We start from the raw sequence: 127,320 nt of genomic DNA on the forward strand, positions 1-127,320 counted from the left end.
GATTCAACTTCTTTTGGTCACATAAAAGTGAAAAGGCACAAGTATTAATTAAAAGTATTAATATAATATATATTTTTTTATTTAGTACATGGGAATACAAACTTTTTCACACCTAAGAAGAAAGAGCACAGTCAGGAATTAAAGTGTGACTCAGGCAGGTTGGGAAACACTAAAATCTGTTGTAGGGTCTCATCAATATGGTACATTTAATCAACAGAAGTTGACTCAAAAAGCTTTAAAGACAAGCACATTTACATTTCAGGTCTCTAAAAAACTGCTTTCTTATGTTAACTCATTGTTGTGGAAAGTAAGTAAATCATGACAAGTTGCCCCCCCTCCACCAAATACGCTGTAAGTATCAGTATCAGTATTGGAATCAGCAATACCGGTCAGGTACTTACGTGGTATTGGATTGATACCTTAATTTGTACTATCATTTAGCACTAACTGCGACCAGAACTTACGGACATCATTCTGTCCTACTTTAACCCCTGAGTATAATGATATAAATCATACAAAACAGTATACATAAATTATATATTATATGTTTTTTGCCTCTTTCTTCTGTTATTTCAATAAGCAATAAGCCCGATCTTATTGGAAACTCCAAAAGATGCATTATTCTTCCCTCCATTTAAGCTCAAATCAGTTGGAAGGCACTCAGTGTTGGGGGGGAGAAACTTAGTAACAAGCCTGTTCTGAAAATCTAATGAACAGCACAGACAATTGTGTTAAAATGTAGGGAGTAAAAAGCTGTTAGAAAGATGAATACTAAAGTAAAGAGTAAAGTACAGATATCTAAATTCTACAGAAGTGCAGTAACAATGTTTTTTAGTACTATACTTTTATTTCACATGGTTTTAAAGATTCACCTTGATCCTTAAAAACTAAATGGACCACTGTCTCCTCAATAGTATTCATGCAGTTTTTTCAGTTATTACAGTTATTTTGGGTGTAATGAAGCTATGAATAATGCAAACAAATTTGATCAAAAACTGAACATTTTCAAATATAAATCTATTAATATGGTTTATTGTCTCTTGTAAAACAGAGAGTCCATACGCATGCCTCAAGTGTAAGGACATCGAATGGTCTGAAGAGGGAAGTACATCATGTAATCTGCGGGCTGTAGAGTACATATCAGCCACAGATATTGTGGCTATGCTGGTCTTCGCAGCGGCCTGTGCATTTGTGTGCATGACGTTAGCCATGTCTGTTCTCTTTTCAGTCAACTACAACACACCTGTTGTCAGATCTGCTGGTGGACCAATGTGCTTCTTAATTTTAGGCTGTCTAAGTCTGAGTAATCTTAGTGTATTCTTTCATTTTGGTAAGCCGACAGTCCCTCTTTGTACTTTGAGATACTTACCATTTCTCTTATTCTACACTATTTGTCTAGCATGTTTTGTTGTGCGCTCTTTTCAGATTGTTTGCATTTTTAAAATAGCAGCCAAGATCCCAAAGCTCCACAGTTGGTGGGTAAAATATAACGGACAGTGGCTGGTCATTGTTGTTGCATTTGTCATTCAAGCAATCTTCCTCGTTGTTGGCTATTCTTGTAAACCTCCAAGCCCCTATAATGAAACATCCTGGTACCCTGACAAAATCATACTCAGCTGTGACATCAGTCTACAAGCATCTACAGCTTCTGTGATTTTACTGTCATCAATATGCACTCTTTGCTTTATTTTCTCATACATGGGCAAAAACCTTCCTAAAAACTACAATGAGGCCAAAGCAATAACCTTCTGTCTCCTCCTGTTGATCCTCACTTGGATCATCTTCGCCACAGAGTGCATGCTTTACCGTGGGAAGTACATACAGCTTCTTAGTGCCCTGGCTGTACTTTCCAGCCTGTACTCTTTTCTGTTTTGGTATTTCCTCCCAAAATGTTACATCATTCTTTTTCAATCCCACAAAAACACACAGCAGTACTTCCAAGGTCTCATTCAAAATTATACCAAAACAATTAGCCAGTAACTCACTTCAGGAAATGTATCAATCACTTCAGATAGAGAAGTCATAGATGGATCTTTTTTTAGTTCAATGCTCTAATGTCAAATCCTCTTTGAAATATACGTAGATCATGCTTGAGTTACTTAAAGCAAACAATTTTATTTTTAGAAATGTGCTTTATATTCTAAAGAGCTTTTACATAACTCATATCTGTAGTCAGCTATGTAGGATTCTGGCACAAGATTAAATTAACTATTTGGGGGTTATGGTTTCTGTTTATGTATATCATGTTAAAGAATGGATGTATAGTTTTCAAAATCTTAAAAAAGTTATATGCATTTCCATCACTTTGAAGCATGAAGTAAATATACACATGAATGAATTCTGTACTAATTGTGATATTTTCATGAACAGCTGTGTAAAAATCAGTGATTAAAAAAACATGAAATAAGATGTTTTCCTATTTTCTTTTTTGGTTGCTGTAACACAAATGTGACCACTTGGTGGCATCACTTCACAGTGTGTCTACAGGCAGGCCATTGGTTCAATCATACTGTACTTCAACGTTGCCAGTGCAAAGCCAAACTCTGGTGAAAAATATGCAGTTTTGTATTGCACTATGAAAAGAATTGTTCATGTTACAGTGAAGAACTGTCAAAAATTGGATAGAGAATCCAGGCTTCTGGGCAAATTGAGCTTGTGAATTTATACACTTACCACCGCTTTACATCGACTATGAATAACTTCCAGTCTGTGACTGACCGTCATTTTGTGAACATACAATTTAATTTTAAAAATAGGCCCAATGCATTCAAAAACCTATCAGACATCTCTGAGACGGGCTGTCCAGGTGTGAATTTAACTCTGCAATAGTCCGTTCAATTATTCAGCAGCATGGTTCAGATGGGTGGTAAGTTAAAAGTAAAAGCTAAATGAATACCAGCAGCTTGATTTTTCCATAGGTGTTCGGGTAGGGGAGACCGGGGATAGTTGTAACGTGGGTCAGTTGTAACACTTCCAATTTCTCCAATCAGGGCTAAGTTTCAAATGATGTGACTCATTCTGTGCATGCCCAACTCAGTTCTGCTATCACATGTGAAAAATCAGCACATTTTGTCAAACACAGACAATTTAACACGAAAAAAAGTAATTTGTATGCCAAAAAGTAAGTTTTTCTACTTTATTTCAATTTCTAATAGCATTATCTGCTTTGCAGTTAAACTCATCAAACTTAAATTATGTTATTTGTATGTCTATGGGGATATATTCTGTGTAGGTCTTTAGTGCTAATGTTTTAGCCGTTGGCTGTAATGTTAGCTAGTTCATGGCTATAGGTGTCTGGGTCAGTTGTAACAGCAACAGTCTGGGTTAGTTGTAACAATAATGCAGATGTTACAACCTACCACACTATTACTTTAACTTATATTAAACAAGTTGGGGCAAAGACATCAGCAGAGAGAGGTTCACTGGTCGCTTTTGTATATGTGGTTAATGCCATTGGCAACACAATTCCTCCACTGTTTGTGTTCCCACACATACATTATGCAGACCACTGGATCAGTAGGAAGTAGTGGAAATAAATCAGGATGGGTGCAAGAAACAGATTTCCTCATCTTTCTGAAGCACTTTGCAAACCACACCAAGGAAAGCCATGATAAAAAAGTAATGGAATTGCGATGCTGGTGAACAACTACATTTTTTCAGCTTCATTGTTATGTTCAAGATTGGTGCAAGAGTTGTAGGTTATAATGCCCACTGAGCCAATGAAGCCAAACTCAAGGAAGACCAACCAAAATTAATGAAATATTCAGTTTCAGAAAATTCCATAATTTGTCTTTTTTGGGGGGTTGGAATATGTTCAAAAGCTAGATTTCTGCATTCTGTCAAACACACACACACACACACACACACACACACACACACATAGCTACATAAATGGCTCTAAGTGCATTCATGTGTTGAATAAACAAAGATTACATGTTAATGTTTTGTTAGTACCCTTATTTCACTGTTACATTTCACCCCAGGATATGTTACAACTAACCCAGACTATGGGGTTAATTGTAACATTTCACTCTTTGTGTTTGAGGCCATACCATGCAATGGGTAATTGTGCTGCAGAGAAAATAGCTGCACTATTTAATAGCCGAGACATGTAAATACTTTGCATTACATTTTGAATCCACTACCTTAAAAGAGCTCCAATTTACAGACAGAAATGTCAAAAATGTTACAACTATCCCCGGTCTCCCCTATTCAGTAAACGTGAGTAAAACTGATAGCTGGCAGGCATAGCCTTCATAGTGAAGTTATATTGACAAGCTAAATTAAAGAAATACAAACCTTACTGTCTTCGCTTAACCTTACTGACATCGATGAACATGGTTCATTTTTAGGGGAGGTATTTCATTTGGATGCATTTTATGCCTACAGAACATAAAAAATGGCGAGTGTGTGCGTTTATTGGTGATCTTAAAGATGATCACATGCAGGGATCTTCACTCGTTTTTCTTTGTAGGCTATTATTGGATCAGAGATCAAACGTTTCCCTTCATATTCCTTAATTTTGTTACGTGTACTTTTGCTGTTTGGCCTCTTTACCAACCTCGTTTTGTTACTCTCTTCTTTGATGTCCCGTCAAACTTATAGCCAGACACAAACTATTGAGACAGCGCTGACAGCACTGATGGGCAAACACTTCTCTCTCCATTTGAAAGTCAAAGTTTCACGTCGTGACGCTTAGTAGGATTGGGATGCCCCGCGAAGTGAAACGGAAAGAGCCTTCCCGCAGGGGGTATGCAGCAATTCGAGAGGGTAAATTGCCATTTTGTTGTGGCCATTCAGCTTCCTGGCAGGGAAAAGGGGAGGATGGACCGTGAAAGTAGGAACGAATTGGTGAAAGGTGCCACTTAGCATGGCATATGGCGCGTTTGGAGGGCTATACGCTGACACCAGCAAATTGACAATTTCATACTGATTTCAGAGTTACATTCGCCACACACGATGTTATGCAGAACTTCAGTGTGCTTACCAACTTCAACACTTTAACTGGGGTGAAATGAGCCTATGCTTCCAATGTGATATGACTATCTGCAACTTACAACAGACTCCAACAGCTTTTTTCTATTTAACAATTTAAACTTGGATTAGCCTCGTATTAAATGAATTTCTTTCCTTTAAAAAAAGTTGGTTCAGCTAAGGGGGCACACATTTCTGTCTGACAAAATATAGAGCGAGGAAAATCAGGGTAACGCCCCACGCCTTTTCACTTGTACCTTTCAATTTTCCACTTTGCCCAGATAAAGGGAAAACCATGGGAAAAAGTTGGTCAGCAACTGGTCCCCCCCAAACGCGAAAAACAAAACACATTTTTAATGGAGGCAATTTGCATTTGGTGTCCATATGGGATTTTCCTTGAACGTTATATACCTTTTTTTAATGGAAAGACACAGATCACTCGAAGGCCAGAGTCCATACCACGAGTTTAGATTAACATATAGCTTCCATTAGTTCAGTGTTAAGGGTTTATAAATCCTTATTGTGTTTAGGAACAGTTAAACTGGAATATTATTGAAATGTTTAAATCTAAGTTTAAAAGTGCTAACGGCTAATTAAATGACTGCACTTGACCAATTTTTCAGTCTGCACATCCTTAACACAAAGCCTTTAACTGTCTCATCTTTTGTTTGTTTGTTTTTTGTTTGTGTTTCGTTTCGTTTTTTGTTCTGGTCTTTTGTTAAATATTAACACGTAATTTAGTGTATCCAACCAAAGTAAGAGTCTTTAATAAGCCTTTAAATATCCCGAGGAAATCTGTGTCTTCTGTTATTTGACCAGAGCCAACAACTTTCATAATAGCTCGTGGCTTTTCAGAAAGTCCCTTAAGCATCTGAAATACTTTTGCACCTGTCCGTGCAGCTCTATTCACAGTGGTCTTTCTACTCACAATAAGCAGTCACACCAGCAAGCCTCTATCATCATAGGGACCTGTCAACATTAAAGTAAGACACTGTGAGTTGAACTTAGACTAGATTAAACGTCTGCAAAGAAAAAAAAAGTATTGCACTATTACAGTTAAAGAGGGCGTCATGTGTTGATCCATCTGGCCACACTGACAAAGGAAGGTTTGATGTTTTTAAAACCTGAAAAACAAAAAGGGGGGTTTTCCAAGTTGCTCATATGACTGTTGTTTTACGCACGGCTAAAGACACCGCGCTAAAGGCTGCTTGGTTATTTTCATTTAAATTTCGCTCTAGTCGTTCAGAGTAAATGGCAGATGTTTTGCAATTCAAGGCACATCAATACCCATGCGCTTTAGTGTTTAACAAAGGCGCCCTCCTTTTGTCAAGCTCTTGTGTCTTTCACAACAGAGCCCAACAAAGGTTTCATCCTCCAGCGAGTTATAAAGTTACTTTCCAGTCAGTTCATTTCGGCCCTTGAGAAAACCTTAAGCGATGTTAATGTGCACCTCTGTCCTTTTCATGCGGTAACCCCGGCACACACAGGCAAACACAGGCCATTATGTTGCCAAACCAAAGTAAGAAGTCTTTAAATAACCCGAGGAGCAGTCTATAGAAATTCATGATGCCGTTTTCATTTGATGTGTGATCAGAGCTTTGCCAACAGGTCCGTCGCGTGGCTTTTCAGAAGATCCTGTCAATATTTCCAATATTACTTTTGCAGTGCACCTGTTCGTGTACCTGCTCTCTTTACTGTGGCCTTGCTGCTCAACAATTAGCCTTTTGGGCGCACCAGTGCTGCCTCGGGTCCATCTGAATGGGAGGCGGTACATCGATTTGCTCCGCTCACGGTGAGCCAACTTTTGGGCCCAAGTTTGCATATTTTAACAGGTCTGCGAGGCCATGAGAAGTGGCTATAACCTGCAATGTATTTCCATAACACGAGCTAAAGTGGATATAATTATAATACTAAAGATTTAATTTCTGCTGTTTTTACTTTTTTCCTGGCCTGTTATATATATATCTAAATACACTTCACTTGCATCACGTAAATAAGCATTGCTTTATAGCTTATATATAACATAAATGTTGCTCTAAAACTATAGTTTTTAATTACTTTTTAAAATAAACTATTTTACTCTGACGTTTCCTAACATGAAGGTGACCTCTATATTTCTACCCATGTAGCCTACTGTTAGGCACAAGCCTATTGGCTTGCAAATGCATCACTTTCCCTTTAGGAAGAAACAGTTATTGCAGTAATTATATAATTACCTCACTAATTGTTGTTAACAAGTTCCCCAATAGTCCAATTATTACCGCATCTTTGTCAGGTCCCCTCCGGCAGGAATCCATGACAAAGGTCCAATCGCGTTAATGAATGACCTGAGGCTGAAAAGTAAAAGTGGAGCGAAGGACCTGTCCTTTTTAAAAACATACACTTAACTTGTCATTTAATGGCACTTGTATTATGATGCCCGTTGAGGACACAAGTTTCTCGCTGCGCTATTCTCATGGGTAGATGATGCCGTAAGAACTTATGACAGAGGTGAGGCGGTTTTGGAGGAAAACAGTTTCAAAGCCCGATTGCATTCCGCCACTTCAGAAACAAGACCACCGACCCCCCTGTTTTCATTTTGGAAATCTAGTTTTGTTTCTTTTTTTTTATTCCTTTGTCCTAACGAAAAATCCAACACTAATTGAAATTACACCGAGTAATCAGCGGAGAAATCGCTCCTCTGTGACACAGAATAACAAGACAGGCGAGTGTTTTGATGCCATGACTCCACGCTGAAATCAGCCCTCCACGGTCCTGTGTAAAAACCAAGCGTGAAAAAGCAGATAATGTGACGGATATCGGACAAAAGGCATCAGAAGGCCCACTTACACCCAGAGCATTTCGGCCAAGTTTCATACCGATTAAACGCTGAAGCATAACACCAGAACTGTGTCCCGAAATTTTTCGGTTTTTACTCAATTAGTTACTCCTGACACAACTCTGCCAATTCAATTCATTCGACTGAGGGACTTCACGGCTGTGGTTTAGTTCTGCGAAGGCAATAAATTTAACATCAGCCTTGGATTTCAGAAGCCCGTAAAATTAAATTAAATGTCCGGTTGATAAAAGGGTTGCAGCAGGGACATTGTAGAAGTTGACTGATTACCATTTCATAGCAGGATGAAGAGGAAACTAGTGTTGGTTCAGTTTAAAACTGAAAGGAGTCTTTTGATGCACACTGTAGTTACAAATCAGAGCAAAAGAAAAGATCAGTGGAACACCGCTAAAATTTGGCCTCTTTTCATTCTCGGCCTCTTTAGACTGAATACAAATATGCCCCTCCTTTAGCAGGGCCTCACTCATTTCAACACAGGCATTGTACACAGGATAAAGCAGGAGAACATGGGCAGTGTGAGACAGGTTTTCTCTACTGTGTCGCGTGTCTCTCAAATAAACTTTACTGAAGTGCGCAACCAGCTCTATACATCTACTGAATGAACTGCATACACTGAGCCCGTTTACCTTAAAACTACAGCGATAAAATCCAGTGCGCCATAAGCTCTTGTTTACTTAGTCCCACTTCGATCCCACAACCCTTTAACTTTCATATCTCATTCGTGTTTTATAATATCAGTTAAAAATGAACACCGTTTTGTTAATCAGTTTTTACTGAGTTTGCATCGCTGCATTTTTTGTTTTGCTTTGTTTGTTTGTTTTCAATGGGTGCTTCAAAAGAATTCCTACGGGGTGCAGAGTTCCTGTGGGCCACGCCACGTGCCCTCGTTTAAAGTATCACCCACTGTCAGGGAATGAGTCAACTAGCAGTTTTTGTATTTTGTCGTGCTGTCACAACAACAACATGTGGCATGTTGTGTTTATAGTTTTATATAAAAGAAATAACACAAAATATTATTTTAAATGACTGAAAGCAAAATTATCACAGTGTGGACTATACTACTACTACTACTACTACTACTACTACTACTACTAATAATAATAATAATAATAATAATAATAATAATAATAATAATAAATATGAGAATTTTGCTTGTGAATAAAACTTTTTTTGTTAATTAAAGACTATAAAAAGTGTCTCGGCCTTATTAAAGACAACATTTATTCTTTTTTTTTACACAACATGCCAATTACATATGCAAAAACTAAGGAATAAAGGAAGGAATTTATGATGTTTTCATACTAAAAAAGCTTAGTGAACATTTTGCTGATATTATTTTATTATTGGGTTATTCTGAGATCCCGGCCGATAGTTCTGTTACACATCTTGGTAAGATGATTCATCCCTATTTTCCTATTTTCAGATGGTCTGAGTTTGAGCACAAAATGCCCAGTGGACTGCGGTGATCCTATGGTCAATACATTGTTTCAGCTGCTATGACTTTCCCAAGGCTCAGTTCCTTTCAGCGGGAAGTGTGGAAAATCGGGAAGCGAGGGAGCAAGGACAAGGGGCGGCCCGCGATTCTCCTCGGTGCCTCACTGAGGCTGGTATGAAGACAAAAAGTGCTGATGCACAATAGCGAAAGAATGCTAAAAGTGTAAAAGTGTCCTCAAGGCACTTGGAACCTCGTCTGCTTTTTTTGTTCCAGCATCTAGGGCGTTTATCGTGTATAGTCTATATAAATATATATTAAAATACCTGCACTGTTTGCCTTTAAAAAGTAGTCTGGCTGATCTAATAAGATGTTGCAGGTGCAGAGGTTTTACTATCAGCGGTCACCGGAAAATCGGAGTGTTGTGGAGACACGACGTGAATTTCCACGGTGCTGCCTTCAACCTGGTGGCGTGAAACTCACGCACAAAGACTGAATACAGGAGTCAATAATGTCCATGCTGCACACCAAGCAAAACCATTATCATTATGTTTACTATTTTTACGCTACTTTGCCACACAAGTTGATTATTAGACACCGGGTAGACACTGCACAACATATGAAGCAGTAGATTGCATAGACTCTATAACTAGATCTAGAGCTATAAGTCTGTTTTCCCGTTAAACTCCAGTCTGGTTATTCCTCTGTGCCCTGCACGAACCTGAGGACCTGAAGGAATAAAAATATGAACCAGATAATTTAAAAAATACTTCCAGGCTGTGTGAGTTTGGATCAAGGCGAGATACATTTATACTCAGTTATTAACCATGGAGCAGCATAAGAAATAGATTTTCAAATAATTAGAGTCTGATTCTATAGTTAGTGTGGGCTGCCAAGCCAACTATGGCTGCCAATGTTGCCCATTTGAGCGCGAGAGACAGAGGCGGGCCTGTTTGCATTGACATGTTAAGTGGGTGTCTCTATATAAATCCACTCAGGATAAACCCCCTCGTCCGTGGGCCAGAGACAGAAAGAGGTTAACTTCAAGGAACTCAAAACGGACTAAGAGAATGGTGGCGACGACAGACTGCATCGAGAAAGTCAAACCCAATGCTGGAAACAAGGTGTGTAAAAGAACTTGTTAAAGGGAACTTAATAAACGGCAAATTCCTCACAATTACTACGAATTATCGAAGCATGGGTTGTTGACTTTACGCGTGCTTTACAGGTGTCCAAACCACTCATGGAAAAAAAGCGAAGAGCGCGCATAAACCAGTGTCTGGACCAGTTAAAATGTCTCCTGGAGAGCTACTACAGCAGCAGTGTAAGTATGAGAACCACAACTTTAGAGCTGGAACAGTTTGGGTTGCTACTTTTGATGAGCTAGCATTTCTTTTACGAAAAAAGTTTAAGTAATGTGTAATCTCTTTTCTCAGATTCGAAAGCGCAAACTGGAAAAGGCTGACATCTTGGAGCTCACCGTGAAACATCTCAAGAACCTCCAAAAAATTCAAATTTGTGAGTTATGACTTCATTATTGAATACATATTCATGTATTTTTGACAGCACAACTTTATGCAGAATTTGAATGTCTCTGACCTTGAGATGCCTTTTTCATGATTTAAGGCGCAGCGTCTGCTTTCGACGTTTCCGACTACCAAAGTGGCTTCCGCAGATGTCTAACGAATGTCAACCAGTACTTGCTGATGGCAGATAATCTAAACGCGAGCGACCGCTGGATGTTATCGCAGCTTTCCAATAAACTCTCTCGCTCTCGGAGAAGAGCGGAAATCTTCAGCACCATGGACAGCGGTCTGAAGCAAACTGACACTGAGAGCGGGGCGCAGAAACTTTCTCCATCCGCATCCGGAACCGAGGAGAGAAAAACGACCAGAACGAAAACTTTGAAAGTCCATGATGCAAGCACGTCTTCTTTTCCACCAGCAGAAGAAGCATTCCGCTCCACTGAAGCCAAACATGCTGTTCTTTTTGCGGCTCCTACACAAAATAGTACTAAAAAAGGCTCCAGCGACATAAATGAAGGCGCGAACGTTCAGCAAAGCCTGTGGCGACCTTGGTAGCTGAAAATCTGTAAATATCCTGTAAATAAAGCTTGATTTAACTGTTTATGTTTATGATTGCACTATAGTTTCCATCGACATGTTGTTACCTATTTTTAATACAGTATTATTTCCATAATAAACGTGGCAAAGGAAACGTCCCTCTGTGTTGTTTAGTAACATGACATTAACCTTTCAGTCTGAATGTCAAATACAACATGTTGTGTTCAAAGTGGCACATATATTGCTGTAAGCACGGATTAGTGTAAAAAAAAAAAAAGAGAGATCCAAAACGACACAGATTATTGTAAAAAATGTAAACCTCAAAACGTTTAATGTGATTGTGGGAAGCCCAAGAACCTATGTGTGCTTAAAACTTTAAAAATGAAGCACTTCATAATTTCTATTTCTTTGTGGCATTTCTCTAAACTTAATTTGACTTGTGTCATGGGAAATTTTGAAGTCATTTTGTGGAGTTTAGAGGAAAACGGACACGGTGGGGTTTGACTGTCATTTCTTCCATTCTTCTCTGGTTTCACGCGTAAGTACCGAAACAGTAGCGGGCAAATCAGATACGTGTTGGACAGCAAAGCAATTTTCTGCTATATGCAACTAATTACATGCTCAGTGGTGTCCTCTAGATTTGGATACGCTTATTTGATTCTGATCTGAGCTTTATCATGTTATATTTCAATCTGAATTTATCCAATTATCTTTTTTCACCTTTTGGATTTTCTATTATTTCTTTTTTTGAGGTCCTTCTTTACTGGGATTTCCCACTTTTAGGTTAAAGTCTCTCCTTTTATTTGAAAATAATAATAATAATACCATTATTATAGATTCATATAACTCCTCCCTGGGCTTTACATAGTGAAGTTCCAGACCATATTTCTAAAATTTACTGTAATCCTCATTAATCTGTCGTCTTTTTTATTCTACATGCGCGTAATCCACAGTAGAATGGGAAGTAGCAACTTTTTTGGAAAAATGCATCTGAGATTTTTCATTTTGTTAATCAGTGGTGAAAAAAGTGTTTGTAGACTAGGTCACGTAGTTTTGAGGATAACTGCATAACCACATCAACTTGTTGCACTATAGGCTGTGCTGGCTTTGGCTGTAGACCTCTTTTTAAGTGCACTTTTCTTCCGCTGCTTCAGCGGAGGTGCCATAAAGTGTCTCCCCTTTCTTTTCTAGCAGCGCTGGAGAGAATAGCACCTTAAAGCGAGTAGAATTGCTGCAACGCCCACAGCTATTTCAGACGACCCATGCTGAAAACACTGCTGTCTCACAGAAGAAGTTTCCATGTGATAAGGGCAGCCTGTTTTTGTTTTGTTTTTTTGTTTGTTTTGTTTTTGGTCAGAGAAACCTCAGTTATTATCCTGTCTCTGTCCAAACTGTTTGTTATTCCATCTTTTTTTGTTTTTGTTTGTTTGTTTTGTTTTGACTGGTCTGCTAATAAAACCCTGTGCGAAAATCTCTCCCCGCAAAGTCAAAGCTGGGCTTTCCATGAGACCCGTACAAGGGTCTCAGACCACGGCACAAGAAAAGTTTGTTTAATACAATAAAGAAAATGCCACGTGACCTTCACACTGAATGACTTTAAACTATTTCTAAGAATTTCTATGAACTCTTCTTGCACTGGCCTAGTTTGGTCCACTATAATAGCTAACTATATTAGAGCCGAAAACCTAAGGGAAAGAGAGAATACTTTATTAGCATTAAACTGCGCCCAGTGAAGCGCACTTAAGAGAGCAGACGTGGATGAAGTGCGCTTCAGACGTCTCTGTTCCTTGCCAATAAAAGCAGACCTGGCTCGCCCGGGTTAAGCACAGCCATGCAGTGCTTTAATTTATTTTGATGATCAGCGCAAATAAAACTGTAGTCTACAGATTGCCGCCACAGTCAGATGCACACACACACTAGAGATTGTCATTGGTTTCAAGCCGTTTCTAAACCACGTGAATTACCTTTTGGCACGTAGAAGGTGACGTGAACATCATTGTTGTTAAAAAAAAAAACAACAAAAAAAACTCTGGCTACAGACAACGCCAACTTCTCCACAAATTTTCCCTTACTTTAGAATAATGCTCACTGTCGATCAACAGCTGAAAGAGAACAACGTAACCAAACACTGATCATAAAATTAAACTTGATCATCACATTAACAGTCAATTAAACCTCAGGGATATTTCCGATGAAAATCAAAGTGACAACAGGTGTACTTCAGTGGCAACAAGATAACCCACAAAGAGGGAATGGTTTTGCAGGTATTGGCGAAAAATCATCTCTTTATTCCTCTGAACTAAGCTCAGTTATTATTCCTGTATACCCAAAAGTGATCATCTGTCAAAAAGTCAGTGCTTTGTTTGTGTAGGTTATATAAAATCAAGAATAATCTGTTTTGCAAATATCCCTAAGAGCGTGCTTTATTACACCAGCTCTGTGTTCTACATCATAACCAATCCAGTGCTTTTTGCTTTGCCAAAATAGTTTTATTTATTGTAATTTCTACTGCCCCCTTGGTTAGGCTGCTTGAAAAAGACAGATTGCAGCTTTTACCGTTTGACAGAAATTTTCTTCCTCATTCAGAATGACTTTATTTTTCATTAGATATATTTTTGACTAATTATAGGTCAATTAGTCATTTGCAACAAATACAGACAAACATTTTTTATCAAACGCCACCAGTCACTTTTTGGCACAGCGGGCATGGCATTGAATTCCTTTATTAAAACATATGAGAAGCCAAATCATTAAAACAATAGTAAATGAGTAAAGTAACAAGAGATTTTATGAAAAAGTTGTTCCAAATTTAATTAATCTGCGCTCCATAACTAATGAGGGCATTCTAAGGCAAATGACCAAATCTATATCCTGCTAGAATCCCAAATGCTTTGCAAATTAATATACTAAAGGTGAGCTCAGAAAATGTGTGGCTGTACTAAACTAAGTAGAACTTGTTAGTCAAACCTTAGTCTTTAACCGAGGACTTAATGAGGTTCACTTTCATCTGGCCTTGGTGACACATAAAATGATGTCATCTCTTTGCCTGTCAGGGAAATTCTGCTCTGTTCCATGAAAAGCACATATTGTACAAGCAACAAATAAAGTGAACCTGAAACATCATCTTGTGAATTTAATCAGTCATATGTTTTTAACAAAGTCGTCATCTGAACAAGAAAATCATAACATAACATACATAACATCATTCATATTTGAGTCATAGATCTTTGAATATGTTACAAAATTAGATTATGATATAATAAACACAACAAAAAAAAGTCTATGACACAGCAAAGTTTGACAGGGGAACATGGTGATATGCTTCCAAAGACAGACACATTTCAGCTAACTTCTCCTTCTCCATTTTAATACCTGCAAGTAAAGGCAGGTGCACCAATATATGAAAATTAGAAAGTTTACACGACTGCAGATGACTGATAACTTTATCACTTGAATAGTATGGGGGAAAAAAATCACAACTAATAAGGCTTCAAGGGGGATATGTTGTTTTCACTTCGTCCTCATGCTGTAATATCTTTGAAAACTTGCACCTAACTTGTGCAAATCAGCTACATTCACATTAGAAGTTATTGTTAACTGAATTTGGTTCCGCTATTATTATTTTGTTATTTTAAGTCAAAGAATTTTCAGTCATTTTTTAAACAAATTATCACTGTGGTATAAATTAGTTGTGACTCTTTAATTTAACATCACCTAGACCAGTCAGTTCACTTTACTGTCTATTCTGAGTGAGGGTGCTATGTGACAATGCCTCAGAAAAACTGGTTAAGTGTCATTGAACTTTTGCACCTTACAGTGTTAGATAATCACAGTCTCTACCCAAATATAGAAATACATTTAAGCTTTAATCCTTCAACAGCATTACTCACCGATACTTTGGCTATGTTTATATTTAATTTGCTTTATCTCTGATTTTGGTTTGACTTTGATTAATCTGGTGGGGGTTTTTTTTAAAAAAAAAAGTAACATCACACTAAAAAATGCTCACAAAACAGTTCAGATCCATTACTTATCTTTTGTGTGTTATGAGTTGACAAGTGAAATATAAGGTTGGGTTTTTGCTGTGTGTGGAAAATTACTAGAAGTATTGTTCAATCAAAAGCTTTTTTTATTTAAAACGTTCCTCATTTGTGCTAACATTTTTGAAGGTTTAAGATGTGACAACTCCATTTAAATTACGCTACATCTCAATCACATCCTGAAGGCTGTGATTTTTGAACCTTTGGACTAGTTAGCAACTTTTAAGGGTTCTGTCTTAGCTGGCTACTTAAAAATCCTTTCTGATATTTCTAAGAGGTTGACATACTGCGCTGTCATGAAGATGAAGTACCATTTGCATATTAGTCTGATGATCTGATTTAAAAACAAAACAAAACCCAAAACATTGGGATATTAAGACTTGAGGGGAAATGTTCTAACCATAGGTCTAATTAAACAGAAAACACTAAAACCATTAATCAAGATATCCTCTATATATACACGACATGTCAATCTTCTTTAAAAAAAAATGAGTTCACATTTTCATTAAGGATTTAGGGGTGTTCAGGCTATATCTCAATATCTCACAGAGTAACTGTAAAAGTATAGGCATTTCAGAAACTGGAGTTACCCTGGCAGTTTACTTCAACATAGGGTGCTTGAAAAATAGTTTTTTTATTGTGTTGTGAATGATGATAAAATAAAAAAAAAAAAAAAAAAAATGGTGGACATTATTATAAAAAACACACATATTTAAAATGTCAAACTCAAGGTACAGTGGCAGTACTCAGGGAATTCTGTATCCATCCACCAAAACACACACAGTCATTACAGGGCAAATTGAAAAAAAAAACTGTACGTTTTTGAGTGACAAAAATAAAGAAACACCACCATGAAAAAAAACCAACCTCTTCCAATTCTTTGAAGATCAAAAAACACCAAAATCTGAGTTAGAGGATGTTCACATGGTTTAAAAACTATTTCGCTGCATCAGTGATGGGAAAAAAATGTCCTCAGTGGATACTCTGTGATGTAAAAGTTGAAAACTTTTTTACTAGCCTACATAATAAATCAACAGGCCCATTCAAACATTATGTCCAAAGCTCCTAAGGCCATTTAGCATAACAGATATTTATTGGTGATATAGTTAAACAGAAGTGTGGCATGAGTAAAAAGGCCGGAATACTCCAGTATGTCACTTTTCCGTTACCACCAATATTCCAGTGGTTTTCGTTATGATTCAGTAATGATGTTGATATAAATGAGGAAAAACTTGTCTTTTACATGGTAGAACCTACAGAATCAGACCGAAAGGTGATATATCCCGAGGATGATGCCGAGGGTGTGCTTGCAAAACTGTTTGTGCTTCCTTTACTCTCAGCCTTGCTCAGATGCTTCTGTTGTACCCATTCAGCTCCAGCACCAGTCCCAGCACCACCTCCTGTCCTGGGCCTAAAGCCAGAGTGCCCTGGAGACTGTCGGCTGCACCCAGACGAGCCCATTTCCCCTTGCTGTTTCCCATCTCGCTGGCGCTCTCGACAGCCTTTCCCAGAACCACAAGCCCCAGGACTCTTCTTTCCCGCAGGTCTGTCTGGTTTGGGTGAACCCTCGGGTGAGTGGACCCTACTACTGCTTCTTTTGTGTTCTGACAACCGCCTGAGCACTTGAGGCTCGCGCTCAAAGTCTGTGAGTGGAAAGTGGGGAAGGACTATGTGCTGTTCATACACATTAGGGATAAGTGAGATGGTGGACGCACGTCTCGGGCTCTTTCTGGGGCTCGGCAGCGGCGTCTCGTCTATAAAGTTTATCACTTCGTCGCGGCTGAAACACCGCAGTTCATCCTCGTAATGCTCCCCGCCACAAACCACACGGGGCAGATGCCTGAGAGAGTGCATGCTATCCTCAGAGCGTCGCCGCTTGCGGTGAGGGTGATGGTGTCGGTGGTTCTCCTCGTGGTAGGAGACCAGGCTGCTCCTGCGCCTCTCGCGGCGCGGCAAGGTGGAGCTGTAATGGGCACTCACTATCATGTCCTCGGTGGAGCCCCATCTGTGCAGGTATGAGGGGATCCGCTCGCTGGTCCACATGTCGGTTTCGTCGTGGGAGTATCTTCTTGTAGGGGGCACCTGGATGCAAAACACAGATCAAATCTTTTAGCCATTTCAAAACGTTTACATGAATTTAAATTTTTAATAAATGCTGCACATTATATGAGATACATGTTGAGCACTAGTATAGCTCGACTACATTATCAAAGACCCAGAATAGTACATGTAGGATTATTCGACATCATCTGGTGGTTAATGTCATTGTAATAGTTCAGTGCAGTTTTAGAAGCGCTGATTTGCACTGAAGGCATTTAGCTCCCAGAAAACAAAAGCCAACATTTGTTTGTTTTTCTAGATCTGATTCTGTTGTTTTGCTTGTGTAAAATCCTACATGTAGCATATATCAGTTGTTTATTGAAGACCCTACGCATAAAAATTTAACCTTAATTTTAATCAGTCCCATAAGCCATGCATGACACACATCAACAAGATTATAACTCTTATAACTTATAGCTCTCATCTCCATTATTTGGAGAAGAAAACTGAAAACGCTGACAGTTTCCTACATGTTATACTCACATTCCATTCAGTTCTGACAACTATGCAAGAGAGAGAGGGTTCGTCAAGGTGACGTCAAGAGCCTCAAGACTGAAATCAGCCTGCCCCCCTGCGGTGGCTTTTAGTAAATGCAGAGAAATTTAAAACAGCAGACGATACAGTAGCATTCAGGCAGAAGTGCTGTACAGCAGAGGGCAGCATAGGCATTAGAATGACTTAAGATGCGGGACAAAAAGAGACAGAGAGAGAGACAGAGGGAGAAAGTGAAAGAGAGACGAGCCAATAAAGCTGGAGGAGCTTTATTTTGCAATCAAACTGCTTGAGAGGCATCACAGCAACTCTCAGATGGGGGTGCTATTTGATAATGACTTGAAGAGGTTGGTGGATTCATGACTTATTTAGGCCTTAAGCCTTTCAGGGCAAACGGCAAAAAATGTGACGGAATCACACTTCAGCCAGTCGTCCTATAATTGAAATGTAGTTCTTACAGTCACAGAGATACAGCAAGGAATAAAACAGCTATAAAGTGCTTTGCTAATCTTAATCTATTATCAGGTGAAAACAAACATATGACACAAAAACTATGGATGGAGTAATGTTTGGTTTAATGATGTGATGGCTACTGTATACATCTCTGTTTCAAGCTTTTTTTGTAAAGTCAAATAGAATAGACACTGAACTCCACATGAGTGTTGGTCTTTGAAGGGTCCATTATAGTGCTGGACAGCTGTCCAGTTGTTGTACCAACTTCAATGATTGTTTTCAGTGCATGTAAATGTAGCAGTTTGGGCTACAGGCTGTGGAGCCACCATCAAAGTAATACAAAGATGACACAGTGTTTTGAATCTTAGAAAAGTTTAATAAAGTGTAGGTTGCACCGGCTGATTTTAAAGTTAGGTTTTCTAACCACAGTCTTCCAGGCCAAGTCTAGCGAGTCACAATCTTTTCTATTTTAATTAATAATTTTAAATATTATTGATTTAATATCTCAAATTGACCCAGACTTTTTGGTGTTGTTGATTTGCCCTAGAAGGCTGCATGTTAGATCAAGCTTTGTTAATGTAGCTGAAAATGATCATTTCATTGTTCTGCGTCTGACTGGGATGGATGCTGGATCCAATGGTGACCATGCATTTGGGCAGAACATGAGATAATGCTTATTGTGTCTTTCTGAAGCCTTGAAGGATTCCTGAAATGTAGAAGGTAAGTCCGTTACTAATCACTTACCCTCTTACAAAGTAAAAATGTAGTTACCTGCTTGCAGGACACATTGCTTGTTTTTAAAAAAAAAAAGCGCATATAATGAACTGATGGGACTTCTGATGGTCATATTTACCAAACAATAGTCAGCCCGAGTTTGTTTTTGATTTCATGTGAGAAAAGGACAAAAATCTGGGAGATATAGCGTCACAAAATCTAATAATTTCAGAAAATTCAGTCAAGATGATGTACAGGCCCACAAGGCCATTTCACCATGCACATTAACAATAAAAGGATTTCAACTGATCAAGTAAAAGAAATGAAGAAAATCAATAAAAAATATACCTGCAAATACTGCATTTTATCTTCCTGTTGTTCCCTCAATGGATACCCTTGCAGAACCCCCCTTTCTAAGGTTGAGAACTCATACTTGGCATTACGGTCTATCGTCACGATTTCAGGCGCCGAGCTATAGTCATATGGTCTGTCATATATTAAGTCGGCATGAATTCCTCCGTCTTGGCTGTTTTCTGCAAAGTGCAGAAAAGTACGAGCGTCAGCATTAGAGAGCAACGGACTCAATACACAAGACAGACAGACAGACAGACGAATAGATAAGAGAGACAAGTTCAACTGTTCTCCGATTTGTCGACTTTCCTACGTGTCTGCTCTGAAATATGAGCTTCAGATTCAAGAGAAAAGGCTTTCATTTCAGTGTTTGGTTCAAATTTTTTGAAGTAATGCCAAACAGTTGAACAGGACAATGTCACGTGTTCTTAGTGTAGAAATACCCATCTCCCAAGAATATTTTCCCAATTTCTACATTTGTGTTCATTAGATATATCAATTGGGGATGGGTGTAAAATGCTTGAGGAAAATGCTTGCCAAAAGGATGAAAGATGAAAGTAGCTATGTGCACAAGCAGCTTAGCATGCATGTCAGTAGCTTCGGAATAACAGGAAACAATCCTTATACATACAACTGTGACGAGTTATACATGGCAAGCCCTCTGGAAAAAAAGCACAGAACTGGTAGTGTTAATTATCAAACAGAATAAGGAACTATCTAATGTTGTTTTATGGCTCCTGCTGGACAATGAGAAGTTCTGAGGGAGGGTGTCATAAGAGAGGATCAAAAGGTTTGGAGGGTTAAAAACAGGAGAGAAGGGATTCAGGTTGGGTTGAGTTTAAACAGTGCCAATAGTCCAAAAAAAAAAAAAAAAAAAAAAGACAGGTGGTTCAGTTTGCAATAGCTGTAAATATCATGGACCTAGTTCATGAGCGCATGATTATCATGTGACCTAATTTTGGGACCAGATTTTGCAGATAGTGTCTGTGATTTCTTGGTGAACAGGTTAGCTTTCACCCCCCTTTGAAAATCTCCCTATAAAATGTCTAGTAAGTGATGTTTAATAAATATTTCTGCCTTTAAATCGCTACAATCTGACTCAAAGTGAAAATCAAAATAAAAAAATTAAAATAAAAAATAAAACTAAATAAAAAAGAAAGAAAAAACAAAATAAATACAGTAAACAGATTTTTTTTTTCTTTCAATTTTTATGTATTTTTGAGTTGTACTGGAAAAATCTTGGCTGTATCCTTTTGTGACTTGAGGAAAATATGACCATCATAATGACATGAAAGTGGTTTTCAGCTTTACGGCAATTGCTCCAGTTTGACTCTGGACTCTAAGACATAAATGGGAAACCATTTATTTTAACATCCTCTCACCAGGGCATTCTGGAGGAAGACTGCCCAGTTTAAATCCAGAGCGGAAAAAAGACAAAAGTGCTGCAAGGTAAATATGTACTTTGCCCAGCCCTATTTCTTTCTTCTTTTTTTTTTTAAAGAACACAGCAAACATTTTAGAAAAGTACACAGCATGTACAAAACACAGAAGATATACTGAATATTTAGAATTAAATTACACAGACACTTGTCCCTCCAGTTTCATCTCCTGACAACAAAGGTCACTTGATAGGTCACATGATAACAACTGACCACTGATTTCAGACCTCTGACTACAATAAAAAACAAAAACTAAGAATATTCACCCCAAGCCAATTCTATTTAAATCTAAGAAACATGTACCAACAGCCCAAACCACGATGACTAATCTGCAAATTGTTTTCTAGAAGGAGATGTTAAAATTGTCCATCTAAACAGTTAAAAGCAACAATAATAGTAGCCTAAAGCTAGTAGACAGTAGACAATTTATTAAATTATTATCACAGATCTCTCCTTTTAAATGCCTTACACGTAGGCCTGATGATTTTAGGATGTAGTTACAGGTATTATCTGCATCAGTGAATAACATCATTTTATTAAAAGATTTCCTTTGGATTACAACATTTGTGAGTTGTAACTTTACAAAAGGGATGCATAGACATTAAAGTCTGTAAAAGGCAGAGATTACACCACACTGTATCTCAGGGAGAAGAAGATGACATCACTACCAAGCATTACACCATAGAGAAAATAGTTTTTGACTCTGTTCCCTTGCTGCAAAATTGCTTCTCTCTCTGTCAAGAGACAGCCCAGAAGCCAACACAAATGAACCTCTACTCTGAGAGTGATGCTTTACCTTTCACTGTCAAAGGAGATTTTGTGAACAGATCAAGTGTAGTTTAAAGTTAATATGTTTATCAATTTAAAACATCATAATCACATCCCATTTTTATCTTTAAAGCCCACCCTTTCAGTTTGGGCATGCCTTCACAGAGCATTTAAAATCTACTCTTAATGCTCAAACTAATCCACATGTATGTCCTAAGAAATACCAATCAATATTCACATCATGAGGTGAAGAGGAAGGAAAAAGGAGGCAGGAGAGGAGGGAGATGCTTAACAGTAGCTTACCCTCATCCACATCGTCGTTGGACATGATGGCGACGCATTTCTCCCACACCATGCGGATGTCGGCCCGATAGCGGTCGCATGCCCAGAGGAACATTGGCAGCAGGATGGACTGGGCAATGGAGCACCACAGCACACACAAAACCATCCAGTTATAGGAGCGGTCAAACTTCAGGCTAGCAAAGCTCACCACCTGCCCAGGGTCAATAAAAAATATATATATTTTTAAAATCTGTTATAATGAAGAGTGACGATTTGGACTTAGAAAGTTTCCCCAGTTTTGTTTAAATCCACTCAGCGATGCACAAGATATGGACTGGATGGATAAATCAGTTGACAGTAAACCAGTTAATATTCACTCAGACTGCAGCAAGGTAAACATACTGAGTTAAGCATCAAATGTTTATGGCAGCACTGCTTTCCAGGCTTAAGAGTTTACTGATAATAGATCTTATGAGCACAACAGAAAGAACATCAGGTATCTTTTACAGGATCACCACACAGTACTTCCTGGTTTAAATAAGCAAAGTGAGCGGGAACAGATACATCTCTTAGACATTTACATTGGTGGCAGTTCGTTCTTAATCTCAGCGTAAACCAGTAAATGTACCTGTTTACAGACTTTAAACAGTCACCTCAGCAGTTCAGAGACCCAACTCCAACATCTCCCCCCTTGGGAACATATACTACTGCTAGTATATTTATGGTATCAGATAATCTAAGTTAAAATAATTTGAAACAGATGCAAACAGTCCAAAAGTAAAAGGAAGAAAAAACCCTCCTGTGAGAAGCATTTCAGTCCAGATTTTCCAGTGCCAGATGAAAAAAACCTGCAGCCAAGTGCCTACTAAACATTATCTTCCAGATCCACTCCTATATTTTAGAAAATCGTATTATGTACCCTCTATCATCAGTTCTATAAGCAGCCTATGTATGGCTATCATAGTCAGTATTTACAAGGCAAATATTATGGCCTTTGTCTGTCACTACCATTACGTGATTAAAGCAATAAATAATAATAACAATAAAAACAGGTACACTTGACAATATTTCAAAGTATTTCTTTTACAGTGACAAATTTTCAAAGTGGCTAACTACAAAGGAAGCTTGAAGAAACTAGAAGAATCAACTGATTTAATGCAACACTTTTGCAGTTGCAATAGTCCAATGTATGTTTACATCATGAATAACCTCCAGCATCAACAATTATCACAGGACTCCATGAAGTCCTGGGAAAAATGAAGTACTCCCTTAATGTTTCCATAGGGATGTGCAGCCATGTGCAGCTAATAAAACCTAGTTAACTGATCAACAGCAAGTGTGACCACCCCTATAAAAGCAAAAGTTTCCAGTTTGCTGGACCGGAGCATATAGGTGTTTCTTAGCACAATGCAACAATCTTCCTAGGATTGTCTGTCCCAGCAAATGTCAGAGAATGCAATGTTCAGAAAAACTACAAGACCCAGAGCTACATCTCAGAGTCTGCAGGCTTCAGTTAGCATGTTAAATGTTAAAGTTTAAGTCATCATCTCACTCATCGGGCCACAACAGTGATTACAGTAAAGCTTCTTTCAACTGCTCCCCTTGTCATAAGGGTTGGCACAGCAGGAAGTTCCGCATGTTTGAATTGGAGTTTTATGCCAGGCGCCCTTTCTGACACAACCAGAAAGGTGATTTATATCTCCGGCTGGAACTGAACCCACGGCCTTTCACTTGTCAAGTGAATGTGAAAACCCCAGTGGTTATTGCAAACTTAAAATTATCTCAGGTTTAACCTCCTTCGATCATGCCTTGTGCTCAAATACCAACCATTTATCCCTGTTGCTAAGAGACTTGATAAAGTTGTAAAGCCTTAACCTGACTTTGCCTTTGTTTGCCTACTGAGACAATAAAACACACTGAAGTTAAACAGTTTTTTTCTCCACTTTACCACCCCATGAGTGATGCTCTAAACATTTCCCATGGTGTGACTTCTAACTGTAGTATGAATCTTTTTCAAGGGGTACTGATATAGTTTTTATGAATATTTGAGGATTTTAGATTTAAAGCTGAGAATATAGAACTTCATTGTCCTTAAGTTAAAGAATAGCTTCTTACAGTTTTTACCCAGAACATGTTACACTTTGATATAAAAAATCTTGAAAGTTATGAAGCACGTGTTTTCACATACTGTATATCTGCCCCTGGAAAATTCATGTATTTAGTCTGTTCACATAAATTAGTTTTTATATTTAACAGTAGTAATTCTATTCTGCTCTGATAATTTGTTCCTCTGTATCATTCTTTGTAAGACCATACAGTTCACAATAAATATACGTGCTCATTTGTATCTGTTAGAGGTTTCTATGCATTTAAATAGCTCATTACACCCGGCCATAAAGATGGCTAGCAGGCCTACTGTTGTTTGGTTTACTGCATCTGAAATGTGATCTTTCCTCAGCACCCCACCTTTTGTTTTGCACACATGTAAAGTAGTAACACAATATATTGCTATAAGTGTGTACAGTTGTCTTTTTTAATAATAATAATAATAATAATAATAACAACAATACTTTCTAGCTAATAAAGCAAAAGGAGTTTTATATATCCTGCAACATCTTAATTCAGAAGTGTAATATTGTGAAACCTTATGGGTAAAACCATGACATACACCAAACACTACAGAGCCATTACACAAAAATAGTGGCAAAGAAAATTTAATTACACTTCATAATTCACAAATTCATAAACAATTTCCGGGGATCTTTTTCTGAATACATAACATATTTATTAGACCCCCACCCAACCTAAGGTTTATGCCCACACACATAGGAAGCAGAATTAATTGTTTTAAACTCAAATTTAAGAGCACATTAAAAGCTAAGAGCAGCATTTAATTTGAAAATAGCAAAAATATATTGAAGAGACTTGTCACAAAATAGCCAAAAAATAAAGATTACTATTGAAAGCATCTTTTGCAATGATGATATTCTGTAATTTTTAAAGTGTTCTTTAGGCTTTATGAAAGTCTTTCAAGTGTTTTCTTCAGAAATTGGCTGCTTTTTCACTCGTTTTTTTTTTTTTTTTTTCATTCTAGTCCTTGTACCTGATCATTTTAAGAACAGTATCCTGAGTCCTTAAGTCCTTAAGAAATAAGAAAATCCAGCAGATTGACATGCATCTAACCCTTCAGCTCATCCAGCTACGGTTCACTGAAGCCTCATCAGAAACAGACTCAATCGAAAGTTCATTGTCAAGATGCCATTTTAAAAGAAGGGAAAACAAGGAGAAAAGGTGGAATCAGAGGCAATGTGCCTTACAAACTAATGATGTGTGATGATTTCAAATTTGAAAGTTTTTGGTTCAAATCATCCTCAACATGTACAGAGGAGGTCAGGAGAGAGTTACAATGCCGTCTACAGCCATCTGTAAAATGTGTAAAATGTGTGCCTTTCATCAGGAAAGGCACACATGCACACACACTGAACCAGTGGGCTCCACTATATGTATGGTTTAAAACCATTTAGAATATTTAATATCAACTTCTACTATAACCCAGGTGGCCAAACATGAACAAAAAATACTTGTTCCAAAATAAAAAACTGTCCAAGTTCATTTGCCCTTCTGAAAATGCTCTATTAAGTTGGCTTTCTTCACAGAAGACAAGCTGGTTGTTTGGCTGCATCACAAACAATAAGCCTTGAGCTTTCTGCAGGCTCTTAAGTTTATATAGAAAACCAGTGAGCTAACTTGTTAAAAAAAAAAAAATACACGAGAACCTGAGGGTGGAATTTACAAACCAAATGGTGACTTAGAGAAAAACAACTCACGCTTTTACTCCCTGATGTGAAGGCATACCACCCTTGGCAGAAGGAAGTTGCTCTGTTTTTGAAGTCTGTTTCCCCAAAAGACAACAGCATGATAATGATTTCAGTGCTTACCTGTTTTTCAGCCTTAGCTTGCCAACATGTTTTTCTTGTGACTGTTATCATCGCTTTTATTGTTAATTGTTTTGTTTATCTCTCCATTGGTGGGCTTACATTGTAGAATATGTAAAAGAGATCAAACACAAATCTGTCCAAACCTGACCTCCTTACAGCCTCCAAATGAATGGAATATTTTTATGCTTAACTTCAGATTACAGGTAACCTCTTTGTCACATGGGCCGTAACAATCTCACATAACTTTATTAATGAAATCTTCACCTTCAAGTAGAAAAGAACAGTTAAATTAAAAAAAAGTATGCCATTAGTGTGGCATCACTGTCTTAGTGTGTGTAGCTGTTTTCTTAGATGTGGTTTTCTTAGAGGCTACACCATTTCAAAAACAAGCATGGAAACCAAAGAAACGGTGCAAAAACATTAACAGGGAGAGTCAAAGGCTAGCACTTTCTTATACTTCAAAGTATCACAATTCATAATTATGACCGAAGCAGTTTAATCTTAGTATACGTGTATAAACCTGTATTCAATATGAATCAACAGTGAGTTAATGAATAGAGGTGCACTGCAAAATGTCCTCTCTAATTGGCTATAATTGTCTTTGATTGTGATTTGATTTAATTGTGATTGTACAGTGCATCAACAGAACATTATTATTATATTATCAAGTACATTTTCCTGTTACAATGCTTTTATAATCAAGCAAGAAGAAGAGTGAACTCACCAGTATGGGGAAGCCAGTCAGGAAGTCATAGATGAAGACAATACCACTGATCAGGTAGGTGATTTGCAGCGACGTCTTAAGAGGTTCTGATCCATCGATGGATGACCTGCGTTTTCCCTGAGCATCCTCCACCACTATGGTGGGAACATTAAACTTGTTCTTGTCAGCGTTGTGACCTGCCTGAATCGAGAAGGTCTGAAAGAGAGCGATGCCGATGCAGATCACACCCATGGTCACACTGCCACCGATTAGGAGCAGAAAGCAGACTCCGAAGCCCAGGCCGATCTCTGTCACAATGAACCGGCAGTCAGAGGTGTAGAAGCGGTCAATCGTGTCATGCCAACCCACTGCTGGAAGTGTGGACAGGATGAAGGAGACCATCCAGATACCCATCACTGTGTGTACTGCCTGCTTCTTTGTGTTACTTAGCCTGGAAAGAGAACAACAGATTTTTGCAGGAAATCAAGTGAAATACCCATTGGCTTTGATTTCTGTGTCGTTCATTAGAGTGTAAAACCTGTGGATCCTAACTTGTCTGATCTTTAAAATCACTATGCTCAGATCCCTAAAACCAAAAATATATACAAGTACACACTATAAAGGAGTTTCTAACAAAGACAAGTAACAAAAAATGGAATGCATTTTATCTTTTTTTAAGAAAAAGGAAATCGTCTTTAATCTCAGTCATTTGATCCTAGATTCTGAACAAAATAACCTCAATCACTCTAATGCATTTCAAAGGCAGTCTTTACCTGGATAAACATTATAGTTATCAGCATGCTATAGCCCTGCATTTGCAGTTCCAAAGAGCAAAAGCATGACACATTGATTGCTACCAAGATATTACCCATCCTGTCTTTACAAACCTGCACTGACAAAATATATCTAAATAGAAGTCTATCTTACCAATCTTTGCTGGTGTTTTGTTTAAGATAGCATACTGAACTATTTTTCTAACTTACATTATGTCTTTTCTTTACTGGAATTATAGAATAGGACACTCAATCCTTCTCACTTAAAACAAATTTTAAAATACAGTTGTGCGGATTTCTGAGTTTTATTTATTCATTCATTCATTCATTCATTCATGCATGCATGCATTTTAACTGTCTGTGTAGCTCTGTAATTATATATCTACATTACTTGGTGCAGATACCACTATGCTACTGTGTTCACCCTCTTCACATACTTCAAACTAAAGCTGAGTGTTGATTCACTGAAGAGTTGATGAAAATTGTTACTAAAATGATTGTGCAGCTATAAAAGAAGAACAACACAGCCCATTCTGCATTACACTTTGTTTCACAGAAAAATGTGTAGGCTGGTTTTAATATTGACTTGTGTCTTTGCTCGGTTTGTTAACAAGTACAGTGTGGTCTGCTCTGACTGTACTAAATTAACTTATGAAGCAATATTGCAATATTATTAGTACATGGAGGATTTCAGACTCCTTCTCATAATCATTACACATCAGAGACACACTCTATACAATATTGGCAAACAGTGCACCTACAGTAATTGCGATCTGTCCTCAACAATTCAAACAAAATGATTCAAATAGAACACTGATAACAAGGTCTGTGTTTGACTTTTTTTCATGGTGAGGAAATCTGACCAGTATTACAAGTAAAACAGACCCCAACCATGGAAAAATACTGTAAAATGGCAGATATGAAGCTGGGATACATAAGCTGATAAAAACATCAACCCACATAGGCACAGCTTAGATAAACTGGAGATGAATGTGGAAGGAAATCGATTATTTGTTGATGGTAAAAGATTGCCTTTGATATCCCTCGGTCTATTTATCATGTAGGTCCATTTCAACACAAAGAGATTTCTGTTTCCTCTCACCTCCAAGTAATTGTTACAGTCGAGCAATTTGCTGAATGTGTTTGTGACCTCTGGCGGTGTGGCACTTTTCAAGCTTTGCAGAAACAACACACATACATCTAAAAATATATCAAGCAGTGACTGGCGTTCTCATTTCCCAAACATGACGAAAGAGTACCCTAACCTGCCAAAACATTTGGCTAGATTACTGTATTCAAGTATGACTGAGTTGTTCCAGGCATAAGCAAAAATATACACACACACACACAAATATAGGTGTGTGTGTGTGTGTGTGTGTGTGTGTGTGTGTGTGTGCGCGTGTGTGTGTGTGTGTGTGTGTGTGTGTCATACAGAAAAAAAAATTCTTTCAGTTCCTAGAACATGTAAGTATAGACTATTTTATGCCTCTATTGTGTAACAAAGTACAATTAATATGGTTCTACTGGTTCATTTGTGTGGTAAAAGATGCTTTAATTCATTAAGCGTCAGCTTAGGAAGCCAAATATACCTCCCAATGAGAACCAAAATGCATATCACCAATTCCCTTCTCCATTTCCATAAAAATGCTTTGGGGGCACACTGGCTAGAATGGATGGCTTTACATAAAAAGCTTGGCAAAATAAAATGGAAAACATTTGAAAGTAGTAAAGTATAAGCCTACATGCACTGACGCAATAAGAGTACTACAATAGCCTGCAGTAGCAGTCGCAGTAGCAGTAGTACTGCAGTAGCCTCCATCTTTGCACTATGGCTTCATTCAAAGACAAGTAGGTCTTGTTGTCACAATGAGTAATAATGCTAGCCTTTCCTGATTGTGCCCGGGGTACATGGGGACAGTTACATCACCAAGCTGCATAAATCTATTACCAGACTGAGAGCATTGTGAGCGGGGAAAAAACCCTCCTAAGAGATAGTGAACGCAGGGTGATGAGCACAGCTGCCTAAGTACAAGGTTGGAATTCATAATTCAGGCCTTCAGTGTATGTTAATGTCAGAGTAAAGGCAGCCATGCTAGCTCAGCAGGGCAAATGTGGAGCGAATTAAATGAAAGATGAACAGCAATTATACGGTGCATCACCTGAGCTATCACTCCACTATACTGTTGTTAAAGGTGACTTGAACACAAGAAGACAAGCTGCTGAGTGGAAAGTGTTCCCACACAGAAGACCAGAGAGACTACAGTCAGATGAGCGAGGGAACAGACGAGGGAGATAAAAGCATCTGTGTAAAGCTTGATATCACTGTGTGGGTATCGGCCAATACTGGCAGCTGCAGAAGCAATATAGATAGCAAGATTGGGCTTAGATTTAAAAGGAAGTTTGCATATCTTATTTGAATGTCTGCTTATCTGCAAAATTGGCCAAGTTGAAAACATGTTTAGTATCTGCAGGCTTGATGCCACAGGATGTAATCGCTCGTAGATTTTCAGCAGGAGAGAAAGAGTGATAGAGCAGAAGACTGATGTTCACCACATGCACCACATTTTAGTTGGTATGTGTTCTGCAGATGCGACAGCTGATTTTATAGGTTCTCTGGCTGTTTTCCTACAGTATTTGCTCTCAAAATGCATTCGACTGCAAATGATTATGCTGCACCTGATGGGCAGAGCTTAGAGCGCTGAATGTAACAGCTAAATTGCAACAAAGCCAAGGCCTCTGAGCTGTGCTTCAAATGTTCTTAAGATGCACCAATTACAAACCTTCACATTAATCATTTAAACAGTCAATATGGTCTGCTGTGCAACTCATTATCATGATAAATTACAATCTTATCTTAGAACAAATCAAGAGGTGCTTCTTAATAATCATTAGCATGTGTCAGTTCAGAGCAGCACTGGTACATATCAGAAGAGATACAGCATCCAAATCTCATATTAAAGGAAAGGGAACCTTTCCTTAGAACATCTGATTATGTGTGAACAGCAGATTTCTTGGAAATCTTACAGGACCAAAATGGTGTTGTTAGTGTGAGGTGAACCTGATCTTTATATTCAGTGTTACTTAGTATTATCACATGTTATGAGGAGCCAAATGAAGGTGAAAGCTAGAGCTGGCAGATGCTCAGTCTAGAAGGTTTCACATGGTGTTACCCCAAATAGCTGCAACCAGCAGATGTGTTGGCAGGGGACAGTCTTTGCATGATGAAGAGCATCACACTCAAAATCAAAGGTAAATAAGGTGATGGCCACAAAAATTGAAATCTATCTATATTCTATGTGAGAAGTTGTCAAAGGAAGAGGCCCAAAAAAAACCCCCTGAAGCTTAACTGTAGAATTTTTCAAGGATTGAGTGCGAGCCTTGCAGGAGATTAACATCTAAAAATGCCTTTAAACACATTTATGTTTTCTGTGCTAAAGATCACACTGCATTTATTTATGTTATTTTGCTTTTAAAAACACACATAATACTGTATCCGCTATACTGACATTTCTGTGATTGAATATTCAAGCAAACCTAAAGATTTGGTTCCCCCTAAACTACAAAACAAAGTATTATTTCTTACTTTGGTCTATTGTTATCTGGAGATAAAACTAGACAACAGCTTATAAAGCAGCCATTTCTTCAATAGAAAGTACTTCCAGTAATTCTCCAAAAGTTGATTTTGTTCATCTGGACGTAGCGTTTTGTGGGAGAAACGTTTCGTCACTCATCCAAGTGACTTCTTCAGTCTCAGCTGACTGCAGATTTTCCCAGTCTTATAAACAGTGCATTTGCACATAATGACTGAAACCAGCCCAGTGAAGGAACAATGGGCTGGGAGGTCAGTTCCTTAATCATAATTATGCAAATTCTCATGACCATTGATCAACAACCACTGATCAAAGCCCACTGATCAATGGCCATGAGTACCATTCACAGACAGTTGGGGAATGGCTGCAATCACAGCATTGTAAGATGGCGAAAGATGTACCCTTAGGCCCCCTCCTCGATTCAGAGATGGTCTTTCCCTTTTCACATAAATGTCCTCTTTGACTCTGAGCTCAAACCAGCGGTCCTCCCTGTCCAGGATGTGTACATCCTCATCATTGAAAGATTGTCCACTGGCCTGTAGGTGTAAATAGACTGCAGAGTCCTGGCCTGACGAGGTAGCTCTTCTGTGTTGTGCCATCCGCTTCGCCAGAGGTTGTTTGGTTTCCCCGATGTATAAATCCTGGCAATCCTCCTGGCACTTAACAGCGTACACTATGTTACTCTGGTTGTATCAGGGGATCCGATCCTTGGGGTGGACCAATTTTTGGCGCAGCTTGTTTTGGGGTTTAAAAGCCACAGAGACCTGGTGTTTAGAAAAAATGCGTCTCAACTGCTCCGATACTCGGATACTTACTGGATACTTCCAGTAATGACTGTTCAGAGTGAGGAATAAAATGTACTGGGTTGAAAAAACATCAGAAGCAGATGTGTATGAACCATAGCAAATAAATATTGAAATATATAAAGTGTAATACCTTGCTTGAAACTGAAATTTGGATGAAATGGCCATTTAAAATTTAGGCAACCTGAATAAAGATTATAACTAGGTTCAGTCATAAACAACAAACAACAAAATCAGTTGTCTTACCTGTAGTTTACAGGCCAGCGAACCATCCACATGCGGTGATAGGAGAGTGAGGTGACCGAGAAGCAGGTGACCAGTGTGAGAGTATAGAAGGTAGACACAAACACTTTGCACAGACCCTCATTCCACTCGTAGTTGGAGTGCTGACGCCGCAGTGTTATGACACAGTACATGGTAATGGGGATGGCCATGTTGAGGATATGTGTGCCCGCCAAGGTGCAGATGAGAAACTCCAGCGGCTTCCACTTCTTCTGCTTGGCACTGACACTAAGGATACTCCAAGTGTTGGCAAGAATGGACACGCCCGAACAGACCAGCCAAGCCAGCGTGTTGGCGTTGATGACATCATCCTTCATGGTGGTTAAATCATCCACCATGTTGTAACGAGGCAGGGTGGAGCCTGGGGGGCCGCAAGGAACTGTTGGCAAGAGCAGGTACACACAAGGAGAAGGAGGAGGTGGTAATGGGCAGGAGGGGATGCAGGGCATCAAGCAGAGCAGGCATCCTATCTGGGTGGGTGTGTACTCTCCATGGGTCGGGCACAGTGGGGAAAGGACATGACTGTGGTGCAACGCAGTGTGATGTTAGAGGAGGAGGATGGCAGAGCTGGGCCAGTTCCCTTACAGTCCTAAAGCTGAAGAAACGGGGTGAGAAACAACAGAAGCAAAGTGGTCAAAGGGAGAAACAATTTTAAGAAATTACATTGGTCGATCTAGTTCTAAATAATCCTTGACCAGACATAATCCCTTATCAGTGAATTAATGGGGTTATTTTAATCACAACAGATTAACTCTATGTGTTAAGCCTGAAAATTTTCCATTTAATGAGGTTAAGAGAGAACAGTAATTAGTAAACAGGTCTTATTTTAAGAAGTCCAATTGACACAGATTAGCATAAAACTGCAGTCATGCAATCCACACATCTCTACTGGTGACAGTTATTCAGGGATATTATAGAAACACTTGTGACATCTGTAAAAACAAGGATCAAGTTATATAACAACAATGAGTAAATAAAGTACTAACAAAACAATCAAACATTAAAATACTGAGATAAATATCAATACCACAGAAGTGCACACTTAGGGACCCACTCATTTACTTGACTTTTTTGTATAATTAACAAAGTAGACTAATCAGTAACTTTGACAATCAGCTATTTGTTAAGTCGTTAATTAAGAAAAACAGCAGCAGCTTGCAGCTCAGTGATTGTGAAAATTTACTGTCCTTTTTTTTTTTACATTCATTTTTTTTTTCCTGAATGAGTAATTCATCCGAGGTTCTATTAAAGTTGAGATGGGAATTTAACTTTCTTTGACCAATTTACGAACGTATAATTAAGGCAACAGAGGGTTTTTTTTCCTGCGACAATTCAGACAGTAGACCACTTTCAAAAGGACAAAAAACATAATGTAATTATATGCTATTTTTTATATGCAGTTTTTGAAAGAACACGAGAAATAGTTTGCAGCAGTTTGCTCCTTTTTTACAGGTCATTTCCAGCATAATACACAGAGAGAATCATCAGCAGATGAGAGCTCTTTGTTCCCACACTCTCCAGTGAAAAATGCTTGGCACAGCTGGAGAGTGTTGTCACATCTATGCCCTGTCTTTTGGCTTGTCCAAACACTGATATGCTGTAGGCAAGACTCTCGGAGGGGACACTTGAAATGACAAGTATAGCATCATCATAACCCTGTTCTCTTTGGTGTGGCATGAAACAACGTAACCAAAAAAAAAATAGTATAACATCAACACCTAAAATACTGGACACAGTGCCTAAAACGCATTGATGCCTCGTGCATGGAAAGAAGAGAATTTCCTTGTTGATCACATCACCCCTCCTGTCCCGCTCCTCCATTGTGTGTCAACCGAAGCCCTTTTGTTAAATGTTTATACAGTGCATCTGCTGAACAGGAAATCAGATTTTATTGGTATATTCACTCATCTCTTCAAGTTCACCAGCTGCAGAGGAACAGAACAGAAAAGCACAGCCAAAATGAAGACTGAATCCAGAATCAGCATACTCACTGACATACTGGGTACCTGCTATCAACAGTGGCTCCATCCATTATTATTTTTCATTGCAGTGATGCTTTTCCTGCTTTCACAGGTAAAAACATCTCAGTGATAATGTCAGGACAAATGAGCGCAGTGTGGAGCTTCTATGGATTCTTCAGTAGTGCTAAATCTTTCACATTATGGAAACTCAGTTTCTCAGTCTGGGAAGCAGTAAGAGTATTGACTCCGCTTTTGGGGGCAATGGCCAACCAACCAATATTTGGTTGGTTTATATACAATTCAAAACTTTGTGGCCTCTTTTAATGAATGTCTGAAATGCCATACTGCATTTCAGCAAATGAAGTCCCTCTTTTTCTTCACTGCCTACCTGCATCCAAACAAATATGAGCGGTCAATAAAAGACTAGAAAATGATTACCAGGCATGCAGGTATCTCTTTATTGAGGTTGAGGTTGAGGTGACATTGTCATATTTCGTGTCAATCATAAATTCAGCCTTTAGTACTTATATTTCTATACATAATTGTGCTACACAAGAAGAAGAACTCAAGGGGACATGACAACCGATGGAGCTGCATATTTGGCAAAGATTTTTAAGCCGGACATGCTTCCTGATGCAACCCTCCACACTTTATCCACACTTGGGAGAGCTGTAAACTACCTAGGAGCACACTAACTTACAAATACCCGAGGTTGGGAATAACTAATGTGCTATACCAAATATATTTAAAAGGACATTTGTGACTGCATTAGATAATTTTGTAAATGTAAAATGTATAAGACATTTTACTGGTTGCTAACAACTAGCTAGGTAACATTAGCATGCATGGAATTTGTTAAACAAAATCACAATCTCTATCCAACCTTAACCAACGTGTTTAGTTATCTAAACTATGCACATTACAGTCTCACATTTGCATTAACTCCAAAATAGCTCAGAAATGCAATGCTTATTAAAGTGACTCAGGCAGCAAACACGCCATCTAAGTCTGTAACTGGATAAAAATGTTGCATAACATGTAATTTCTACTGTATAAGTTTGATAAATCACCACAAGCCAGTTGTGTTTTTAACGCATTCTGAAATAACTTGCATTGCATGAGTCATATTCGAGCTCTTGAAATGATCACATCATATAGATGACTCAGCTCCCCTTTTTGTGAGTCGGAAGTCAAAATGTATCCTTCAGTTTTTAATGGTTTGACTCATTACTGATAAAAAGCACAATTAACAAACTTGATTTAAAAAGTCACAGCTGATGAACAGCTGACCGTTTAACATGATGAGTTTAAAAGACTTCATTACACCCTGCTTTTATTTGTCAAATAATCAATTTATGATTATATCATCTTGTGTTTGTCATAATTTTGTACATATCGGTTTAGTAAGAGAGAGAACAATTGTACAAAGAAAAAAAAAAACAACTTCAGTCACAGTTAAAGAACTGACTTTTCTGAGTCACAGACATACAAACAACTAAAAGTGTGTTCCATAATAAAGATAACTTGTGTTTCACCTCAGGCAAAAAAAAGAATTATTTTTTTTAAACTATTTCTTTTTCTGTTTATCTAGTTGCATTTGTAATTTTCAAGTGTAAGATGAGAGCAGTGACCATGAACCTGGAGCCCTTCTGCTTGGATGACTCACAAGACTCAAGAGGAACAGCAGCTTTCCATTTAATACAAGAAATTGTGTTAAGCTCTAACATGTTTATACCAGGGTCTTTACAGCCAAGTCCAATTTTTTTTTTACCTCTGGGAGCAGCTGAAGGTCATATGGATATTATTTTAAAAAAAACGCATAGATTATATTTTTTTATGTAAACTTGAATTCCCCTTTTGTACCATGACAATGTAAAAATCCAACTTCAAAACTGTCATTCTAACTTAAGTGAGCAAATGTTTTAGAAGAAACTGAAGTATCCCAAAATATAAAATTTAATAACAGGTATTAAAGGCAGCTGAAAATGTTAAGTACAGAAAAATTCAGATAGCAGTTCTCCTATGTAGCAAGGTAAGCCCACTGCCACAGTAAGCCAACTATACAGTATGACATGACACCTCAAATTCAGAGGTTTCACTTTAACTGCTGTATTATGGAGTGTGCATCCTCAAATCTGCTAGGGTTGTTCCACATGACATAAATTTCAAATTTGTGCTAGGTGGAATTCTTTGTCATTCTTACTAAATCTCAATTAAATTTCAATTAAGCCTGCAAATCTGCTAAAGTAGCAAATAACAAGGTTCAAAAATGAGAAAAAAAAGTTCATTAAATTGCCCTTTGGCACCATGTTCATAAAATAAAAGGTAGTGTCAGTTAATTACATCTACAGGGTGGGCCATTTATATGGATACACCGTAATAAAATGGGAATGGTTGGTGATATTAAAGTCCTGTCTGTGGCACATTAGTATATGTGAGGGGGCAAACTCCTCAAGATGGGTGGTGACCATGGTGGCCATTTAGAAGTCGGCCATCTTGGATACAACTTTTGTTTTTTTCAATAGGAAGAGGGCCATGTGACATATCAAACTTATTGGTAATGTCACAAGAAAAACAATGGTGTGCTTGGTTTCAACGTAACTTTATTCTTTCATGAGTTATTTACAAGTTTCTGACCACTTATAAAATGTGTTCAATGTGCTGCCCATTGTGTTGGATTGTCAATGCAACCCTCTTCTCCCACTCTTCACACACTGTGTGTGTGAAGAGTGGGAGAAATGCCAGCGCAGGAGAAATGCCAGCGCAGGAGAAATGCCAGCACAGGCATCCAGTATCCATAGTTTCAGGTGCTGCACATCTCGTATCTTCACACCACAGACAATTGCCTTCAGATGACCCCAAAGATAAAAGTCTAAGGGGGTCAGATCAAGAGACCATGGGGGCCATTCAACTGGCCCACGACGACCAATCCATTTTCCAGGAAACTGTTCATCTAGGAATGCTCGGACCTGGCACCCATAATGTGGTGGTGCACCATCTTGCTGAAAAAACTCAGGGAACGTGCCAGCTTCAGTGCATAAAGAGGGAAACCCATCATCATGTAGCAATTTCAAATATCCAGTGGCCTTGAGGTTTCCATTGATGAAGAATGGACCCACTATCGTTGTACCCCATATACCACACCATCACTTTTGTTGTTCCAACCGTCTTGGAGGGATCCATCCAATGTGGGTTAGTGTCAGACCAATAGCGGTGGTTTTGTTTGTCAACTTCACCATTCACATAAAGGTTTGCCTCATCACTGAACAAAATCTTCTATGTGAACTGAGGGTCCTTTTCCAATTTTTGTTTTGCCCATTCTGCAAATTCTGTGCGCTGATCTGGGTCATCCTCGTTGAGATGCTGCAGTAGCTGGAGTTTGTAAGGGTGCCATTTGTGAGTAGCTAATATCCGCCAAAGGGATGTTCGACTAATGCCACTCTCCAGTGACATGCGGCGAGTGCTACGCTGTGGGCTCTTGCTGAATGAAGCTAGGACAGCCACTGATGTTTCTTCATTAGTGACAGTTTTCTTGCGTCCACATTTTGGCAAATCCAACACTGAACCAGTTTCACAAAACTTAGCAAGCAGTTTGCTAACTGTAGCATGGGAGATGGGTGGTCTCGTAGGGTGTCTTGCATTGAAATCTGCTACAATGACCCGGTTACTGTGTTCACCAGATATCAACACAATTTAGATCCGCTCCTCACGTGTTAACCTCTTCGACATGTCAATGGGTGTGAACAAAGAGAAACTTGTAAATAACTCATGAAAGAATAAAGTTACGTTGGAACCAAGCACACCATTGTTTTTCTTGTGACATTACCAATAAGTTTGATATGTCACATGGCCCTCTTCCTATTGAAAAAACAAAAGTTGTATCCAAGATGGCCGACTTCTAAATGGTCACCACCCATCTTGAGGAGTTTGCCCCCTCACATACACTGATGTGCCACAAACAGGACTTTAATATAACCAACCATTCCCATTTTATTACGGTGTTTCCATATAAATGGCCCACCCTGTACAATGTGGGTAAAATGCAGTGCAATTTAAAGTACTTTAAACAATTTCTTGACATCCTATTTAAAGGTGCTCAAAGTGCCCTACCCTGAACCTTTACTTAATACACTGATATGAAATACAAATTTAAAAAAAGAAACATATTCATTAGTAAACATAAGATGACTAAAGAAAATGCTATTAGTATTATTACTGCTGGTTCTACTGTTACCACGTACTGTAGTTTTACTGTAGTTCAATCTGCTATTTACAAAAGCTCGAAACCTTGGTCTCAGTGTTGGGCTTGTGTAGCACCATGTATAAGTTTGTGTATGCATGTTGTGGTTGTTAAAGGAGTATTAGAGGTATAGCAGGAACAGAAGTGGTAGCAGTCGTAGTATTTGTAGCACTGGTTTTATCCAAATGCTTGACTGACAAGCTTCCTAACCACAGTGAAACGATCAGCTCGATCAACCACAGTCCCTCAGGCCTCAAAGCCAAATTAGCCTCAGTGTACACAAGAGAAATGAGCACTGGAAATTACATACACATGACGCAAAGACTCTCTCTAATACCAAGATACTTAATGATGAGTTGTTAAAATGAGTGTCTAGTTCATCATAGCACTAAAACAATAAAGATCAGAAAACATAAAAATATATCCTGTATTTTAATAATTAATTTAATTATTTTACAATCTTTTTTTCCCATTATGCAATGCAAGGTTTTATAGGGTAATCATAATTACAGTATGACAGTAACTGTAAATGTGCCCTGGTCATGTTCTTTAATCCCTCTCTGCAGTGCCTTCTACACCTGTAGCCCATATTATGAATTTGTATCCAGATGAATATAAACAGCAGAGGAAAACACACGGGTGAGCTCTCAAAAAATAAATAAATAAAAAAATAACACGACCACAGGTGGTAAATATTTTCCATCTTGTTTAACTGAGTTTGAGCACCAGTGATCACTGCTGTTAACACAGGGTCTGCCTTTCTCATCCCACTGGAGTCTTGTGTTCTCTCACAGTGGAAAAATCTCTCTAGGGGTAGAAATCGCAGAGTAACCCACAATATGATATTACACTATCATGATACAATATGTTGCTCAAACCAACAACAGTTTGAGGATATCACAATTTTGGAAACAGAATACTGTATATACACGACAGAGTTCTGAAGGTGTGCCGTTCTTTATTAAATCTTGTGTCGTCTGTAATTGTAAATACTACTTGCTTATTCAACAAGGATGAAAAACAGCAAAGGGAGCCACTGGCTGTCACATCTTCATGTACAGCCAATACCCTTTAACAGTTTTCAGGCAAATGTGAAGAATCACTTCACTGTCCCACAAAGAATCACCACCTCAGTGTGTTACACTGACACCCTCAATGTGATGTTCTTACTTAATTTCCCATCAATCTGCTATTAATGGTGGCATTAAAAACAAGTTAGCTTCAATCCTCATTGATGGGTATGGTACTTTTGAGTATCTTCCAAGTGATGTTGTTTCCAATGTTGTGTTAACTGACCAACCAACCGATCCGAAATCTCACTCATTATAACCTGCATGTTTCAGCCAAGATTTTACACCAGATGTCCTACCTGACACAATCCTCCCCATTTACCCGGGCTTGGGACCATCACTTGGAGTACACTGGCTTCCCTCTTGTCTCACTCAAGCAAACTGGTGAGATAATCTTTAGTGCTACAATATATATAGGCAATAAAGTAACAAAAAACAGTTAAATATGCAAACTGCTTAAATATGTTAGTATTTAGAGTTATTAGTTAGAAGATATGACTATCTAGCTTAGAAATGTTGAGTAATACACAAGATAATTAAATCTGCATCCTTATTGAGAAAATGGAGAAATATTAGCCAGACTGAATAAATGCTAATAGTGTACACATATTATGCACTATAGTGCTTCCTACCACGATATTATGTGTATATTTGAATATATATATTACACATTTATTACCACAGTTTCTCTGTCAAAGACATTCATAGAAATACTTTGTGGTGGCCTTGTGAAACTGCTGTATGAAGAACAGTGCTTTTCTTCTGCTGGATGACTAACTTATCACTTTACACATGAGTCATATTCTGGACTACTAAAAAAAAAGGACCAAACACTTATTTATTCTTCATCTGAAACTATAATCAGCTGAGATACAGAGGAAGAGGAGACAAGGTTGCCCAGACACATTTTGGCAGACATTAAGAAAGATTTATCTGTTAAAACAAAGGCCAGAATAGATGACGGTGTGTCTAAATGAGATCAGACGAGTAATTACATCGAAAACTGTTCCAAGGAACATGATGATTTTCAAGGATGCATCTAACCATGCTCATCAGCACAATGTCAGTGTGTGTGCAGTGCAAACTGAGAGCTGCAATGCATGTGTGATGCTGACCCATATCTCTTAGCTTCACATAAACCAGGGAGTGGGCCACTTTTAAAAGCTCCCTGCTGACAGGTGTGATGCATGGGGTCCTACTGCCGGACCAGCCATTCATCCCTGGAGCTGTGAGAGAGGAAAACATTTTGCTCTGTTAGACAGTACTGCTCTACCCAGTGCACTGCCACCCTCACCATTTAATATTACATCAATGACGCTTACAGATTACAGCTCCTTTACTTTGAAATTAAAGTCAGCAGGAATGCTTTTCCTGCAGTAGGTTATGCAGCATCATACACAACAAACTGCGATGTATTGTGCATTCAGAAAACTTTCTATTAGAACCAGCATGAACGTTTTGGGGGGAAATTTGAGTTACAGTAGCTTCTCTGTTGTATTGGACCACATGGGCCAGCCTTTGCTCCCCATATGCATCAATGAGCCTTGGCCTTTCATGATCATGTCACTGGTTCACCACTGTTCCTTCCTTGGACCACTTTTGATAGATACTGACCACTGCAGACTGGAAACACCACAAATGAACAGCAGTTTTGGAGATGCTCTGTCCCAGTCAACACAATCTGACCCTTGTAAAACCCACTAAAAACTTGTCCAACACATCAACTTATAACATACTGTATCACTTGATTGTATGTTTAGGTGCCATGGTGAAGAGATAATCAGTGTTTTTCACTTTACTTGTCAGTCGTCCTAATGTTATGCTTCATAAAGACACATTAATTTCCATTGATGCATTTATACATTATAAATAATTAAACCTACCTAAATTATGGTAGATAATTATCTACACTACTCTCATATCATTCCAAAATATGATTTATTTATACTGTAGGTGTCACTATATAGTATTGAATGCATTTATTATTAAATATGTTTGCAATTCAACCTGGAGAAATATAATTTAATATTCAACAACTGATAAGACACAAGAAAACAATGCTTTTAGGCAGGTTGTCTTGGTTTATGTCAAATGCAGTCTCCACAAGGTAACAAATTGGAAACGTGACTCCAAGACCTCATAACCGAGGGAGAGGGTAAGAGTATCATTAGGCTATTAAATATAAGAAGCAACATAGCAAAATTGGGTAGCACTGGTAAAGGAAGATCCATATCCCAGTAACAGAATGTACATGGACATTCTAATCACCAAGCTGAATTCCCTATGACACATGGATAAGCTCTTCTATTTTGGCACAACTGGAAACTGATGTTTTAGAAATGGCTCACACAATGCAAAGCACACATTCATGAAGTCATGAACGGCTGTGGACCAAAAAGAAAATGACTGCTCACAAATATACATGATTAAACTTTGCCAAAAAAAAAAGAGAACATGTGAATGAGTATTCAAACCACATTTTTGGTCAAATGAAACCAAAATCAATGTGCTTATATGCAAATCAGCATGTTTGCCATGGACCTGAGCAAGACTGCCAGAATGACTGCAGGGTAACAACCATAAAACATGGAAGTGGAAATTTGCTGGACTTCATGAATACAAAAATATTTGAGGAAATAACTTTTTATATTTGTGTAGCTGAATACTAAAAAAAATGACTCCCAATCTAAGGAAGCTTGGAAAGAGAGTAATGTTGCAAAATTACCCCCATCCCCAATTACATTTTTTCCCCAAAGAGTAATTTTACCAGAAAAAACTTTGAGCTGCCCAATCATATAAATATGTACATCGGCTGTTGAGGAACCAGGACACACTGATGAGAAGTGGGCTACTGGAACAAGAAGGTATAAGTGGGGAAGAGATGAGAGCAGAGTGTTGTTGGAATGCTACTATGCAAGTAACCCCAGCGGAAGAGGTTACATGAAGAGAATGTGAAACCTCTGGAATCTTTGATACCCAGCATCCACACTCATGGTGAAAGAACTAGTAGCTCAGTGTTCCAACATTCAGAAGAACAAACTGCTATCACAACTGGAGATCGATGAGGTACAACACAAATGCTATAGCAAGGGGGGGCCAGGAAGTCAGGTCATGGTGGATCATAGCGAAGCTGGAAACCTGGAACCTCCGGAGCTGGTTACCAAAATTAAGTGAGGTACCCTCTGAAGGTCTACTAGAAGTCATCTGCTCCATGGAGAAGAAGACAAGACGCCAACATCAAGGTAGCATGGAGGGAAGTTAGCCAACCATTGGAGCTGGAGAAAGATGCAGATGCTAAGAAGTACAGCAAGGTGTCCATACCTGAGGCCTTGGAAACTTCTAAACAAAGACTCACAGCCTTGGCCAGCCACTTGAAGAGCCAGAGAGATAGAAAGCAGAATAAACTAGCTGTACTCTACTGAATCATCCAAGGTGTGCTCTTGGTAGCAGGGAAACAACATAAGAACTGTACCACCAAGGCTGTAGATGAGAAGTACTGGAAGGGAGAAGGACGCAGCCATAACGGCAAAGCTCAGTGACTAGTGGATCTACGAGCAGACCACAACAACCTCTCTGAACAGGGACCAGTAACCATCACAGTGGCAGACATCCAAGAACAGGTCTGCAGCATAAAGAATTGGACCGTACCAGGCCCTGAAGTTGACTGTACTCCATGAGCATCTGGCAGTACAAATGAACCAGCTGCTAATCAACAAGAGACACCTGGAAAGGCCAACTGAATGCCGAACAGTCTTACTCCCAAAGGATCTCCAGAACGGACTGGTCCCAACTACCAGCCAATAACCTGCCTCAGTACCACATAGAAGCCCTTGTCAGGCCTCATAGTGGCTAAGATGAACAAGCACATAGCTAAATACATGAGTGGGACACAGAAAGGAATCAACAGGAATACCAGAGGTGCAAAACATCAGCTACTGGTGGACAGAATTGTTGCTCGAGATTGCAAGACCAGCCTCACCAACCTAAGCATGACCTGGATTGATAAAAGAAAGCCCGTGACTCAATACTCCACACATGGATCATGGAATATCTAGAGCTATACAGGATTAACAGGACTCTAAAACACTTATAGGACCCTCACCATCAAGTGTGGGATTTACCAGGGAGACGCTCTGCCCCGACTGCTCTTCTGCATAGGCCTGAACCCTCTAAGTTAAATCATTGTCAAGACTGGCTATGGATACCGACTATGAAATGGAGCAACTGTCAACCATCTCCTCTCCACATGGTTGACATTGACATCTGCAGAGGGTCACATAAGTCCTAAAGAATCAGCTGGACAATAAAAACAAGATCGTGGTAATCAACACCTACGCTCTGCCGGTGGTCATGTACTCTGCTGGGATATAAGCTGGCCAAAGGAGGAGATAGAAGCCACCAAAATCAAGACAAGGAAGCTCCTGACTATGCATGAAGGGTTTTACCCCAAATCCAGCACCCTGAGACTGTCTTGAGACTGCAAGATGCTAGCAGGCAGGGCATGCATGGAATGCCAAAACCAAGTGGCTGGCATAGTATACAGGAACATCTGTGCCGAGTTTGGAATGGAAGTCCCTCGGTCAAAATGGGACACACCCCATAGGGTGGGTGAAAATGACCGAGCTAAGATCCTGAGGGACCTCCAAATACAGACAGACAAACTGATGAGGGGTAACCACGCAGACATAGTAGTGGTGATGTAGCTTTGTCTTTCTTTACATGCTGCATAGCAACTTCATTATTAATATCTAAAAATATAATTTTATTTTGAATATATATATATATATATATATATATATATATATATAAAAAAGAGATACATCATAAATTGGACTATAAATTTTTTAAAATTTCTTTTAATTGACTATACTACTTTAGATATATGGAAGTAATTAAGACTTGAGTAGGTAGATAGATAAAAAATCAGGGGGATTTTTATCATATTATTTTTTGCAAAGTATAAGAACAATATGTCAAAAGACAACTTGCAGATGTTCTCAAACCTCCTTAGAGGAAGGCACATACAGTATGATGTTTATTAAATGTGACAAAGCTGACAGGAATTTTCAATTGATGCCTAATGCCTATAAGACTGAATGGAAGTTTTATGGGGCAGCCAGAAGCTAAATTTTGAAAATCAGTGAAGGTGAGGAGAGAGTTTCTGTGTTTAGAAAGAGGCTAAAATTTATAATCTCTCTGTACCTCTTGTTTTACCTTTATAAGACAGCCTAGTCATAACTGGCTTGATCAATATGCTTTGTACTGAGTGTGGCAATGCACAATACAGACAATGGAGACAACAGAAAAATTGCTAAAAGCCATTACAGGAGTACTTACTTTAACAGTGCGTTCACATCCCAACCAAAGGAGAAAGCATAACTGACTGTTAGAAATGTTTTAAAGCAGCTTAAGAAATTGTTGATCTACTTGGATTTCCCTTCACAACCATCACCATGGTTTACAGAGTATGGTTTAAAAAAAGAGACAATATCCAGTGATTGGCAGTTCTCCAAGGGAAAATACCATGTCGATGCCAAAGGTTAAAGGACAGTGGCCAGACAGCTTTGAGCTGATTGGAAGGCAACACTAAGTCAACTATTCGTTACAAGAGAGGTATGCAGAAGACTGTCTCTGAACACACAACGCGTCAAACCTTGAAACAGCTGGGCTACAGCAACAGAACAGACAAAGTGCCACTTCTATTTGCTGACAACAGGAAACTGAGCAAGGGTTCAAAAAACTGGACAATAGAAAAACATGGAAAAATGTTGCCTGTGTCAGCACACCAGCATGATAAAAGATCACACTGGTGTGCTGTTTGATGTTCCTGAGACATTTGTGAGTACTGGTCTTAGCTGGGTGGCCAGCTTGTCACAGAGTAAGGAGCTGAATTTTCCATTACAAATACAACCCTTGAGGCTTTCTTCCTGTTTATGTTAAGCTACCTCCAGCTATGACTGGAGCAGGATCACTGGGCACCATATGGCAGCAGAACTAGTATTTTTCTTGAAAACAGGCATCTATGGCAATTTAAGCTAGTCAAGTAGTAGATTAAAGCCATGCATCACATTATCAGTTTTAAACTTGTATAAGCAAACTTAAGCATCTAAAAAATATCATAAGAGTTAAAGATTATCATCAGTATCAATAATGATGGCATCAACTACCATATAACGGAGCATGGGAAGGTGGCCAATGTGTTCCTGTAACATTTGCATGGTAGGTTCGTTGAATCAGTGATTAAGGCTGCTTGCAGTGGTGTAATGATGTGGAAGATATTTTCTTCGTAAACTTTGGGCACTGGTATCAACTAGGGGTGGGGGGAAAAAATCGATACTGTGTAGTATCGTGATATTTTGTTTGCTAATAATGTATCGATACAGGGACAGCAGAAATCGATATTTTGTTACAAAAAAGGTTTTTGTGCTCTGACTTCAGAGCATGTTGATCCTTTTTCTGAGCAAGAATCCTGACATTCCTTCACTGTCCAAATGTGTTTAACTTTTTTTTGGCAGCAATAAACATGACAGTTTACTTATTTTAATTTAAGACATGTTTTATTTTAGTTTATTTAAGTTTAAAACTTTTTCATTTAATGTAAAATTATATTTTGTTTTAATTTACTTTCAAATTCTTCAGTTGCTGAAGGGGTTGCATAGTTTTCATAAATTGCATAGTTCAGAATAGCTATAATTGTACAAGATGGTTGCATTCAGTTAAGTTGGACTAGACTGTAATACAAACCGTTCAGTTTGTCAACAATAAAACTGAAATGAGAGAAAGACTGAGTGCGAGACTTTGATATTAGATAAAATGAATATTGATAAAGTTTTCCTTTATGTACAGAATCTGAATATCGCAAAATATTTTTTAAAAATTGCAATAATATCGTATCGTGCATTAAGTATTGTGATAATATCGTATCGTGGGATGTATGGTGATTCCCACCTCTAGTATCAACTTAGTATTGTTTTAGTGTGACAACCTATCTGAGTATTGTTCCTGATCGCTTTATGATCACAGTGAACCAAACTTCTAATGACTGCATTCAACAAGACAGCATGCCATGTTACTAAGTTCAAATCAAATCAACCTGGTTTCTTGAACATGACAAGAACAACATTCACTTTACTAAAATGGCCTCCACAGTCACCAGCAGACCAGTCAAACCCAGTACTAGCAAAGTGTACCTAATAAAGTGTTTTCTGAGTGTATAGCTTTCTCACCACAAGCAAAACCCTTTGACCACAGTAACCAGCTGTTTTCATTTACATGGCACCCATTAGCTAACAACACCTGACAAGCCATTATGTCTTTATGAGATAAGCGCTATCACATTAGGCACCAGACTGAATGTCTTTCTTTACATGCTGCATAACAACTTCATTATTAATATCTATCTATCTATATATATATGAAAGACATACATCATAAATTGAAATATACATTTAAAAAATATGTTTTTAAAAGACTATACTCATTTAGATATATGGAAGTAATTAAGACTTGAGTCTCATTCTAAATATATCACATTTTTTTAAAGGCTGAAGCAGGTACATCATACAAGATTTATATTCCAAATTGATATGATGTGATGATTAAGGGTAAAAACACTGGAAAAATAAGAATTACTTAGATCAATTTCCCCAGAGCTTTGGTACTAATGTATGCCACCATTTTGCTTCAGTCTTTTGGGCTTACATGTGAATTATACCTCTACATCAGATCTACGTTGTAACTTACGCCATAACCACAACCCCATTTAAACCCTACGCCACAACCTTCTATGTAACCTTATGTGCACCTCCAAAAAAAATTGAACTATATGTCTGTTCAACGCAAACCAGAACAATTTATATGTGTAGAAGGTTGCGGTGTAGGGATAAAAAGATTTTCCGGTTGCTACATAAATTAGAACATTGATTCCATGTGGAACTCAGAATCAAGATTTACACCCATTTACACAAACACTCTCACACATATGAAAGGTGGCAACTTGGTGTTCGGAGTCTTAACTAAGGATACTACAGGTCTGTATAACTCTTGAGTCACAGCTTCCCTAGTATGTATGAAAAACAGTTTGAAGCCAAATATCTGTATAAAATCCTGTAGTCAGCAACACTCCATAGTGTCAGTCTGAAGATACTTACAGGCAAAACTACAGACAAGAAATATGCAAGTACATATACTCAAGCACTGAAACAACAATGATAACATGTTCTAAACACATACCCCTTCCACTTAATCACAGCATTTCACTAATGCACAGCAGGGTGGCAGAGCTAGTTGGCAGCCGGCTCTCTAACCAGATTCTAGCCACTGTGCCAGCCCTCTTCGCATGAAGTCTCTAAACCAAGCCAGTGAAAGGCTGCCAGCTCCAGTCAGCAGAAAATAGGAAGGCCCAGAGGTGCTTTGTGCCCTTGACCTTTGAACCTCCTGCCAAGGTAAGCTAAGATCATGTACCTATTTAAAAAAAAAATCAATAAAAGTGAACTAATCAATAGAATTAGACCACTGTGGTTTTTGGTTGCATTGTGTGTGGTGGGTATGAACAAAGAAGTCATTACTTTTATTTATATTCAGTTTTATTTATTTGGATTCAGTGAATAAAACTGATTTAAGAGGATTAAGCCAGTTGAGACCACTTTGCTTGCATTTAGAAAATGGACAAATCAAGGACAGAATAGAAGATGTGCCATTTTCTCTAGCTTATGACCATCTATTCAAGTCAAGCTTGACACTATATTCTTCAAAACGACATGCGGTCAATACAAAAAGTAAGCTTCCCAGACTGAAACAGCACGCCAGTGTAATAAAAGATTACTCCGGTGTGCTGTTTGATGTTCCTGAGACATTTGTGAGTACTGGTCTTAGCTGGGTGGCCAGCTTGTCACAGAGTAAGGAGCTGAATTTTCCATTACAAATGCAACCCTTGAGGCTTTCTTCCAGTTTATGTTAAGCTACCTCCAGCTATGACTGGAGCAGGATCACTGGGCACCATATGGTAGCAGAACTAGTGTTTTTCTTGAAAACAGGCATCTATGGCAGTTTAAGTGAATCAGGTGGTAGATTAAAGCTACGCATTACACTCGTATAAGCAAAATTAAGCAGCAAGAAAAGATCATAACTGTTACACGCTATCGTCATTGCCATTTATCACGACGTTCCATTACCATATAATGGTGTGGGGAAAGGCGGTCAACGTGTTGTGGGCGAGTAAAAAATAGAATAGTGTGAACACGGGCTAGCGCGGTCACAAAATGACAGAGCCGAACGTGTGACAAACAAAATGTCACACATGCCCTGCGAAACACTGAGATCTGTTGTGAGGTTTTGTGGTGTAGAAGTAACTGTCACATGCAGGCTACAGCAGTTTCTCTGGGCAGTAAAAGTGATCATTGGCTTGCATGGCCACTTTCTGACCTTTGACAGCATGCAATAGCTCCTCGGTTAATAATTATCTCCTTTGGATAGTGTATTAAAATAGCATTTGAAAGAATGTCATCAGATTCCTGCCAGTTCTCTCTCGATATCAGGGGCTGTAGAGCAAACCTACACTGGTAATGCTGTTGTATATTTAATATATATTGGACTGCACATGTTTAAAGTATAGGGCCACTTTTGTTCAAAGTTATGGCTCTGGTAAGAATCTTATGAAAAAGAAAAAAAATGTAGGGTTTTTTTGTCTTAAAGCTTAATTATATAAAGTGTTGAATAAATGACTTGGGAATAAAACAACGCTATAAATCAGGTTTACTGATTAATTACTTTTACTTAGTTAAGCCATTGTGTCACAACACTATGTCTCACAAACACAAAAAAGAATATATATATATATATTATTTAGGCTTATTTTTTTAGATTTGGAAACCAGTGTATATATACTGTACAGTTATATACAGCTTTTGTTTAAACAAAATGTCTGTAAAAGCACACGAAATGCATGAGATTTCACAAACTAAAACAAAGAGCAGACATGCAGAGCACAGCTTAAATTATGTTAATTTCGCACAGAACATTTTAAAAATTGCCTAAGGAGGTTTATATGCTCTCTGCAGGCGTGTGAAAACCAGTGTTCAGTATTGTTTAAGTTCAACCTTGTGCCTGCACAAGTACTGTATCTAGGTTACTGTCCCTTTTACTGATGCGTTTCTTGTCAATCAGCGCCAATGTGCACTAATTACCACACTTACATCACACAGATTTATTGTAGGCCTAAAAGCTGCTCGCTCTGTTAAGTTAGTGTGCTGTATAATAGTTGACAGTAGCCACCGTAATAATTGTCATTCCATCTTTCAATTAGGCCACTTCTCCATCCGCATTTGTCTTTCAAGCGTTTTAATACCAATAAAAATCCTCGATCTATAGGTCAGTTCTGTACTGCGGGTCCACAGGAATGTCACGTTTCGATTCATAAATCCGGAAATACACTTTTTAGTATCACCTGTTCCTGCTGCAGGACACCACCTGTTTGGATGGAGCTCTGTTGTTCTCCTTGTTTTTTGTTTTGTTTGTTTTTTTTTGTTTGTTTTTGTACACCTACGCTAATCACCGGCGAGTCTGACGTAATTATAACCAGCTGTGCGGGTCTTGGCTTACCTTTCACGAAATGTTGAGCCTCCTGACTGCTCGTTGTTTCCGGGGGATGAAGACTCTGTCGGTCATGGCTTCAGGTCCGTTGAAGTGGCTTCCAAAGCATTCCCATCCCTGAACTGAACAGCGTCGGGAGTATCAACAGCATCAGGTTAGAGGAATGACCTGCGAAATGAAGGATGAGAACCCGAAACGGCACATCACCACAGCTGCACTCCTCTTTTATCTTATTGCCCTCTTTTGTCTCGCTGACTGTGGAGGGGGGGAGATAAATTATCGAGTAGTTTGGCAAAATATGTCACTTTCTTTTCCACGAAGCGGGCGGTCGAGCGATAGCACGAGAACTAAAATAAAACGGTTTATTTTAGCTGAAAGGCAAAATTCTTCTTCTGTTTTCCAACACTGACGAGGCGAGCGACGGATGAGGCATGACTGCTGCGCGCTCCCGACAGTGTTGGCTCGTTCTCGTGCAGACGCTCCGTGGTCGTGGGAGTGAACCGCAATAAGAAATAATTCATGGAAAAATAGGTCGGTATTTTAGCAGAGCAGAGCTGCTGTTGCGTGCTGAACATTTTCTTTGATTTTTTTACAGGCCCTGCAACCTCTGAATGAACATCAAGAGCTTACTTTCATCAAAGGTCTCATTTGAATGAGTTAAAATAAAGATCTGATGCAGTGCAAACAGAAAGGGCATTGTTTTAATAGCTTACTACAGTTGAGTGTGAAAACATGCACGAAATCTAATAAATGTCGTCATTCTTAAGACTTTTCTGATGGATCTTCTGTTATTTATATCTCGCTGATGCTCCTTTTTTTCCTTCATGCCATTCATGCTCCTTTTTAAATGGGTCTTTTAATTGACATTATACGACTTGTTACGTAAGCCTCCTTCCTTGGATGATTCTGTAAGAGCGGCTTTCCTCCCGCAGGGTGAAGATTGTACCCAGTGAGAAAACTGATAGGCCCTACATGAGAGAATAGACACAGAGGTCCCTGTTTCCCTGGTTTTTGCCAATATAAAGATTATTTTTCATTTATTCGCCGGATGGTCTGAACAGCAGTGCACAGCTTCCCATTCATTAAAACAGATACACAAAACCACACCTGGGAGCTGCCCATGCAGGGCACAGCCATACTGTTCAGTGATGAAGTATGTTTTAAAAAAGCTTCTCCAGACACTGAGTCAGGATTTCTTCACAGCTAATCCAGTCACCACTTAGAGCACCTATATGTATATGGCTCACAATTTAGTCACATTTTAAACTGGTAGTTTATTGTTAAAAGGTAGTCATGTTGTATTTGAAGTATTTATTTTGGACCAGCTTTATTTTTCTTAGTCTTGCCTTTGCACACGCACATACTCCATCAAATAGTTAACAGTTCTCAGATTTATTATCCAGACTGTGTTGTTTCTGTTGCACTATGATCTGCTAAATTAAAATACAATCCTTGCAGCTGTTGTGGGGTTTTTTTTTTCACCAACTGAGAATTTCATAAAATCCCCATAAAAGAGCATAAATAAGAATATATATATATATATATATATATATATATTTATTTGGATTTGGGACAGATAAAGTATTATCTTTGCTACTATATCAATACAAGTCAATATATAAGTCCTCATGTTGTACTTCTGTTTGACAAGTATGTCTATACAAGCAAATCATAAGAGCAAGTAATCAAAAACAGTGATTTATCATGCAGAAAAAGCTTGGCCTGCCTTGCTTCCTGCGCTGCTGCATAATATAATGCTCACTGAGGCATTGGAAAATTAAAACATTTCATTTTAGAAGAGCAGTAGTTAAGCTTGCCAAAATTTTAATTTTACACAGCTTAGCTGTATAATTAGTTTTTGCTACAATTTCTTTCACTAGTTTCAGTGCTACTGTTGCAGATCATGGTTGCTGTGTAAAGCACCAGGTTTTAGGAGACTGTGATCCAGAAAATCATCACAAAATAACTCTATTTTACTGGGAAAAACTGGAGATTTCATATAAAGCCTGCCTGGCTGACTGAGCGCCCATGTTGCTCACCCTGTTGGATTTTACTAACTGTTTCTAGAGATGTGGCTGAATTCTTGACTTGAACTGGAGGTAATTTAAGCAGCCTATTCCAAGTTGATTAAAAATGACTATTCATTTTTAAATTGGAATAGGCAACAACCATTTGCTATTCCAAGCAAAGGGAATTTTACCATTTTACAGTGAACCTGTGAATATAAAAACTGCTTTGACTGCATTTCTTAACCAGGTAAAAGAAAGAAAGAAATAGCAAAAGTTACAGCTAAATCGGTTCACTTACAGCTCATAAAACATTTGCACACAGTGATAAAGAGTAAAGAACTATAACTGTGTAAACACTACATTGTGTACATGTTTTATTTTGTAAAGGTTTGGTAAGGGAATGATTCTACATTCACTGAGTCTCCTTGTCTGTGTTAGGTTTTCTCAAAACTTCAAACAGCAGTAGCAGAAGAAAAGGCACATTTGATGAAAAACACCCGGAGAAGATTTCAAACATGATAAAAGAAGAGAAGCTGATTGTGTTATGATTCATGGGAGAGAAGAGCTGAATAGATACATCACAGACAAATCTAACTACAAGTGAGCTTAATGAAAGCTGATACAAACTTCCAAGATCATTCTAATCCTTTTTGAAAAACAGAAGAAGTACAAGGAGGTCAAACAGAAGGTAAACAGATGAGCAAAGAGGCTAAACTATGTGCATAATGTTCTGACTGGACACAGGTGACATTAGCGAGAGCACGACACACAGTCACATGAAGAAAAGGAAGCAAAAACAGATAATCAGTATGTGGCTCTGGGTGGTTTTTGCCTAAAAAGACTGGGAATTCTAAAATATTATGGCTTCTACTTGGAGCGCAGGTGCTGCATCTTTAATATGAAACATTAAAGAAAAGAAAGTGGACCTCACTAATGTCTAAACTGGTTTCAATCCTGCCTAGAAACGGGGGGAAGCAAGTCTTGATAATAAGACAGGCAGTAACTGAAAGAAAAAGACAGGGAACAGAGGAAACTACAGGAAAGCACACAAGTCACTTGAAAATAACATTAGAAACAAATAAGGGATACAATAGAGACCGCGATATGTGTGCCTGTGCGTGCATATGTGCAACCTGTGTGTGTGCAAAAACACAGAGAACAAAGAAGAGGAAATGAACAAAATGAGATGGCATGTGCAAAGTAAATGGCACAATTTGATTAACAAATGTGTCCAAAGCATAATTTTAGAGAAGAATAGTGTTACATTTGAACAGTGTGGCTCTGCTGGAGCACACCCAAATCTACCTTTACTTCACAGAGTCTTTGGTATGTTCATTATTAACTTGTCAGGGTAAAATGAGTCAGGACTGATTCGGTGGGTGCATGAATTAGCAACCCATTTACAACACTACAATGGGCATCAATTAATGCTAGGCTGTTGGCTTGTGGAAAACAAGTCCAGCTTAGTTTGAATAATTTGTGATTTGATTTGTGTAACAAAATCTGGAATTTGTTATTTTGTGTTGGTCATGAAGATGCATGCAGGTGTAACCTGTTACTGATGTTGTTTTAGACTCAAGTAAACCCATTATCAGTACTGGACATGGCAAGGGAGCTTGAGTTTGTGTGATGCTAGGTGACCTGGAAGTAAAAAGTAACAGAAGGCATTCCCGCCCACTGGCTTCAGTGTCACTGGGCTGCCCCAACTACCACCATCAGCTCCAAGATATGTAGGCACAGGGACAGCATCTTTTTAATACTTAATGCTGTTTTCAATGTCCTATCAATATGCTCTCTGAATTTTTCCAGGGTGGCCACCACTCTGTGCATCAAAGTTTGTGTTCCTTACACTCAAAGTTAGCCAAATTTAGTTGCACCCCAAAAGGTCCACTGTGGCTGTAAAAACAAAAAGGGAGGTTCCAAGCCAGACAAAGCATGATCCATCACCTACTCCTCCGCGAGGAAAGCCCTGCTGGCTCCAAGCCCAGATTACACAGGATGGTTGAATGTGATGCTCATAACTCAGTTATTTGAAAATGTTCCAAGGAAGAGTTTTTTTTCAGATATTTTGCTGTTAAAGTCTTTTGTTCTTACACATCAGCAGCTTTTGCCAACAAACTTAACAGAAACGTTGTCTCGTGCAAATATTGACAGACATATTTACAAGCGTGACCATGAAGTGCAAACAGCACATTGTTCAGGTTACTGAGTTTTGTCTCACGTGTGAAATCAAGGCCCCGCTGCAAGAAAATGACTGACGAGAGATTCTTGAGCTGTGAGCACAACGAGCAGAAAATGCAAAGGCCACTCAGCAATAAAAGCCAAGAGTCTTCTGAGCACCACCTTGCTTTATCATTTATCCTTTGCTCAAAGTACTTAATGGTTCTTGTGCCGCACCAGAGGATCATTCATCTAAGTAGCCTCTGCACGGGTATACAGCGTTGAGAGCACTGCTGTGCTTTCATTTATATATGACATGCAAATAGGTTATCAGATTTTGTCTTTCATTCGAATTTTTCTGTTATTCTCAGTGAGAAAACAAGTTTGGCATATAGCCTCATTCAGTATCACTGTTTTTAACATATTAAATATATACTGTAGGTTTATGTCAGTCGGACACGGAATTTATCTTCATTAAAAGCACACTGTTGCTGTTAGCTGAAAGAGAAACATCTATTTTAGATAATGACATTGTCATGATACTGTACGTATGGCGAATGTTTTTCAATGAGTTCATATTTCTCAGAAGTCTCGTCTTACCATATGACATGCATACTGTCTCACTGTATCGTCTTCTCCCTTCCTGTGCTCGCCTCCTCTCACAAGACGCTTCTGCATAACTAGGGTTAAAAATAGATATAGCCCCCAGTGCAGCTTGGGCCTAACTTTATTTTCATGGGGGAAATGAAAAGCACACATACTCTGCTGGCTGGAGGGACAGAGGAAAAAAATAACAATAACCTTCATGATCCAATGACAAATCATTTTCTGTCCATGTCAGAAAGGCAGTATGAGGAGGAATAAAGGTCCAAAGAAAAGAAAATTTACAAATGTTCAGACTTTTGTCACTGTCTGAGCTTCCACATTGGACTTTAATAATCTTCAGTTTCACTTTGGTTTTGATCCGAAATTAGTCCCTGTCATCCAGTGCGCAGCCCTACCTACACCTCTTGATGAATCTGATTCTGGTCTAAAATGAAATAAAATGCAAAAGAAAAAAAATGAAATGTAATACCATGGTATTTATGGCTGGTTAATGATCACAGTGTTCAGTCTTGGCATGGCCATATAGCCATGGCCATGGTAATATTGATTTCTCACTGGCCCGATTTATCTTTCTGATTTTACCTTGTGCACACGCGCACTTACAAAGGACACATGGAAAGACACTAATAGAGACATTTTTTTTTATCCAGTTCACTTTGTTTATCAGACAATGATGAATCCTCAAATGACTAAGAGAACAATATGGGTACAAGAGGCAACAAGGGAGACAGACAGGTAAATAAAGAGAAACTCAGGAGCAAGAAAGCAACATTATGGGAGAATGGAACTGGATGAGAAGAGGTCGTAATGAGGAGAGGGAAAAGAGAGTGTGGTAAGGCATAGTGTGATAGACAGGCAAAGCAGGGTGAGAGCAGAAAGGAAGTGGGAGGGGGTGATGTGGGAGAGATGCAACTTGAGTCAAAACCCCCAAGCTCCCCTGATTTCTCTGTGAAAGACACAGTGCTGAAAAGATGGATAGCGTGTGCCCTCTGTGCCAAGGCATGCCCAAGACAATGACATCACCATCATCAAACTAGCAAGGACACAAGGCGAGAGCCCCAGACTAGCACTTGGATCTTTTATTCATTATTACTCACTCGCTTATTCATCAGTTTCCTTGTGCTCAGATTATCACTTTAAACTGACATGATAATTAAGTCTTCAGATCTTCCACAAACAAAATAGTACTCTTCTACACAGAGACAGGAGACAGTGATCGAAAAAATAAAAACAGTCTTCATACGTCATTAAAATTCTCTCCAAAATATATTATGTACTCTTACATACATATACAGTATATGTGGATACTTTGGTGTAGCACAGGGAAAAAAAAATCACAAGTTCAGGTTCAAGAGAAAGCAATAATCATAAAGCAGAAAATGTTTACTTTGTTTTCTTCATACTACATATTGTGTGGGGTTATTGTATTGTTGCTGCAGGTGTTAAATTCTGAGTGGCAGCGTCACTGCCCGCGCGTCTTATCTGACAGCCTTTTTTCTTTATTTTGGAGGTAACGTACTTTCCCCTCGTCAAAACGTCTCTGCTCATCCTCGCCTTCAACCTAGAGGAAAAGAAAATAGACAAAAATATTTGTTTCCAGACACATTTATCATCTACACACTGGAATGTTTCCCCTCTAATTATTATATTAACCGTGGGCATGAAGCTCTGATCTAATTGACTTGACAGTGCTGCTGAAATTGCCATTCATCTTCTAGGTGAAATATAGAACAAACGCGTCTGACTCTAGGCTTGTAAGGACCCAGCATGATATACAAAATATATGAAGAAGACTACATATAAGTGAAGTTGAGTGAAACCACATGTGACATATGCAGGACATTGCCACATATGAAATTTCTGCATTTTAAAGGTGTGTGAATGCGTTTATCGCCAGCAACACATTTTATATTAATGCAACACTAATGGCAAGACTGGAGAATGGTGATGAGTCAGCTGATCAGGTTCATGAATCCATTTTCTGGTCATAGTAACAACATCTACTCACAAGGTTAGACACAACCTGATAATTAAGTAAATAATGCAGTAGAAGTACATAAAGGGCAATTCCTGTAATTTGTGGTGAGTGTTAGCCTCTCAACTCATGTCATCATCTCATCAAACCTTCTCTTGACCAACCTTGACCGCACATTTCCATGATAGTGTGTTCTATGCACAGCGCCAGTGCAGTATTATTGATGCTGCAGACCTCTGGAAACACTCTATAGATTTACAGCTGTTATGAATCATTTTTACTGTTTAATTCTGTGCAGTTGTTTGTTTTGAAGCTAAATGTGGCTGCTGGTTTATAGGAGTAAGCACTCGATATTCTGTACAGTTTAATTTGACTGTTGGCCAACCTTATGATTTGCAACAATACCACCACCAGTGACCATGTCACACTTTCTTTGAAGGTGCTGACTGATTTCTCCTTTCCTTATCTTCAAAGCGCTGTAACAAAGCAGGGTACGTGAACATGTTTGTATTTCATATATAAAGCGTACTGTTAGAGCTAATGACATGTTCTGATGGAGGCTCTTTGCTGCGTACACACCAGGTGGTTGGCAGATTCAAGAGCACCTGCCACTCACACAAACAGGGTGCAAAACTGACAGATGGCACCTTAAATTTAAGGAGAGAGCAGGGTGGTAACAAACATGATAAAAGATAATGCCGGGGACAAGCCCAAGGGGGTCATTACTCAAATGTGACGAGAATATTAAAACAGTGGCGCTGAGCTACAAACACAACACCAGTGGGAATATCTTATCTGTAGAACAGGTTCAGGAGCATACAGCTGTAATATTGGTGTGTTTGTTGTATGGCAGTTATATAACAGTCAACATACTGCTCAGTCAGTTTTGCTTTTGCCATTCAACTGAAAGTAATGGATAATTCCAGTTCATTGAGTTTGAAAAGAGAGAGAGGGGGAAAGAACAAGTTTTTCAGAAAAATAATATAGACACATATAACATACAATATCTGGGCGTCATGTAATATAACCAAGGAACTGACAAGTCGTGACCATAAAAATGATTGCTTACGTATCTTACATATTCACATACTTAATACCTGCTGAAAACCACATACTGTGGTTCTGTACATAATGTAAAATGTAAACGTGGTTCTGTTCAGTCAGAATATCTACACAGGTAGGTGAATAGGCTGCAAAAAAAGTGAAAAAAAATTAAATACACAAATAAAATTATTTATAATTACATAAGGTATGTGTATTTATATAAGTGATTACTGGTGTATGAAGTTCTAACTGGATTGAGATGGGTTACAGACTGTGAGTTACAGAATCAGGCAAGGTGGGTCAGATCAACTCTAAACAAGCTTAGCCATTGCTTTACACCTCAAACAGCAACCAAATGTAGTGCACTGTGATCGTAATGACCTCATATATGCATGCATACACTGTTGAACAATGCTGATCCCATTTTATTAATTTGTTCCCATGTTTTACAAATTTCAAGGTCTGTATTTTACTACTAAAAATACTATTATTACTACTACTGTTACTACTGTAGTATGATTATCTTTCTATAATGCAATGACACAATTAAAAGGTTATGAAATGTTCTAGCAAAACTTCATTTATGTAATCCATTTCTTTATAGGTGAAAAAAGCCTGACTTAAGTTGCATTATTAAAAATTTAATTATTAGACATAAGTAAGCACAATTATAACAAAATTTGAGTTAAGGACCACAAATAAAATAAAATAGTTAAACGCAGTCGTCAGCAGTAAAAAATGAAAATGAAGAACTACCAGAGTAAATAAAATAATTATAAGCAGAACTTATGCACACGACGTTCTGCTCCTTTATTAAAAAAATACATTGCAAAGTTTACTATATTTAAGTGTCTGTACATTAACTAACTGTTAAATGTACAGATGCTCCAGCGGCATCTGTAGCGTCTTAACTGGTATCTCTGTGTTGGCAAAAAGTTAGCATATTATCTTTTTTTGTATTCTACAAGCTCCACGTCTATCCCAGCCACCATAGGGCGAGGCGCAGGGTAAATACCCTGGACAGGTCGTCAATGTGATGCTGGGCTTATTTCTGACGTATCTGTTAAATATCTATTAGCATACTCTTTAACCAATGAATTTCATTTCTATTCATTTAATGAAGTATTTGTAAATATGTGCCCCCATATATACAAATAATTTTTTATTTAGTGGTTATTCATTTTCTTCACATAAGACAAATATAATGACATATATTTAATTTTCAAGTCACAGTTACTCAGTTAAATGGTGTTTCCTTTCTCGCTGTTATACAGTTTATTATAAAGGTGGTTACAAATGGTTGCCTGTTGCAATGTTGGAAGGCAGACAAATACACAAACATGACCTATAATGTCATAATTCCTTTTGTCTAACTCTGTGGACAATCTATTGCCTAGCCTAACAATTCATTAAGTGCATTAATGAGACAGAGGCATCTTGCTCTATCTAGTTAACACTTTGAGCTGTGCAGGGAGCTGCATTATAGCATTACTGAAATAACCCCCAACAAGGTGATTTAGGATCCTAACACCAATTAGAGGCTTATAAATCATCCTTCTTGAACAGGCTGGAACAATCCAAAGACATTATTGTTTATTTATTTAAGTCTGAAAAACCGCAGCCATGATATCAAAGCAAAAGGAAAAATGTTTACATGGTGAGACTGTTTATGATCAGACAGAACCGTAAGGATGTCAAATTAATTAAAAAAATGAATTAATATATTTTATTTAACTTTTTTAAAGAATAAAAATTGTACTAGTAAATAGTAAAAATCACTCTTTTTAAAACCATATCGATGTACGGTTTGAGATGAGTTAACAAACAGCAAAACGAAACTGTATACCTTACTGCTGCTGATGAATCATAGCTGCCGACTGTCTGACAATGACAGCTAAAAATGATTCTGGCAGGAAAAATGTGAGCTTCGCTGTCTGGCTGAAGAAGAGATTTATGTAAGCTTTGACTATTAACATATCAAAGGTTGTTAAAATAAAATAATAATTATTATAAAACATTTTTAACGTGCAATTTTTTTTCCTGCACAGCTTGAAATTGATTTGAACTAATTACATGAATATTTTGTTATGAATAATTGATTTATATTTCCAGACACCAATTTGTACATTCAGCTTACCCATCCAGTAAAAACAAATCCCTGATCGCTGTTCAAAACTTGTTTTTTTAGCCTTATTACTTAATAGTCAATAATTACAATAATAATATTACTAATAATAATAATATGCACATATGGCCGGTGCACATCCATCTACACACAGTACCACAGGTTACGTGTGTCGTGCGTATGTTAACTATTATGTTAATTACATTTGCATAACTCAATGAGGCAATTCATTTTTTATTAAGGTCCTTGTTGTGTTCTTAAGTAATTTGTCTTCACTACAGAAATAAAGCAGAAATACCCTTGCAAAAACCAGCATGCTTGTTATATTGTATTTAAGGCAAATGCCTATACTCCAGCAGTGTCAAGTGACAATCACTACATGTATTGGCATTCGGGTAAACTGAACCATTTCATGTTTCATCAAGGTTATTTATCTTTACAATAAGAATGATAGCTGACCCAAGCTGATTCAGCGTCTATGGACTTACAAGAAGCTTGTTTTTGGTTTTTGGTAAACTAAATGCTAAAAAAAAAGGTTAACAGGGCTGTCCCTAAATTCCCATCTATTCTGTTCATAAATCAAAGTATTGAACAAACAAACAATGTGATTGTGACTGTTAAATCATCATTTTGTTCAGCATAACAGTTTGTCCTTGTGTTGGTACTCACTGAAAACTCGGAAAATTACTCATCCATTATTAGTCTTGATCATCAATGACTTAACAGGCTGGCATTGCCATTTCTTGACCCATGCTGTTTATCTGCATATATAGATATGATCAGAAGAAACATGATGAAGATGATACTAAGGTTAGGGTAAGATGGAGGCAGATGATCTGATGTTACAAGCCCAGAAGATGAAGAAGAAGAGGAAAAAGAATTACTCTCAAAATCTTCCAGCGAGATAACATCAGAGCCCAGAACTTTGGCTGATTGGGTCAAACAGCCAGGACAGATGTTTCACCTGTTGTTAATTAAATCCAGTAGGTGGACAGCTGAATGGAGCATGAAAAACCAATACGATGTAAATGTGGAACAGGGACAATACATGTAAAGGAGATTTGCTCAGACAATGCCAGCAAAATGCCAGGTGGGTTCTGTTGTGTTGGCGCGAGCTGTTATTAGAGTGGGCAAGGGGCATCAGTGGCACTGGCAAATGTCACTGTGTAAAGGTAGCACAAAGCTGTAAACAGCCAGCACAAGACAAATAATAGCCATCTGGACTAGAATGAGCCTGGATACTAACCTATATATCTGTGTGTGATAGAGGGACCGAGAGGTATACACAAAGGATGACATTTTAGACAAAGCTGAAAGGTATTTCATTTCTAGTCATAAAATGAATCCTTTTATATCAGCCAGGCTCTTCTGGATGGTGAAAGGAGCTCTTCCAGTGGATCTTTTCATTTAGTCATAAATGCTTTGAGTTTTTTCACTGCAGCTATCTGATAATACAGACATGCCACGTTCTTATGGGCTTCATCGCAGCTTTAGCAACAGCAATGAAGAGTCTGAAGTATACAGCCTCAGTTGGATCCTATTTTTCAGCAGTTTACTAATGTAAGATAGCTGACAGAAATTATACTGAACTTTCTACTGTAGTATGAAAGATTGATCAGGTAACTTTGAGGGAAAATACAACAAAAAATTAATTTTTTCATATCATTTTTTTCAAATTCACTCTGATGACAATTTTAGATCTGAAAATGATCAGTTGTTGCTTATGTAGCAGTTTAAATACTGCATTACATTTGCATACTTTGCAAAAGGGTTTGTAATTAATTAATTAATTTAAAGTAATTTGCAGTCACAAGAAAATTAGAAGTGACACTGATCTCTATCAAAGATTTTCTGAAAGGAAAATTTAAAAGCACTAAAATACTACAAGTACTGAATTTTGTTCTTTTTTAATAAGACTCATATCATAAATATGCTAAATTACTCTTTCTAAATATAACAAAATTATACTTTTTCATTATGATTTAGCATCTAATTTGGAATTTGATCTCAAATTAAGGCAACAACATGACAATACAACATCACAGACAAAACGTATCACCCTTCTAATCTTCTTTTGGGTGCTGCTGACAGACAGATGTTTATCGGAAAGTAATAAAAGTTGAATAACTTTAACAAAAAAATATCTAAATCATGTACTGTCAAAGAGAAAACTGGGTTTCACTGAACTGAAGAGAATTTAGTTCGAGCTGTGAATACACAATATTTAGTGTATGACGTAGAATGATAACCCCCTGATGTGCACATTTAGCAGTGCCTAAAAGATGCAGGCATGATCTGGGCGTTAAGTTTAACGGGTGTACCCGTTAACACGGTTCTGATTGTCTTAAATGGGAGGTATCTAAAAATAAACGAGCATCACTTCATGTGAACTACATGAGGTTGCCATGACGACCAGGCTTGTTTTCGTGTCAAGGGAGGCCAGCTGAGTCTTTGCCAGCGAGGAAGGAGGGAGATGGAATAGAAGGAAGAAGGAAAAATCAGAGGAAAGATGGAGCAAGAAGGCAAGAATAAGAGAGATATAGTGAAACAATACTTAAATCAATAAATGGAGATATGCAATAAAGAAAAACACACATACACAAAGACACAAAGCTTTTCTTTGTTCAGCAGGGATGAATGGTGGACCTATTAATACTGTATTTTTACAAACAATGCATTTTTTGTGCTTGCTGTTTTGACCAAAATCGTGGCCTAGCATGTATATACACTATATTTCAGTAATTCACTTTCAAGATTACTGTTATAGATAGGCAAGGCATTCCCCACTATCCTCTGTGCACCTGCTGTCCTCATGCCCCACTTCAGCATAACCCACAGTATGCTAACATTAGTGACAGCCCAGCTACACATACACACACTCCCACCGTCCCTACCTCCCTAGTGAGCTGAAACTGAAAAATCTAAAAATAGTGATTGCACTGAGCTCATTGGCAAGAAATCAAGGAAGGGAAAATGGGAGGGAAAGCACCTGCAGTCAAAAATAGCAGAAGTCATGTCGATAAGACTATTTATAGAGCTCAACTGGGGCAAAAGCTGCCATGAAATTATAATAAGTGATGGTTTGAGCTTTCAGGAGTGTTTTCAGTTTAAATTTCAGCAGTACTAAAAAAGGACAAAAAAAAAGAGACAATTGCATTATAAACATAAAAGAGAAGCAGGGAGAATCACCTTTTTTTTTTGGTTGTTGTTTGTTTGTTTTTTAACAAACGGAGAACAAAAAGAATCAGAGAGACAAAAGAGAGGTGAAATGCAATCTTGTAATAGACACTGCTCAGTAAGACTAGGAGAACACCAGATGGTCACAGTATAACATAAAGTCAGTTAAACAAGGGCACTAATTCATAAACCATTGTGAATCAGTTTCACCTGCTTTGGTGCAAATGACCGTGACGACAGGAGCGCTGGAGAGATAAAAACAAGGCTGCATAAGCAGTCCAGCTCATACATGTTAGCACACACACACACACACACACACACACACACACACACACACACACACACACATATATATATATATATATATATATATATATATATATATATATATATATATGCTGTCCCAAGAAGATGGAACGTCTTGGTTTGAATAGTCCGCAATTAACGTCTCATGCTACCAGTAGTGCTTTCTACATTTTATGTCCACAGAACAGAAGATTTTAAAAGACTCTAGTTGTAGTTCTTTTTTATAGCCTTTACCTACTGAAAAAGATCAACAACTTCAGCAGAGACTGAGAAAAATGACAGAGGTATAGGTTTCCATAAACATGGAAGGTCTCTATGAAAGACAAATAGATTTAGTCAAGGTATTGTTATTATTATTTCATTCGGAAAGCGCACACATGGGTGTCTTTGTCATACATTTTAAAGACTTACAGCAGCCAGTCCGTTTTATCGGAGTGCCTTAAAGTAACTCAATTTATGTAACAGTACATGCAGTCATTAGTCTTATTCTACTTGCATGCAGAAAAGTTTACTCATTTGCATCATTCCTGGCAAAATAATACACTGCCAGAATAAGTAACAGAGAAACAAGTTTGTTTGTTTTATAAGTTTTTTCAGTATTCCCTGATAGAAGGGCTATGGGGTATTGGAAGATTAAATGTATAAGAAGAAGTAAGTTTAGTATTTGGGGAAATGAAGCTTAATTAAATTTTATGCCAAGGCAAACAAGCTTTTTTTTTTTACTTCAGTGAAAAGGTTAAAAACAACAAGCATTGCACTGTTCATGGGTAACAAAATTACCCATCTCTAAAGGTCACATTAAGTTGTGGTCACGTACAGGAGTATTTTTAGCTGATACAGTGACTTTGAGGACTCTTGAAGTAGCAGTCTAAGTAACACCGAGTAATAACACAATCTGTCCCACTGTTGAGCATTGGTATATAGCTTTTGTTATGTTTAGTCAGAGCCAGGGTGGCTGCTTCAAGGTTTCCACTCTTTGTGCCAAACTAACTGCTAACTGTCAGACACGTTTTGTGTAATCACACTTTCATGCTAGCTCAGAAGAAAAGGTTTTAATTCTCTGGAGGATCTTTAACACAGAGACAGTAAATACCACGGCTTACTATTTCTGGGAAATAGCTGATGATACTATTTTGTACCATGCAAAAGTCTTGAGCCAGTCCTTGTTTCTTTATGCTTTGCTAGGTAAACCTGGCAATAGGTGCAACGATTTACTGAAACAGGCAAATGTACATGTACATAAGGCAAAAATAGAGTTTGTACGATTCTAACAGGCTTGAAAGTCATTGTTTGGTACGACACCTATATTTCTACACAGCCTGAACACAAGAGTTCTTTTAATTTTTTAAACTAGTCTACAGAAATAGTTCTCTAGTCTTCTCGAAGGACATTCTTATTTGGATGTTGTGTGTATTGTAGACACTGATTACTGTATCTCCTCCAAAGACACTGATGACGACTGGACCCAAAAATTTCAGATTTATATTTTTCACTCAATAAGAACTGTTGCCACTGATTTTCAGTTCTGTTCTTTTAATTTTGCATACAGCCTTTCTCCCTGTTTTTCTTCCTTAACAGGGGCTTCTTGACAGCCACCCTTTCACTGAGACCATTTTTGATGAGGCTTCACTGAACATTAGACAGAGGCATCTTGCTCCTCTCCTATTTCCTTTGTTTTCCACTTTTGCAGTTTCCCCAGATTTTTTAAGGACACACAGCACACTAATGCTAATAATATTTGGGGAATTAGCATGTTAGTGCCAAAATACTATTTTATCCCTCTCAAATGGTACAGGTCCCAAAGCTTTTGCAGTTCATCAACCCGACCATGTTCAAAAAGTGAACTCTTTTTTTTTTTTGCCTTTGCCATTCGAAGGTCATGACAGTGTGACCTGACAGAAAATGACAATGAATCAAGATTTTTGCACAGATTTGACCTGGCATGTGGTCCTAACCTTGATCAGCTGTAAAACAGCCTGTTTCAGTTTTCAATAAATTGCATGCTCGAAAAAATGTTTTGTCTCACTCCCATTTCTTCGTAATGCATGTTCAAGGTCTACTTGGAACCTTGTTAAGATCCAACCATGCAAAATATGATTTTTTGCCATTTTTCAAGTGGTCTTAAACTTTCGATTGGGACTGTATAATCGTTAGTATTTTATACAGATTCAACAAAAGAACTGGAAACAAATGATATGTTTTTGTGCCTAAAGATATAATTTAAAATAAAATATTTGCTATTTTGTTTGGTGTGTGCAGACAAAATGCTTTATTATGTCGATTATGACTGATTCACAGGTCAGTATTAAGTTACCAAAAAAAATAAAATTCCTCTAAAAATGGTCGGCCTACGTTTATTACTCAACACTATTTTAAAAATTACAAGTCTGGCTCTTTAGAAGCAGAATATAAAGAAATGAGGGGGGAATCAAGACTTTTGCACAAGACCTTTTATGTGGCCAAAATGTAAGGATGTGGAGGCCAAATACACACAAACATTTCGCTTCCACATCCTTCCATTTTGATTTGTTCTGCTCACAATCATCTGACTTACGATGCTTTTTTTTGCTTTTTGATCTGTTTATTGTCTTTCCAACTCCCATGGTCCCATCTCTCCTGTTAGGAAAAATTTGGGTGTTAATTGGACTGACGTGTTGAACCTTATTTCCTGCACATGACGTTTCTCGTGTACACACCAAAGACCAACAATTATGAAAAGGTTTACTGCCATCAGTAGAGTCAGAGTCAATCTCATCTCATGCTTATGCCCCCAGTAAATAGTCATAAAGCCAGAAATAGCACCGATCGAGCCTTGTCCTCCTCCTCTTGCTCATATAAATAAGCATGCACGCATTTGTGCTCAATGATCTGTTCCATGCATGTGCACATTCACAGGCAATGCTCATTCTAACACATGCAGACCTGCACACAAAGGGCTCGTGTTTGTGTACATGCACTTTCTTCATAACTCATTCACACACGCATTTCTCTTTTGCCCTGCCCTTGTTTATTTGACAAGCTACATCAGATCCCTGGCAGCCTAGGCTCCATTTAGATTTCCATTTATAGTGTTGAGGATGAATTATTAAAATCACCAGGAGATTTTTTAGCCTCTCTTTTGATAACATTGAGGTCTGAATAGAAACTACAATGAGTCTAATAACTGCTACAATTCCCTCCTATTAAAACAAAAGCAATGAGCAGCTTACGTGAGGCAGAAAACCAGGTAATGAATGCATGGAGGGAGAGGCACACAATGGGCAAACCAAATGCAGGTTTTGTGAAATGGAAATCAGGGGACTGACAGACACTTTTGAAAAGGCCAACCAAAGGCGACATGCATTTGATGAACACTTCTATCTGCAGGGGCATCATCAGAGAAGTCTTGAATAAATGTGCTGTGGTTTATAAAGGCTAACACTGCACCTTCAACTGTGACCTGATGGTCAAATGAGTCACTGCTGCACTTGTGGCATGACAACACACCTATAACAATCCTTTTTCACGCTTCACTCTCAACCACAGCAGCTTTCTTCCTGCAAATTTCTTATTACACGCTCATGGTACTTGAAACATGGAAGGACATAGTGTCATGCACTACTGTCATGCAGGCGGGAGTTAAAATGCATTTTTGTAGAATACATGTGTTATTTTCAAAAATCAAAGATTTATTATTTCTATTTGTACTTATTATCATACTATTTGTTTTCTTCTTTGTTCTTCTGTTGCTAGTATTATTGCCTTTGGTTTTTTCAGTATTCTACAAATACTTCTAGTTTAATTATAAGTTCTGGTGTAAACTCTATGAAATTTGTGCAAGTGTGCACTTGAGGGAATAATGACCTGCTGCTGGTCGGCCAAATTTGAAACTGCCCACCCATCTCATGTCATTGTTGCAAAGCTACCAAATCAAGAAAATGGAGTGCAGTACATCATTAATAACAATAACAACAACAACAACTCAAACAAAACATTAAGTAGAATTTGAATTGCTCAGTTACAAAATATGGAGTGAAATCTTAATCATGACACTTAAAAATAATGTGAACCTTAACACAAACTGCATTGCAGTGTTTAGAATACGGTTTTAAAAGCTCCTCGCTTGTGTAAAATTGCAAAAAGATAGCTTCTCATTAATATTAATGACTTAAACAGATGGCGCATGAGCTCGGTGTTTGCATAAAAACAAGGTTTGGATCGTTATGTGTTGGAGAGCCTGAACAAACAGCAGGCATCTCTCTCCTGTCTGCAGGTAAGCATGCAGTCTTTGCTTGCTGACAGTAGGTGCTGAGTCAGGCATACTCATCCCAGAGATACTCATCTCGGAGATCTTGTGGGAATAATATCATTCAGCCCTGCTCACTGCTGAAGGATAATACCCAAACACTACGAGGATTTGAATGCTTTGTAAAGAGTCTGAAATGTTGAATTCCTAAACAATGGGCAGTATCTTTGAGCTTTCCAAAAACCATGTCTGTGAAGACAGTCTTTAATATATAATCTTAAAAGTATTAGTATACTTTTTCATATTTGTGATTTTTTTCAGCTATCTGGAAAATTTTACAGTGGTTTTGGATCAAAGATCAATCTGACCCAACTCAACATTTTCTATATATGAAGGCTCCATTGATCCAGTCTTGTAATGGCCCTTTTACGTGTCACGATAAAGAAAAATTACTAATGGAAATGTTATCAGCAGTTAGAAGAGACCAAGCTAAAAATAACTAGCCTTTAAAAGATGATATGGCAGCAAAAAGGCAATAAAATCGATGCCTTGATTATTTTCCATTACAATACTGTAAAAAAACAGGCTTGACTGTCAGTGTTTGTGAATGTAATTACTCTGTACTAAGGGATATGGATATGAAATAATGTATAACATCACAAATTATGTATCAAGGTTTTAAAAGACAGGCAGACTTTAGAAGAAGATTGGACGATACCAACCTTAAGGGCAGGGACAGGCAGGGGCTTATTGTCCTTGTCCAGGGAGATGAAGGTGAAGAAAGCTGAAACAGCACGATATTTCCCCTTCTGTGCCTCCAATATTGAGGACACGTCTACCAACACCTCAATCTCCATTGATTTGTTACTGACAAATGTGAGTCGTCCCGTCACCGTCACCACACACCCTTGGGAAGAAGAGGAAAAGGATATTGAGCACTCTGATTTTCAGTGTTTTAAAGTAAAACCTAAATATGTTGCCATTTAGAGACATTTTCATTTTTTAATATTTACCATAAGATTTTCTACCATTTCTCAGACATATCAGTTATTTTAAGGCTTCACTTAGTCTTATAAAGGTGAAAAAAAGAAGTTGCACAAGGCATCAGGTTTTCACAAAAACACAGCATTCCAACCGCTACATCAAAATACTGAATAAATGTAAGTAAACTCATACTAAATAGCTTTAATTACACTGAATATGATCTATATAATAAACCAGCAGAGGAAGATTTCAGCTCTGGTCTTGCAGTCTCTATCGCATTGTTGCATCATGGCGTTTTCGAGACAGGCCGGCGACCTCTGGCTAAAAGCTCACGCTGAAGTAATATTGAAGCTGCACTTTCTCAGATATCTAATCAACCAACTGTCTTTCACTCAAATATGTGCTCTCTCCTGCTTTTGTCACTGCAGCGAGGTGGGAAAAAAAGTCATCAAATAATATTACAGAGCATTGTTGATGTATTTCATTATTCTCTTTGATGTGCCTGTACTGTAATATTACTGCAGTTGCCATAGAGACAAGGAAAGAAGGTGTTACTCCTGCAGTCAGGAACAGATCGCAAGTATATGAGTGAGATCTTATAAAATAGTCAAAGTCCTAAATAATAAATGATGCACATAAAAAAGGGGGGGAGGCTTTTATCAGTGTATGAGCTGCAAAGCACTCTGACACGATGACAACAATACAAGAATTCTACCAGAATTAGACTTGACTGTTGTTCAGTTACAGATCTCGTATTCATGCAGGATACTCTGCAAAATTCATGGGTATGAGTTTGGTTTTCTTGACAAGTAAGCCTCTGTTGTCAAAAGATATGCTTATAGAGTCAATAATTAGGCTTTTTACAGTAAACCCAGGTTTGTTACCCTAACCCATCCATCCACCCACCCTCTTATCCAATTCAGGATCACAGGGGCCTGGAGCATATTCCAGCTGTGACAGGTTGAGAGGCCATGTACACCCTAGATAGGCTGTCAGGCTATCACTTGGCTGACACCAAGAGACAGACAAGCATTCACGCTCACATTCGAACCTAGGGCCAATTTAGAATAGCTAGTTACCCTAACATGAATGTCTTTGAAGTGTGAGAGGAAGCCCAGAGCGTGTGGAAAGAAAACACACACAGGAACAACGAGACTACATTTATAAAGCAGTTTTTAAGGCTTTAACAAACAAACTTTTTGTGTTTGTTTTGATTATGGTTTTCTGTGATGCAGCCTAGAACTGAAGTACTGAGGGTAAAAAGAAAAAAAATGGAGACGGCAAAGAAATGCAAAACTGCACACAGGTTCAGCGTAGGCACACATGAGAAAATAACACAGTCAAAGTTTATGACATGCAAAAAATGTCCAAAATCTTAAATTACAAACAACAAGATTTCTAATGATATACGGAGCTTAACAAATTGATTATCACCACCAAATACAAGGTTTAAGCCACAGCTGCCTTAAATTAACAGTATTATTAATTACCAAAATTACTTTTAAGTTTCTGTAATGTTTAATCCAACAATATGCACAAGGTCTTTAATCAAGTTGAGAAAATTCAACTTTGTAGATTTTTATATATGTTAAGATGACTATTACGCTATCATTATCACACATTCAGTAACCTTGGATGCTGAGATATTTAGGAAATGGCAACAAGGTGATCATGAAAATCCATATGGGTAAAGAACTTTAAACAGATAATAACGTGCAGTAACTGCGGTGAGGTCTTTTCAGCATACCTGACAACCGAGACCACAAATTTGAAGCATTTCATTTCTCTCTTGTCGACTGACCTCTAGAGCCTTTTTTTAATGCTCCCATGTGTCAAGTCTCATTTAGATAAACTATCTCTTACTAAGATTTATTAGGCTCAGTGAAACAACCTCTGCTCAGTGACATTACACAAAAATGAGGCTTGATGATGGGTGAGTTTGAAGACCTTCAGATTAATGCAGAATGTAGCTCTTGACTTGTGCAGCATTGGAGGTCAGCCAACCAAAACAACTGGCAGAGACCCATGTCTGAAGAGCTGGTAAAGCTAATCTGCTTTGATGAAGGTACCCAGTCCACGTCCAGGCTCAGTGCTGTATGCATGTAATGTAATACCTCACAACAACAGATTTGTTATTTTAGCGGTTGAAGATGGATGGATGGATGGATGGAGTCTAGGCTTTTCTATTAGTCTTTTCACTGACTAACAAATAGCACTGAAGACAAAAACACATTTGAGTGTCTTTCCACAGGTCATTTTTTTTTCTTTAGCTAAACAGTACATGGAAATGTCAGGGTTTTAACAAATAATGCTTTCAGTGAAATGAAATGTACACTTAATAAACAAGAACAACATTGTGACCACTCACGATGACACACTGGTCCTTTTATTTTTTCTTCTGTATCACATTTTCACTCTCACCATCAGCGCTCCAGTCCCCGTCTCTGAAATGTCCTTTCATCCAACCTTTTGAAGTTTCATGCCTTTCTTCTCATTATTTGTATCTCTGGTTGTTTTGCTATAATGGATCACAGAAAAGACCCCTGCCTGAACCCTCCTATGGTACATTATTGACTAGTATATTATCACCAGTGCATCCTCATCAGTGCCTCAATATTTGAATAATTAGGTCTGCTTTTTTTTTTCTATAATTCTGGTGTTCTTTGTGTCTTCTGTGATTTTTCGAAGTTGGACCTCTGAGGCAGTTCAAATCAGTTCTTATCTATGGTGCTTACAGTGAAAAGTCCACCGTCCTCTCGGGTATCACAACTAGGTAAATTTTTGTAATGTTTCTACCGTATTACCACAATTAAAATTAAGCTATCCAGATGTCTGGCACTTAGTGACCAGGACCTTAAAATGACATTTGTTTGTTCCTTTATATATTTATGTGGCAAAGGTTGAAATGCTAGCACCAAACAGTTGGGAGCAATTCAACTGGCAAAAGAAACAGTAGCAAGATGAAAATGCATAAAAATAAAATGACAAAATAAATCCAGAGGTAGAGTCGACAAAGCTAGTGGCTGTTTTTTAGGATCCTTTTTGTTTTGATACTTATTTCCATTATTTCCCTAAACTTAACTTCTTTTTTTTTTGCCTGACCAGCTAGAGCAAAAATGAGAACTGTAGAAGTGACATAACCCCTAAGTCACTGTGGAGCCAGGGGAAATCATGTCAGCACTAACTGAACTGTGAGGACAGATGAAGGTAGCAAGTGGAGCAACTAGGGGCAGATGAAAGATGTGGTCATGGATCCCCACCACTCTGTGCTGTTCAGTTTTCTGCTCCTCACACCCCTGAAAGGAGGGTTTTAAATGTTTTAAAGGTCCCAACTCCTTCACATTCTGCCACTCTGTCTGTATCGTTCAAACTGTTGGGAAAACAGTGAACTGAGCAAATGTTGCTGCATGAAAGTTGTATTTAAAAGCACATATACTGCACAGCTGACCTTCTACACTTATGCTAAGCTGTAAAACTATTAATTACTCAATGGGTTTGCAGAGATGTAGCTGGTCTGTTGTTTTCAAATCATAACCTAACAATATGAATATTATGTTTAGTACATCAACAGATAACAGACACTAAAGATGCTCTTAGTAGCTCCCTTATTTCAGATGCATTTTTGATTTGCCACATGTTGATGCCAGATGCCCCCCCTGACACAACCCATTCACCAGCCACCACCAGCGCTAGTATTTTGGTTCCACTGGCACAAGTCTCTTTGAAAAGACGCAGTCACTTCAGAGGTGTTCAAATTCCACAAAATGACAAAATAACAAACTGTGCGAGTTGGTGGAACAGCTAACAGCACAGACAGAAGATAATGAGGCTGTAACATGCAAGATAGATCACAACCCTGAACTGAACTGAGGAGGTTGCAGTTATACTGTATTGTCAGACATGTATCATCTGTTATGTGTGCCTTTTGTGGGACACTATGTTCCTGCCTTCTTAGAATTGCTTTTATTATGACTGTCCCTGAAGGACTTTGGATAAGCTCGCTTATCCAGGAAGTCCTGGCAAAAAATTCTGCACTCCAGTGTTCAACTGGACACATTTTCCAACTGAAATATCAAAGGCTACATGGATAAAGGTATTTAGAGGCTTAGAATTTGTTCATCTGAACCTTTCAGACTGTGAGGCGCTTACAGCAAATACAGTATAAATAGACAAAGTTTGGTAATGGAAAATAGTTAGGTCATTATTAACAGTGGTGTGTGTTTCCAGATGTAGTGGCAGCTCTACAAAACACAGTTGGCCTTGGATAGCAACCGTGTGACAGCTGTTAACGTTGGCTTAGTTGATTTAAAACAGCACCGCCAGAGGCTAAATTGAAAAACGCTTTAGAGTTTCCATTTTATCATCTCTGGTCAAAAGGCGAGAAAACGTTTTGCAGCATTCCTCTTGGTAAAGCAAATGGACAAGACAAAAAAAAAAGCAATAATCATGCAGAAATATCTCCCTGCATCTCTGGATATTTGTAAGTATCAGAGATTTAAAAGTATGAGTGTATTCTCTGTGTTTTCCTCACCTTTCTTGATCTTGCGATGGAAATTGATGGCATCCACTGAGGCAGTGACAATATTGGTATTGCAGTGACGAGCTGCCACAATGCCAGCGACCTCATCCATCAGCTTCATGGTCACACCTGTGTCAAACACACACACTTTTAATTTATTGCATGCAGTCCAGCCAAAAAAGAAGCTGCGTAAATAACCCTTTTGCACCACCCTAATCGAATTTTCTTACTCCACTGTGGCTCTCTTGAACAATATGACACTAATGACGCCACCCGTCCATCAGTTCTGTAGCGATGCTACATATGAATATTAGCTAATGTGCTCCACTCTCTGCTGAAGCTACAAAATAGCTTTGTTGTTTGTGAGTAATAAAAATACATTTTCAGGGTCAAGAATGAAGCAAAACTGACCAACATGTGATTGTGAGCCTGTACAACCTGTAGCATCCAGCACTCTTTTCATCCCCAGTAAAACTTGACACTCGCTTGTCTTTAAATCGACAAAAGCTTTTAAAAGAAAATGTAGTCATCAAGCTGCAGCCAAGTTCGAGACACGGTTTCACTGAGAAGAGATTATTGGATGTGGAAGCTAATGGGATTCCTAATGCAATTAGAAAACTATCCACCTAAAGTTAAATGGCAAATAATGAACAAGTCTGCTTGCCATTTTCTCAACATTACCTTTTCTTTCAGACGCATTAGTCTAATGTGTATGAGCTGACTGTCTACCAGAAGTGTTTCCAGCCAGCTCACTGTAAGCTGAAAGATGTCATCAGGGCTCAATTAAATAAAAGCCATTATTATTTTTTACGTTTCCCCCATGTTTGGTAATTCTTCAAATTACAGCTTGTTTATCCACTGTAAACAACATATGATGAAAAGGCAAATTGAAAAAACACTTACAGACACTACACGGGTCATTTGTCTGCACCATTAAAACAGGATAAATTATATTACATTTTTATTTACATTTTAAATTAAAACAGGACAAAACCTATTTTTTATGTTAAATCTAAGTAACAATATTTTCTCAAATTAGTACATACAAATAGTTTACAGGCAGCAGTTGTGCCATTTTTCCTTCATTGCAATGTTTGACTGTATACAGTGACCACTGGTCCTGCACTGCTTTTTGTGAGGCACAGTGTGAGTCTAATAAAACGGGTATAGTAAAACTCACTATATATTCAGACAAACACCATAAACTGGCAAACTGTTTATACAGCCCTGCACATAATGAGTATCCTAAGAAGCCTGAAGAGATTGAAGAGTGTAAAATTATTATTCCTGCACAAAACGTCTGAACCGGTGTTGACCAGGCAAGAAGCACAAAGTTAGGAAAAATTGCCATCTGGCCAAGATCTAATTTCCAGTAAACGTGTCGTCGTTACTGTTACAGATCAAATAAACATTAATTAGTGAGCTACAGTCACGCTTCCGACAGAGCCAGTAAGCCCTGCGTGTTTGAAACGCATACAGAGATAAGTGTTTGTGTTTGCTGTGCGCAGTCAATGTGTTTAGCCCAATCTTGGTAAAAACAGGGTGCTTGTAAGTATCTGGAACACAACCTGCACAAAGACAAAGAGCTCTCAAAAAAATGAAAACATGTGGTCGTAACACATGTGAAGAAGACTTGGATAGATTGTTTGCCGCAGTTTGTTATTACAGTCGTTATCAATGACTGGGTACTCAGTCTCAGCCCTGCAGCTATTCCAAAGTGCAACAGTGAAGTCTGTTCTCTGTGAGAGATGAAACTACAAAAGCTCAATAGCCTCCTTTTAAAGTCAACAGGAAGGTGTGCATTTGATTAAGATGTAGACAGATTGAGTGAAAAGTATCACATTTCAAACAATTCAACAACAAAAAAGTTTACAGACCACCTTTTCACTCGCAAATAAAGCTTGGAAATAGTCTGATGTGCAAGAAAACAGTTTGAAATCAAAGTTTAGAGATTACACGAAAGCTTTGCCATTTATACAACACGCAACTTGGCAACTTGTGTCAAATGCAAAGGAAGCAGTCGTTAGTTGAGCTCTCGCAGAAAGCAAGTGTGTGGCTTAAAATGAACAGAAAAAATAAAGAGGATGGCGTCTGCTCGTCTTCTCTGTTAAAGAGTGTGTGCACTCCGTGAAAGAGTGTGTGCACTCTTTCACGTGTGGTTTTGTGAACCTACGCTCATTTGAAGACAGACGTACCCTCCGCTAGACACTCCGGTTGCCTCAGTCGTTCCCTCTGAGCTGCTTTTTGTATGGCTTGTGTTACAGCAAATCAATAAGTGTGCTTTCTGATTGCTGATTTGGCTCCCGAGGGTTCATACCATCTGCACTGTGTAGCTCTGTTTGTGACAGCCAAATGTGTGGGAGTACAAACAGAATGTACCGCTTCTCCAAAATGCAGCATTCACTGTAAAAAGTGGGCCCACTGAGTTGATTAAGAACTAAACACGCTATTACTGAGACATGCTCTTACCCCAAATCATGTTCAGAGAATAACGGTAATTTTATTTACCGTCCCAGTGTCTGCAAAGTGACACTGTCCAGCTAAGTAGAACCATTACAGACTGTACTAGTTCATGACTTTCCAACAGGACGTTTTAAAATAGAAAATGGATTAGCGCTGACTCTGATGTGTGATTATTTGGTTCAACTCAAACCCAAAACAAAAAACGGCTGATTGATTAAGTATATTTGTCAAAAGTGCTCTCTGATTGAGGCTGATGATATGACAACGTTTAAGGAAATGCTGTTGCCACACATAAATGGGACAATAGCATGTTAAGCTAAAATGTGTTTGGGCAAACAAAATTATGTCCTTAAATCTGTTGCAAAGTTGTTTTTATTGGGTTTTTTTTAAAGCAACTTTTTTTTTTTTTTTTATCTTGTTTTGTGTTTTGCTTTGTTTTTGTTTTGTTTTTTTCATTTCTGCTATGTTGTGAAAATTGATGGGATCTCACCTAAGATTGAAAATTTCCCCTGGGTACAAGGCACAGCAGGCTACTACAATTCAAAGCCTGTAGCTGTCGTGTATGAGCATGTAACACTTAATGGAGATGGATCCTGACCTGAACAAGATGATAAAATTGAAAGTAAATGCCGCATTACATCAAAGTGGTAAACTTCCCGACTTTAGTTTGTTAGGATCCCCCTCTAACTCAAAGTTCCTCTCAGCTCACTCCATTTTATCTACCAACAAATTTAATCATTACCTTATAAAAAAAAATTCAAAAAGGGAGACAATAACATTTTTTCATAGTACTGTTTGCATGCAAAATAGGTCACATAATCACCCTAACATTTATAACAACTTCTAGCTGTTGTTTTGGATTTCAGCTGCATTTATTTTTTCCATCTCACAGCTCTGATCGATGTTTTTAAACAGAGGAAGCAGCTGTTTTCAGGGAAAATCCCCCACCCAGGACTAGACTACATGCAAAGTTAGTAACCGGCTCATTAACAGAGTGAAGCATTTAGCAGCAAAAGGCCAGATATTTCCCTGTTACAGAATCTGATCTGAAATATCAGTTTCTGTAAGTAGATATTAAAGATTCTACACATAGTAAGTAAACAGCTGTCCTTCCCTTTGCTACATTATGTGTTTTATCATTTAGGATTTTAGGAAGACTTTTTTTTAAAGGTCATTTCAGTTTTTGAATGATGAGCTTCTTAGTTATAAGAATATTGATATTTGGCTTAGCAAAATCTTGCTTCCCTGACATAAACTGATAACCATCCAGGCATCGGGCTGTTTTTCAGCTGTTAATGAACTGCAACATTTTATGTAAATCTTTTCCACTAAAGTTAAGGCATTTGGTAGTGAAAAGATAATTTATTGTATTATACATCAATCATACACTCAGATTTGTTACAAGGTTATTACAATTGAAGCTGAAATCTGAGAGTAGAATTTAAGGCAGCAATCTAACTGAGCCAGATAAGCAGTAAGTAGATAGTGCAGCTCCATTTTCTACATTAATGTCTTGTTTGTCGTCATTTCAAACAACAAAGTATCCGAGTCGGAAGCAGCCGTGCGTCAACAGATAAACCCAGAGACTTCTGGCGGCTAAGAATAACTACAAGCACTTTTTCGCTAGAAGTTTAATGGCCTTGCTGAGAGGCAATTATGAAGAATCGTCAACATTATCTACATTTTTAAAATTTCGTTAAGTTTACTTTTGTTTTTTTTCCACAACATATGCTTGTCAAATTACAGGAAAATGCTTTAGCACTTCCCAGACTAGTTCATTAGCATTACTCATCAGCAGCAGTAAAGTTATAGGCTGTATTTACTTCAGAGCGCTGCTATTAAATTAAGTTGTTGTTGGGGAAAAGCAGTGCGTGCGAGTCCACAGAAGAGACAACAGTCAAAATCAGGTAACTGCTGACAACTCATTTAAGCTGCACATATTCCACATTTCTTGAACCCAAATAAATGCTTGCATATCATTTATTTCTTCAAAGATCAGCTTGGATTCCAAAACTACCAAGTGCAACAAAACCCTATGACTACAATGTTGTGCCACATCAAGTTAAAGACTGCACTGTCCTTGGGGACCAAAGATGCTTGTCTTGATTAATCACTACCATCAGAGGAACTGCTAATGCAACTCCTGCACAAATCTCTCTGTACAGTCAATGTAAAAGGTTAAAGTGAGGCTCAATGTGAGACTGCAAAAGAGGACATGCAAGGCCAAGTCAGCCCTGGGCCTGGCGTTACACATTCACAGAATGACATGGCACACTATGACTCTCCCTTTGCCGTAGGGTGGGAACACAGAAGGCGGGAGGGGGAGGGGCAGCGTGTGTGTGAAGAGGAAAGACAGCTCACTCCAATGGGGAAAAAAGGGCAATTAGCAACCAAGTCCGTAGTGCAGCCCAGTTTGCCACGGGGCAGAATACCTCAGTGATTAGATTCCTTGTGACGATTTTCCCAAATCTTCACGGACAATGCTCTCCATAGGCAACAGGCACAATGAGAACAATGAAGGAAGTCTTCCAGGCAGCTCTTGTTGCCCATCAACTCTCTGTACTAACTTCAAGCACTTTTAATTAGAACCAGTTCCGCACATTACGCAAGGCACCCATGGATGAAAGGCAGAGACGTGTGAGACCAAAGGATATCGACAGCAAAGCATGAGAGGCCTCAGCCTCTCTTACGCGTTATCTCATGGCCTCCTATACTCACCCCTTCGATAACTGCGTCTTTATTTTTTTCTGTCCTGCATTTTGTCTGTCCTCATCTATAGCTGACTATTTTGTCCACAATTCTGCCCCCACCCCCCAACACGTGCTTTAATCATGGACAGTATCAAATGGTTCAAACTGCCTCCTAATGAGCTGTTACTATAGAAACAGCTCTTGTTAACATTACTGCCATGCAGCAACCCACCCACATCTTCTTACAAAGTCCCATACGCTACATTTTTTGTATATTTTAACGTTCTGGGTGAGCTTTATTAAACAGTGTGTGGCTCCTAAAAAATGCTATATGTGCTAATTACAAGTACGGTCATAGTTACCATTTACCTGATGCCACAGAAAATGACTCATAAAATTCCTGTAATGGAAATTCTGTAAAGAAAAACCCAAAAAAACAAAACGTGTTTTTCGATAAAGGGATTCGCCACCTATGAAGGTGTGTTTCATCTTCTCCTATCAATTATTTTTCAACATGTAAACCTTGGCCTTCATTAGAGTGATTGACATGGCTGCTTTCTGTTAAAAAATACCTACTAATTAATGGTAAGTAACATACGAATAAGCAACATCCATAAAAATGGATACATGTAAGATTTATTATAATTTCACCTGGTGAGTTATAAAAAACAAAATTATATGAGAGGGAAAACTATCTATAGAGACTAAAGAGCTTTTTGAGGAGCTATAAAAAGTTCATTTCTATTCATTTGTAAATTTGGGCATTATAAAGTGGAGGTTTCTGGCCTGTCTCAAGCGGCCTTTCCATGAACTACAGTTTTTGATATTTTCATCTTTCCTTAATTCATAGTTTTCACCACTGCGCTATTTTGGGTTACCTGTATTGTTCCTTTAAGATGCCTCTCTAAATACCTTGGTTGTAACGTGGTTATCTTACTAACTGTTGCTTTTTGTATCAATTCAAAACAGTTCAGCTAGTCTTCTTTGACCTCCAGAGAGCTGCGTTCAATATTTATATTTTGTCTTTTTCGGAGCACTCTCTTCTAATCCCTAGAGATGGTTGTGTGGGAAAATCCAAGTAGATCAGCAGTTTCAGAAATAGACCAACAACTGCTGAAGTCATTTAAATCGCATTTCTTCCCTTTTCGGTTTTAACCTTATTGGTTCATCTTGATTATATGGGCATACCTGAATGCACTGAGTAGCTGCCATATTAGAGTTTTGCTTTGACAAGCAGTGGAGCAGGTGTATCTAACAAAGTGGTCGGTGAGTGTGCGTATCCATGTGAATTGGACATACAGACATCTATAAATATACAAACTGGGTCAGCAGGAGACCATACGAACTGGACAGGAAACCAACTTTAACAAGAGACAATTGGCTCAAGTCACTTTGCTATTCCAAAAAATCAAAACAAAAAAAGCAAAAAACATAACAAGATACACACATAATACACTCCGAGCTACAACAGTGCAAATATCTGCCTTAGATTGCAGAGACAAAGCGGGAGACAATCAGGACACATTTTCTCTAGATGCAGAAGGGGATCAGTGAACTCCTCACACACTAAGCACACAACATCCTCACATTTCCATTTGTTTGGCAATTTTTGAGCATGGTCATGCTTTAAAATTGACTACACAAGTTAATGAATCGCCTCTTTTTATTTTCAGAGAAAGTCTGACCTGCTTAGACCCCACAGTTAGTGCAACTTATAGTTGAGGTATATCAGCAGAATTCCGCTGAGGGGGCCGAGTGACTTTATTGGATAGGCAGAGATAAATAAACTCACATAGGATTCAACACAAGCTTGTTATACCAGTCTATCAGCTTGTGATGAGCTGACTCAATCGGCTGTAGTTAAAGTTGGTGCATTTTCTCTCTTCTATTGATTTCAAGTCATTGTTTAGCACAATTAAACCAACACTTCTCTAACACTACTCCCTGCTAATGCCTGGTTTTAACATCATGTAGCTCCTGTGCTTTCCTTCTATGAATATGACCATAAGCAGTTTGAAATCTTTTTCTTGTAATTTTTAAAAAAGTTTTTGTAATGCACATGTTTTTGAACAACCAAACAATCTTTTCTTTCATATAAACCTGCACAGTATTGGAGATCGTCTGATTGTTGAGGTTTTCTCTGAATTATTGTAGGGTCGTTGCCTTACAATATAAAGCACCTTGATATGACTGTTGTTGTGATATAAATAAAACTAATCTGAAATTGAACTTAATTATAGATCCAACTTGATTTAAAATCAGGATTAAATATTTGCTTTCTTACTGTGATGCACTGGTTTAGCTCTGCAGGAGGGGTTTTCTGAGATATCATTGATGTTTTTTGGTTTTGTTTTTTGGTTTTTTTTAGAGATTCGGAAAGCAAAAGTACCTGTGCACAGAACCACAACATGCAGATTCACACATTAATCTGTGGCATGAGAGACACTCTGTCTATTAGCAGTCCACGATTTCTTCATAACGTGGCATTTGCGTGGACAAACATTACAAAACACAGCTTACAGTGTTGTCTTTTTATTTTCTCTCGCTTTGTTTTTTTTTGTTCTAGTTGTTTTAATCGGGTCGCAGTGGTGTCCACCTGTGGCAATCAGCTGCTGTTTCCATAGAAACAGGTGGCACGCTTCCTTAGAACACAATGGGTGGAGGGAGCGGGCAGAGAGAGAAGAGAGAGAGAGAAAGGGGGCAGGATATAATAAGGAGAAGTAAGCAGATGGTAAAGAATAAGCAACAAAACAAAGAAAAGTAAAAAAAAAAGAAAAGAAAAGGAAGTCCTTTCACCATAGATTGTGAAAGCACCAGAACTGCATTTCAAAATCCACTGATGTGTTTTCTCATTTATTCCTGGCGCTATGTAGTCATGCATATAGTTTTGGATTTGTGTGACTAATTTTTGAGACATCTGTCTCTAAACCACCTGCTGGGATGAAAGGAACCAACTGTGCTTCTCAAACAGTGCTCTATATCACCACATACCTCAAAGGGACTATATTCCTCAGTAGAAATCAGTTTTAAAAATAAACTTTTGAAAAAATATTGGAAGTTTGTTGAATAATATCCAAACTACATTGCATCCGCATGCTAGAAACCAAAACAGGTCAAGAGGTAATTGATTTATTTAGGAAACCAGCGGGCTTTCCTCAGCTGTTAGACATGGCTGTTTTAGGGTCAGGATTACCAGTTGATCTGGGGGTGACATAAGTGGCTCCAGCCAATCACGTCTAACAACTCAGGAACACCCACTCCTTTTCTGTACAGACTCCTTACCCAAGTGGAGAAAAGACTGTAAGGTTTTGAGAGCGTGCACCCTGGCTCTGTGACCTCACTTGGTTATGTAAACAAATTAAGTGCAGTGAAGGCAGCAGAAGCGAACAACAGGGAACACTGCCTAACAAGCAACGGCATGTACAGAAAGAGTCGGCAGCGTGTGCATACGTGCGTTCTAAATGACCTGCATGCTTGTTCCACATTTGATTTTTAATTGGGCAGAGTTCTCAGCAAACCCTCTTAATTAAAAAGGCAACCGTGACACGTGCGAGACTTATATGTCCCACCTTGCTCCCCCACCCCCGCTGCCCCGTCCTGTCTCCTTTTCACCTCTCTCTTTCTCAGTCAACATCTCTCTTCTGCTTCTCTTCCTCCTTATATATACTGTGTCTCTCTGATGGCCTCTTTACATAGCTGACCTCAATAGAAATGTCAGCATGAGGCAAGAACATCGAAGCCCAAACAATATATCTCAACTGATAAAAGGCATCTGGTCTGCGCTGATAAAATGCTGTTTTTCTTTTTTAGAAGGGCAGCCTGAATGCCTTCTAGTAAGAGTTTGCTTATTATAAGGTTGGAACATCAGATAAGCAGATTTTTGTTGTTACAGTTGGCTTAAACATCAAATCTGACTATGCTACCCTCGTGTTTGTCTTGCCTTTAATCTTAGTTCGCTTTCTGTTTGCACAGTACTTTGTTTCTCTTTTTCTCTAAAGTACACTGAAAAAAGGTTGTTTTTAGGGGGAGTGTGGATAAAAAACAGCAGCATCCAGAAGGAAACCAAAAAAACCTAAAAAGATCTGTTCAGGGTTGTACAGACACAGATTTTCAGTTATAATACTATTAAAAAAATAGTTTCTCTACATAAAAAGGGCTGAATTTTTGAAGCAAGAAATTTGAACATGCCCCAAATCCAAGCACCTCGAGTAGCATGAAGTACAGATAACAAGCACATGTACCTCCTGTTACATAGAGCTCCGCTCGCTGTTTCAGTGGTTTATTTCCTGCTTCGTTGTTCAGCATTTTGTTTTTTCCCTCATTGCATTCCTCCTCATAACACCAGAGTGCCGTTATGCAAGTAACACAGAACGACAACCACCCAAGCAGTTACTTAAGCAATGCAACAGTGCACACATGCACATAAATGTTCTCCATTCACTTAGGACACCAAGAGCACTAAAAGCAAGCAAAATGCTTCTCAAGGACGTTTCTCCTTGGATTAAATCAGCAGTTCTTCGACTGTGCCTCTGTTATGCGGGGGGTTAAAGGTAAAGTCAGTCGTGCTAATCCAAATGCTTATTTTTACAAATTCAGCAAATAGTTTTTCATGGTCCATAAGCTGTCTGTTCTGTGTGCACACTAAAATAACAGGGATAGTTTTTGCACAAATTCCTCTACAAATGGGAGAAATAACATCTCACTCACAGACCTCATAGCTTTAGTCACAGCTTTGTGTTCCATCTAACTAATAACAGGGATCCTTCATGCTCAGAATACTTCTATCAATCCCTTTTCCACTTGTTTGACCAGTCCCTTCTTACCAGTTTTTCCTTGAAGGATTTTGTCCAAATTCTTCTTGTATTTGATCTGTGTTGCTTCTTTCTCTGTCATTATTATTTGTTCTTTCAGCCGGCCTTTGTGTCCTCTTGTATGAACAGACACTCTTAATGTAAGAACAGACTCAAATATAGCACTTTTCATGGAAAAGCTCAAGGAAGAACAATGAGCCCAACCAGAAGAAACGTTCCTTTACAACAGTGTTGATTTTGAGAATTGTTTCACGTATGCTTTTCTGTATGTTTCCAGTAACCCCCAAGCTAGGGCTAATATGAGGCTGAAAGTATAAACCTTGAGCCAGTCTCTCCACTTGGTCTGCTAACTTCAGACAGTTGTTTACTTGGCAGAGCATTGAATCTGGCAGTTACTCGTCTGATCCTGCCCACCAAGATTTCCTGGAGCCACTCTTTCATAATCCCCTGGGTTATGAAGGGGAGTAGAAGCCTCTCCTGCTTCTAAATGTGCTGGGCCAGCCAATGCTTTTCCTGTCCTTGAGTTTTTTGCCAGTCCATTTGACCCTTCTCATTTACAAATTAACTAGCAACTATTTCTGCATATGTGTCGGCTGAGGTTTTCCCTGTTCTCAATCGCAGGCCGTCAATATCTGCTGTGTCACGGTGTTTGCTTCTGAGGAAAAAGTCCCCTTGCAGTCTGCCTGTGGATCATCAGTGCAGTACCTAAATCAATCTAACAGCTAACTCTCACTAATACTTGATGCTGTGCTTGAGTTCTTTTCTGTTGTTTGTTTGACAACATTATATAAGATGTGTTTTTTGGTTCAGCAATGAGAAAGAGACATCCATTTGCCATCTAAGACTGGAACATTCCTCTTTGTTCCCCTGCACTTTGTCATGGTCCTGGGCCACGTTGGCCCAGTATTCTTGGTTTTCGTGTGTTTTGTATTTTGTTCTTTATTTATGCCATGGTTCCTAGGTTCTGTTAAGATGTTCCTTATTTGATTACCCTCTGTGTATCTGTGAGCCCTCGTTTCCCCTCCTTGTGTTTTATTCCACGTTTTCCCCAGCCCGTTATGTCTGTGCTCTCCCCGTGCTCTCTCTCCTCCTGTCTGAACCTCTGTGTACTTCCTGTTTTACTTTGACAGTCTCCCGTCAGTGTTGCGTTTACTCCTGCCCTGTCTTGTTATGGTTATCAGTGTCACCTGTGTTCCCCGTGTGCTCCCACTTCCCTCGTTAACCCTCTGTGTATTTATGTCAGCGTCTCCCTCAGTTCTGTGTCGCGTTCTCCCTCATTCATGGCTGTGTGTTTCTCCGTGCAATATGTTATAGTTTCCAGTTTAGTTTGTATGGTTTTTCTGTCCAGCAATAAAGCTGTGTTTTGAGTTCAATCCTGCCTCCGTGAGCTTGCATTTGGGTCCTCATCCTGCCTGCACACAGCCGCAACCATGACACACCTAGAGGTTAAAGTGGGACGGAACGATCCAGAAAAGCATTCCTGCGCCTTCAGTTAATGAGTAATTACATCTGATGGGCTTCGTGTCCTGCAGCTATTGCCACCGAGGCAGTTAAGTCACCCAAGGGACCTGCGTACATTTCCTGCAACATTTCAAATAGCTCAACAAATATGAGCAGTTTGGCACACAGTGTGTCTCCTAGTTAAAGGTATAGTTGTTGTATTTTCCAGGCCAAAAAAAAATGATAATGTGTGTTATTTTACTCTTCGAGAAGGGGAAAGATGTAATAATGAAAGGGCTAGACATGAAGATGAGAGACTATTGTCAGTGCACAGCAGAGCACAGCAGGCTAAACTGGGTGATTTGTAGTATTGTTTACAGTTTTCAGTGATGGACTAGATGCAGTGGTGCAGGGCAGAGTGCAGTCTCCATGGTCACCATTAGGTAAGGTCATGGGTTGCAGTAAAGACATTATAAAAGACAGAAATTACACTACATTTATATGAGAATTTTTCAACTGCACAGATGGTGGCAGATACACCTTCCAGAGGAAAACAGCTTTTAAACCCATATTTGTGAGATAAGTTGGCAAATTCTGAACAAATATTCTGCGCATGCAGTTTTTCTTTTATGTTTAATGTTAATCAAAAACTAATCTAGATAATCTTTCAAAATAAGTGTGTTTAAGTATGGCTGCAGGAATCGCTTCTAGGTGCCCTTTTGAAAGAGTCATTGATTTAAATTTAAACCAATAATGCTCTTTAGCAGCACTTGCCAAATGCTACTTTTATGCTGCCTTTATACAGGCTAGAAACTGGAAAGTAGCCCTGATGGTTGATGGTTGATTTAACATATGTATTGAAGAACTTAGCTGGCAAAATCTACAAAGAGCGTCAAGCCTGAGAAACAGACTTATTTGTTATGGAGTCATTTCCCTCCAGTGCACTGGTACACAAGTACACCTGCAAAATCCCACTTTAACCTCCAACTACACAGAACCTACACAGACATGGGTTACTCTGCCTTTACTTTAACACAAGCATTAACACCAAAAAACAAACACAGTATATATTATATTATATTTATGTCTTTCCTCTCCGCTATCTTCTTCTGTGCCTCTAAATCTGTCTCACTTTGCCCAAACCTGTTTGCCTTACTGTATGTTCTCCACTCTGAGCAGCTGTTTTATCCTCCACAACTCCCTGCAGAATTTTCATACTGTACTGAGGCAGTGAATGGGCTGACCTGTCCCTGCGTTGAATACTAAACAGCATGTCATTCGTGCTCTTTGTTTTACTTGCGTGAGAATGACAAAGACGTCTGACAGACGCAGATGACAAATGGCAGACGGCAACTTGAAAACACTGAGCTCCGAAATGGCTTGTCAGCAGCTGTTAGTGAATCAATCACACAGTGTGAATAAAACTAAAAGCACTTTTAAAATTTCACTTTCTACTGATTTGAGCAAATAGCAAGTTTTGGTTGTTTGCTTACATTATCTTTGATGTGCACTCACCAGCCTCTTTCTTAGGTACACTTGATCAACTCAATAAACGAAATATCTTATCAGCTCATCACATAGCAGCAACTCAGTGAATATAGGCATATCAATATTTGAGTATCAGAAAAGTGATTTAAGTGACTTTGAACGTGGCATAGCTGTAGGTACTAAACCACTCATCTACTGGGATTTTCCCACGCAACCATCTCTAAAGTTTAAAGAGGAGGGTCTGAAAAAGAAAAATATCAAGTGAGTGGCAGTACTCTGGAACTCTGCATTGAATTGATAGACAGGCACCAGTAACTCAAATAACAACCAAGTTATAACCAGGACATGCAGAGGAGCATCTCTGGAGACACAACACAACACAACAAGCAGTGAAGCCGTGGGCTATAGCAGCAGAAGATCATACCAGGTGCCACTCCTCTCAGCACTGAACAAGAAACTGAGGCTATAGTTTGCACAATCTCACCAAAATTGTACAACAGAAAATTGGAAACATGTTGAATTCTCATTTTCTGCTGCAGCATTCAGATGTTAGGGGCACAATTTGGTGTCAACAACATGAAACCATGGATCCATCCTGCTTGTTTTAGTGCTTCAGGTGATGGTCGTTTAATGGTGCACGAGATATTTTCTTGGCAAACTTTAGGCTCCATCATTTAAATGCCACAACCTACCTGAGTATTGCTCTTGATAGTGAGCATCCTTCTATGACCACAGTGTACCCATCTTCTGATGGCTGCTTCCAGTAGAATAACAAACCATGTCATAAAGCTCAAATCATCTCAAACTAGTTTCTTGAACATAACAGTTAGTTCCCTGTATAGAAATGTTCTCCACAGTCACCAGATCTAAATCCAGTAGAGCACCTTTGGGATGTGGTGGAACAGGATATTCACATCATGGATGAAGAGCCAATAATACTGCAGCAACTGTGTGATGCTGCCATGTAAACATGAACCAAAATCTCTGAGGAATGTTTCCAACACCTTGTTGAATCTATGCCACGAAGAATTAAGGCAGCTCTAAAGGCAAAAGGAGGTCCAGCCCAGTACTAGTGAGGTCTACCTTATAAAGTATCCAGTGAATGTGCATAGAATACAGTAGCATCAGCTAGTGTTGTGTGTAGGCTCTTCATATAAATAATTAGTAAGCAGCAGTCAACATGCAATCCATTCATTCATGCAATATAGCTTTGGATGTGAAGAAAATATATATGCTTAAGACTGGATTAAGGCTAAGAGGAAGCCTTCATTAGTTTGAACCATGTAATGCTATGTTAATTTGCCCTCTTTGATAGTTTGAAAATGTATTTCTATCTTTAACAGCTTAATAATTTATTCTATAAATGAAGTTTATGACTAATGAGTCATGTGTTTAATAACAGTGAGTTTATAGAAGACACTTCTAAAAGCCAGACTGTAGTTAACCTAAATTTTCATCAAGAATTTAGTGCGTTTTTTCATGTCCCCTCGTGCTGCAGTATAAAAAAAATGCTAAATGCTCAGCTATCAGATACATATTAGTGGGAGACTCTGAAATTACCTGTACAACATTTCATCAGTGAATGTATCTAGAAAAAGAAATAGACTAACCTCCATGAACATAGTCATGTAGTGTACAGTCTGAAGGGCCCACCAGATGAATCAGAGTTGACTGGCTAAAGCCAACAGTGTGCTTTTCTGCAAGGCAAACAGACAAACACACATTCAACAGAAAAATTAAAAAATAATAAACAATTTAAGGTAGAGCTTGACGAACAGGGCCAGCGTATCATTCGATATAAGCCATTTACCAATATATTGGTGCTGATATGTATAACCAGCAGTGACAAATTAAGATTTGAAAAAGAAAAGAAAAGGGAGGGATGGGAGAAACACCCTTCGGACATGTTATGTGGAGTGGTTTTGCAGAGTTTGTCCACCAGAGGGCACTCTTGCAACTTCCCTGTTGGCAAGGCACTTAGCAAAGGCAACAACCAGCTGATCCAATCAGAGCTAAGAAGAGCATAAGCAACTAATACACAATTTTACTGTTATATTGTGTTAATAATGACTCAAAAACAAGTGCACATAATAAATAAACAGGGAAATATGTTTGTTTTGTGTTTCTGAAAGAAACAAATCTGTCTATCTGTATCAGTCTTAAAATCTGTCTATATCGGTCAGCCTAAAAAAAAATTGAATTCATTTAAAAATAAAATGTGTGAGTAAAGCAAGCCAATGCCAACAACACCTTCATGCATAAATAGATTCTGCCATGCTACTTGCTGATCACATACCTTTTGGTGGATCCTCTGATGAAGCAGCGTGACAAAATTAGGGAATTTGATTAGAGTCTTTACAGTTTTAATATGGATGAATACATGTATATAGCACCTAATGATGAATACAATACTTTTAATGCACACCTGTAAATGTAGAGCACATGACCACTCAATCCTACAACATGTAAACAAGAAGCAGAGGCCTATAGAAAATACTACAAAAGAAGAAACATAAAAGTAGAAGAAGAAAATAAAACAGATGTCTTTGCCTGGACATTTAGTGAGAGTGTTGCTGAAACTGGTGAGATCAGAGTGTGAATGTTAGATTGAAAGCACTTAAACGGAGAAATAATTGTTGGTATGAATGGGTGAATGAGCCATGTTGTGTGAAGCACTTTAAGTCATCAAGTGGAGTAAAAAAGCGAAATATAAGAACCAGCCAATTTGCCATTCGTGTGTGAAGACAGTCAAAGTAAAACACATACTTTAGTGGCTCTGAAAAAAATCGGTTTAGGAGGTGTTTTTAAAGCTAACTCAAGAGGGTATCACCCCCTGCCAGAGAAAGAAAGCCTCAGAAATGAGAAAAGAAGTGCCCACGCAGCAGTGTTTCCAAATGGATCCATTTCTGGGTTCTTCAAGTGCTCTTGTGAGGATGCTAGGGCCCACGTGTTTACATGTTAAATGTTTAAATGTATTCCTGTGGACGCGCTCTGAGAGCACTCCAGGGATTCTTCACTTGCTTGATTTATCATTGTTTTATCTTGATATTCTGCAATAATATCTCTGTGTTTTAACTTTGAAAAAAGCATTTGCTTTTGACTTCCTGCTGCGGCTCAGCATGAATTCATGGTGCCAGCAGTGAAAATACATCAAAGAACAAATTGCTTCTCCCGTCACTGCATTAATTGGGCAACAACAAAGATGACTGTACAGTATTTTTAGTATTTTTATGGCATACTATTAGCAAACCCCATGAGGGAGGAAATGGAAGAAATTTCACTCATATCTGCATCATCACTGAAAACTTGTAAGATAGGGAAACGACTTCTATAGCTGTGGTTTTGTATCTGCAAACTGATATGGGACCCTGAGCTTGAATATATTACCTGGGTTGGGTGGAGATGGCATCACCTCTTCAGGCCTCGCCTTGGTCTCCAGTCTCTCCATCTTCTGAGCCTCATAGCGCTTCCTGCCCTCTTCCTCCTGTTCAGCACTAGCATACTGTAGAAAGAATATATTCAACATGCTGAACACTTGTGCATAGATCCACTCGAACACCACTCTCTGCACAAATGCACGAGGAGTAAAGCAAAGAATTGAAACAAGCAGGTATTCAAAACAAAGATGAGCGAAAGGGACTTTTCACATTGTTAAATGTCAGTCATTTCTATCTTGACCATATAGCCTTGCTCGTGTCATTTTAGATGTGGGGCTGGGGGAAGGTGGGTGGAAAGGTCACTGAGACACAGAGAAGCTAAAGGATAAAATGCCACAATTTTAAGATGCAAGCAATTTGAGTTTCCATGTACCTTGATGGGTGGCACCTCCATGATCTTGTCAACATTTTGCAGAGAGCAGGGGACGTACCACAGCGCTGCCTTGTTGGCCAGCTTCTTGGCACCTGCAGTCACAGAGAAAAGGTTGAGTACTTGTCCTAGGGAAAATGTCAGGGAACGCGTCATTTCTACCAAATGAAGAGGCAACGTTTTTGTGACCATAATCTAATTGGCGAGAAATTTTGACATCTTGATGTCTTTCAAATAAAACAACAATGGAGCAAAGAATTTTGAAACGGCTGTTGTCAAAACAGACACTTTTATTAATACCACAATAAAGGCCACTTCAGTTTTTAACAAGTCAATTGGCGCTGCCTGTTTGCAAAAGATTCGTCTTTCTTGTGAAAAGAAAAGGAGAAGAAAACACTTTGTGTTCAAACACAATAGTTGTTGCCTGTTCAGAAAACAAGTACTCACAGTCACGTAGCTAGCTAAGCCCGGCGTATCTGTAAATCCTGAATTTTATGCATTTCAGTGTTGTAATTATGAAACCAATGAAACCATGGCAACTCATGCATCATCAAGTGTCTGCACAAATATGTATGTTGGTTATACCACGGTGTAATGCTTTGGCAGTTGGAGGCTGTAGCACTGACTCTGAATTCCTACAGAAAATTCAGAACGAGATGATCAGAAAATAAAACTCATATAAGTCACATTACATCGCAATCAGCCAGAAAGGTTGTCATAGTGAGATATCTGTTCTACTCTGCCCACACTTTTTCACTTAATTTGCTAACACAGAGAGAGAGAGAGGGGCTATTTTAGGTTGGCGTTATGGCGTTGTGGCACGCAGATTAAAGGCAGCATCGGGGCAGCAGGTTGAAGTGAAATGACTGTTTTAAAGGTTTTTTTTACCTACAATATCCAATTAACTTTTTCAGCTTTCGAGCTTTGAAGTCCTTTTTGAGGCCTGAATGAGCAAAATGTTTTATTGAACGTCTTGCATTTTTATTACGATAACTTGAGTCAAATTTCATAAATGTGCATGACCACAGGCTTAAAAATAAGGCATCTTTACAGCCTTAGAGAAAATATGTCATTTAATATGTGTCTCAGCAGTGAACCAGCTGGGCTCTTTGCATGAGGACATGTGAAGTTAAGAGAAGAGAGCTGAGCGAGCAGCTTTTAACAGGCTACTCCTGGGAAAATAGCATTTGCATTTTACACCCGAGTTAAAAACTGTGCAGACAGCCAGGCCTCGTTGCCATGCCAACCATGCTTCTTTCCTCCTCCTCTCATTTGTGCCCGCCTTTGTCAGCAACCAGGAAGTTGCCCACAGGAAAAAGGGAGGGATATTTACATATCCTTGACTCTACCCAAGACTGAGTGACTCTACTCTATTATTAGCTACTGATGGACCTTGAAGTGAACTGTGTTTAGGGTGGAGGGAGAAACGAGAGAGAAGCGAGAAGGAGAAAGGATGGAAGAACCATTCCCAGTACGACTGATGCCCTTTTTGATCGAAAAGGAACCAGATAACCGGCTTTGAATTTAAAATCCCTCTACATCAAATGGAGACAATGTCAATGTTTGACCATATCCTCGTCCAGGCTGCAACCTTTTATCCTTCACAGTTCATCCACTGAAACAGCACATATTCTTTTGCATCACGCTTGCAGGCATAGCACATTTTGAAGGCAAGACAAATTTGAGGCAGACCTTGAAAATACAACAGTTTCACAATGTGCCCCTTAGGGCTAATTATTAGACCTTAAGATAACTCTGCATGCTTTTCTCAGGGACACAAAGTACACATATGATCCCATGCAGTGAAAGTTGTTTATTTTCACTGTTTCTTCAAGATTTTTATGTGCAGTATCAGAACAAGCAGTCTATGTTCTGCCAAAAACAAAAATAAATTATGCAAAATCTAAAATATACCCTCAGCGCAATTAGAAAGCATTTAGATAACTTTCATTTAGCATATGTTGTGTATAACGGGGACATAGGTTAGCATTCACTTCACACCAGGAAATGTATGAGTTTGAGCCTTGCTGCTGTTTTTTTACTGTGTTTGGTGATTTTCTTTGCACCCCAGTTTGCTCCCACAGTCCAAAGTACTGCATGTTAGATTAAACGTTGATATGTGTACTGTAGGTACAGATATGAGTAAGCTAAAACTTTATGTCATCTGTGAGACTGGAAAAGTGCAGCGCACATGTCAGTTTAGTCCTAAAAGTAGCAATTTATGTAATATAAATCAGTAGGTTTCCTCATATGTAATATGGCCCCCTTGTTAAAGGTATATTTTTTTTCTGTCACAACATCAAGGAATAAATAGTGCCCTTAAGTTTAAGACTGATCTTTGTAGGCAGGCACCAATCACTACCCACTGTCAAGGGTACAACCGTAGACGACACAGCCCCACTGACGAGCTGAAGCAGCCTTTAAGTTGCTTTTTAAGGTCAGTATCGTCTGACTGTCTTCATGTAAAAGTGACCATTACTAGAAAAGTGGTTGATTTTGACACGTGTCTACAGACTCACAAAAGCTGGGTCTGAACTAGCAGGAGGAACAGCTTGCTTACTTAGTTTGGATTTACGAATTGCAGAATAGGAAGATTTTTGGCTCCATGAACCACAGGCACAAATCTGCTCTGTCAAATTTCTACACTCTGTGCTAACGGATCTCGCTTGACTTTGGGGATGATTTTTCAAGTTCAGGCAGTGACAGCTTTGGAACAAGGGCCTCCATAAATGGTAAAAGGCATTATGACAGCTGAGAGAAATGGCACCTAGCAGTGGCAGGCACCTTTTTTTTCCCCCTCCAATATATATGGGGTGTCAGTGGAGCAAGACCAGTGCAGCAGTGCAGTGAGTGCTTTAATGTGCAAAATTGCAACTGCCTGTGCAAGAAATCACATTACACGTGATACAAGCCAACTAGTATCACTTGGCTCTTTTTACAGGAGTATATCACTAAAAGGACAGCTTCACCTTCTGAAGAGACAGGCAAAAATAAAAACCCTCATTATGGAACAAGAATCCAATAGGTGTTGTTTTGTAAGTACTACACAGACACTCTTTGAGCCTAATATGCAGCAGAATTCAAAACACTAAGCTGGCTCACATTTAATTAGAAATAAGAGCATTTTGGTGTTGATCTCACGGCTCACATGGGTGCTTATGTTGGTGGGGGTGGCAGGGGACGACGTCCCTCCAGCACGACTCATACATCTTCCAGTTCCTTTAATCTAAGTTTAAGGCATCAATCAGGACTTCATAGTAAAATTCACACTTTCTGTTCAAATGAAAACATTTTAGGCAGTCCCAGTCTGACAACCTCAGTGTGTGTAATTTCTCACCTTTCCTGCTCTTCCTTCCTGTCCTTTACCCGATATCTTTCCTTTTTCTTTCACCATGAGCTATTTCACTTGATTTGTGTCTTTTACTGATTCACCTCTGTGCTCTCCCCTTGGTCTCTTACTCACTCGCCTTAATTCTCTCTCGAAGCAGAAAAAAGACCCTGTTTTCTTTTCTCCTTTCTGAACAGCCTGTTCCAGGCTCTGAGACAGTGCAGAGGGGATCGTTCTTGGTACTTGATCCCCATGATCAAAACCACAGATTTTCCATTGTACTCAGCCAAGGCTCCATTGCTTTTAATAATACTACATTTCCTCTCTGGGGAATTTTACAGCCTGATAGGAATAGATGAAATCATGGCAGCAGCGGAGTTTCTAACAGTGCTTTCTGAGTGAGGATTATCTGATACTCAATGTAAACTTTTTTTAATATTTGTTTGTGCTTAGCACACTGAATTGAACATCGTTACTGCGAGGACCTCTCTTCTCAAGCAAAATAAAGATCTGGGAAATCCAGCTGTGAGACAAAAAGCTTTTGCACAGTTGACAGACTCCATTGTGAGTCCACATAAACAACTCCCTGTTAAACTAAACTAACCTTCATTTTGTTGTAGCATCATGTTTAACAAAAAAAAAGAAAAAGAGATGCCTTCAAGTCAAACCTACCTTGTGCTTTATTGTTAAGAGTTTTTGTGTGGTATTTTTAAGTATATTGTTTTCTGTGTTAGATTTAAACACATTTTCTTCATATAAATATATTAATGACAATTACGCTATTACAAAAAAAAAGCATGATCATTTTTTTTATGTTGCTGAGCTGAATTTAAAGCTAAAACAATCCATTTTAGATGTGTTTGTATGTTCTTGTAGCACTCTGAGGATGTGCAGTTCTGTGACCTACAGGAACTATCATGGTTAGAACATTTTAAAATGGTAAATGTAAATGGTAAATGGCCTGTATTTGTATAGCGCTTTTCTAGTCCCTAAGGTCCCCAAAGCGCTTTGCACAACCTGTCATCCACCCATTCACACACACCTTCACACACACATAACATTTTAAGCATCAAACCCACAATGCTGCGCTCTCAGCTCTCTCCCTGCTCATGTGTGTTGAACAGGAGGGATTTGTGTATGTCGTGTTTATGTGAATGTGCGCCAGAGTGAGCGTGCAACACAAGTAGCATTGCATATATATATGCGAGTCCCATGAGTGACTGAGCACAAGCACATTATATGAATGTACAGAGCGCACGTGTGTATGTGTGTGTGCGTGTGTGTGTGTGTGTGTGCGTGTATGTGCACATTCTCTAAAGTGGCGCGTGTTTGTGTGTGTGTGAGAGAGAATGTGGCATTTCATTATGTATGTGTATTCTCACATCTGCAAATCTGCACGTGCTGTAGTGTGTGTAGGTCTGACCGTGAGTGTGCATGTGTATGTTAGTACGCATGCGCAATCCCCCCAGCAGGGACAATCATCACGGCTCGTGCCCACAGTAGGCAGCCTTACCCTGAGGGTCTGTGACTGAGGCCTGCCTGACGAGATGCTGCCTGACTGACTGTGGAACCTGGATGATTGCCTCCTCCACATACACACGCGCACACACACACGCACATACATATTAAATAAATGCAAAGATCCTTGCACAAAGAGTGCAAGATACAAGGAGCATGCACATTAACATCTGCACAGAGCTAAAAAAGCATGCACGGCTGCACAAATGCACACCCTGTGATGTACACCAGAAAATACACAAAGTGCATATTCTGGTCTATAACTTGTAAAATCCTTTGTTCTGTGTTCCTGTTTTAAGCAATCCATCAATCTTCTGCCTTGGAAAAGAGCTGGTCGGGAATATGTAAAACCTGCCAGTCCTGTCTCGGTATGTGTCCTCTTTTAGCAAGAAGGAAACTGTGCTCATTCAGTGTGGGTGTTAGAACACGTAGGTGTGTGATTAATTTTTCTGTGTCTAAAGTGTCCACATATGAGGCTCTGCATGCATGCAGGTCATCCCTGCACAACCCCGTGTGTGTATGGGCGTGGGTCAGTGTGTTGGGTACGTGCATGCGTTGTGACGGAGAATGTGTGCAGGTACATCCACTTGGCATCCGTGTCTGACTGGGCCACATTGTGTGAGGCCTGATGCTAAGCCAACATGACAGAAGCAAATAATGTCTACTCCCGTTATCTTCTCTTTCCTCTCTGCCCTGCAGGAACCTTTTAAAGGGCCAAACACAGACGAAAACCCACATGCATGTATGAAGTGCGCATGGAACATCCAAATATGCATTCAAAAAATGATGCACAAAAGTGCACATCTAACAAGAATACAAACTAAAAACATGTGCTCGGCCACAGCTGAGCATACTGTATTCTACTGAGATTTGGACAAAAATAGATCCATTAAATGCATAACCATTGGCTTTTAGCAGCTGCGCCAACTCAAATGCACAGCCATAGTTACAGTATACAAACACATATGACCCACTTCCTGTAAATATGACCTACTACACAACCAAGCTGCTGCTCCTTCTCGGGCTCTCCTTTAAATGTTTAATGAAGTCTTTCACATTGCCAGCTCACTTTACTATATGCAGGTTTCGATCGCTTCAAATGATTAATATCTGTAGCAGTTTTGTACTTTTGTTCTCTTCTCTTCTAAATAACCTGACCCCTAGCTACTTAACTGATCTCCTTGATCCATACAACCCAAAGAGAGCACTAAGATCCTCCAGCCAACTGCTCCAAATGCAACCAAGGTCTCGTTTAAAAACCAGAGGTGACCGTGCATTTTCCATCGCTGCCCCTAGACTCTGGAATAATCTCCCAGCCGAAATCCGTACTTCGGAATCAATTCAGTTGTTCAAATCTCGTTTAAAAACCCACTTGTTTAACTTAGCTTTTGATGCAAATTAGTTTGACTTTCATTCGGCCTGCACTACACCATGTAAATGCAATTTTAAGTATAATTGTACTATTCGTTCTTTGTTCTGCCCGCACTGCGGTTTTATTGCGAAGCACTTTGATGTACACTAGTCTTTTAAATGTGCTATATAAATAAACTTTGACTTGACTTGACTTTGTTTGGGGGGGGGGGGGTATTTGTGACTGACATAAGTTGCTGTTAAGTGTGAACCAGGAAAACAATGTACTTTTTACAGTACATAAAATTTAGCATACAATATAAACTAATTCTATTACTGTGCTTGGCCCACACAGCCTCCGGAGACCTCAGTAGCAAAGTTTAGTGTCCCAGAGGAACTCACCTCCATGCCTGCTCCCACCCCGGGCTACAACTCCTCTTATTTACACTACACCCACATTGCCCTGACACTAAACCTACACCCAAACCCTCAGAACGAATCCTTTTTCTTTGTTTATGCGAGTATAGTTATAGATTTTTCACTCTCAAGAGAACAGAAAATTTAGAAATTAATAATGATTGAAAGTACCAGAAGATGCATTGTGTCATTTTCTATAACTGTGGACTACTGCTTTAAAACCTATTACATATTGCAATGCAAATTAGGATTTCTTAGCCTGTTTTATAAGACAAACTTGATGTGAGTAAATAGTGAATATAGGAATGGAAGCTAGATTCCATTTTATTGAAAATGCCTCCCCTGTTAGAAATGTTTGAACCAAACTGAACAATGCTTTGAGTCCATGTGCTTGCTTCCTGATCTCCCCCTCATTAGGGGTCCTTCCTAACGGGCCATTCACTGTAGAGGGCTGTCCATTCCGGTGCCTGCACATATGTATGCTGCTCTCCACCTGTCACCTCATATCTGTGCCTCCGCCTCCGTCAACCTGCTTTCAGCCCAGCAACCAGCCAACCAACCAGTATAAGCCTGTTGCTAGGGCAACGGCTGTCTAGGGGATACTTCTTTTGTTTCCCACACCTCCTTTTCCTCATCCTTCTTTCTATCTCTTCGCTACTCTTGCTATTTTTCCTCTTAAATTCTCTTTGCTATCTTTTTCCCCATCGATATGTCTGTCTGCTGCTCTCCATCTGCCTCTCTTTCCATTTCCTCCCGTCTTTAGTTTCACCAGCTGAAAGATGGACACCACCACTGCACAACTATTAAAATTTGCTTTTCTTTCATACTTAAAAACTGCACCTGGTGTAAACTGCCAAAACTCACAGATAAACCCCTAATTACATACTTTACAGTGCCTTAAGACATTAAATTTGTAGAGACATTTATCACAGGCAGACTTCTGTCCCCGTGCCATTTAAAGGTTCAGATACAGCAACCCAAAGTGGTCTCTGCATCTTTACCTGAGGTACTCTGAGAATTGTGGGAGCCTGTGTGTTCAAGTTAACCTGCACACATATAAATAAAGTGTATTACGTGTATTACAGAATTAGAAACATCATCAGTTGCCAAATACTCTAGAAATCAGGATCGCTCTTACATTCTGTTCCCCCTTCACAGCACATAATGCAGTCCCTTGTGAAAGCAGAGTTTCATTATTCATGCTGCCACAAGCAGTACCACTTACTATGTGCTGCCCTCTTGTGATCAAACAGCGGAATATCACAATGAAGTCATTTTTCATTGATCTTTGAGTATTCCAATTTTCCAGAAGTGAAAAAATATTTCCATAAGAAGTCTTTCCCATTTAAGAAATAACGCGTGAAACACAGAGATAAATTCCGATTCATAAATATTTCTGCCTGACAGTGAGACAAAGAGTTAAAGACAAAACTAATGTTTGACTTGCACAAATAACCAGACAAAAAGTTGCACCTATGCACTTTTTACACCATAAAGCTTACTGCTAAACTTTCACACACGTTTGCTTTTTTGCTTTTTTTTTAATGTCACATGTTAATTTTTTGAATAATTAACAGAGCTCTTTGAGAACTGATTAAGATATTTCCCAGCAAAAGCTCCAGATAGTTACTTGTTCCAGATTCCCCAACACGAGATTATTAGTTGCAGCCCCAATTTTTACAGTACATGCTGAACATGCAGATATCTGTATATCTGTGTTTGTCAACTTTATCTTTCTGTAGTCAACTTCCTGTTTCAATGTTTACCATACCATTGGTTCTCTGAAATGATGAGAATGAGGCTAAAGGTGAACAATGATGCACAGATAAAGTAGTGCATCAATGTTTACCATACCATTGGTTCTCTGAAATGATGAGAATGAGGCTAAAGGTGAAAAATGATGCACAGATAAAGTAGTGCATCAATGTTTACCATACCATTGGTTCTCTGAAATGATGAGAATGAGGCTAAAGGTGAAAAATGATGCACAGATAAAGTAGTGCATCAATGTTTACCATACCATTGGTTCTCTGAAATGATGAGAATGAGGCTAAAGGTGAAAAATGATGCACAGATAAAGTAGTGCATCAATGTTTACCATACCATTGGTTCTCTGAAATGATGAGAATGAGGCTAAAGGTGAAAAATGATGCACAGATAAAGTAGTGTATCAATGTTTACCATACCATTGGTTCTCTGAAATGATGAGAATGAGGCTAAAGGTGAAAAATGATGCACAGATAAAGTAGTGTATCAATGTTTACCATACCATTGGTTCTCTGAAATGATGAGAATGAGGCTAAAGGTGAAAAATGATGCACAGATAAAGTAGTGTATCAATGTTTACCATACCATTGGTTCTCTGAAATGATGAGAATGAGGCTAAAGGTGAACAATGATGCACAGATAAAGTAGTGCGACTCAAACAAAATCATCCAGGAAGCAGAAATCCTACATCAATGTGCATGCTGATGTGCAGTTAACCACTGCTGGTTAGATTCCACTGGACACATAAATCCCCTTTGGGTTTGTTTAGGACATAAAAATCAGTCAATTAAAAACATTGCAGATCTTTCCGCTGTGGTTACCCCTTGTGGCAAGGGAGCCGTCAAAAGTAGTTTGCTTAATGTTAAATTTATCTTATAACAAACAGTTTTTCTGTAAACAAAGCAGGATTGAAATTGTTTGTGTGAATTAAATTCCCTTTCATCATTAACTGAAAAATGCTATCAAACGGTTCCCAAACAGGTTTAATGTGTATGTGTGTGTGTGTGTGTACCATGTTTACATATCTTTGTAGGGACCAAAAATTGTAATGTTACTATACTTGTGGGGACCAACAGTCTTTATGGGGACAAAATGCCCACCTCCACAAGTTTGAAGGCATTTTTGAGACTCAAAATGTGGTTTTAGTGACAGGGTTACATTTAGGTTATGGTTAGGTTTAGGCTAAGGGTTAGGGTTACGCATTCATTTTTGAATATCACAGCGATTCACCTGTGAGGATATTCTCAGCCATGACTTTGACCTGGACCTCCAGCGAGTGCTTGGAGGTGTGCGTGATCTCAGCAGTGACGTGGGTGACTTCGCCAATGAACACGGGGGACAGGAACTCTGTCTTCTCCACCCGAACCAGAGCTGCCAAGCAGCGGTCCTATACAAGACAAACAGCAGACTCAAAACTTATACACACATAGTCACATAATCACAACATCTGACTGCAATGGCAGGAATCTGGAAATTGCTCTGCTGGAAGATCAGAGGGAAAATATGGTTTTAAATCCTGAGTCACTGAGGTTGATTCCCCTAGTTACATGACTGTACACTGAGTGATAAAAATAATACCACTGAGCAAGGTTGTATAGTCCAAATGAGGTTAATGATGTGTACAGCTACAGATGTCACACTCTGTGAGGCACTGTCGCCTCGCAGCAAGAAGGTCCTAGATTCAAATCCAGGCTGGGATTGTGTGTTCTTCACTGTGTCTGCATGGGTTCACTCTGGGTGCTCTGGCTTCCTCCCACAAAGACATACACAGGGTTTCGATTAATTAGAGATTTTAAACTGGTTTTAGGTGTGAATGTGAATGATTGTCTGTCTCTTTGTGTCAGCCCTGTGATTGGCAGGCTATATCCTAGCCCAGAACAATGAATAAGTGGAAGAATTGGATTGGATTGGATGGATGGATGGATGGATGGATGGATGGAAACTTCACTAATTTGTTGTTTTTAATGCTAGTATAACTGCAAGTTAGACAGAAATAACTCCCCTTTGAGATTTTGTATTTCCTTTATTGTGTTTTTAATTAATTTTTCACATTTTTTTAAACTTTTTTTAAAATTTGAGTTGTAAAAGTAATGGTTATCATTTCTTAGTTTCTTGCATTCATTTCTGTCCATTTACACTTATAGTACAGAAGTTTTCAACACTGTTATTCACAACATATTTTAGTCTCTTTATTCAGGTGCTAAAAAAAGAAACATTTAGTACTGCAGTGCATTATATAAACGACACCTCTCTGCTACAAAAAAATGAACATTAGAGGAACTTATGGAGAACTTCCTTGACTTCATTTATCCAACAGTACGATAGCACAGTCCAGAATGACAGTGGCTGTTGTCTCTTACCCCGTTCTGTGTGTTGCAGTGCCGCGTGCCGACAATGCATCCGGCTTCCTCTATCATCTTGAGGATGTTGCCACCGTGGACGTTGCCCGCAACGTTGGCATCGTCTGGCCGCATAATCCTGCAATAATTAATGAATGCATTACTACGATTCAATTCAATTGTATTTACACAGCGCCAAATCCCAACAACAGTCGCCTCAAGGCTCTTTATATGACCCATGACTTTCGGTCTGATGACACATTCAAATTTGTGTCATTATCTTTTTATTACATATCACCAACTGTATTATAAGCTTCCCGAATAGTGTTATCAAGCAGTGCACACAGTATGTTTTCCTTCTTGTTTTTCAGGTTAAGTCACCTTAAGGTTAAGTACCTACTAACCACTAGTTTTCTGAAATGTTTTCCGAAAAAAACACAAAGACAAAAATGAGAAACTTTTTTTTTAAATGCCAGAAAGTCACTCATGTGCTGCATCTTTGCACATAACAAGCCGATAATGCAGCTCTCCATGTCTCCACACTGCATCACAACTTAAACACAGCATCATTATCGCAGACGGTGCATGAAGTGGCTCCACTTCTTCAGTGTATGGATAAACGAGTCGTACCAGTTATACCTGGTGTAATCACTCCTCACCATATGTAGGAAATGACTAGGAACCAACACAAAATGATCAAAACAGACTGTGTGTGGGTGTGTATGCATCAGTAACCAAGTACCTGCTAAGATGATTTTTGGTACACTTCCAAGCTCCAGTCTTCTCACCCTCCCTGACATCTTTGCTTACTTGCTTACTTTGACTATGTAGCTGTTTCTCCACCACTGCAGTCGTCTTATCCACTTCCACTTCATCTGAAGCCTGACTCTGCTGACCCCTAGAGCAATCCATCTCTAAACACAGACTGGCTCTCAGTCTTCGTCTCTCACCTACTTCCTCTGTGTATGAGCTCTAAGAACCCAGCTTTCGAGATTTTGAGATCTGACGTTGATGGTCTGAGTGATGTCATGGAGTATTACCGCTCAAGCCACATTAACTAGTCAAACTGGATCTCAGCAGACACGCTGATACAAAGACAGACAGGAGTTAGCTAATGAAAGAAGTCATCATCACACTGAGGTTTGAGTCTTGCAGCTGACAGAGTTTGACAGTAACAAATCTGCCAAGATGTCCTGAGACACATGTAAAGCACCAGATGAATGAAACTTGTCTCAGATCCTTAATTTATGAGAATGTTTCTCCGCTGTATTTTTCTATAGTAAAGACTAAATTTAGAAATTTAGGAAACAAACTGAAGATAATTGGCCAAGATTACAACCACAGGGCTCGCAAAATTTCAAAGTCCCTGGTAGCCCTTCGGGCAGGGACTCTTCAGTTTTTGGAAGCCCAAAATAAATTTAAGTAGCCCGAATAAAAAAGAGAGCAATTTTTTGATTGATGTTTTGTTTCCTGTTTTGTTTATACATTAAAGTGTAATATTGTAAAGGAAACAAAACATTAATCAAAAAATTGTTGAAAAACAAATTACAACATTGTATAAAAATTACAATCATCAACTGAAATACTTGGTTCTAATTGAACAGAAATTTCTATGAACTTGTAAGAACTGTGTAGAACATGAATCAGTCTGTGTCAGATCCTCGATCTGAAATTTCCACTGAAGTCACGGGTAAGAGGCAAGTGGAACCAAGATCGAGGCCATTTGCTTTTTGAAGTTTGCAAAGACTGCTACATTTTGCCAGTGGTAGTTCACTCTTTGCAACATAGTACGCTGTTCTAAACTGATTTTCAGGTTTATTTTTAGTATGTTATTTGCAATTGGTGTTTAAGATATTGCAGACTGAACAATAATGCATTTCTTGCATTTCTCATGGGCTCTAATGGGGGCCTTTCTTAAAATTACTGGTCCCAGTAACAAAGGCGCTTGTCGACTCAGAAATCGAGGGAAAACCAACAACACACCCGGCAGAACATTATGTTATTTACGCGGGTGCACATAAGTGGTCCGCATGTGCGCATTCGCTGTCAAAATAAAGGACTCGCACCAGATAAGAAGTTGCAACGCGCGTTTGCGTCCATATAAAAGGCACTGTTTTTGTCCGCTAGAGTGGGATTTTCACGGCACATTCTGCACCACATCTCTGTGCGTTCATCGTTTGTTTGAAGCCAGCTCACCTCCTGCAACAACTTTTCCGAGAATACGCGCTTCTTTTGTGGTTCGGACTCCTTCTGACATTTCTTTGGAGGTGGAGGAAAACCAAAGTAATTGCTTAAAGGAGCTTCTTCGACATCTTTAAGAGTTCTAAACAAATGTCTGTCCTCCTCCAGAAAATCTTATGTACGCAAACACGCGTTGCAACTTCTTATCTTGTGCGCGTTTTTTATTTTGACAGCGAATGCGCACCTGCGGACCACTTATGTGCAGCCCTGGTTATTTAGCTCGTCATATTGCAGCCACAGAAATTCTTTTGTCCATGAAACCATAAAGCTGCACTTTCTTTTTGCTGCACTTTCTTTTTGCCAAATGTCGCCTTGAGGCGACATTTGTTGTGATTTGGCGCTATATAAATAAAATTGAATTGAATTGAATTTGTCATAACTTTTCCGTTTTGTCTTATTTGGCTCAGCAGAACTAAAATATATATCCTGCTGCTTTTACACACGCACTCACATAACGCTCAGCGATTCTCTGCGCGATCAACCTCTCACATGTTTAAGCTTGCTGCAGGAGATTTCACTTGTCATGTTTGATAGTAAGCTAACGATTGATAAGACGACGTCAGAGGAATTGGTGCGCAAATTATCGTCACTCACCAATCAATACGGTCGCTCTCTATACACAGTTCGCGCGATTGCAAAGTGAAAGCAAAAAATGGACTGGACTGGTTCTTATATAGCGCTTTTCTACTCTTCTGAGCACTCAAAGCGCTTTACACAACTTGTGCATTCACCCATATTTGGCATGCAGACTAGGGGAAGCCAGGAATCGAACCACCAACCTTCCGATCAGTAGATGACCTGCTCTACCACCTGAGCTACAGCCACCCACCCCAAAATACAGGAACACACACAATCGCCATTAGCATGTTTTTATAAAAAATCCCACACATAAAATAAAACTCAGTGGATTTTAGAATACACCATAAATAAAGCTGGACTGCACCAGTTTAAACCACAATTATCAGGGTCAGAGGTTTGCTTAGTGTAAGCACAGTAAAGCCTTTGTGAAGCAGACTGCTGTGACTCATTGTAACACTGCCATGAAACATGCTTGTTTCTCTGCTGATGCAGTCCAAACACACAATCTGAACAACACTAATAACTTCAATGAGTAAACCTATGAGGTCATCCTCAAAAACAAGCGCAAATTCAAATGCGATTTCAATATGTCACATATTGACAGTGGCTCACCGATGCCAATGACATATACCCAGCTACATTTCCGAAAGAATGCAAAAGCATTGACATATATTTTTCCTTCCTACAATAGCCCGACGGGCAGGGCAGAGATAGATTTTGATAGCCCGACTGGAAAAATAAAGATTTTGCGTAACCACCCCAGTACCAACATAATACAGTTTAATATGTTCAACAGAATAGCAGGCTTAAAAAAGTAAAATAAAGAAAGCCGAGTCCACGAACCTTTCAAATCACACTTACACACCTCCAAATCAGGATGTAGTTGATTAATCACTTGTTTACTCATGTAAATCAACCAAAATATCTATAATACACAGATTACATACACAGGTGAGTACACACTAAAGCTGACGTTGTTTCTGATTAGAAGCAGCACCACTGGACTAAACATACAAACGATATATAGATGATAACTAACTGAAAATGCAAAATATTGCTGTTAATGGGTGCCTAAGACAAAATCTTCTGCCTGTTGAAAAAACACTCTTATTTATTTATTTATTTTAGTTTACCTGCGTGGAGAACAATGTTGGCTGAAAGACCGAATTATCTTCACAAACTGGGGTCTCAGTGTCATTTCTCTCCCGGCTGTCCACAGAACAAGATCACAGCACTGGTGTGAAAGTGATTTTGCATCCTAGTGTTTAACTGCAAGCATACTTACATTACCACGTAAGACAGGCATTTGCCAAACACACTCACATCCATCCACACATACATATTGCTGTATGCATAAACAGTAAGTCAAAGAATGTTGTCTAACCACTTGGTGTTCTCCTATTCTGTATTAAAAGTCACAAACTAAATTGTTTATGTTTTTTAGCTTTTCACAAAGCCGTTGTACGAATCTTCTAGAGAGGAACAAACTGAACTCTGAGCAAACAGTTGGAAAAAATATACCTTCCTAGTGTGTTGCAGAAAAGCAATCTGAAGTTCTTAATAGTGCTAAAATGAAAGTCAAAAAATATTGGATATGAGGCCAAATGAAAGCCAACAATATAAAGATCATAACGCTTCCACATGCACTCTTAAACTAATCATGAGGGCGCTTGGATGGATCCTGTTTAGCTTCTTATTGCAGCGAAGAAATCAGAAGGAGCGCATCTTTGATATATAGTCAGTGAAGCTGACTAAAAGAAGAACTAGATGACTAAGTTCCTGTTAATGCACATACATCCACTTCTAACTGTTCAGTGACGTTAAAGATCATTGTGCAAAGACAGAATATCCAATGAATCAGTCAGGGTAACTTTTTAGGAAGACCTCAATCTAAATGACTAACAAAAAAAGCCGTCCTCTGGACTATACTGGGTGTTTACAGTCATAGTGTTGTGGTAAAGTGGCAAAGTGGACATGTTATTAAAAAATTTTATGCAGTACACATTTTCCTTATGATTTGAATTTTAGCTCTGCAAATATTTATTCAGTCATTTTACACTCCATTGATTAAAATAGGCACCTTTTCTGAAAAGCTTTGATGGCAGAGGGCCATGCTGAGACGTTCACATAATAAACTTGCACTTCCTGGCCTTGCTCCCTGTCATATGTGCACAATGCTCATGAACTTGTTGACATCAACTCTGTAAGAATTTGTTTTTGAACACGTAGAGGCATTTGCCAGTGCAGCAACAAGAGGAAGGAGAGAAGAGAGCAGGATTTTGGGTTTGAGCTGGGCTCTCAATGACTTTTCCACACACACAGCCCAAAAGGTGACGTTCTGGTGATTGAATAGTTTGTGTTGGTCCTTTTGTAAAGGATTGAATCACTTTCAGCCCTTAAATGTTGAAAATATGCACTCATACTGAATTATGTGAGTGATTTATCTAGAAGCTGGTGCACTGAAGCATGATGAAGAATGATGTATTCGATAAGTGAGTGCACCTTTTATACAGTGAATCATCCAATCAGTCTGTGACAACCTGTGGTTGGTGGGATTCTTTTCTTCGCTCTTTGCTTTTAGACATTACATGGTTTTCATGTTAGTTTAGCAAGGCTAAATCTGTTTTGGGCTTGTGGTAGTGTAGCTGAAGTAGAGAGTGTGAGTTTATAGCATAAGCTTAAATAAATATGTTCACTGACCCAACCTGTGACTGCCGCCTTTGTTTTCTGTGATCATTAAAGATAATCCCATAATCTTTGATGATCACTGTATTATTATGACTGTAAACATTACATTGTTTTATGATTACAGAAAAGAAGTTCATATCCAATAGAACTACTAGCATCTTACTGCAACATCCCAGTAACTGGAAGCTTACTCCCACATGGTCAGTCACCTAAAGGTTTCAACATGAAAAGCATCCTCCACGGGAGGGGGGGGGGGGGGTGAATCAGACCCAATGTTTGAAGAAATACTTTTGAAGTTATGATTCATTAATACTAATACTGTCTGGCTTCAGGAAGTCTTCCGAAGACCGTGGTAAACTTCTCAGAAACTGAACACTGAGCAGTGAAAAATGAGAAAAGATTATAAAACTTAAATGTCCTATAAATGTCATAGCAGTGTTGGGGAGTAACGGAATACATGTACCGCCGTTACGTATTTAAAATACAAAATATGAGTAACTGTATTCCGTTACACTTACCGCTTAAAAAGGTGGTATTTAGAATACAGTTACTTTGTTGAAATAAATGGATTACATGGTGGTACTTCCCTGTTTCATATTGTGGCGGGTCAGGACTGTTTCGGTTTTGTTTTGACAGCTACGTTCTGTTGTTCCAGGCGGCAGCGTTACGGTTGCCATGGTTACAGGGTGACGCTCTCTCTCTCTGTGTTTCCTGGGTGAGAGAAGCCTTTTTGTTGTTGTTGTGCTAAGCTAATAGGCAGAATGCTACCGGTATAGCTCTAAAGAATGTAGCATCATAGGCAGTGTAGTCCGTGCTGCAGGGAGAATGGACTGCCATACACTTTATGTGTCTGTGAGCGAGGGAGGGAGAAAAAGGAAAAGTACGAGCTGTCATCTAGCAAATATGGGAGCTGGAAGCATGTAAATATAATAATAACCACTGCAGCCAAGAAGAGTGCCTGACGAGCCCAGTTGTAAGTAAGCTATTAAGACTCGACTGTACACCGTGTTCGTGTTTTCCTCCAAAAACAATAAGTTCCGTTGGAGCAGCCTTTCATGCCTCTCTCTGTCTCTCGCTAGCAAAGTTGACCCAGACAACAAAGTAAAGCTAGTTTTCGGCTAGGAGCCCGACACAGAACCCACCGTATTAGCCAGAGGTCCCTTTACTACGGTTCGGAGCCGCGGACCTTCAGTAACAGTAATAAACCACAGCAATAGTACATGCATGTAGTTGTAAACAGCATGATAATATATTAAGTAATCCAAAGTATTCAGAATACGTTACTCTCATTGAGTAACGTAACGGAATACGTTACAGAATACATGGCATGTATTCTGTAATCTGTTGTGGAATACATTTTAAAAGTAACCTTCCCAACACTGTGTCATAGTGACTTATATAAGTATCATATGTTGCTGTTTTAGAATAATTCTTCTTTTGATTGTGCATTTTTTTCGTCTTTTTCGTTGTGTTTTTACTTGAGGAAATGTTTTATTTTCCTTTTTTCTTTTCTTTAAATGTAGGCATATATTTCTGACATAGCAGAGGTGTGCAAGAGAAGTTTGGCTCCATCTACGGACGAGCGCAATTACTACCACCTATTCTCTGGAAAATTACGCGCCGTTGAAAGGTATTTTAATAGGTCGCAGTCGTGCCCTTATTATCACAGATGGCTGTTTGCTTTCTGGGCTCTACATCTGTTCATCATCTGATTAAATAAATAAAGGGGCAAAGTGCGGACTAATTAAACTAATGTCCAGACAAATTGAGTCACGCGATAAACTTTCACGCGATAAAGTGTTTACTTTTCTTGGACTTCGGGTAAAATGGTTCCGACTGTAGTGGTCTTCGTCCTTGGCCGTGTTTCGCCTGTCTTGTATGAGCTAACCGCGCTGAGGTCATCACTTGCGAAACGCGGCTGAGATGGTCCGCAACTCTGACGAAGCTCGCACGCTAAACATCCTGAAAAAACGGCGTCTCGTGTTTTATACAACAGCACACGTCAAACATCTTGAACCAGCGGCTGAACTCGGGCGATAGAGTCTGCGCAAAAATATAAAAAGAAGCAGAAGCGGATTATCTGGGTTACTGTCCTGTCAGCACCTCCCACGCAACTACGCCGGTAGCCGCGTTGTTCTCGTCATTTGGCGACCAGCAGCACGTTATTAGCATGTGTGTGAAGGTAGCACTCGTGTAAACGTGTCTTATTAAACGTCCTACCTGCATATCTGAAGGGGGGATGCTGCCTCGCCCGTCTGCGGTGCCGACATGGTTCTCGTGTTGCAGTGAGATTCGTGTGTGATGTGAAAGGAAATCACTCTCCCGGCGTCCGCCGGCTGCTGTGGTCACAGTGTCTTTGCGAAATGGCTCGATTAGAGGAAATGTGCAGAGCTCGTAGAAATTATCTGCTAAATGTTTTGCAAAATCTGTTCTTTCAAATTGCCCTAAAATAATAAACTATTATATTATCGATATAATAAGCCAGAGAAGATCCTTTGCATTCCATAGCTTCCTAAATTGGTAAATGAGAAAGGCATGTTTGAGAAACAGAAACCTCAGCTATGTCAATACCTATAATCGCCCAGAGGGGGGCAGCAGAGACCGCACTTTCTCAAACTTCATCCATTCATGAGCAGTATTTTATGCTGCCTGCTGTGGGCGCATTTGACCTCAAAATGCGTCCCAGAGTTTTTGCAGCCAGTGGCGTCAGTTTTGTTCACATCTGCCTGACAACTGTGTCATATAATACTTTGTTCATTAATTTAAAAAATGCATTCAATTCTCTACGCCACGTTTTAGCTCAAAAAACTGAGTTTTTTTATGTACACATTGGTGCTGCATTGTCTGCTTCCTTCCTGTAATATAGGTCAGTTCATACTGCCAGTTTTGCTTTGCAAATTTGCTGCGTGCCTTGTCCTGCCCCTGTCCTTACAGTTAAATCACAGTCATCTTTGTGTGCGAAGGGTCCAAAGAGCGTTTTTCCTTTTATTACTGAACAAACGATCCATATCAATAAACCTGTAAAAGACCAGAAAGTCTAAGCAAAAACACAAAGCGAGATCTAACTAGTTTATTTATTCATTTATTGTACAAAATATACAATACAATTTGCTGTAAACAGCAAAAATACAACACATCCCAACAGAGATACTCACTGCAGACATTTTATGTCTACAAAGTTCATCTGCACAGATTCAGGACTCTGAAGTCTGTTGTGCAAATTCAGACATAAACTGACCCTTTGGGTCTTACAGGGCTGTTTCAATGGCCCCTGATTACTTAGTCCGCGACGAGGACTAAATATTTAACGTATACATACATGCAGATTTTTAAAAAATTCATATATACACGACTGTCTACACTTGTCAGCTTGTACAGGACAAAAGACTCGCGCGCAAAACGAGTATACAATACTCAACCAATACGATGAATTGTTGCTTTTCATCACGGAATCCAAGCTCTTAATCACTGTGTGTATTTACAGGCAATGCTCTCTCAACATTATTCCCAACATTAAACACATTACAGTCTTTTTACAGCTGTCGGAGGACCACTTAAGAAATTTACCAAGGTCTCCACACTGCAGCGCTGGCAGTCTGCGAGTCTGACTGCGCTTGGTTGGGGACCGCTGCGCTGCTGCGTTGCTGGCTCTGCACGCTGGAGCTGAAGCTGGATTTGATGCTCAAGAGTCTCTGATGGATCTGAGGCAAAGTCATCGAGGTCTGGGCGCAGCAGTTCAGGCAGGTTGGGGTGACGGTGGCGGATATGGACTGCTGGACAAAGTCATTGACGCGCTGGTGTGCGTCTGGATCCAAGTTGGTTTGGGGAAGCAGAACAGAGACGCGTCTGAGGCACGCCTTAAAACCTTCCCTGTAATTCTCTACAGAACCTGAAAAAACAGATAAATGTTAGGTTTGATGTTCATCTAATCTGTTGTTAATACATTTAGAAATAAAAGGGTTAAATAAGTCATAGCTAACTTACTTTTAGCGTTAGCAGGTTGAATGTCACCGAGGAACCGCACGGTCATTTCCAGGATGTCTGCTTTCTCTAGCTTGGAGTAACGAGAGTGCTGGAGACAAAAGGGAAAAGAAGATGTTAGATGTACGAGTCAAAATGCTGTGCTGACTATAGTTAGTTACATCTGCAAAGTGAGCATACTGAAAATGTAAATTCAAACAACTTACATCTCTGCCTGTGAGGGGGATGATTAGGTTTTTTAAGCGGTTCAGACTTTCGTTAATACGGGCGCGTCTTCTTTTTTCCATTAGCGGTTTCATAGTCTGAAACAAAAGGACACATAGAATTTAGTATTCGCTCATTACAACATGTGTGAAGTATGCGGTAAAATATTTAAGGAAATGAAACTAAATTTAGCCACTTCGCTTACCTTTCTCAGTTCAAGAGCTTCTTTTCTTTTGCAAAGAGATAGCTTTGGGGAAAAAGATTGGAGAGCTTCGCATGTCATGTTCGGAGACATTTTCAGCGTCGTCTTTGTGCCAGAGTAGTGTTCAAAACCAAGATAGGCGAAGTTGTGCCTCTAACGGCCAAGTACTGGGGTATATATCCAGGTCCGTGGCGTCGGTTTCCGTGCGTCATGGGTACGCCCCCAAGCTGGCACAAAACGATTTGAACGGGACCCACATTCTACGAAAACAAGACAAAAGCATCAAATTTAGTCAGATAACCATCTGTCTTTTACTTTAATCCAAGCGTAGCTGCGGTGCGTGTCTGCGTTATGATCCATAGACCAAACAAAATCTGCGCCAAAAAGCTGAGGAAATCTGTGCGTAAAGAAGCTTCCAGTTTTGACGCGTCAAATGCTAATTCATCAAATATCCACTCATTAAGCCATACATTTTACATCATATTTTAAATATGATGTTTTAATACAAAGATAGATTCATTTTTTTCTTACACAGTTAATGGAACTAAATTTTGTTTTGTTTAGAAAACACTACTGGTGCGTAATGACGCAGTGCTCGGAGATGCTTGGAAAGAAAATACAGGCTATAGAATTATTTAGTTTGTAATTTAACTGTGAAATATAACAAGCTACGCATATAAAATCCCATTTTATCCGTATTCTCACTTTTCACTGGCTATTATTAAGATTTTCTTTACAGCTGAATTTCCTGTTGCTGTTCAAATCTGTTCGTTTACTGGGATATAATGCGTGCAATTCTGACACAATATTCTTCATATATTCTCTGCATGGAGCTGTGTGTTTAAAAATAAAAAATAAAAACTTAAAACAAGAGGATGCAGTACATGCATTAGTCGCACAGGGGCCAGGCTTGCATTCAAGAAATAAAGTGTCCACATCGATATAGAATCTTACTCCAGGCATATATACCCAAGCCACGCTACTTTCAAATAACATCTGTTCTTAGAGTTTTACAACAATGGTTTTGCATGTGACGTTTTTATGCAGTCTCTACCCAGGGGAGGTCTCTACCTGTAGGGTGTATCCCACTACAGCTAACGCATCATGCAGTGAGGTGGGGGCTTGAAAAAACAAAGGGTGGGTGCTGTGGGTGCATTTTATTAAATCACAATAGCCATAGCAAAATATAAAAGGACACCAGGTTGTAACTTACTCACAAGGCATTTTAAATGTTTTTGTCCGTTTACCTGTCCGTAGTCTAAAAGTATTTAATAACCCAGCAATCTGTCCTGACAAGTGTGAACCAACTTTAAGTGATAACTGTGATATTATTGTTGTTGTTTAAAATATAAACTGGAGAGGCATGACAACCCATCAAATACCACTGCACTCTGGGGAACCACACGCGCAGCACGCGCCACGGGGACCAGATGGCTGTCTGTTAAAGAGCTCCCAACTCTACCAACCCCCAACCTCCATTAATGACCCCCACACCCCACATACTCCTCCTGCACCTCTGTAGCATCCGGAGTAGGGAGTCTCCTGGTCCAGTCTATGCGCGCGCGCACATACACACAGAGAGACTGTTCCAAACATTTGTGCTCTTTTTCTATAAACCTCACACGCACGACACACGATCTCAACGCGGTTTTTGGCGTGGGTATCTCATCTGCAAGCTTCTAATAGGTCCATGTTGTTAGGGTCCAACTGAAAGAAGCTTTGCATCTATCCCGTTTTACTCTATGCTGCAGTTGTCTCCCATAGCTTGTCTCTGTTTTGTTTTCTTTTTTTAAGCGTCCACGCCATCGTGACATGGTTGTTTATCATAACTACACGATAACAAAGCTCAATCTTTTCACAGAGATGAAATATGTTTGAGCAGGAGTGCATGACTCGATATCTTTTCGAAGGAGTATTATTTTGTCTTACCGGAGAGAGTGGTAGAAAAAAATAAAATAAAACATGACTGTAAAATTCTCAATTCTACTACTAAATTCTCTAATATGATATATATCCTATCTTTCCACCTGGTTCAGTTTGAGTTAATATTTTTTAACGCAATAGAGTATAGGTATAATATTGCAATGGGGTCGATTTGTTAAATCTTAGTTCAGCATTTAAATTCAAATGTAAACAAATAAATACTAAAGGGGTAAAGTATGGAGATCAGAAGCCTACAAAAGATCTTCAAACGAAGTCAAACCCTGTCCTGAAATTGAGAGGCACACTTGCTGCACGCGCCCCTCGCGCCCTGCTGGGATTGCAGGATGATGGTGGTGGGAGGGGTCGGCTCTTCTCTGTTTCGCTCTTACGGTTAGAGTCCTCTTTTGTGTTTTCAATCAAATTCGGCGTCGACAAACCATCTGTGCAGACCGATAACAGCGAGCCTTTGTCTGAAATGTACCGACACTTCATGGGAATTAAGGGTGGAGAGACTTTTTGCCTCATCTCGAGATTCGATGCTTTTCGACGGAGAGCACCAAATTCAGTATTTTTCTCTAACCATGTACAGTTCACCTATTTTAGTCATAACTATGGAGAAATAAATGAATTGGAACATTTTTCCATTTGTTCCAATTGGAACAAATGGAAAAATTTGTTCCAATTGGAACAAATGGAAGTAAATTCTCGTACTGTGCAAAAGTTTTAGGCAGGTGTGGAAAAATGTTGTAAACAGAGAATGCTTTCAGAAAGATAAATAATGATTGTTTATTTTTTATCAGTTTACAAAATGAGCGAACAAACAAACCAGCATCAATTCTCATAGGTACACTTGATCAAATTCAGGGATTTTGTAGAATTACAGTCAGGTGATCAAACAATTATACCAAACAGGTGCTAATGGTCAGAAACAGCTGTGTAAGAGACCTAAAACTGGGTGATGAACAGCCAAACTCTGCTACCAAGGTGAGGTTGTGAAGGACACAAGGTAGTTTTACTGCATCAGCAAGGTCTCTCCCAGACAAAGATTTTAAAGCAGACTGGGGTTTCAAGATGTGCTGTTCAAGCTCTTTTGAAGAAGCACAAAGAAACGGGCAACATTGAGGATCGTAGACGCCGTTGTCAGCCAAGGAAACTTAGTGCAGCAGATGAAAGACACATCAAGCTTATCACCCTTTGAAATCCGAAGATGTCCAGCACTGTCTCAGAACTGGCAGAAACCAGTGGGACCCAGGTACACCCATCTACTGTCTGGAGAAGTCTGGATGGAAGTGATGTTTATGGAGGAGTTGCAGTCAAAAAGCCATACCACTGACGTGGAAACAAGGCCAAGTGACTTAAGCATGCACAAAAACATAGGAACTGGGGTGCTCTGGACAGACGAGTCAAAATTTGAAATATTTAGCTGTAGCAGAAGGAAGTTTGTTCATCGAAGTGCTGGAGAGCGGGACAATAGTGAGTGAGTGAAGCAACACCATGCTTCAACAGTGAAGCATGGTGGAGGTTCCTTGAAAGTTTGGGGTTGCATTTCTGCAAATGGAGTTGGAGATTTGGTCAATTAATGTGAGGAAGCCTACATCCAAGCCTAGGATTAATCGTGTTCTTAATCCTGAGAAATACAGGTAGATACTTATCCATCATGCAATACCATCAGGTATTTGCAAACACACAGCCAAATCTTCAACGTAAAGAAGAACAAGAAGTACTGGAAGGTATGGCCCCCACAGAGCCCTGATCTCAACATTATCAAATGTGTCTGGGATTACATGAAGAGTAAAATGGAGGGACAGTATCCCGGCATATCCACCAAACTGAAGACACAAGAATAATCCATATAGGAATGGGACAATTGGGTTTTTTTTTTAAAGCCTTCTGACACTAATAAAGCAGTACTTTTTTATTTCAGAGGCAGACAATGGGTAAATGGCACATGGTCATAACATCAGAAACATCTTTATTTGGCTACATTTGTGCACACAAACAAGGAATTTGCTTCCAGTTTACTTTGCTTCCTGCATGCAAAGAAAAGAAAAATCTTTTTAAAAAAGTAAGAAATAACAAGTCACAGAAATTATATGACCTGAACAATATAACAGTGGGTTATTTAACTGTGTTCGTCACAGTGACAGCCTGTGAGAAGAAATTGTCTCTGTGGTGGCTGGTGTTCGTAAACAGAGCTCTGGAGCGCCTGTTTGAAAGCAGCAGTTTGAGCAGTGTTATGTCCAGGATGTGAGGGGTCAGCAGAGACGTTTTCTACTCATTTCCTTTATTAAAGCTGAAAATCTGAACTCCAATCACATCTTAATGTTTTCATGTAAAATGTACTTTGGTAGTGCAAAGAGGGATCATTGCAAAAACACTATCATTGTATCAGTGTCCAAATAAATATGGACCTAACTCTATGACTGACGTGATGGAGCTGTTCACAGCAATGTTCACAATAATGTCCATGTAGTGCATTTCATTTGTAAGCAAAGAGTATTTATGTGAATTGCAGTCATATACTGATGACTGGCTGGTGCTGGTAAGTGCTGCCTAACATCTACATAAATTAGAAATGCTAGAAATTTAATGGCAGAGCAGAATTCATTCTCTATTTTTATGTACAAGTTCAATCAGAACGGGATGTCAGAACTGGCCTCATGTTTTTCTTTTGGTTATGCAAAATGGCAAAACATTTACTTCCTAATGTTAAGCAAAAGTCTTTGCTTTTGCTCACCAAATGAGTAATTCCATGGAAATTCAATGAGCCTCCCATATAACCCCCTCCGAATCAGCGAGTTGTAATTTTCGGACTTTATCAAGTGTATTTGACCATTTTTGTAAACATCAATGTGTTTATTGAAAGTATGCCAAATTTTATCATCATACTATAAATATATCACATGTTCCAGCCCCCCAAAGCTCATAGAGATAGATTAAAACTCCTTTTTGAATTCTTTTGAATTTTTGAGCCTTCATAATTGCTTAAACATGAAACAGAGCCAGATTGAGTTCTCAGCACTGGGAAGCAAATTTAAGCTCTGTTAAAAACTTGAAACAAATCACTTTTACGCTATATCCAAGTGTCCCAGTCTAAAGCCAGAGTCTCTTTTGGTTTCTTTCTATAACCAAGTTTAAGTATCAGTGTACCGAAACTGCACCGATATAATATCGGTGACTAATTGTGACAGAAACAAGGACAATACATAGATGTTTTATCTGTTTTATGATAAGTCACTGTAGAAAAGCACATTTTGGTTAAACCTTCAAGGGCTGTATCATCATAAGGGATAGGGGGTTGATCAAAAAAAGTTATAGTATAAAAGGTCACCTTTTTGCTCTTTATGCCAGTCTCATTTTCTAGCCATGAAAATGAGACTGGCATGTCTTTTGGACTTTGGGAAAGACCTGGAGTAAGATAAGATAAATCTTTATTAGTCCCACACGTGGGAATTTTTTTTTTTGGTTACAACAGAAAGTGGACAGTACAATTTAAGAGCAGCAAAAAATTTACAAAAAAAAAATAGAATAAGATAAAATAGAATAAAATACTATGTCGTATCAGGGAAATTGCACTTAGTAATATAGCACATAAGGGAGACTGGGCGAAGGCTATCATGGTGTATTGGATGTGTGTGTCTGTCTGTCCGCACGTGTGTGGTCATCTGCAGAGACCATGTTGTGGAGTCTGACAGCAGTTGGAAAGAAAAACCTGTGAAATCTCTCCGTCCCACATCCTGGGTGCCGCAGCCTGCCACTGAAGGAGCTGCTCAGTGCTGTTGGAGTCTCCTGCATTGGGTGGGAGATGTCCAACAAGGATGACAGCTCATCCACCATTCTCCTGTCGCTCACCACCTCCACTGAGTCCAGAGGGCATCCTAGAACAGAGCTGGCCCTCCAGATCTGCCTGTTCAGTCTCTTCCTGTTCCCAGCAGAGATGCTGCTGCCCCAGCACACCACACCGTAAAAGATGGCTGAGGCCACCACAGAGTCATAGAAGGTCTTCAGGAGTGGGCCCTTCACTTCAAAAGAAACAGGTACAGCCTGCTCTGCCCTTTTCTGTAGAGAGCATCTGAATTGTGAATCCAGTCCAGTTTATTCTTCAGATGAACACCAAGGTACCTGCAGCTATCTACAACCTGAATGTACAGCTGTTTATTGGTTGCAGTAGAGGATGTTTGTGCCTGTGAAAATCTACCACCAGCTCCTTGGTTTTTCTATTGTTGATCTGGAGGCAGTTCTGCTGGCACCAGTCCACAAAACCTAGGGTCAGTTCTCTGTACTCCCTGTCATCCCCATCAATGATGAGGTCAACTATTGCAGAGTCATTAGAGAACTTATGCAGGAAGCACTGGGTGGAGTTGTGAGAGAAAAAGAGAGGGGAAGACATGCGGCAAAGGGCCAGGGGTAGGACTCAAACCTAGGCCCTCAGCTTTCAGCCATGAGACATATGGTTGCCTGTTCATCTGACTGAGCCAAAACCACGCCCAGAGAGAATCCAGAGTACCCAGTATCCAGAGAGAATACTCGCAATCACAAGGAGAACATGCAAACTACACACAGGAGGGTTCCCGCTGGCTGGTGGAGTCAAACTCAGGACCTTCTTGAAGTGAAGCATCAATGCTAACCGCTGCCCCACCATGCTGCCCCACCATGCTGCCCCACCATGCTGCCCCACCATGCTGCCCCACCATGCTGCCCCACCATGCTGCCCCACCATGCTGCCCCACCATGCTGCTCCACCATGCTGCTCCACCATGCTGCCCCACCATGCTGCCCCACCATGCTGCCCCACGATTCACTTTGTGTCAAAATAATTTATCATCAAATCAGATTTTAACACTCATGGATGTAGCTCAAGGCTATGAAATGGAGAAACAGCATAATAGTTCAGGTGAAACAACTGAGAGGTTTTCTCTGATATATTATCAGAAAATAGAGAAAACACCCGAGTCTCTCTAAGTCTGAGACCAAAATACAAAAGGTAAACATTTTTCACCATCAATGGGAAAAAATAGATGAAATAAATGAAATAATAAGTTCATATTCCAATTGTTAAAATCAGTGTTAGGGGTTCTAGAAAAGGCGCCAAATAACTAATTTGTTTTTATCACATGGCAGTTGGAAGCTGGTGAAACCCTTGATAGGTCTAGTGATCTCTAACACATAGAAGTGTGTGGAATCGTGGCAAAAGAAAATGTGCAAAGGATCCATTGATATGAGAGATATCGCCAGGAAATGTTTTCTATAACCGGAGTTCTGACAGTAATGTGACTGCATAGGAGGACCCCCAAATATGTTCTAACTAAAGAATTATGCATGAAATAGTGGTCAGAAATTTGATTAAGCATTATTATAAGAGTCAAAAATACCATATGGAAAGCTGACATGTAAGTGATGCAAACTTAAAAATGCAGATAGAAGTTTCTAGTTTTTAAGAAAACAGTTTACAATGTTTTATTTAAATTTCCAAATGTATACATTCGGCAGTATATATCCGTCTCCTAATTAAAAAAAAATGCTACAACACCAGCAGCTATGCAACAAACAATTTAACTTAAACACCTGAAAAACATCAAATGCAAAAATAAATTCTTCAAATAAATTTCTGCATATTTCATCTCTATAAAGTACAACCATCTTTGCTCTTCAACAGCTTCTTTTTCAGTTTTTTTTTAAAAGACACATTGATGCTTTAGGTTATGCGCTGTCACCATATTGGTTGAAAAAAATTTTTTAGTTAACTTAATAATTCCTCTTAGATTCCGAATTTTCCTCATTTTGAGCTCATGCAGGTCTAACAAAATTTCTACACAATATGATTTCTGCAAGTTTTTTAAAAACCTTTTATATTATCATTTGTATCTGAATAAAACATAATTTTAAACGGCTTGCTCTTTTCACAAACTGAATGTAGATAAAGCACGGGGATTACATCTACCATCTATACGTCACACCAAGTGCGTTTTCTGCAAAAGGTGTTTTATGTTTTTTCTGTAATAAGGTTATACATTATTTAAAAGCAATACAAGACATACACTGCACACACACACACACACATATATATATATTTTTTTTTTTTTTTTTTTTTTGAGTAGTCTAGTCTGTTGTTACTCCCACAGTAATTTCAGTGTGTTTCCTGTGACACAACCAGTACTTATTCCCACAGATTTGGCGGCAACTAGAGTGGCGCCTCACATCAGCAACAATAGAGCAGCTGCTCAGCAGCATCAATGGGCTCTGGCAACACTGGATGACCTGTGGCTTTGTGCGTTTGCGCGCCTTTTTTCTTCTTTCATTTCACCCAGAATCGTCTCATTAAGGCATCCGGGGTCAGTGATAAATTTGAGGTCCTTCAATCACCGCAACAAAAACGATCAAACACCATAAACATCTTTGTCGAGCATACTTTTATTGAAAATATTTGTCATTGACAAAACAGAAATGTCATAAAACGTGTCTTTTCTTACATAAATAATATATAATCCTAGTTAACACATAGTGTTTACTGACTATTCTGTTGCACAGACTAAAATACATTTAAGTCAATCGTGCAAACCTCAAACAAAATAACCCGTGGGGTTTACAAAAGTGTTGTCTACAACCCGTAACTCTGAAACCCCAAAGAGGATTGCATTTTTTTAAGTTCAAAGCCTTCAGTTTCTTTGATATCTGTGCTCGAGTCTTCTAGCATTAAACGCAAAATGACTTAAACTTATATACAGCTCCAACAATTCTTCTTCACCTTACTCACTAAAACTACCAGTGATTTAGTACAAATAGTAAACAGCACAAAATAAACAGGCGTGAGATAACTGTCCATCTAATCTACCAAGGTCTCCACATAGCAGCGCTGACAGCCTGCTGGTCTGCCTGCGCTCTGCTTGGAGCCACTGCGCTGCTGCTGCGGTGCTGAGTCTCCAGCCTGGAGGTGAAGCTGGATTTGAGGCTCATAATTTTCTCTTGGATCTGAGGTAAAGTCCTGGAGCTCTGGGCACAGCAGTTCAGGCAGGTTGGAGTGACGGTGGCAGACATGGACTGCTGGACGAAGTCGTGCACCCGTTGGCACGCGTCCTGGTCCAGGCTTTTGGGAAGCAGCGCGGAAACGCGCTGGAGGCAAGCTTTGTAACCTTCTCTGTAACTGTCTGCGGAGTCTGGAGAGAGGACAGGAGATATTTGATCAGTGGCTGGGATTTTCACAAGAAGCGTGTTAAAAACTTGGAGGACAACAGTGTGCTATGCATGTCGTAGAGGTAATGCTCACCTTTGACTGGGGTGGAAGGAAGATCTCTGAGGAAGCGGACTGTCATTTCCAGAATGTCCGCTTTTTCCAGCTTGGAGTAGCGTGCGTTATCTTTGCCAACAAGGGGCAAAATCAGGCTCTTCAAATGATTGAGACTGTCATTGATGCGAGCTCGTCTTCTCTTCTCCAGCAGGGGTTTAAGAGTCTACAAAAAATAATTTCAACACTGTTACTAGGCTGTACCGATAGAGTTAGCGCAGAACACATTTCCAGAAACAAAACAAACAGCTGCGTAGTGGTTCGTCTTCTCCTTACCTTTCTAAGTTCGTTGGCTTGTTTTCTCTGGGCCACGGTGGACCTTGCAGGGAGAGGCTGGCTGGCCTCAGTAGTGAAGCTGGGACTCATTCTGTTTGCGTTTTCTTGTTGTGCTTTTTGACGGGAGATACTTGCTTCTTGAGCGGCTGAGCTGAAGTGTGCAGCTGAGCTGGCGAGCTTCCTATTTATGTGAAGCCGGAGCGTCAGAGGGGAGGGAACACAAGCCATTGCAGCGGGGGGATGACACAGGGGGCGAGGCCCTTGGGAGACGAGTAGAGATCCTGTCTGGACCATCTGGCCCCCCGCGTCTGTATGTTGGTATGCGGAGTTTTGTGATGCTGCTGCGTTTTACTGCATTTAAAATTTAAGGCTTCAACGTCTACGTTTTTCTTAGTATAGGCAGACAACCGCCATTGTAATTATCTACAGTGTATCATTGTTCTTTTTGTGACGTTGTTAGTTAATAACTTAAATTATTAAAAGTCGCCTATGTATCATTTTGTTTATGTTTGTATTAAGCACTTCCTACAAGTAAAGTCAGCATGTTTTTATGAGACCCATCAAAGTTAAACAGCTATAAATGAACAATTACAAGTTAGATTAAAAAAACACACACAAAGAAAACATCCTGCATAATGAAAATTAATACCGTGCGTTTATTTATGGTTTCGTTCCCGCCACAACAAAACAAAAAGGAGCTAGATGAATGAATTTGAGGGGAGGAGACTAATCTATTCCAAAATTAATAAACCAGATACCCAAGCCACGCCGTGTATGGATTAACATCTGCTTCTGGACCCTCAGCAGCCTGCTTCCAATATCGACAACACGGTGTTTACCTGTAGCAGTGGGGGGGTGACGGACAGCTCGCAATGCAAGCGAAAGGAAGCGTGCATGTGCAATATAAGATCGCATATCATAGCCGTGCAATACATGCGCAATACAATACACATGTTTAAAGGAAGAATTGAAAAAAAAAAAAAGATAAATACTCCCACGAATCGTCGCACTTAAATATGAATTTTGAATTAAGAATTATGGAAATGTTAAGTATTCCCTACAAATTATGTAAATACAAGAATAATGCAATCTGTAAACGATAACTGTGACACATATAACATCAACCTCCAGAACTTTAAACAGCTTTTATTTAAATGCTGTTTTAAAGAGTGTCAGTTTCTCGGGCCTATGAGCTGCCAGTAGGATTCACGCGTTCGGCACGCGCCACGATCGGAGCAACAGATGGGACCCCCCACCCCACCCCACTTCACCCCCGCCTTTCTCGTCTCCCGTCTCTATGCACACCCTACCCTCCCCCGTCTGCCGCTGCTGCACCACTTTCGCATCAGCATCCCAGCCCCTGCTCCCGATCATGTGTCCTCTCGCCATAAATGTGCTTCACTCTTGTTTTGTCTCTTTTTTTTTCTCCTTTTTTTTGCGAGGGACGGGGGCTGTGGTGGTGGGGTGGGGTGGGGGAGGGGGACATGACTGCAATAGTGCAATTGTTGTATTTTTGTAACAGTCAAGTTAAAACGACATGATGAGAAAAGGGAGAAAACATCTAGAATACTCAGAACTAGGAGTTCATGATAAAAATAGACAAAACTGCACAAATGCATATAAACTCTCTCTGTTTTAAATGATGTCAAATAAATTTAGTAATAGATCTTTTGATGTTTAATGTCATTGGAAGCACCTTAGAGTTTTATGGATACATTTTGCGCAGGGAATTTCCAAGGAAACAAGAAGGAGCGAGACATGTACATCACACTGAAGTAAATTTTTACGCACGCGAAACCAGATATACCGCACAACAAACTCATAATTTAGGCAAAGATACGCTGTCCCATCGACTGCAATCTGCTCTGCTCTATAGTTTCAGGGATTTAACCTTCCTATTTTGTCAAGCATTACACATGCACGGCTTTGCACGCGCCCTGCCCCATGGGGCCTCAAATAACCGCCACCAAGTCCAGTATGGGAACTGGCACTTCGCGATAAGACGAAAAAAAAGTCCAGGAAAGGCTTCGGTTGGGACCCTTTTTTGTTTTGGTTTCAGCGTGGGTATCCATCTGTGCACGATCAGGGCACAGTGATCCTTTGTTGAAGGGTGTACAGAAAAGTGGAGTCACTCAAAGTTTTACAGCAACTGTGTGGGAGATGCATAGAATTTGTTTGTTTTTTCCAGTAAAACTAGGTATTTAAATCCCCATTTCATTTCTTCAACTCAACTAAATGAAATAAACTGTCAAATTGTTTATTACCGCGGAAATAAATCAATAAGAATACCAATTATAACATCTTCAGTATAATTTTGGATAAGGTACAATCTGGATGAAGAGATGAAACGGCAAAGAGCTATCCTGTGCATTCAATGAAAACATCTTTAAAATCCTAATCGCTGAGTTTGCGTATGAGATTTAATAGAATTTGGTTGTATAAACGGCATGAGACTGACACGAGCCAAAGCGTTCAGACAGATGGAGCTGAAGCGCACTGAGGCGTAAAACCAAAAGCGTCGAAGGACTCTGCTCTGCCAAAGGTGATCGTCTCCACTTCATGGAGCCACATGAAAATTTCCAGACTTGGAGATTTTCCAGACTTCAAATCGCGACTGCACCCTAAACGATGTTTGGCGACCCAAGCCAAATTCTACGCTACCATTATCCACATGACACGAAAGCATCTGCTAGACTCAGGACTGACCTTTGTGTACGGAGCAAAAAAACAAACAAACAAAAGAAAAAATTTTACTCTATGTAGCCTAAAGTAGACTGAAAATTTATATACCAAATACATAACGGCAAGCTCAAAAATACATATTTTTGTGAAATGCTAAAAAAAAAAAGACACATCCAATAATCGTTTTTTCTGCCAGTTTCCATTCTTTCATTGACAAACTGAACTCTTTATTGTCATTGCACGATCTTACTTTGTGCAATTTACAACGAAATTAGAGTATCGTCCCACATCGGTACTAAAAGAAAGGCAAGAAGTAATCGCAATAAACAATACATATGAATATAATATAAATACGCAAAATGTGCAGAAACATTAAAGACGACAATTAGGCTATATATAAAATATCATCTTTTTGTTTGTTTTTATTTTAAAATATGCCCTTTCCATGGTCACTAATGTTTGGCTCCACATTAATTCTGTTAGAAAACATACATACAAATTTGATTATAACAGTCAAAAATCTGATTGTAATCAATTATTAAGCTATTTATACACATAGTACAGATATATAAGCAGAAACTGTTTAGAAATTACAAACATCCATCCATTTTCCTAAACATTTATCCAGTCCAGGGTGCTGCAGCCTTTCCCAATTGTCACAGTGCAAGGTTTTACGAAAAGCAAGACACAGCAAAGTGATGGCAAGACCAAGAGGTCACAAGGCGCAGCAGAAGCAATGAGTCTTATTTTGATCTACAAAGTACCACAAAAAACAAAAAGACTACAGTACCCTTCTGTTTGGCTCAAACAAGGACTGACTTTTGTTGATGTGATACTGTGATGGTCTGTGCACTCAGTGCCGGACTCATGAGAGACATAAGACAAACATTTCAGTTGATGTTTTTTTTTTTTTCTTAAAAGCACATCAGCACTGGTGTATTTATCATTATTTCTTTCTTTTTTTTCCTGAAAGCTTAAACAAAAATGCCATTCCAGATGAAGGCTGGTGAAATAAATATTTGATTCAATTGAAATGTCAAATATTTAATAATTCTAATTCCTTGACTGTGTCCTTTGTTTGACATGATGTGACAACCTGGTAAATTGAATAGCTTGGATTTTCCAACAGATAAGACACAAACAAATTGTGCACTGACTTTGGCTTTGTAAAAAATTATTATGGGCTTTATTGTTTGCCATTTTCTTAAGAAAAGGTTTGTTCCATGGTAAACTAAGTCATCTGCATTGCACACTTACTGTAAACTTTTAGTATGGTTTTAACACCATGACGATGTTTAAACCATCTAATTTTCTTTTACCATCCCCCTATATTCTTTGTAGTTTGTAGTAGAATTCACATTATATGACTGAAGTATACTGGGTCACCTACACTACACCTACAGCAGCTGCTCAGCCATGGGAAAACCACATTCCAACTCAATGATCTCTTTAAAATGAACTATTTTTTCAGAAATGTAGCCACATTGTATGGCTAGGTGTTTGATTTTATATATCTGTGGCATTTTTGGTATCATCCAATACAGGAAACTGAGCTGAAATGAAATGTTTGAAAATAGAAAGCTTACACCTTAGACTTAACTTGCCAGCCAGACTCCAACCCCGAATTGAATTCTGTGTGAGTCCTTCTCAATACAAGACACATCAAAGTAGAACCAGTAGTAATGGTTTCGGGGGGGATGCGAGACAATAGCATAGACAATGAAGGTAACTCAGTTTCAAAAATTGGGAAGCTGTGTAAAAAGTAAATAAGAACAGAATGCAATGATCTGCAGATCTCATAAACCTACATTTTAAAACTCAAATCTTTACATTTGTAACATGTATCAATTTAAGAAAAATATTTAATCGTTTTAAAATTGATTGAAACAACACATCTCAAAACCGTTGTCACAGTTTGCCACTGTGTAGTATCCACTCTTCTTTGAGCAACAGTCTGTAAACATCTGGGAACTAAGGAAAAAAAGCTGCTGAACATCTGGGAAAGCAGTGTTGTCCCAGTCTTGTCTGATATAGTGTTTTAGGTTCTCAGGAGTTCTGTGTCTACTTTGTCATGCTTATCATTTCATGATGCTCCAAATGTTTTCCATTAGTGAAAAGTCTGGACTGCAGGCAGGATAGTTCAGCACCTGGACTCTTCAAGTACAAAGCCATTCTGATGTAATAGATGCTGCATGTGGTAAGGCATTGTCTTGCTGAAATATGTGAAGCCTTCCTTAAAGAAGGCTTCTTCTGGATTGGAGAATATGTTGCTCTAGAGCTTGCATGTACATCTTTCACAACTGATGGTGCCTTTCCAGATGCACAGTGCACCCTTATACCATCATCAGCATTATGCAGGCTTTTGAAATGAGTACTGATAACAAGCTGGATAGATTTCAAATTCACATTTGTCTGACCACAGAAGAGTTTTCTACTTTGCCGGAGTTCATTTTAAATGAGGTTCAACTCAGAGAAGATGGGAGCATTTCTGGATTATGTTCTTTGCATAGCTTCTTCTTGCATCATTAAGCTTTAATATGTACATTTGTGGATGGCACAGTGAATTGTCAATTAACTAGAACCGGTTTTATTCAAGTCCTAGGGTATCCCAGTTATGCCATATACACAGATATGATGAATAATGCTTTCAGCTTTAAGAGATGAGCACTTTCCTTTGGTTTGTGTTTCTGGTTTACATGTTTTGGCATTTTTAAAATCCTGGTTGCATAACTACTGTCTGATGTAATCAGAGATCCTTCAGATTGTGTGTTTGTGCTAATGTTGTTTGGGTTTCTTGTTAAAAAAAAAAGTCTTTCAACCCAATTTCAATAGAGTTGAATTCAACTGAAAAGGCTCATATTTTCCCTTCAATATTGTTATGAAAAAACTTCAGAGCCCTAGCTTACACACTGCTTCTTATCACCACCAACTTGTAGTAAGTAAGTAAGTAAAGTAAAATGTATTTATATAGCACATTTCACAGATAAAAATCACAAAGTGCTTCACAGTAAAATCAGAAATACAAATAAAATAATATAAAGCAGTGAAAAAATTAATTAAAAGCTCTTTTGTATAAAAATGTCTTCAGCTGCTTTTTAAAGGAGTCGGTGGAGTCCAGACAGCGTAAATACAACGGCAGAGAGTTCCACAACCTTGGTGCAGTGCCTGAAAAGCCCGAAGCCAAAACTGGAGTAATGTGTGAGCTCTTGTTTGTGCCAGTTAAAAGTCTTGCCGCGGCATTCTGTACAGTCTGAAGGCGATCCAGATCTGATTTATTGAGACCAGTAAAAAGACTATTACAATATGCCAAACGAGAAGAGATAAAAGCATGAGTAATCATCTCAAGTTCTGCCTTTGACACCAGTAGTCTGAGTTTAGAAATGTTTCTTAGATGATAAAAACAGTTCCGGACAAGTTGTTTAGAGTGTTTCTCAAGAGACATGGAACTGTCAAATATAACACCTAAGTTTCTGAGACTCGGCTGAAATGAAGGGTCTAAAAAACTGATATGCTGCTTAATTTCTGAGGTGCAATAATCAAGGTTTCTGTTTTATCTGCATTTAACTGGAGGAAACTGTCATTTAACCATTGTTTGATTTCTGACAGACAATTATTCAAACATGACAATTTATAAAACTCAGAAGTTTTGAAAGAACAGTATAACTGAATGTCATCAGCATAGAGATGATAAGAAATATTATTGTAATGTCTCATAATTTGGCCTAGGGAGTATATACAGCAAAAAGAGAATCAGACCTAAAACAGATCCTTGAGGTACCCCAGAAGGCAGAACTAATGTTTCAGACAACACATGATTCATACAAACAGCAAAAGATCTCTCAGATAGATACGACATAAACCATTTTAAAACAACACCAGTAATCCCAAACAAGTCCTTCAGCCTATTTATCATGATGCTGTGATCAACAGTATCAAAAGCAGAGGTGAGATCCAACATAACCAGAACGGAGTACTCTCCAGAGTCTGCTGCCATCAGAATGCCACTAGACTCTTTAAGTAAAGCGGTTTCAGTGGAGTGCAATTTGCAGAAATCAGAGTGGAAAATGTCCAGAACATTGTTCTTTTCCAAAAAGTTGTTAAGTTGTTCTGCAACTGTTCTTTCCAATATCTTTGACACCAATGGTAATTTTGATATTGGCCTGTAACTGCTTGGAAGAGATGGGTCCAAATTTGTTTTCTTTAATATTGGTTCAACAAAAGCTTGTTTAAAATAGCTGGGAACTGAGCCAGTATAAAGAGACGTATTAATTATTTCCAGAATACAGGGGCCAATAGAGTCAAACACACTAATGGAAAATAATGGAGGAAGTACATCAAGGTGGCTTGAAGTCAGTTTCATATGACCAAGCAAAGCACTGGTGTCCTGTAAGGTAACAGGAGTAAAAGAGGACCAGGTATCAGAGGTAAGCAAAGTGTCAGTGTGATACTGGGAGGATGATGGAGAAATATTTGACCTCTCTGTATTTCTTTTTCTCTGTATCATTGTAGGGTCTTTACCATACAATATAAAGCACCTTGAGGCAACCACTGTTTTAATTTGGTGCTATATAAGTAAAATTGAATTGAATTGAATTGAAATGAATTGAATTGAATTGAATTGAATTGAATGGGAATTCATAAGTCCTCTCGTCTAATACGAAGAACACTGAATAAAAGCTTTATTTTAAAGTCTTACTTTACTGCAAATTTTTGAAATCCTATCAAATTGAAGATAAAAAATATGATATTCAAGAAACAATTTGAGTTTTACCGATAGAATCTTAATATTGTATCACTTGGGCTTCCTTGGCCATAAAATG

The 127,320-nt window shown here is 38.9% G+C and overlaps 6 protein-coding genes across 11 annotated transcripts in view; 2 read left to right on the plus strand and 4 right to left on the minus strand.

The window, feature by feature from the left end:
- Window positions 1-1,980, plus strand: part of tas1r2.2 (taste receptor, type 1, member 2, tandem duplicate 2) — a 5,914-nt gene extending 3,934 nt beyond the window's left edge. For both annotated transcript variants that reach the window (XM_006785468.2, XM_087833534.1), the window contains one exon: window positions 1,052-1,980. In XM_006785468.2, coding sequence (XP_006785531.2) covers window positions 1,052-1,980 — 929 coding nt within the window. The remainder of the gene's footprint in view (window positions 1-1,051) is intronic.
- Window positions 1,981-10,267: 8,287 nt separating this feature from the next.
- Window positions 10,268-11,378, plus strand: hes3 (hes family bHLH transcription factor 3). The gene is made up of 4 exons (XM_006785763.3): window positions 10,268-10,366; window positions 10,471-10,566; window positions 10,679-10,760; window positions 10,869-11,378. The coding sequence occupies exons 1-4, from the start codon at window positions 10,313-10,315 to the stop codon at window positions 11,321-11,323; spliced, it is 687 nt and encodes a 228-aa protein (XP_006785826.2). The 5' UTR covers window positions 10,268-10,312; the 3' UTR covers window positions 11,324-11,378.
- A 3,202-nt stretch (window positions 11,379-14,580) lies between these two features.
- Window positions 14,581-50,361, minus strand: gpr153 (G protein-coupled receptor 153). 3 transcript variants are annotated; one of them, XM_006785467.3, is made up of 6 exons: window positions 49,904-50,361; window positions 31,998-32,628; window positions 26,607-27,036; window positions 21,966-22,155; window positions 17,929-17,948; window positions 14,581-17,427 (listed from the first exon to the last, which is right to left on the minus strand). In XM_006785467.3, exons 2-6 carry the CDS (start codon window positions 32,480-32,482, stop codon window positions 16,585-16,587), a joined length of 1,968 nt encoding a protein of 655 aa, XP_006785530.1. In that variant the 5' UTR covers window positions 32,483-32,628; window positions 49,904-50,361; the 3' UTR covers window positions 14,581-16,584. The 3 variants fall into 3 exon arrangements, with proteins under 3 accessions (XP_006785530.1, XP_006785529.1, XP_035761647.1); XM_006785466.3 differs by lacking the exon at window positions 17,929-17,948 and adding an exon at window positions 19,453-19,637; XM_035905754.2 differs by lacking the exons at window positions 17,929-17,948; window positions 49,904-50,361 and adding exons at window positions 19,453-19,637; window positions 44,642-44,775.
- A 1,836-nt stretch (window positions 50,362-52,197) lies between these two features.
- acot7 (acyl-CoA thioesterase 7) lies at window positions 52,198-108,513 on the minus strand. 3 transcript variants are annotated; one of them, XM_006785465.2, is made up of 9 exons: window positions 108,171-108,513; window positions 100,464-100,581; window positions 99,334-99,490; window positions 89,727-89,818; window positions 89,304-89,418; window positions 87,527-87,613; window positions 73,037-73,153; window positions 68,244-68,428; window positions 52,198-56,230 (listed from the first exon to the last, which is right to left on the minus strand). In XM_006785465.2, exons 1-9 carry the CDS (start codon window positions 108,218-108,220, stop codon window positions 56,132-56,134), a joined length of 1,020 nt encoding a protein of 339 aa, XP_006785528.2. In that variant the 5' UTR covers window positions 108,221-108,513; the 3' UTR covers window positions 52,198-56,131. The 3 variants fall into 3 exon arrangements, with proteins under 3 accessions (XP_006785528.2, XP_035761353.2, XP_087690211.1); XM_035905460.2 differs by lacking the exon at window positions 108,171-108,513 and adding an exon at window positions 104,396-104,500; XM_087834085.1 differs by lacking the exon at window positions 108,171-108,513 and adding an exon at window positions 101,185-101,386.
- A 508-nt stretch (window positions 108,514-109,021) lies between these two features.
- Window positions 109,022-110,478, minus strand: LOC102782406 (transcription factor HES-2-like). The gene is made up of 4 exons (XM_006785464.3): window positions 110,341-110,478; window positions 110,138-110,233; window positions 109,935-110,022; window positions 109,022-109,839 (listed from the first exon to the last, which is right to left on the minus strand). Exons 1-4 carry the CDS (start codon window positions 110,428-110,430, stop codon window positions 109,514-109,516), a joined length of 600 nt encoding a protein of 199 aa, XP_006785527.2. The 5' UTR covers window positions 110,431-110,478; the 3' UTR covers window positions 109,022-109,513.
- An 8,246-nt stretch (window positions 110,479-118,724) lies between these two features.
- On the minus strand, window positions 118,725-120,112 carry LOC102793133 (transcription factor HES-2-like). Its single transcript, XM_087833959.1, has 3 exons — window positions 119,819-120,112; window positions 119,525-119,708; window positions 118,725-119,414 (listed from the first exon to the last, which is right to left on the minus strand). Exons 1-3 carry the CDS (start codon window positions 120,110-120,112, stop codon window positions 119,089-119,091), a joined length of 804 nt encoding a protein of 267 aa, XP_087690085.1. The 3' UTR covers window positions 118,725-119,088.
- Between the last annotated feature and the right edge of the window lie 7,208 nt (window positions 120,113-127,320).

The sequence above is a fragment of the Neolamprologus brichardi genome, chromosome 20, assembly GCF_056152115.1.
Source record: "Neolamprologus brichardi isolate AB-2024 chromosome 20, ASM5615211v1, whole genome shotgun sequence".
Taxonomy (NCBI): Eukaryota; Metazoa; Chordata; class Actinopteri; order Cichliformes; family Cichlidae; genus Neolamprologus; species Neolamprologus brichardi.

Coding starts and splice junctions, on each gene's coding strand:
- hes3 (XM_006785763.3), top strand. CDS start 10,313: ATGGTGGCGACGACAGACTGCATCGAGAAAGTCAAACCCAATGCTGGA. Junction 10,567..10,678: donor AGAGCTACTACAGCAGCAGT/GTAAGTATGAGA, acceptor CTCTTTTCTCAG/ATTCGAAAGCGCAAACTGGA. Junction 10,761..10,868: donor CCTCCAAAAAATTCAAATTT/GTGAGTTATGAC, acceptor TCATGATTTAAG/GCGCAGCGTCTGCTTTCGAC.
- gpr153 (XM_006785466.3), bottom strand. CDS start 32,482: ATGCCCTGCATCCCCTCCTGCCCATTACCACCTCCTCCTTCTCCTTGT. Junction 27,037..31,997: donor CGCTGGCCTGTAAACTACAG/GTAAGACAACTG, acceptor TTCTCTTTCCAG/GCTAAGTAACACAAAGAAGC. Junction 19,638..21,965: donor CAACGACGATGTGGATGAGG/GTAAGCTACTGT, acceptor TGCACTTTGCAG/AAAACAGCCAAGACGGAGGA.
- acot7 (XM_087834085.1), bottom strand. CDS start 101,354: ATGGATTGCTCTAGGGGTCAGCAGAGTCAGGCTTCAGATGAAGTGGAA. Junction 89,819..99,333: donor GGCTGAGAATATCCTCACAG/GTGAATCGCTGT, acceptor CTGTGACTGCAG/GTGCCAAGAAGCTGGCCAAC. Junction 87,614..89,303: donor GCCATCTCCACCCAACCCAG/GTAATATATTCA, acceptor TTTGCCTTGCAG/AAAAGCACACTGTTGGCTTT.
- LOC102782406 (XM_006785464.3), bottom strand. CDS start 110,430: ATGTCTCCGAACATGACATGCGAAGCTCTCCAATCTTTTTCCCCAAAG. Junction 110,023..110,137: donor TCCCCCTCACAGGCAGAGAT/GTAAGTTGTTTG, acceptor TTTTGTCTCCAG/CACTCTCGTTACTCCAAGCT. Junction 109,840..109,934: donor TCAACCTGCTAACGCTAAAA/GTAAGTTAGCTA, acceptor CTGTTTTTTCAG/GTTCTGTAGAGAATTACAGG.
- LOC102793133 (XM_087833959.1), bottom strand. CDS start 120,112: ATGGTCCAGACAGGATCTCTACTCGTCTCCCAAGGGCCTCGCCCCCTG. Junction 119,709..119,818: donor AAGCCAACGAACTTAGAAAG/GTAAGGAGAAGA, acceptor TATTTTTTGTAG/ACTCTTAAACCCCTGCTGGA. Junction 119,415..119,524: donor TCCTTCCACCCCAGTCAAAG/GTGAGCATTACC, acceptor TCCTCTCTCCAG/ACTCCGCAGACAGTTACAGA.